At 39.0% G+C, this 144,179-nt stretch overlaps 5 protein-coding genes across 5 annotated transcripts in view; 1 reads left to right on the plus strand and 4 right to left on the minus strand.

Moving 5' to 3' along the window:
• Positions 1–549: 549 nt before the first annotated feature.
• Positions 550–11,904, minus strand: LOC117297597. Its single transcript, XM_033781085.1, has 2 exons — positions 10,646–11,904; positions 550–2,020 (listed from the first exon to the last, which is right to left on the minus strand). Exons 1-2 carry the CDS (start codon positions 11,045–11,047, stop codon positions 1,946–1,948), a joined length of 477 nt encoding a protein of 158 aa, XP_033636976.1. The 5' UTR covers positions 11,048–11,904; the 3' UTR covers positions 550–1,945.
• Positions 11,905–20,427: 8,523 nt separating this feature from the next.
• On the minus strand, positions 20,428–63,359 carry LOC117294654 (polypeptide N-acetylgalactosaminyltransferase 16-like). The gene is made up of 14 exons (XM_033777162.1): positions 63,197–63,359; positions 59,121–59,222; positions 53,589–53,656; positions 47,117–47,182; positions 43,839–43,960; positions 39,231–39,318; positions 33,370–33,454; positions 29,382–29,485; positions 26,310–26,436; positions 24,405–24,497; positions 23,910–23,993; positions 22,976–23,108; positions 22,130–22,249; positions 20,428–20,800 (listed from the first exon to the last, which is right to left on the minus strand). Exons 1-14 carry the CDS (start codon positions 63,307–63,309, stop codon positions 20,648–20,650), a joined length of 1,458 nt encoding a protein of 485 aa, XP_033633053.1. The 5' UTR covers positions 63,310–63,359; the 3' UTR covers positions 20,428–20,647.
• Positions 63,360–99,376: 36,017 nt separating this feature from the next.
• On the minus strand, positions 99,377–106,243 carry LOC117294006. Its single transcript, XM_033776525.1, has 7 exons — positions 105,849–106,243; positions 104,860–105,078; positions 103,583–103,747; positions 102,920–103,039; positions 101,908–102,112; positions 100,839–100,921; positions 99,377–100,040 (listed from the first exon to the last, which is right to left on the minus strand). The coding sequence occupies exons 2-7, from the start codon at positions 105,016–105,018 to the stop codon at positions 99,858–99,860; spliced, it is 915 nt and encodes a 304-aa protein (XP_033632416.1). The 5' UTR covers positions 105,019–105,078; positions 105,849–106,243; the 3' UTR covers positions 99,377–99,857.
• Positions 106,244–106,250: 7 nt separating this feature from the next.
• On the plus strand, positions 106,251–120,012 carry LOC117293995 (WD repeat-containing protein 20-like). The gene is made up of 4 exons (XM_033776516.1): positions 106,251–106,514; positions 114,811–114,996; positions 116,674–117,843; positions 118,435–120,012. Exons 1-4 carry the CDS (start codon positions 106,269–106,271, stop codon positions 118,471–118,473), a joined length of 1,641 nt encoding a protein of 546 aa, XP_033632407.1. The 5' UTR covers positions 106,251–106,268; the 3' UTR covers positions 118,474–120,012.
• A 13,754-nt stretch (positions 120,013–133,766) lies between these two features.
• LOC117292918 (MAGUK p55 subfamily member 5-like) overlaps positions 133,767–144,179 on the minus strand; it is a 56,036-nt gene continuing 45,623 nt past the window's right edge. The window contains exons 12-17 of the mRNA XM_033775130.1: positions 144,006–144,124; positions 143,178–143,342; positions 142,128–142,330; positions 140,446–140,493; positions 137,441–137,551; positions 133,767–135,842 (exon numbers count right to left, since the gene is read on the minus strand). Coding sequence (XP_033631021.1) covers positions 135,663–135,842; positions 137,441–137,551; positions 140,446–140,493; positions 142,128–142,330; positions 143,178–143,342; positions 144,006–144,124 — 826 coding nt within the window. The 3' untranslated portion in view covers positions 133,767–135,662. The remainder of the gene's footprint in view (positions 135,843–137,440; positions 137,552–140,445; positions 140,494–142,127; positions 142,331–143,177; positions 143,343–144,005; positions 144,125–144,179) is intronic.

Raw genomic sequence — 144,179 nt, forward strand, 5'->3', positions numbered from 1 at the left:
ATAGTTTGTATAGTAACTGTACATAATATAAAGCGTCACCGTAATCACTTAGAGTAACCCAGCATCATACATAAAGAATAGCTTTAGTTTTTATCTTAAACTGTACAATATAATAATACAAGAGTTTCAAAATAATAATGATTTAAAGTTTAATAAAAGATGACCACAATCATTAAAGTTATTAACGGGAGATGGCTCCGAAAAAGGGTTAGTTGCAAACTTGCATCAGTGGGTTTTCAATCGGACGAGTTGGTCTTTGAAAACGCGTTTGGAACCATTTGTTATGAAATGAATACGGCTAGAAAGATATGGTGAATATGGTCTAAAAAGTAGAATAATGATCAACACAAGTATGACTCAAAATTGCATGCACGATTTTCCTTTCACAGTCGGCCATTTTATAGAGTCAACATTTTGACCCCCAAAATGGCCGACCGTGTTTCTTCGCGACGTAAAAGAAAACCGTGCAATATCGTGGCATGTTAGTGTGGATCATTATATTCTACTTTTAAATTATCTATCTAACCACTTGCATTTCATAACAAATGGTTCCAAATGCTTTTCAAAGACCAACTCGACCGATCCAAGGCAACGTGTTCCTTTAACACAGTGTCTTCTAAGATGAGAACAAAAAACCGTAAAGGGGCTTTTGTAGATAATTAATAAGCTACACAGAGAAATACTGCTATTGAATTCAGCTTATACCAACATAGCCCCATGTTATATTATGTTTACACTTTCTTGGATTACTTCCATGCTAATTTAGCAGCAGCCGATTTCACGAAACGCTAGGATTAATCCTAACTCGAGTTAGAACGAGTAACTCATCCTAACTTAGGATGGGTTAAATGGGTCATACGTCTATATATATGGAACTGAACTCGTCCTAAGTCCAAAAATTTATCCTAAGTTATGATGAGTTTCGTGAAGTCGACCCCTGGTTAATGTTTGGCAAATAAATATTAGTGGTTAAAACCATGCAGATGCCAAACCAACACTCGACACATGGCATGCTTATGGATGATACTCAACCCCCTCTCTCTCTCTCTCTGTTGCACAAAAGAAGCTCTATATCTAAGATATTAAATACATTAATTGATGTGCATGTTGGCTCTTAGTCTTGGTTTCAAGACGCTCACGTCTCAAGTGATAGCGGGAATAAAAGCGCCCTTTCGTGGCGAACGATTCGTTGGGTGCAGCGGTTTGTTATAGCGATTATAATTTCGTTTTAATATAGTTTCACAACTGGAGCGTCTTGGAACCATATTATGAAATTGCTCCTGGCTGTAATATGGTTTAAGTTTGGAATGCTACGACCCTGCGAGCATTGACGTTGTTTCTCAAGGACGTCGTCAACATTGAGCATACCACCAAGGACTTTGAACAACTGTCTCTAAATGTGCCAGAGCCTGGCACTAGTCCAGACTGAAAGATGACAACAGCTGATCATCGCTACAACCTGAATGATGTTGTTGACATGAAACAGTTATTAATAGAACTGTCTCTGGACGTACGTGTAGCCATCTTCATTTTTGTTCCCTATGTCGCTACGTGCTCAAAGCGTGTGTTAAACCAATACTTAAAGGCACCAGACTAGCACCTCAAAAGTGTCGTTACACTGAAAAGTCCTCATGAGGGATGCTGGAACAAGATGTTGTTCTCCCGATTAAGACCTACGGCTCTTTGCTCGCATGGTGAAATTTACTAAGAACCCAAAAGCAAAATGGAAGTAAAACTGATTTCAACACCTTTTCGGTGACCAAATTCGCGGTCCATTTCTTGACTTGATCGTTGTTGTACTTTACTGATGAAGCACTTCTCCTGCAGCCTAATGACATTGATACTCCATCGTTCATTCCATTGACGTGCCTGTAAACCCACCAGGGAGCAGTTGTATAAAATGTAGACAGCATTCATGCATTGTTCGAGTAGTCCCAATTGCTCCTCATCGGGAGAGAAACTTCTGGATTTGCTTGCGAATCGAACCACTTCTCTCTAATGAACTGTGCGCAATCATGACCTGTACATGGGTGAGATGGGAATACACAAAAGAACGGCATCAATAGTTTTCATATACACACAAAATCAGAGGTTGTCTTTTCTTACTACAATGTTATCTCAAGATGATCAACAATTCTCTGAAAGTTTGATTGTTCCCTAGTTTCAATCGAATAGAATGAATTTCAATGTGCAACTTCAGAAAACTTCTACACATACGAGGAGGTGTGAGAAAAAGGAAGATGGAGGGGGGGGGGTTGCACACTGTCCGATAGGAGCAAAGATTGGAAATGGGTGAAGCTAGGGGAAGATGGTCATGAAGTAATGCTTTACAGCACTGTAAAACATTATACACAAACAAAAACCGAATTAAAACGTGAGCAGAAACAACCCATTTGGCAGCTTTGTCAACAACAGCTTTGTCAAAGCGCCGGCGCGGCCTTCAAAGGCCTCCATTTTGTATGGTTTAGTTTCTTATCCTTTCTTTCTGTTCTATATAGTATAAAGATTATAACCAAGTATCTATATTTCTCCTTTACTTTCATAAAGATTCCCCCTTATACCCCCTTTAATTTGCAGAATGATTGTGGTTGAAAACGTGATACCCAAAAGTAGCATCCCGCCAAGGGGGGAATCGTTAGAGTGCTGCGTCCCGCAGGGACAAGAAGAGCCTTCGGTGTGATGTGATCGCTTATTAATACAGTAGCAAGTTCAACCCTAAGTGTTTTTTTCCAGAGTGGCCTGGGCCCAATTTCATAGCGCTGCTAAGCACAACAATTTGCTTAGCATGACATTTCTTCCTTGATAAAAACAGGAATGCCAACCAAATTTCCAGTCGTTGCATGTTGCGTCTTACTGGTATTCAGCTGTTGTTTGCTTGCCCTGAAAATCACGTGGAAATTTGGGTTGGCATTCCTGTTTTTATCAAGGGAGAAATTTCATGCTAAGCAAATTTGTGTGCTTAGCAGCGCTATGAAATTGGACCCAGGTCGCTCCAGCATAAGGAAGATGGCAAAGGCTAGTCATCACCCCTGCCCTTTCCCATCTCACATAGAGAGTATGGGCCAGCGGATCGACTGTTGAACTTAATGGTTTGAAAGCAATAAAAAAAACATTGAGAGCGACGTGCCTAAGGAAAGGTATACAGTTCGGGTACACTCTTCAAGTTGATGGCAAGATAAACTACTGGTTGGGAGCCTACAGCAGCTTTCGATAGTATAAAGCTTTCTAAGACACATTCTACTTCGAAGTAATGTACATATGTCAAAAGATTTCAGTTTTAATACCCCAAAATTTGAATATGAGAAGCATTACTGCAGTAACACTTCTCATATTGCGTATTCCTTAGGGATGATGCTTCCAGCGTTACCATATTCGCTCTGGATTTTCAGCGATATCTAAAAAAAACGCGACCACCTTCTTGAAATTGAATCTTCACATGTTAGTTTCATATAGTGTACATTTTTATTTATATAATTGAATGGTTTCAAAAACTAAAGGTACTTTGCCTTTAAGGCCCTTTAAATGTGTGTTTTCTACTGGAGGTTTTCTCAAAGAGTAGTCTCGATCCATTCAAAGAAGTTAAAACCCGTAAATGCCCAATAGGATCCTGAACGTAGTTTTTGTTACACTTCAGTTTGAGCCTCTACCAAGACTTGCAGTGCTCAGGTTACCTTCCTCACACAACATGCCTTGGTTCCACTTCATGGGCCTACTGCTTTTAATGGGAATAATACACACGGTGACACTTTCCGGAGAGTAAGAAATCAGAAACGCAATACCGAAGAGAGCCTGGCATCTAATGCAAACAGTTACGCTTTGGTGTTGACTTGAGCTGATGGAGGTCCATCAGGTTAAAGGGGGGGGGGGGGTCAGAGTGCCACACCATGTCGGCAGACCCTTCAATGAATCTTGTCACGAATGCACGGTTGTTTGTCCCCTCTCTGTCCCCAATCTTGATCTAATAAGAGCTGACGGTAAACCATGCTGGACCTTACCGCCAAAATGGAGAAGCGGGCATAATAATTATCGTACACAATTGCATTTGCCGTTCGCCATTTTAAAAAAAAGAGGCCCTCCATTAAAATGCACCACCACGGAGTTTGTCAGCTGCTTCGCTGATAATCAGAGGTCGCTTTAAGCGTCCCGAGACCCTTGGGAAATGTATAGATGCATGGCTGCTCACGTTCGAAACGAGGAAAGTAAAAACAACCATTTACATTTCCCGGCCCCAAATAACGATTAATTGATCTAAAGCTATTGAACTTGGAGATTAACTTAGAATCCCCGTTCTGTTTGTGTACGGAAATTGTTTTCCTATATACGTCGTAATGCAAGTCTAAATTTAAAGGCACTGGACGTATGTGGTACACAAGTTTGTGTGCTTTCAGATGTCAAATTACAAGGCTTCATGCAGGCCTTTTAATATTTGTTTTATACCATTAACAGCTCTCCAATGCTCATTACAAATTTGAAGCTAAGGATAATTTTGAGTAATTACCAATATAGTGTCCAGTGCTTCCGACGCACTTTTGGTTTTACCTTGTCCAAAACGAGAACAATATATAGCTTGACAATTACTGATTCTGCGTTAAAGAACAAACAGCAATTTCACAAGGTAAATAGTGTATGAAGCCACGTTCATGTGATGAATGTTTGAACAGAGTTCTCAATTCATTAGCGACATCATCCCTATAGGAATTGGAGCCTAGGTGTGTTTGCATGATTACTGCAACTCATCGCTACTGCACTTTTGGCTGTCATTAGTTTGTGATCAAAAAATGTGTGATATAAAACATTGTGAAAAACGGCTCCCTTTGAAGTGGAGTAGTTTTCGAGAAAGAAGTAATTTTCCACGAATTTGATTTCGTGACCTCAGATTTAGAACTTGAGGTCTCGAAATCAAGCATCTGAAAGCACACAACTCCGTGTGACAGGGGTGTTTTTTTCTTCTTCATAATTATCTTGCAACTTCGACGACCGATTGAGCTCAAATTTTGAGTGAGAAGACTGGTCTTTGACAATTATCAATATTGTCCAGTTCCTTTAAGCTTAAGCAGTCAATCGAGTTGAAATCAAAGAGTCAGTTGTTTGGACAGTATACAACGAACCAATGAATAATTGTGCACCTTTTCTTTTTTTGTCAATAATAATTATAGTAGGTCTATACTCGTATCAAGAATACAAACTATACGAACTATTTGTTTCCAAAATGAACTTCCTTGTCAATATTACATTCCCCCTGGCCTGACCACAATGAAGCCATGTTATTAACAGCATAGACTTTATAATTCAAATCTAGGGTGGAATGTGGAGGATTCAGAGGGGCTGAGCCTTGCATTAAAAGAGATGAATATTTTGATGATTCATCGAGTTACGTCGTCATGTTTTTCAGAGAACGCTGAAATCTGGTTTAGCTTACATAAGCCAAAGATTTTGTGCACTTTCATAAACATGCTTTTAGGCCCTAAGAAATCGCAAATAACATTATTTATTTCAAACAGAACTATTTATCACGATAAAATTACCAGGTACCGGGTTCGTGGAATACTGATTTAGCTTACAGCCAATGACAATGTGCAGGTTCGTTGACATGTTTTCTTCGATGGCTAGAGAGAAATAAGAAATCGCAAATAATATTATTTCGAGCAGAAATATTATTTCTCGTCGGGGTAAAACTGATAGGTATCAAGTTTGTGAAATATAATCCTTGATATTGAAACTCGTTGTAGAGATTTTCGACCGTTTGCAATCGCGAAGAGTTTAAGTTAACTCGTAGCATCTCATACTTTCTGAAACTGCATGATGGAAAGATCACTCTTTTGTTTTGCAAAAAGTGTTGGCGACCAATGACGTAAAGAAACCGTCTGTTGCCATTAATCCTTCGCACAACACTGAAGATGCCTGCAAAGTACAAACACGTAAGGAACGCGTTAAGTCCGGATATATCTTTTTTTTTTAATCAATCACGAGCGTGGTGATTGAGTTCCCGCGAAAAAAATATTTAAACCCAGTTTGTTTCTAAGAAAATATTTACCGCGCCTTAAAGACACTGGACACTCTTGGTAATTGCCAAAGACCAGTCTTCTCACTTGGTGTATCTCAACATATGCATAAAATAACAAACCTGTGAAAATTTGATCTCCATTGGTCGTCGAAGTTTCGAGATAATAATGAAAGAAAAAAACACCCTTGTCACACGAAGTTGTGTGGTTTCAGATGCTTGGTTTCGGGACCACCAAATATAATTCTGAGTTCCCTAAATCAAATTCGTGGAAAATAGGAGACTTTCCAACGCTAGGTGGCAGCAGACATACCGGGTAAATTTCCATTGTTTACGTAGTTCTGAACATGCGCATAATTCTGAGAACAATGGATTTACCCGGTAAGTCTGCTGCCCTCTATCGTCCCAGAAAGTCTCCCATTACTTCTTTCTCGAAAACTATGTTACTTCAGACGTGGGAGCCGTTTCTCACAATGTTTTATACTATCAACAGCTCACCGTTACTCATAACCAAAAATTAGGTTTTATGCTAATAATTATTTTGAGTGTAATTACCAATAGTGTCCACTGCCTTTAAAGGCACTGGACACATTTTGGTTATTACTCAAAACATAATTATCATGACGTGACATAGAGCCAATTTAGTAACGAGCAACGGAGAGCTGCTGATGGTTAGTATTGTGAGACGTGACTCCCCTAAAAGAAACGTATTTTTTTTCGAGAAAGGGCAAATTTCTCACTAAAACATTTGAATCTGTGCATCTAGAAATACACAATTTTGTGCAACGAGGGTACTTTTTCACATATTGTTATTTTATGGATATGTTGGGATACACCAAGTGAGAACTGGCCTTTGATAATCGCAAAGGTGTCCAGTGCCCTTAAGAGGGGCCATTATGTAATTTGCTTATGGCGTGCGAACGGCAGGCCGAATTTGGAAAGAGTGTGAGATGGGGGAGTTAAGTTACAAAGGCAAAGTTACACAAGTTCGTGAATATTTATGTTCACACTATAAGGACCCAATGTAACATCATATCTCTTCTTAAGGCCTTGTCACGCAGGGCATATTACCAGGCAACTTGGAGGCAAGCAACTGCACTGTATGAACAAGGAGCACTTCTCACCAGCACAAGGTAGTCTACATTCTTCTATCTGGAATTGTTATTCCACAGAAAATAATGAGAAAACTGAAATGTGAATGAAGTTTCTATAGTTGGAGAGTGTCTGGAACTGATTGCCCGTAAATTGCCTCGTTTGACATGGCCTTTCGGCCGAAAAATCCATGCGTCCGTTCGAGCGTTGTGCGTCATACGTAAAAGTAAAGAAGAAAATAATACCGCCAAAATGTATCTGAAAAAACCCCAAACATGTTTCATTCAGTGACACAGGTTTCAGTTAAGAGCGTTTAAAATTAATGAGAAACAAGCGCTATCGACCACAAGCTAAAAATAATCTCGACTCATTAAAAAGTACATTAGTCAGACTATCTTGTTTACACTGATGTGGACGGATGTCTATAACCCCGCCCCACCCCCAATCCCCATCTCACGACTCGCAATTATTACATTAGTTTTTTTAGGTGGCGTTATGTGGGGGCAGACAGAGAGCATAACATCATTACTTATATTTTTTTTATCACATCAGATGTTTCAAAAGGTCTTAGTTCCAACCGTTGGCTTGGACCCACACATCAACGAGCAAATATACAGGTGCTTTTTTATTATTTTGTGTGAGAAATTATCTCAAAAACTACGTTACTTCAGATGGAGCTGTTTCAGAAGTAGCATTTTGCAACATCTTATACTTTGATGTTTGTGCACTCATAAAAATGTAATAAACATGACCAAACTAAATAATTATACAGCCTAAAGTGGTTTATTCCATTGTGATATTAAAAAGCAGTTTAATTTAATCGTTATAGATACTGGTCACCGATACCTGAAGCCTAATACAGACAGATGGGCAGCATGAAAGGATTAATCCATCGGGGAAGAATTGGTGAGGTGGAGGGATTTCCCCTTACGGACGACTGCCTCTAGCTATTCCAGGAATCACATTAATTTATGTATTTTATGGTGAATATATTGTGTGCAGCAGCATAAATAATCTGTTTTCCCCACAAAGCTTTCCATATTTAGGGCCTACATGATTGTGTTTTATGTGCAATATTGGTAATCACTCAAAATATTATTTTAAAATAACTTGGTCACACAGAATCAAATAACTTCAGGCCTAAAACCTTTTTTCGCCATTTGAAACAAGGGTGTTTTTCTTTCATTATTCTCTCGCAATTTCTTTGACTAATAATTTGAGTCCGCAATTTCACTTGTTATTTCATGCATATTAAGTTGCAATACACAAAGTGACAAACACTATAGTCTTTGACAATATTACCAAAGGTGTCCACGGAAGAGGGAGAATGGCAATGATGAGTGAATAAGCAATAAATCCACTGTTTGGTCATATCTTAAAAACATTTATATATTCCTTGAAGACACTGCAAAGAAACCAAATCAAGCCAACTGTATTACAGAAACACACACTTATTCCATGCACATGTCAATCTCATAATAGTGGTAATTTCAAACACAAGGTTAATGCCATTAATTTGCAGTCCTTTTCTTACGGTATGTATTTTATGCAAAAGGAACGATAACTATTTTATATGGGCTGCATTTTTTGGTTGATCGGGTATCAATTTGGTTTGTGACCTCATAGGGTTACTGACCGTTACCCAAGCGATGTTATTACACCAGATGATAACTACTTTGAAAAAGAAATTACCTTCAAGATTTGTTTTTTCGTTTTCGTGCCATTGCTGAAATACTCAGAGATTATTTTGGCGGGAATTACACATCAAGGTGATGTTGGCCGCGCATTCATTTTACGGGCGCTGGAGCACACACTGTCGGTAACAAGCCTGTTCGGTCATCTATCAAAAGGAGCTTTTTACATTAAAAGTGTTCTATATTAGGAAAGAGGACTACGGCCATCTGCAATGCGTTCATACCGCCGCTTAAAGACACTGGACAAGTTTGGTAATTACTCAGATTAATTGTTGGCGTAAAAAACTTACTTGGTAAAGAATAATGGAGAACTGTTTATAGCAAAAAACATTGTGAGAAACGGCTCCCTCTGAAATGAAGTGCCGTAGATTCTGAGAAAGAGGTAATTTCTCACTCAAACAATAAAAGACTTCAGCTGAAGCCTTTTATTATGCATCTGAAAAACACACAAAGTAATGCAACAAATATTTTATATTTTATTTATCTCTTGCAGCTTCGGTTACCAGTTGAGTTCAAATTTTCACAGACTTGTAATTGTAGGCGTGTGTTGTGAGAAAAAATGGTCTATGAAAATTAAGTCTTGCACACTCATCATGGTGTATCCATTTACAGGGGGAAATTGCCGAGTGACTGAGATAAGCAATTATATTGAGCCAGATTTTCACAGGTTTGTTTGTGCATGCAAATGTTAGGATACATCATGGATACAGCAAGGGAAAGTACTTGTCATTGACAGTCGTTAATACCCAACGTGGCCAGTGCCTTTAATGAACAAGTATGAATCGGCAAAGAATCCAAACTGGCTCTCTCTTCTGCGGCCGGTGATTAGTAGCTAATGGCGCCAACTTTGATTGCACATACAATCAGCTGCTTCATTATTTACACACAAAATCGCCGATGGAGCTTGCGGGTGATGACGTCATCACCTTGAGGAAAAAAAACACCGCCATTAATTGCTGTGTTTGTTTCGCGTCGCTTGATTGATTAGGGTATTTTTTGTTGTATTGTTTATAGCTGGACAGTTCGCAGAATTAGCACGCATCGGTCTGCTTGAAGTCGCTTAAATTGCTTTTACAACAAATTATCAGAGATGTAGATTACGAAATATCTGAAGGACAGAAACTGCTTTAAGAGTTTGTCCATGACGTCAACTACTAATATTATTAGGTAATACTGAACAAACTGTTTGTTTGGTGTTATTGTTAAAATCTGATGGGGTATTAGTTGTTGTTGTTGTTGTCAGAGCACTGCTTATTGTTTTCATGGCACTCTTAGGACTGAATATGAAACGGTGAGCTCCACAGTGGGGCTGTTATTGCCACATACGAAGTGTGGACCCGAGAACAAAATACTAGTTCAAATAATGTAGGGACTTGAAAAGCTATGTGGACTACTTATACATGTCCACGCAGTGTTCTTTACAGTGTTGAAGAATAGAATTGTCCGTAAGTGTGCAAAGCAAAATAGTTTCCACACAGTGAATGCAACACATGGTTGTGTTGAGTGGGGTCGGTGTTCCTGGCGTGGGTAAAAGCATGGAGCTATAAAGTATGAGATTTAAGCTATACGAGTGGAATCTGAATCTTAATCTGACTTTATAGTCGGAAAAACATCCTGGTGGAAACATCACACCAACTTGGGTAGCTAAGGTTTGGTTTGCACATCATAAGGGTGAAGATGGTGATTCATTTTTGTTCACATAGGGTCAACAGAGCTTTCCTAAAATTAAATGAAGAGGGCGATACATTGGTGCCATTAATGATGTCAGGTGTGAGACAGTTCTGGTCTCAGTGATTGCATGACTGCCGTCTGAGTCATGGAGTTACAAATATGCTACCAGAAATATTAAATGACTTACCACTGTGTTGTCAATCATGTCCAGCCCTGCTTTACTACCCCTCCTAGGCGAGAAAACCCCGGTATCCGCACTCAGGGTTCTGTTCCTCTTCTTCATGTAGTTTCTGAATACAGTCAAACCGAACAGCACGGCTGCCGTGACGAGAAGGAACACAACTGACGCAGTGATACCCACAACTAGGTTCCAGGAGTACGGTTGGAGAGGCCCACCGGTCACAACGGGGGCGTTGCTGGTGGGTTCCGAGGCGTTGAACACCCACTGGTCACCCGAGGGTTGGGGCGATTCCCCCAGTGGATCTGTGAGGAGTTTGTACAGAGTTTCCTCTGTGACATGGGAAGAGGAATGGGCACGGTAAGGCTGGGCAGTCTGGGGGTACTCTGATGAGCTATTTTCTAAGTCCATACTTAGTCTAGGTTAGGCACGCAGGCGAGGTGAGAAGCAAGTCTAACCAACAAGCAAAGCGTTCCACACTAGCAAAGCGTTCCACACAAGAAAAGCGTTCCACTGCAAAGCGTTCCACACTAGCAAAGCGTTCCACACGAGCAAAGCGTTCCACACGAGCAAAATGTTCCACACGAGCAAAGCGTTCCACACAAGCAAAATGTTCCACCAGTGGAGGGTTCCGCCAACCAACAAGCACGACCCGTGCAAAAATCTGAGCTGGCTGAAAGTCAAATTATACGAAATCCGGCTTTAGCGTGAGGCTAGCGTCATATGCGCCACAAATCCTGCACATGTTGGTCTCAGTATAATCCAACACTTGTTTACAACTTACATTGTTTTCATTGTGAAAACTCTTAGAGACTAAAACAAAACGTGGCCAATAAAATTGCCTCCCAGGTGAAAGCACAATGCCTTTTGTTTTGTACCGTTACATGGTTACATTTTTAACCATGTAAGAAAAAAACAGTGCTGTGTATACGCGAGTGCAAAAAAATACAGCTGTCATAACAAAGTGTTTAATTACCATTCAGATTGCGTGTCTAATTTGCACCAAGCCATAACATAACAGCCGGACACGTGGATTGGTGTCGCGTCCAAGTAGGCCAAAGTGTCATAGTCATGTGATATAGGCATCAACGCAGGTTGGCGATGACTACATCGAAAACCCCAAATGAATTAATAGCTATCCAGTGCGCGATGGGCAGCGATTGGATCACTTTCACTGAATGAAGTGTGTACACGCAGCTAGCAGCATGTATTTATTGTGTAGCCATAAGCTACCCGTTAGTACACTCGCCGCTTCCGTCACCGACTTGTTAACCGACGCATGTGATGGAAATTGCGAGCATCAACGATGTGCACTTCTCAGACCGTTGAGGCATCAAGCCATCCGGACTATCTTGTGCAAGATGTGGTATCCCATAGGGCACACTGTTCACGATATAGGGAACAAGTGTAGGCTAGATCACAGGCTTTAATGGCTGCTGTAAACCCCATGTGGATGGAGAGCAAGTTGTACTGAACTGTACCGTCAGAGACAAAGTGCAGGGTTCTTGCCACGCGGGAGATAAGACAAAACAACAAACTTAACAAACTGTAACATTTACTAAAACAGATTTGTAGTAGTACCACCGTGAAGAAATATTTCTCTCATTCAACCACAATCTATTTAATTTGTTGTTTGGTTTGCATTGCCTTTTTATACCTTGTCTTTACGTTTCTAGTTTGTCTGTCTCGACTGTAGAATAAAATCCCTTGTTGCAGTGAATTGTGTGCTATCAGATTCCCGAGAAATGCTTCAGGCATGAGGCCTTTCTCAGATTCAACTTTGTGGAGAAAATCTAGAAAGTTCATTCGTACATTCTCTAGATTGCTTCAAAGGGGGTCGTTTTTAACATTTAATAATATCAACCGCCCTCTAGTGTCAATCACCTTGTACGTTTTAAAAAGGCATGAGGCCTTTCTCAGATTACAATTTTGCGGTGACAAATAACCCTTTCTCTTAAAACTACTTTCGTTTCTAACAACGTTTTATAAATCCAACCGTCTTCTAGTGTTCACTACCAAGTAAGTTTTCTGGTAATGTATTATTTTATTTTTTACCAATACATACCTAGCCTGAACACCTGACGTCACACATCGAGGCTCGTGAATAACGCCAGAGATATCTGCCGTATGAGTCCATCACACGTACATTTGACCTCGCATCATTTCACATGACCTTAATGAGATTCGCAGTTAAATCTGACGCACATGTGTATACATAAACCCTTGCTCTATGCGTAAACCAATACCTGCCCTTTCCCTTACGGGGGAGGACAGGGGACCAGTCTATGGTCTGCCTAACCATTTTGGTCCCGAAGCCTGTGCTAAGCAAACGTCTGAGTCATACTATACCCATCTCTTTTTGAATCGGCCCATTTGGCGCCTGTCCGCAAGTATTTTGAACTTAATCAGTGGTGTTGCCGATATGGGAATTAAGTTTTTTCCTGTGGGCAATTTCGAGGGCAGGGCGACTCACTTCTCGTCCAACTACTTCTGAAACAAATCAACTCAAGTCCACCCCCGCGGGCAGAAAACGTTATTGTACCGGTCGGGGAAAAAAATGTATACCCGTATTTTTAAGGCAAATATGGATGTCCTGTAATGTTATATTTTTGTTCGAGAGCACAAGTAATTTATTTGCAGTGCGTGCATCTTCCGCACCGCAAAGGGATATGCTATCTTTGTTGGATCTATGGTATTCATACAGTTGGGTTTGCAACGCAAATCCTCTATGAATAATAGTTTTTGATCATGATTGCTGGCGAGGTTGTAGTCTGTGAATTCCCCCGAGTCATAACACAATACCGAGGCGTATTTTAGCAATCCTGACCAAAAACAGGTTTCTGTATGACGTACAATTCACTGACCAAAACAATTTATCCAGACACAGTTTGTGACGTACATATTTATAGGCCTATCTCTTGAAAATCAATGTTGTAAACAACCTTATTTATGTTTTCAAGAGAATTAAGGCTTTGCAATTTTATCAACATTATTGGATTGGGTATGCTTCAAGGTTTGTAATTTTCAAAGGTTCCATATTTTACTTTGTAACATCCGCCATCTTGAAACCAAGCCTAATGAGCCAACAACTCGATTACGATTTGGTCGGAACAGCTGCGTCAATGTTGTTTTCCCCTCTACGGCCCAACCTCACCTCACCCTTCATGAACAAAGGAGAAACGAGCAGTTTCCCTTTTCTCCCCGCAAACGGAAAAACCACACCATCCTCTCAGCTTTCAACGAGTTATAAAGGAAAATCAAGCCAAAGAATTGTGTCATAAGGTGCAGAACAAATAATGACCCTTTATATTAAATAGTTAACTTATGAAACGACAGAGGAAGACAAAACACGATTTGTAAACCATAAGAGTGTTTGTAGGCTTTTGTGAACATTTGTTTGTATTTATTGACAATATCAATAAGTGTTCAGTTCATCAGCAATTAGTTTAATTAAATAGGTCGAATTGAGGCTTTGAGTTTCGAGTAAATATCTTAACAATATCTTCACCATAGATATAATCAACTTAATTATTTAATTTCAAAGAAAATTAAAGCATATGGCACATTCAGCATATTTTTTTTTTCAATTTACATAATATAAATGTACATTTAGGAGCTTTTATATACAAACTAGTTATTTGTACAAATGCACTTGTTTTAAAATATACCATACAATCAAAACTTTCTAGCTAATTTAGCACGAGCTTTGATTGTAAAAAAGCAAATCATAAAACAATATAAACAAAATTGAAATAGAATTTATGATCAAAATTACATTGCACGTCTAGAAGCAATAGTAATACATTCTACTACACTGCAAAAACTTGGGTGTTAAAATAGACACATTAGTGAAAACACCCGTGGTGTCATTTTTAACACCCCAGTTTTAGCAGTGTATCCACAAATCTTTGCCAAAACACAATAGGGCTAAATATTGACCTCTTTTATAGGACATGGCATTGAGAAGATTGATACCTTAAGATGTTCACATTATCATAAAATTATTTTAACCCATGGCCCAAATTCATAGAGTTGCTTTAAGCAGCCTAATTTTGCTCAACAACTGTATGCTAAGCAGAAATGAGCAGGATACCAGTCCCAAACTGTACATGTGACATGGTGTTAAGACTAGTGACCGTGTTTTGGTATTTGATAATCATTATTGTGTTGTGCTTAGCTTCCTTTTTGTGCTTAAGCAGCTCTAAGAAATTGTTGCTCCCAGGATAAAAATCTCACAGAGTGGTAGTCGGGTAAACCAGATTCTGATTAAACCATAAGTCTGATATAAAACCAAACAAAATGAAAGGCGACTTTTAATTTCCCATTAATTACCTATTGATCTTTTGTTGGTTAACGGATGTGGAAAACAGCTGTTGGTACATTCTAGAAAGTCTACAGAAAATATGCTATTAATAGAGCTAGACGAGTCACCAGTCTTTCCCCAGGAAAGTTTGGGTACTGAGTCTTTTAATTCAAATAGAATGACAGTTATTTCATGTACAGAAACTACAGTGTTGTGGTGGTTCATTATGATCAAATCACTTTTGGATATATACTTGTCTCCATCATTTTACATTTGAACCATTATACTGTCTACTGGTTTAGTGAATAATTGGTGCACACAAAATTCACCTCAGGACTTGCATGCCAGTCTATGGTACAGGCATTGCACACCAGCCAAGCTACCATGCTACGTGATATCCTGCTTCTTTCTGCTAAGCAGAAAAAATGTTAGCAATATTCTCTGCTTAAGCAGCTCTATGAACTTCGGCACTACTTTGCAATTTGAAAAAAAATGAGACATTTTGACAAAATTCATCGCAGGACTTGCATGCCACTCTATGGTCATTGCAACATTAAGGTTACCAGCCAAACTACCATGTTACTTGTACACTTTTTAACTGATGCCCTGCTCCTTTCTGCTAAGCAAAAACATTTTAAGCAATATATTTGTTTGCTTAAGCAGCTCTATGAAGTTCGGCCCTAAGACATTTTGACAAAATTCACCTCAGGACTTGCATGCCAGTCTATGGAGCAAGAGTTATGAACCCTCTAAGTATTGGGTAAAATGTACCAAGGCATTATCTGCCCTAGAAATGTAGATGGAAAAAAACACCGCTCAGGGAAAAAATCTAACAAGATACTCCTAATCCAATTATGGCTGTTTGATTTGCATGGCAAATCCATGGAAATTGAGTGAAATGAACAAAATTGAATAAATTTGCGCAGGTGAAACAGAGCAAACGAGAGACGGTTACCAAGGGGCAGACATTGATCCAAGTGGAAGCAATCCTCAAAACACCTGCGAGATGGGACGGGATACGCGACTTATTAATACACACTTGACAGGATGTGATAACAAACATCTCCAGATATGGCTTTAAAGGCGTATTTGTAACAAAATATCTGTGTAAAGTTATGCGATAATGCTTCAAAGTCTAAGTCAAGCTTTTTTGGTTTAATAAGGTGCCCTCAAGGTATTAGCCAGGATTTGGTAAAAGGTTGTTAACCTAGTGTCCAAATTGTTGTTCGCTTACAACGGGCCTGAATATGCAACTTATTTAACACACTTTACAGTGATGTGAAAACAAACATCTCCATATTAGAGTTTGTGTTTAAAGGCGTCGTCCAATACTGCATATTTGTTTACAACAGTTTCTGCACTGTGATCAAGCGATTATGCTTCCAAGTCTGAGTCGAGCTTGTTCATTTGATAATGTGCTTTTTAGCCAGGATTCGGTTAAAGTGTGTCCAAATTTACTGGAAATTTTAAAACCTAAGAGTCCAAATTGTAAAACAGGGTGTTCTTATAGATCCGCAGACACCCACTTTGTGTACGCTAATGTTAATCATCATCTACTCATTTACACTGTCTCCTAATAGTTTGCCAATGAGGAATTGACAATTTCTAAGTATTTTTTTTCTTTGCAATAAATTCATCCTGAGGATATTTCGGCCTAATAAGCAGCAATTGCAGCATGTACTCGACAAGCTGAGTGATCAGATTTTAAAGAAAATTATTACGTATACTATTTGTTTATAAATATGATGATATAATTTTAGTATTCAGTCAGAGATGCTATGTACTTTGATGAATGTGCGTGCAGTTTTTTGGTTTGAACTGCCAAATCAAAGTTAAGAGATTAAAGGCATGTGGACACTATTGGTTATTACTCAAAAGAATTATTAGCATAAAACCTTACTTGGTAACGAGTAATGGGGAGAGATTGGTAGTATAAAACATTGTGAGAAACGGCTCCCTCTGAAGTGGAGTTGTTTTCGAGAAAGAAGAAATTGTCCACGAATTTGATTTCGAGACCTCAGGTTTAGAATTTGAGGTCTCAAAATCAGGCATCTGAAAGCACACAACTTCGTGTGACAAGGGTGTTTCTTTCTTTATTAGTTATCTCGCAACCAATAGTGTCCAGTGTCTGTAAAGGGCGAGAGTCACTGCAGATAAGATCCGAGGATAAGAACCAAAATTAAAAAGGTTGAAATTATGTCAATTCAACCATTTTGGCAACACCTGCCGTCAATTTCACTAAACTCTTCCTAGCTTAGGAATAGTCTTAGATTCAGTTCTGTATCCGAGAAATTAGGACGAATTGAACCTATCCTAGTTAGGCGAGTTACTCGTCCTAACTCAAGACAGGATTAATTCTAGGATTTCGTGTAATCGGCTGCTGGAGTAATACAAATTATTAGTATTCACACGTGTCCAACTATTACGAATCAAGTATTATACCTTCATTGCCAGGGAAATTCATTTCAGTTCAAACATGAAGCCCTTAAAGTTTCCTGGCATCCAGCTAGTGAAAATATAAGGCATTTAAAATGGCTTTATTTGTTCATGAAAAAGCAAACACATAAAAAATAGCTATGACGAAACTCTTTCAGTTCAAATAGCAAGCAGCCCTCACTTAAAAGATACTGCAAGAACAATGTCCACTGCAATATAATATCTATACAAAAATACAACTAATTGTAATGAATACATTTACAACAAATACCCGAACAACATAGTTACAGCATGAAATTTTTTCCTTCGTAAAAATAGAATTACCAACCAAATTTCAAACAACAGCTCAAGCAATATGCAACAAATGAAAATTTCAGTGGTTGTTAATCCTGTTTTTACCAAGGAAGAAATTTCATGCTAAGCAAATGTTTGTGCTTACAGGCTTTATGGGCCCATTTCAGTGGTTGTTAATCCTGTTTTTACCAAGGAAGAAATTTCATGCTAAGCAAATGTTTGTGCTTACAGGCTTTATGGTCCCAGGCTATTAACTATTTTGTGCATTTATACCAGTAGGTCCTTTTGGTTGGTAAGCAAATTCTTTTTTCTCTACACTACAATTTATGATCAGCCCATTTATACTTTGTGAGACAGCAATGGGCCCACATAAAATAACAAACGACTAAAGGTTACATACAAAATAATTATACTCTAATACCCGCTGCTAACGAATTTAAATAGTACTGATTTCTTAAACAAAATAATTTCAGCTAATTTCATTTGTTTCTCCGATACGTTAATCTGAGGCAGCAGAAATTTTGTGCTCTGTATTTTTACTTGATCTATGTGTGAACAATTGGTATTAAACAATATAAAAAATTGGGGTGGAACAAAGAGCAAATTGTCTGGAATTTCACATTTGAAAGAGAAAGGCCATTTTCGTTTGCAAAGGGCACTTCCATTGGACAATCTTAAAGTCAATAGGAAACTTTTAAAGGGGCACCGTGGTCGACTTAATTTGTGGGTGCGTAGCAAAACGTTTTTTTTTCTTCCTGCAGCTAAAAAAAAAAAATGGCACAGGTCTGAAATAATCGACAGACACTGACTAAAGACAACAAATTTTAGTTTCAGAATAAAAAAAATTGATCCATACATTTCTGAGAATTCAGTCATTAAGAGCACCTGTTGTGAACAACTGATAACCAGAAAGTCAATTAAATTCTGTTCAGGTTCATTTTCATCGAAAAACCAATTTCTAAAAATGTCCAATATGAGATGAAAAATGATTGGAAGAAATAATTCAATCCCTTCACAAGATAATTAAAATTCTTAGCACCCTGCTGAAATATTACTTAAAAAAAAAAAGGGGGAAACAAATAAATAGAGGGCGCTATTCTATAAAGCAGAGAAGGTCTCTCAAAGGGATTTTGTCCCTCTTCATGCAATTGAATACAACGTTTCAAAAATGTTATTTTAGGCAAAATATGAACTTGCAAAAGTGTATCCTCCTTCAGTAGACCCGATTAAATAAAAATAATAATGAACCGTTCTTGTATGGCGCATATCACGATCACAGAGAAGTTTCTGTACTCAAGTACCTGCAGTGCAGGACTGGAGTATACACACCATTTAAAAATGATGGTGGTTTATAATTTGGTAAAAATAACTGTGTATGCTTTAGTGCGCATAATGAGTGTGCATGATAACATATGCATAAAAATAAATACTGTTACCCTAACACAATATTACTACTGTCACACACACTTATACATTGTATATGTAAATTATGCAAAAGGTGAAGTTTCGGACAGGGTGTACACAAATTTACTGTAAGCAAACTCTTCAATTATGGAGGTAGAAATATTTCTCACCTTCATGCTTGGGCATGTATGCTTCGTTTTCAAAAAGGCAAGGGCACCAAGGCATTTTCTTATTGATAATTGAAGAGTTTGCTTACTGTAAGCAAACTCTTCAATTATGTAGGTAGGAATATTTCTCACCTTCATGCTTGGGCATGTATGCTTCGTTTTCAAAAAGGCAAGGGCACCAAGGCATTTTCTTATTGATAAAAGGGCACCCTATGGGGAATTTGTAAATTTCTTCTAGAGCATTTCAAGGGCACCAAGGCAATGACCAGGGGGCAAGGAGTCAATCGCCTTTGTTGCCTTCTTGAAGTATCGGGCCTGGCCAGTACATACAGCCATTATAATTTGATACTGTGAAATGGTTATGTCCAAACGAGCTAGATGGGAAAATAGACAGGTCTCTTTTGTTTAAGAAAAACAATGTATGAATCCATACTTGGTACACAGGAAACCTGACCCATGTTCACTGCTTGATCGAGTGCAATTTCTTTACAGGCCTAATATTTAAGTTATGTGACGCAGCGTTTTACCCTTTTTAAATCATCAGCTATTATAAGTTTATCGTTATGGCATTTGAGCCTTGGTCTTGGGCGAGGCTGGTTTGATGAAATTTACAAGAAAAGAAAAAAAGAAAAAAACATGAACATACCACATACAAAATGTCTGACTTTGAAATATTTCATGATTCTTTCATATTTACATATAGAACGAATCACCTTTCATGTTTTAGTTACTAGTACAATTCATTTCAGAGCAAACGCGTTAATGAGTTTTGTGAGGGGAACTGCCACATCACTGAGGTTGGTTTAAACCTCAAGGTTTAGCCATCTTTACCAAGGTTTCCGTCCCTGAGGTTGTAACCTCATCAAGGGTTAGTTCATTGAGGCTTAAAGGCACCGGACACTATTTGTACTAACTCAAAATAACTGTTAGCATTTGGTAAGAAGCAATGGAGAGCTGTTGATAGTTATAACACAATGTGAGAAATGACTCTCTCTGAAATAACATAGTTTTTGAGAAAGAGGTAATTTCTCAAAAATATATTAAAAGACTCCAGGCCTAAAGCCTTGAGTTAGGCATCTTGAAAGCACACAAATTTGTGCCACAAGGATGTTTTTCTTTCATTGTTCTCATAATGCAAGTTCGCTGATAAATTGAGTCCAAATTTTCACAGATTTGTTATTTTATGCATATGTTGGGGGATACAAAGTAAGAATACTGGTCATTGACAATTACGGAAGGTGTCCAGTGCCTTTAATAACAAAGGGTTATCAGTTAAGAAAGGTCTAACTCATTAAGGTTTACCTCATTTATCCTCACTGTATTCGTGTATAACCTTCCTCCAGATTCACCTTAACACACTGCAGCTCAACTACCACATGAGGCGTATGACCTCACTGGGGCTTGACATCAGTACTTTGCTGTCTTTGAAGGCTTGAAGGTCCACACTTGTGTATCAGAGTCATTGCTGCAGTGTCTTACTACTAGCCCCCTCTGTGGTAAATGGTCCAAGCACAGACCACTCAACTGATGTCTCAGTCTGCTGCCCTCTCTTGTCCACTTCTGTCAAGTTGAAAAAGGGGTCAAGAAACTTATTTAAATATAAGGGCTAGAAATGTGTAGCGTTGAAATAAAAAAAGTCAAACATATGAAACCAAGTGAAAATTCTACTTGAAGAATTAATTTAAAATGTTCAACTGTGTTTTTCTCAAAATTGTTCAACGACGCCCCTGTTGAACATCACATCAAATGAAAGCTCATAATCGCTCTAAACAACCGAAAGAAGGGGGGGGGGTATATATGGGAGTTGTAGTTTTTAAGTTATGACCGTTTATCAAAGTCAACTTGATGTTATGTTGGTGGTCGCTAATGACCCCCTTGAGCACTAAAGAGTTAATGACTTTTCAACAATTTTGAAAAACATTTTGTTAAGTTTTGTTACTAAAAAAAGAATAACCATCAAATAAAATAAACACAAGCTTGGCAAAAATTCATGAAATCAGTTGTTAACAAAATAAACTCCTAAACTTGTAATCAGAATCTTTGTAGTAATGTTAAAGCCTGCCAGTTATCCTGTCAAAATAAATCCTTGAGAAGTCCATGTGCAAAACTCATCAATTAATTGTGATTGCATCTGCCTTTCTCATCAGGTTCATGAGCACTTGACAAATCATCCACAATCTCACGACTGCATGCAATGACAGTGAGTCACATACACTTGTTCATATATATTTATATGAATACTATTTAGTTTGCATTATCTTGTTGTACATAGCTACTTCTTGTGCTCTATTAAATTGAGCCCAGATATAATGCCCATCCAAAGTTATGTTTATCTTGGGGGCGTGGCCCAAGATTTTAAGGTGTGGCCCTAAGATCTTAGGGGTGTGGCCCCAATGTAAATCTAGCCAAATTGTCTTCATTACTTAGAAACAGGACACCAAACAAATCTCATTGAACAACTGTACTGCACAAGTTATTCATGTGATGGGATAGGCTTGTTCTGAGTGGAAATTAACTAAGCAGTTTCATTTCCACTGATGCCCTGATGAGTTTTTACCCATTGAAATGAACTGTGACAAACCTCTCAGTACTACTCTCCAAATGTAAAAGAGTGAAAAATACCACTCTTTACTTTTCGAGTTTTCCCTCATATGGCTCTTTAAAAAGAGTGGTGGTTATTTCACTCTTTTAAAGGGGTTTCACTCCAGGACAGAGTGAAAAATCACTTTAAAAGATGCAAACTTCAATCTAAAAGAGTGGAAGACCACTCGAAAAAGAGATGTCCCTCATATGGCTCTTCAAAGAGGGCTTTTTCACTCTTTTGCATTTAGATATTGCAAGTTCAACTGAAACTTTATGGGTTAAATTAGGATAACAGAATAGAAATACCTGTTTAATTTCGTTGCTTTGGCAAGATGTAAGATAAACTCTCGTATCAGGCACAGACGAGCTGACTGTAAGACACTTGAACTGCTGCTGAACGGTGTCTTCCTTCGTTAAAGACCACGCCTACAAATCGGGTAAAAGAAATAATCATTATAAATCAAAAGTCAGATTGTGGTGGGATTGTTAAAAAGTACACACATGAACAGTCTGTAATGGTGTCTTCCTTCGTTAAAGTCCACGCCTACATATTTAATAATTATGAAAAATAAATAAAATTATAAAATGAAAAACCCATGGTTTCATATAACTAATTTATATTCTCAAATATCAAATAGTAAATCGCAAGTAATATTGAAAAAATAGGGAAAACATAGGGCTAGATAGCTCAGTTGGAAGAGCCGTTTGGTAAATTTTTCTTCTTTCAACCCCAAAGTTAACATATTATCCTGACAGAATTGGATGAACAAAATCATTTGAACAACTAACTCTTTTGCTATTATGAATATTTCAAATGTGAAAAACTATTTTGGCTCTCTTGTTGAACTTTGTGGACTTTCTCAGATGATTTTTGAACGTGTACAAGTTCAAACTCACAGTTTGTCCCTTATCAGTGAAACCTGCCATGGGGCATACATATTTATCAGAATGAATATTGGAAAAAAAACCCCTAGATTTTCAAGTCCCTTGTTTCTTAATCCAAGATAACATGTCCGAACAATTAACAGTATTATAATGACATGTGTCCCAGACAAAAAGTAAACACTGGTCAGTGAGTGTCATCTCCAGCCCCCCCCCCCTCAAAAAAGAAGAATCTTCTATCACAAATAACTATGATCAGCTAAAACCAACCTGGTTTTCGTCCTGGAATTCACATGGTATAATAGATGGAGCCCACGTGGTTCCGGTTGTTTTAGGGGCCGAGTCCAGACATAACTCCCCCTGCTGTAGCTTCCCATATTGCACATTTCCTGGAGCAGGAATTCTGCAAACCAGGAGTTGAGAAGAACTTGTTAATCTTTAATTGCATCAAATTATTACAGACAAAGGCTACACATTGACATACATATGTTTTACATAAGCAGAGTGTGGGTTTGAATCCCCAGCCGTGACACTTGTGTCCTTAAGCGAGACACTTATGCTTCGTCCTTCGGATGGGACGTTAAGCGTTGTGTTATGTAACGCATGTAAAAGAACCCAGTGCACGTATCGAAAAGAGAAGGGGTCGCCCCGGTGTCCCTGGTAAGATCGGCAGCACCTTGTAAAGCAAATTACATGGTGCTATCAGAATTAGGTCTCATAATTCAAACGTAGTCCCACATCTGGCAGGAAATACTGTATGTTACAGCGCCAGGAGCGTCACTGTCACTGGGTGATGGACATGTGCGCTATAAATAAGAAGCCACAATTATTATTATTATTAACATAGGTCTATAAGTAGTGTTTGAAACTTTGCATGAGTGGAGTATATATACTTGAGTGTTGAATGGGGGAAAAAAGAATATGCGGATATTAAGGGTTAACATTTATCAATTATACAAAACAAAAATGCAGAAAAACAACAAATACAGCAACATAAAAAGACACTCGTAAAATGGATGACGACATTTGGTACACTTTAAATAAATTAACTCAATATTACACAAAATTTTTTAAAATGTCAAAATTTTATTTATATATCACACTGTTGTTGCTTGCATCAACTTTCAGAAATAAGGATTCAAGTTTGAATCTAATGTAGAATATAGCCGTAACAAAATCACCCACAGCTCATATTTCAACTCACCTTAACTCTGGATAGATGTTTTTAAGATACCAGTGGAACGATTTGCAGTGTAACTGATTTCTCAATTCTTTTCTGCTTTCCACGCTGAAATGATGAAAGGAAAATGTGTTACTAGTTATTATCTATAATATGACTTGAAAGTTTGGAGTTTGAAAGTGTAAAAATCAAGTAAATTTTGAATAATTTTGGGTTGTACAGATACAAATTTACTAGAGTGGGATGTGAACCAACAACCTCTGGATTAACGTGCTGGCTCTCTACCAACTCAACTGAGCTATCTATATCTAGCCCTATGTTGGTGGTCATCCCTATTTTGAGGTTGATATAGTTTAGTTGGTGGAGCACCGGCTTGTTAATCCGGAGGTTGATGGTTCAAATCCCGCTCCAGTCACATTTTCTTTGTTCAACCCAAATTCTTCAAATACCACAAATAAAAACACCATTCTTTTTTCATCAAATATGTGACAAAAATCAAACAATTTGATTACTGCTTACTTTCCAAAAGGTTTTCCTCTGGCCGAGGGCCTGGCATTGTAAAAGTACTGTTTGTATTCATCCATCCATACCTCAGCGGTCCTTCTCGTATTTCTGGAAAAAAAAACAACAAAAAAACACAAATAATTTAGAGAAGTAGATCAAAAAGCAAGACTTAAAGGCACTGGACACCTTTTGTAATTGTTAAAGACCAGTCTTCTCACTTGGTGTATCCCAACATATGCACAAGATAACAAATCTGTGATTTTTTTTTACTCAATTAGTCATCGAACTTGTAAGAGAATAATAAAAGGAAAAGCACCCTTGTTGCCCTAATTTGTGTGCTTTCAGATGCCTAGTAAAAGGCTACAGGCCTGAAGACTTATAGTATTTGAGCAAAAATTACTTCTTTCTAAAAAACTATGTTACTTCAGAGGGAGCCGCTTCTCACAATGTTTTATAATATCAACAGCTCTCTGTTGCTAGTTACCAAGTAAGTTTTTATGATAACAATTATTTTGTGTAATTAACAATAGTGTCCAGTGCCTTACAAAACAAGTCTGATTTCAGAGTAAAGTCAGGAAAAAAAATCTTATCCCTGGCCGCAAGAAATATTTGCATCCAGGTCATCTCTTGGGATGATGACCCGCTGCCTCTCGTTGAGGTCCTTCCTCTATTGAAAAAAACTAAGCTTTAGAGTTTCCCCTCAAGTCTGTCTTCACTATCACACCATCAGGTGATGTTATCCACCATGTATTATCCGTCTGTATCCTCCACAGGGATGAGGGACTCTTTTTGCCAAAAGGTTGAATCTTGAGTGTAGTTTGCATTCGGAACCATGACATTTTATTTATTATGCGATTGTCACTCGATAAAAAGGTACATACCACACACACACATATCTTTGTCTTTGATTGGTGGAACACGCATCTTTTTGGTCATAATTTATTTTGCCATTAATACTGCAATGACACTCCAAAAGCGGAAACTTTTTTTTGGAAAATCAGGAGCGAATATGTCCATGCAGGAAGACTTCCCTAATAGGAATATACAATTCTCAGATTTTGGAGTAGAAAAACTGATATTTTGTTTACGTAACCACATATCTTTGAAGTGAAATGCTTCTTAAAATGCTGCTGTAGCTCCTAATAAAAGGTTTTCATTTCCATTAATTTTAAGGGCGACTATACCCAGACGTATACCTTCCCTTTAAAAAAAAGCGATTTTGTCAGTCCTGTTCTACAGATTATTTTTCGTGCAGCATTGCGCATTTTCCCCACTGGAAATTTGGCTTCGGGAAATAATCCTGGTCATAAAGTGCAAAGACACAACCCTTGGGTGCAGAGACAAAGAGATCCTTGTATGGATTGTGTGCAATCAGGAGATGGCGTGTGCTCATCTCATCCGTAGGGCAATCAGGTGGCTTGGATAATCTATAATCAGATAGGAATATTATTCACTTTCTGTCTTGAAGGGACTTTGTTTTTGTTTCGGGGGATCAGATTGTTGGAAAAAACGTCAGTCCTCGGGACAGGCTTTGGGTTAGGCCCCTGATTGCATGTTGTTTTCATGCTCACCTTAAAGGGAAGGTTCACGTTTGGTAATTACTCAAAACAATTATAAACTTCAAAACTGACTTGGTAAGGAGCATTGGAGAGCTGTTGTATAAAACATTGTGGGAAACGACTACCTCTGAAGTAACGCAGTTTTTGAGAAAGAGGTAAATTCTCACTCAAATATTAAAAAGACTTCAGGCATGAAGCCTTTTAACAGGCATCTGAAAATAAGGGTGTTTTTCTTTCATTATTCTCTTGCAACTTGGATGACCAATTGAGGTTAAGTGAAAATATACCAAAGGTGTCCAGTGCCTTTAACTTGCACGGATACAATTATTGCAGCATTCACTCGCAGAGGCAGACTCTGTACCTGATATATGTATTAGCATTTCCATCTGGAAAGGTGTACGGGTGCTTCTTGCGGAAAACATGGCCGACTCGGCTACAAGGTATAATCTCCAAGGAACCACCACATTGCCAAACTCGGAAAGATATTTCTGAAAGAAAGGAAACAACAGATAAATATAAATAACCAAGTTTGCTTTGTCTCCTCCACAAATGTCAGAGCTTGTTACATTTGCAGAAAGATAGCTAGATAGCTTTAGTTGGTAGAACAGCAGCACGTTAAACCAGAGTTGTTGGTTCATATCCCGCTCTATAAAACGTTTCCTTGTTCAACCCCAAATCATTGATACAAAAACATGTTGTGAAATTTAAGGAACCATAAGTAGACCTTTGTTATGAACTTTCTTTTATTAAACTTGTTTTTTCAAAATGGACCCATGAGTAACTGACATGAAAGGAAGGCGGCACATGGTAAAAGGGCGATAAACAAATGATGACTAAGTAACGGGAATACACCCCTTTTCGCAAAAGTGAATAACAGCCAGATGTTTGAGAACCTGCTTTTAATATATTAAATAATAAGCCACAAGGTGAACTGAGAGGGTAAATTTGTCAGTAATTTTGGGTTAAACAAAGACAAATTGACTAAAGTGGGACTCGAACTTAAACAACCTTCGGATTACAAGCCACTGTTCTACCAAATTTACTCTAGCCTTATGTTGACAGTCTCCTTTGTTTTGGTCAGTATCTGTTCCCTGAACTCCCAAAACAGGATAGAAACACCATGCTGGCAACATCCAATCTCTCACACACATACATTGGTTTAACGTCGATGATTATGAATTGCACAAATCAAGAACTTGTGATCTAGTCATTGTGAAATCAGCGGTTGGACTGTGTGATTCGAACCCACAACCTTGCGATTGCAAGCCTTGCAGCCTAACCACTGGCCTATCGTGTGTTAACGGTGGTCTTAACAAGGAATCAACTCTTAAACAGCAAATGCACCCCCCCCCATAAAGGGCAAGGAACTTAGAGTTAAAAAAACATAGAGTCATCAGACCATCAGAATGGGTGGAACCACTCACAACAATCTAATAGTCCCCAAGGGAATTGCCAAAAGCGGGAAGGTAGTGACGTTTCATGTTTTTAATAGGAAATCACAAGCAAGCGTATGTTTTGATTTCATGGCCTGCAGCGTACTTTTTGTTTATGAATGGAAATGAAGTCCCCTCTGTGTTTCGCCAGGAAGTCAGAACATAATTATAGGCGGTCACCTTTTGTCAAAATAAAGGCCCATTGATCATAGTGCAATTGACTTTAAGGTGGATGTCAAGCAAGGAAGCAGTTTGGTTTCTCCTGAAGACGAGCAGAGTATACTGTTTGAAACGTTTGACTAACAAAAGTTACAAGTCCAATTGTTGCATGATGTAAGTCAACCTTAGCCAGGTCAAGCAAGTCCCCAAAGGACACCAGTGATTTATTGGACTATAGACCAACCTATCTATACTTTGAAAACACAATTGTTGCATTCTGATTGAAAGACATTGCTGAAATGTCTATTTTTGAATAACAAAAGTCAGTCCAATTGTTTCATGATCGTACCTGAACTGTAGCTTGGGCCCCATTTCATAGAACTGCTTAAATATTTTCTGCTCAGCCAAACTAAGCAGAGTAACAGCCACAGATTGTACATGTGGTAGTTTGGCTGCTAACCTTGTTCTGGTAAATCATAATTTGGTTGTACTTTTGTGCTTAAGCAGCTTTATGAAACTGGGCCCAGGTCAAGTCCCTACAGGACACCAGTGATTTATTAGATTACCAACCTCTTTAGACTTTGAATAAAATGGTTGAATTCTGATTGAAAGACTTGGCAGAAATGTCTGCTTTACTCAATGTGCATGAGGAGGAATTTACAGTGTGGGGGTGCACTGAGGTCAAGCCTCAATAACTCAATTCCCAAAGTGATTTGCAGTCCAAATTCTTTATAATGCTTATTTTAGTTCAGCCGATCTTGAATCTCTTTTACATGGTCCAGGTTTTAGCTCCATATAGAAGATGCTCTATACATCATCATCATCATCATCATCATCCTTCAGCTGCGGAGCAGGCGACTACAAGCTTCTTCCAACTATGGCGATCTTGGGCAAGTGTTGAGATTTGGTTTGGTTGTAGCATGCCTTCATCATCTCCAAGCAGACGTTGTACTGTGTCAGGACTGATGTGAGTTGCCTTCCTGGTCTTCTTTTTCAGAAGGTCGGTGTGTGTAGAGCGTAAACCTTGACAAGTTCATCATCTGGCATCCGAAGTCTGTGCCCAAGAAACTTGAACTGACGACTTCTTACACGCAAGAGGGTTTGAGCTAGTCATAGAGTAGATGGTACTGTCAGTGTGTCAGAATTAGTTTGGGTTTGAACAAAGAAAAACTTACTGGAGCGAGACTTGAACCAAAGACCTCTGGATTAACATACAGGCGCTCCACCAACTGAGCTATCTAGTCCTTTTTTGGCGGCCTCCCTATTTTGTCAATATCTTTATTCGGGGTGTCGCATGCAATTATGTCCTCTATGCAATACTATCCGGAGGACATTATTGCATATGCAATAATGCAGGACAGTTTTGCATATGCAATCGTATCCGCCCGGACGCTGCTGCATAATGCAATTGTGTCCGCCCGGACACATTTGCATATGCAGTTGTGTCCGCCCTGTGCAAAACCGTCCTTGCAGTTAATTAAACGCCCTTGGTCGACGGAACACGTTCACCATTTTTGTTCAAGCTAAGTGCATGTCATGAATGACATGGGAAATGTTCGGCCGTTGGGTATTTGCTGCAATCATAAAACATGTGAATATTCATGCTGCATACTTAGGTTCAGTGCATGCACGCGCGCTTACACGCGAAAATACATGTACAGTCTCATGTACATGTCCACCAGACGGTTTTTGCATAGCCCCGGACACGATTGCATATGCAAAAGTGTCCGGAGTGGACAGTGTTGCATGGCGGACACAATTGCATCTGACAGATCTAGATTGACTTATGGGAACATTGACCCCAGAGGATGGCGCATACTGACGTAATGACATTTACTTACCAAAGTTTTCTCCTCCCCATATATTCATCTCTGTGTCATATTTTCCAAGTTTGTTGAACCAGCCTTTGTTGATAACAAACAGTCCACCAGCTATCATGGGTGTTCTAAATTCAGAAAAAAAAAGTTGAAATAGTTGATAGAGCAGGATTTGAACCATAGAACTCTGAATTATTGTGCCGGCGCTCTTCCAACTGAGCTATCTAGCCCTATGTTAGCGGTCTCTTTAATTTGTCAATGGCTTTGAAGTAATGTGGTTATGAAAAAATATATCAGTTTTTATGCCCCCAAATTTGAATCTGAGAAGCATTACTGCAGTAACACTTCTCAGAATGTTTATTCCTCTTGGGGATTATTCTTTTTGCGTGGACATAACGACTCCAGATGTTTGGAAATATCTCAAAAACGCTACCAACTTTTGAAATGCAATTTTCACAGGTTACACTAAGGTATATCTACAACTATATAGGATTGAAACAAATTGGCAGCCAATTACCAAATGTATACAATCCCTTTAAACACTATTGAAGTTAAGTACCCTTAACTTCAATAAGCAATGCTTCCTGAAAGCACTCAAATAGCAAATTTAGTGCTCTAGCCTATGCCTTCTAATTAGTCTGATGACAGAAGAGTTTGACTGAAGTGTCTAAATCGATCACACAATGCTGATGTTATCCCTTTTAATCAACCAAGTCATAGAATAATGTGTCTTTTCCTACACATGAAGCCACGAATAATCAAGAGGATTTCCTAATTGGGTGCATGAGGGGGTAGTGACCTACAGTACAGCAGAGCAGTGTACTAAGGGGTGCACCACACAAAGTAGGCAACATTTAATGCCCCAAGCTTATTAGAATTTAGTTACGGTTACTTTTGAATAATAACGTTTTTGGGGTTGATAAGTTTAGGCATTAAAGTTGGTCCTGTTTGGCTTGAGTGCCTTATGAAAACTGGCAGCAAGTAAGTTTGGGAGCAAGCCCATTGTCCATGGTTTTTTCTACCTGGGATAATTAGCAAAAATTACAAGCTGACCTGCCAAATTTTAAAAAGGAATCTGAAGTTTAGGAGTAGAAAAAATATATTTGTTTAGTTTTCAAGAGGCAGCAGAGAGTCGACTTTAATTTTTGTTTGAGTGTTTATGAAGAATTGCTTTATTTTTCAGAAATGCAGCTCTCTCAATGTACGACTTTTGCAGTACATACTTGTCCAAAAAACTTAAGTGATGGGTACTTTCGAGCAACTGTTTTCATTTTTTTATGAAAACCTTTGAGGCACATAATTTATTCACAGACAGTTATAATAACAGCTGCATGCTTTAACCTTTTAGAGGCTTTGCGTTTATGAATAAATGAATAAATGTATATTTCATTGGGACTGTGTGTGTAATGCGCTTTATAAGAACAGTTTGCTTTTTCTACTTATAATAACGAATTTCACTGTACTAATATTTGTTTTTTTTACAAGTGACAATAAAACATTATTCTATTTTATATAACACCCAAGCAGATCCTTGCCATTTGATTGGAGGATTGTCCGTCACGTGATAGCAAATAAAAGTACCATTGCACGCTGAGTCACTCACCGTGCTTTTTCGTTCCATCCGAAAAGTACCATTGCACGCTGCCAGCGTGCAATGGTACTTTTCGGATGGAATGAAAAAGCTGAGTAAAAACATCACTGCATGCGCGTTGTCTTCGGTAAAACGCAGCAAGGCATATTAGTAAAATTACTAGCATTCGTCTTCTACAATTAAAAATTGGAGGCCTACGCTTTGTTTGTTTTGAAAGTTGTATCTTTCAATCAAAATGACAAAGATCTACTTGGATGTTATATAAAACAAATAATGAATGTTTTTCATTCGTGCAATGGTGCGAATATGTTCATTCGTTGAAAGCTGGAATGTTCCATTCAACTCGGCTCCGCCTCGTTGAATAGAACATTCCATCTTTCAACTCATGAACATATTTGCACCATTGCACTCATAAACATTCATTATGTGTATACTATTCTATTCTATTCTATTCTATTCTATCATAATCCACCATTACTGGGTGTCACGGCTGAGTGGATAAGAGAACCGAACTCAAGCTCCTGTGTTTCTGTTCCGAGTCCCTGTCAGGACACCTTTGTGACCCTGAGCACGACATTATACTATAAATGCTTCTCTCCACCCAGGAGTAAATTGGTACCTATGAGGGCAGAGATGGTTCTTCTGATTGATTCAGCTTAGAAGCGTTTGTTTGTTGCACAGGCTGTACTCCCCAGGGAGCCGAGATGATTTAAGGAATGAATAAATGACCCAGTGACCAGGGCCCAATTTCATAGAGCGGCTTAAGCACAAAAGTTTGCTTAAGCAAAAATATCCTCGCTTAGTAAAATCAGATTACCGGCCAAGACTCCACTCAATTGTTATGCTAAGTAAACAACAGCTAAATACCAGTCACAAGCAATGTATATGGCATGAAATTTTTGCCAGTTACATGTGAAAAATAAGCGAGCTATTTTCGTGCTTAAGCAAATTTTTTGCTTATGCAGCTCTATGAAATTGGCCCCAAGGGTTATAATGGCGCTTTGAGACACGCTTCGGGTGTGTAAAGTGCAATATAAAAAACGATTATTTGTTACCATTCCTCATACTACAAAAAGGGTTTTAAAAAAAGAGAGGATGTTCTACTAAGATTATCATTGTCCCCATTCATTGAAACAGCCCATTGCTTTTGAGTAACAGCCAGGATTTTCCCCCTCCCCACTTTATCAACCTGTCCAACTTGTAGTACAATTCCTACTTTTCAATCACATCTTATAACGCTGGCCCATTCCCAAATAGCTGCCTGTTCCACCACAATTCTTTAATTCTCATTTCCGAGTTCGTTTTGTATTGGATTACTGCAGTCACACGGGTTGCCGGCAATCTCTAGTGGATACAGTTTCGTGAAATGAAAACATCCCCAGTAGCTCGCCAGAAAATTGACGCCAGTGGCAAAACACAGAATCAATAATCAATTTCCTCACTCAGCATTTTCCGCATTTACAGGTCAGATGTGTCAGTGTGCCTTTTCCCATTTATGCTTGGACATTTTGTTTGAATGGGTCAAAAGATAAAATCGCTGGCCACAACAATTCCCTTAGAAGGAAAAACCGATTGTTTCCCTCAACAGCAAGTATTTGCAGCTAAGAAAACACACTTTGCTGAAGCGTAATGTGAAAGTAATTTGGCTGTCCAAAGTCAACACATTGATAAATTTTATGACAGCAATTAAGCAGGAAATAGTGTCCAACAAATTTAATTGCCCAGCAAAAGAAATAATAGCAGTGCACCAGTCACAACACCGTAAATTTCATGGCATTTTGGCCGGTCACAGGTTTCTGCTGAGAGAGAAAGATAATTCTTTGTAAAAGAGGGGCTTGGGGCATAGAGTTTTATATCAAAACTAGAGGGCACACTGGCCTATAAACGCGACCTGGCGTGCGCCCAGGCAGCCATTTTCTAAGTTGACAAAACAGGCATTGCACAGCGTGTGTTTGTGCCGCCATTTTGTAAGATGACAAAACAGCGTCGCGTAGGCGTTCAATAAACAAAAACTCCAAAGTGAAGTTCGTATTCAACGCGCGTACAGAATGGCGCGCGTGTCTCCTTGCGGTCCTGTCGGGGTTGTGCAAGCAGCATCACCAGTGCGCCCTCTAGTTCTTATATATAACTCTATGACTTGGGGTCAATGTTTTGTGATTGCCAGCTATATGAAATCGACCCTGCTTTTTCTCTTCTCTATCTATTTCGAAATTTTTAAATGCTTTTGTGACAATATCTTTTGTTGTTAACTGCTCATATCAGTCTTGCATGTAATGAGATTTTCATGTGAACAAACAACAACACTGTCTTTGACAAGAGGTCCCAAGGCACAGGACACAATTAACAAACAAGCATTCCTATTGGTTACAAGTTTGGTAAGGAAGCATTTCATTGGTTAGGCCAGAGAATGAAAGCACATACCTGATTGGCTCAAGAGAGCTTTTTCTTTTTGATCGCTGGTCCACGGGCATGTGCTCCCACTTAAAGTGTAAACTCCAGTCAAAACCTGCATGACAAAAATACACACAATCAAATGTCAAAAATTGACCAAAAAAAAAACGCTCTCAGTTTACCCAGAAATTATCTTTTATACAAAACTGAAATGTTTGTCCTAGGCTTTTTTGCTATATGGAAGGGCCAAGTAGTTCTTTATGATTTGACTTTCATACACGTAATGGGGATAACAGTTAGGTGAGAAATTGAACCATTCTTTTTTGTGAACATAGAAATCTCAGACTCTTCTTTGTACTTGGCTCACTCACGGTCTAACCTCAAAGCTTACAGGCTTTTTAAACTCTAGGGGCTTGAGAACAGAAGATTTCTATAACAGATGTTAAATTTGCCTCGGGATAAAGATGATTAATTTTGGTTTTTACCCATACACCGATGTGTGTTAGCACTGTATACTTTCCCGAATCCTGTGAAAAAATATCACAGGCATGTTACTCGGGTGGGATTCGAACCCACGACCCTTGCAATTCTAGAGCAGTGTCTTACCAACTAGACTACCGAGGTTTCCGGGTAGCTAGAGGCAGTTCGAATCCTATGTTTTGGCAGTGGGTACCGCAACGATATAATAGATGTTAAATTTGCATCGGGGATAAAGAATCATGATTTCTATGTGTGTTTCCATAGCCTGCGACTTGTTTGTCGCTAGTTATTTCATTGCTTGGATAATTTGTGACATTTTGTTTCAAATCCCCTTCTCCCTCATATTAAGTTAGTAGGACATTTTTATGAAACACTACGACTAAGAGAAAAGGTTGTGACACCCCAGATGCCCTCAAGAGCGATATGTCTGGTTACAGAGCGGTAAATAATGGCGTTATGCAGTGGTTCAGTGCATGATGTCTGCGTGATATGGGACTATACACTGTAGGCTGTTTAGCCAGCTTGTCAAATACACAAATCCCTTTGCAAGGGGGGGAATTCAGCGAGTTATTTTTAGTTGGTTTATGTCTCAGCGCAGACGAGCCCGCAATAAAATGAGGCATGTTAGTAATAGTGAAATGATGTGTACATTAGTATCCGATTGAAAGAGTTATGTGTAAACTATCCTAATTGGGGTATACTTGTACCCTGATGAGAACCCAGACTACTACTGAGGTCATTGAAGGTCCTTAAAGGCACTGGACACCTTTAGTTAGTGTCGAAGACCAGTCTTCTCACTTTGTGTATCCCAACATATATGCATAAAATAACAAATCTGTGAAAATTTAAACTCAGTTGGTCATTGAAGTTGCAAGAGGACACAGAAAGAAAAACACCCTTGTTGTGCTTTCAGATGCCTAAAAAAGACTTTAGGCCTGAAGTCTTTTAATATTTGAATGAGAAACTACCTCCTTCTCAAAAACTACGTTACTGCAAAGGGAGCTGTTTCTCACAATGTTTTATACTATCACCAGCTCTCCCTTGCTCGTTACCAAGTAAAATTTTATGCTTACAATTATATTTGAGTAATAAGCAATAGTATCCAGCCTTTAATGCTTTGTAAAATCGAGCCCCATACTACCCAGGAAATCATCAGAAAATCTATGGGAATTATGAAACCTGCTTCCAGTTGGTTTAATCCCAGACCTTCCAGTTGGTTTAATCCCAGACAAGTCAATGATAATTAGGATGAAGCACGCTATACTGAAATAGTATGGAATTTTTATACAAAATACCCCAACTGGGGTATAATTTTACCCTTAGTAAGAACCCTCTTCTCCTAATGAAGATATTATTGATCCCCAAACGGGGGAGCCCTTGGGTGACAACTAAACCTTCTTCATAATTAGTTTCATCGGCTGTGGTCCGGTCATTGCCCTAATAGTACTACTTTAGTGCGACTGCTTGAAGCATGGAGAGTTCCTTCCTCCATGCTTCCAGCATCTTGAAGTAACATAACAACGAGAGCACATGCTCCCTGAAAGGGATAAGACATTCATTCTCATCCACTAGTTTCCAATAAAACACCAACAATAAAGCGAGGATGTGAACATTAAAGTATTTCGTTTTGTACGGCATTTTCTACACTTTTCTACTACCCTTGGTTTGATTGAATTGTTAGAAACAAGTTAAGCTTATTTGGTTTGGGGTTCTTAACTGGCTTTGTTTGATGTAATTTTTACCAATTGTTACTTGCTGTAACTTTTTAATGGATTTTTGATGTAATTACGCATTTGCTTGTTTTCGGATGGATTAATTTTTTATAATTTAATTTTTTTTACTGGAATTGTGTTAAATTGTTATGCGCTCTCGAGCAGGCTGGTCCTAGAGAGAGGGCAATAATAAGTTCAATAAATTATTATTAAAATTATTTTTATTTGTGTTTCAGATGATAATAATAAAAGTGGCAATTTATAATGCGCCATGTCTGTCAAAAAACCACTCCTGGGGTCGATTTCACAAAGAATTAGGACTAGTCCTAGTCCTAGGAGATATACACATTGCATGGATAGTCCTAAAGTTAGGACGAGTAACTGGTCCTAACTCGAGATAAGACTAGTCCTAACTCTTTGTGAAATCCACCCCGGCACAGGAGAGATGTAGAAGCAAGTGGGCCTATATTGAACTTTATGCACAAAAATAGTTGTTGAAATAAATTTTGAAGCTTGTACATTATGTAGTGACTAGTCAGAAATTTGGAGTGAGTTTATTCCATAGTGCTTGGCCAGAGTGTAAGAACGTTCGAGATCCACTTGAGTGGTGTGTATGTGTGGAAAATTCTTCTAGAGGAGTGGCAAGAGTGTAAATGTTATCGTCAGTGAGCTTACAGATTGAGAGGTACTGTAGTAATTTGCTCGTACAAGTGATTCATTCAGAGTTATCTTAATGTACACAGCTTTATGAAAATGGACGATTTCTAGAAACAAACAGACTCATAAAACGATTGAAAGTATTGCTTTTAGCAAAGGAAATAGCCATCGCTCAAGCCTGTCAACAACAGAAAGTCTCCCCACATCAAAGTCAGCCGTTTTAATTTTGTTTGTTCATTTCCGTTGAGCTATTCATCACACAGCCCCAAGACCCTGCTAAAGTCCCTGACCAAGTAACTTAAGCTGTCGGACGGGCGTAAGAAAAGACAGCGAGGGGAAATTGGAACCTGACTAACGGTCGAACATGAAAATTGCACTGAACCAAAACTTTGATATGTAAAGGATTTCCTCTAGTGGCATGGCTAGACGAGTTTGGTGAATCATGGCTGAGTCTATCAGCAGAGAAGCCCCCCCCCCCATATCAAAGCATCTCTTTTCCAAGGCAAGTGGGATTTCCCATTATGGGGAGCTGAGGTTTGCATTTTTTTTAAGTCTGAGGCTAAAATTATACACAGTGCAGTTGCACTCTGGTTGATAGGCTAAGTCAGTGGGGGTCTTAAGTCAGAAGACATGTTGGACAAATTCCAAGTCACTGTGACTGGCGAAGGTGTATCTTTCCCTTCCAGATTTGTCATAAGAAGTGTGGATAACAAGAAAACAAGAACTTGATAATAGCGAACTGCCTCTAGCTGCCGGGCAACCTGGGCAGTCTAGTTGGTAAGACACTGCTCTAGAATTGCAAGGGTCGTGGGTTCGAATCCCACCCGAGTAACATGCCTGTGATATTTTTTCACAGGACTCGGGAACATACTGAGTACCCAGGTCAAAATTCCAGTTGAACCTAGTTAACTGGGGTCAACTGGTTCAACTGGATAGTGACCAAAGTCGTCCATTTTCCATATTAACCAACTGGGTTGGGCTAGGTTCAACTGTGTTCAACTAGGTTTAAATTATAAACCAGTTGGTGTCTGTCCATTTTCCATATTAAACCAACTGGTTTTAACTGTGTTTAACTAGTTTATCAACTGGTTTTCAACTAGTTCCAGTTAAACCCAGTTTAACTAGGTTCAACTAGAATTTCGACCTGGGTATACAGTGCTAACACACATCGGTGTATGAGTAAAAACCAAAATTAATATTGATAATAGCACTTAAAAACTAACAAATAGTACAAAAACTGCATGAGCTTTCATAGCAACAACTAAGTGCTACCATTAAGCTATTTTTCATCTATTATACTACATTGTAACACAGCTATCTTTATATGGATAAAAAGAATAAACTACAACCATGTAAAATAACCAATCTTTTGTGAGGGAGTGTTGGCTCTGAAAAGAGCTTGTTTGGTCTTGACGCTTCAAACAGAATACTCACTTAATTGAGTCTGTGTCACTAAAACCTTACCTGTAGAGCGAATAACAACATTTGCATATTTCCCTATAGGCCGACAGGCATGATGGCATGATGCAGTAATTCGCTCTGCGTGTAAGTATTCCCTCGTAGATCCACACCACACTACTGTGGTGGGGGAATACTTTGGAATTACTTTTGTCACATACTAGACACTGGAAAGTAACAAATTAGAACCCCAAGTTTTTGCAGTGTATTCACAAGATAGTGAAAGGATGCCATAGCGAGAGTGCAAAATGTGTCGTCACTAAGGTCAAAAGATTACACATCATTAGCCAGACACTGACAGACAAGCTTGTTCACACCATGGAGCTTGTCACACTTCACACTTGTATTTCTACCATTTGACATGTGCTATATGACAACCCATAAGTAATTTATACACAGGGAATTTACATTTTTCAAACTTTCCGCTTTCCTTAACCTGTGTTCGTATAAGGCCTGATATCTGTGCGCGTTGGTGCATTGTGCAGAATGCATATTGCGCAATGCGTTAAAATGAAAGTGTACGACAAGTAAAGCACATTCCATGTATGCGTATTGCGAACTGCATTATCCATAAAAATTATGTGCATTTCATTTTAAAGGATTATACACTACGCATTACGCACAATGCATTATGGACACATGAATTTCCAGCCTAACTCTGACTCGATTTTCTACTTTTGCAATGTTCACATAAACTGCATAATCTTTGTCTGCATCACTCCAGCAAATTGTCCCCTGTAATTGATAAACCATGATGCGTTTGCAAGACTTAAAGGCACTGGAAACTTTTGGTAATTGTCGAAGACCAGTATTCAAACTTGATGTATCCCAACATATGCATAAAACAACAAAGTCTGAAGTCTTTTAATATTAAAGTGAGAAATTACCTCTTTCTCAAAACTACGAGGGAGCCTTTTTCTCCAGTGTTTTATACTAACAACAGCTCTCCATTGCTCGTTACCAAGTAAGTTTTTATGCTAAAAATTATTTTGAGTAATTCATATGGCTTTAAAGGATTGTACACTATACAACACAGACACATGGAATCCCGGCCAATGACTCTAGCAAGGCTTATTTTGCCAGGCGCAACTTGGATGTGAATGTCTAGAGATCCCATGCTGATTGTGACTCACAAAAACAAATTAATAATGCTGCGAAATCCCAAATTAAATACATCAGACAGGAAAACAACATTCCAATTTGTTCTTGTTTTGATCAATGCTATGACTATTGATGTATAAACATCTCCCTAATAAAGCGGAGGATCTCAATTATTAGTCGGTGTGGCTGCAGGTATTGCTGAATGCCAGAGTGCAAAGCTAGAGGTACTCATGTCACTGGTCAAATAGCTGTAAACAACCCGCGTTGAATTAAAAACCAAACCACAATTTGCAGAGTTTATTTCTTGTTCTTTTTGGCCATTCTCTTTTGGTGAATAAATGGAGTAACTAAAAACTCACAATCACAACCTAAAAGAGGGTTTTTCTTTTTAAAAGGACAAACTTTTCATCAAGCTTTTGAATATTTTCCCACAAATTTAACTTTGCTGACTCATGCGGTAAAAACAAGTATGGTAAATGTTACCTCCTCGTAAGTCTGGAGAAGCCCCAATGTACTGAAAAGTATCCATATTGATGACATCTATGATTGGACTCACAACACGGGTAGAATCCTGGTGAGTGTTCATGATGAGTTACACCCACAACATGAGTGTCAGCAGCGAGGTGAGTTTTATGAGTTCCGATGTGGCAATGTTGAAATGTCGGGATGATATTGAGTGCGAATTGAGTGTGAGCCACACCGAGTTGTACACAAAAGTTTCAGGAGTAACAGATGAGTTTCATGAGATGTTAGTGATGGAGGAATGGATGATGAGTCGCAGTGTCCGCGAATCAGATGAGAGTTTTAACGATTGCCCCAAGATTTGAAGCACACACGGTGAGTGTTAGGAGTATCACATGAGTAACAAGTTGAGATGATCAGGTTGAGTTTCAAGAAGTGTTTGGAGCACAGATGAAGAGTCACACAGTTGTAGCATGAGTGTTGAGTTTTCAAAGTCGGTTGGTTGGTTTGTTAGTTGGTCAGATGTTAAGCAGATGTCCAAAGTGGTGACATGTGGATGGAAGAAAAGAGAAAGAGGGAAGATAGAAACCCGGTTAGTGATTAAAAAGCCCATATACACCAATCTCTGCGAAGGAAATATAGCATTAAATATCCACATGAGAAAATTTTATGCTTGGTACGATGTCAGTTAACTCTTTCATGCGCCAACCGGTTGCTAGCAACTGCTCTAAAACCTTCAGAAAAATAGTTGTAAAACAAACAAAACATATCTTATGACAACACAGATTTCAGAATGGTAAATACAACTGTTGAGGGTGCTATTGTGATCTTTTTTTTTGGGGGGGGGGGGGTTGGTCGCCATTTGCAAATAAGGAATAAACATTAATGGAACCATATTATCGAAGCACAGAGAAAAATACAACAATTCAACCAAAAGAACAACCCTTCCTTTAACAGAAACATGATCCTCAGAGCTACACCCCGCCACACAAAATATAAACTGGACAAATGCAGCTCGCTTATCTCTAATTTGAAAGCTTTTTATGTCTTCTTTGGATTCCCTTTGTCGGCTTTTCATTATGCACGCCTCTCCAGTTTCAACACCCTGAAATGTCTGAGACCCTGGGATATGAAAGTTATCAGCAGCCACCATCGAGTGTCTAGCTTACACTCGTTTGATTCCCCCATTGATTCTGATGACAGTTATTGATAAAAGAGAGTTTCAATGTCACTGAAGCATTTCCAGCTTCAGAAATCCGAGGCAGTGTATGGCAAGATATATCAGGCTCTACTACCTTCAAGTAAAATAGTGCATTATCTGTATTACTATGTGCTAGGCCTGAACTGTTCAATTTAACTAAAAAAGAGAAATCAATATTAGGTCTGCCTTGACTGTTAGAAACCCACGTTTTATTGAACAGAAGAAAAGGCAGATACAATTTTTCTAAGTTTTTACTTCTCCTGCTCTATTCAAGCATGATAGTATTTCATATAAAGCTTGTATTAAAAATGTCAAACAAATACGCGTCCTTAATTATCTTTTATCATCTTACTACAGAGCTTCTTTTCTTCTTCAAGAATATTGACCATCATTTTGTGTGGGTTGCCTTGAGTAGCACAAAATCTATACCTGGATTGCACATTTTTTATCCGCCTAATTAAAAAAGCATTTCAACTCTTTGGTATGAAAAATATTAAGTACTGTATATTTATCATTTGTTTTTTTTTACCCTTACACCAATTATTATTGTCACTGTATATTCAGTACTTTCCCGAGTTCTGTGAAAAAAAGTTCACTGGCAAACGACTCGGGTGAGATTCAAACCCACAACCGTTGCATTGCTAGAGCAGATGCCTTACCACTAGACCAACGAGCTAATGAACTTTGGAGGAATGATAAAAGATGAGAAACTATGGTGTGATGATAAGATATGCACTGACAAGAAAAGAGTAGGGTCAACAAGTATGCCTGAATTTAGATAGTATTATTAGTGAGGTTAGGACAGCCACCCATGATAAGCATTGTGATTATGTTAATGAAGTCATCGAGGGAGATGTTTTGAATTGTTTCAAAGGTGTACCTCCTCGTAAGTCGACCATAGCAGCTGTGTAATCAAACGTATGCATTGATATGATATCAATGGCTGGACTCACAATAGTTGTAGGCTCCTGGGAAAAAACAGTGAAGCATTGGGTGGAAACAAAATTCTTAAAGTTTAATAATCGTTTTTTTTGTTATTATCTCAAACTGTTACTCATCTTTTCTGAGGTCAAACTCTACATCTGAAATAAATATTGAGTAAAAGACATGTCATTTATTCAGAGTAGTACTTAAATTCCACCCTTTCTGCATATTATAAGTAGTTCCAAGATCTAGAGAAAAAACAGTTAATTTGCAGTAGTATTTGTTTTGGGGAATTTGAGTAAGATTGCAAAATAACCTCAGCTTTCATTAAAAGTGCTTGATTCTATTACTGGCTACTTCAAACTAGCAGGAATTTCACTTGTATCTTATGCAAGTCCTTGATCTTACACCTCAGCACACCTTGCTTTATCACAATTTGTTTTTAATTAATCTCTTCATGAAAGATACCTAAGCTTCACTCAGAAAACAAACATCCAAATTCTTCACATAGGTGCCAGGCGCTGTATTTACTTGTTCATTTCACTCTTCCAAATCTAGAACACAATTTTCACAGCACACACACTTTTTCAAGATGGTGCGTTATTATCCAATCCATTATTGATCACGATTTCACAAGGCATCTTAAAACATGACAAACAGCTTCGAAAGCCTTGCTTATTTGCCAAGTTTGTCAGATCAGCTGTTACAACATTGTCTCCATGGCACATCTTTAGCAAAGCGACTATACTTATATCACTGATGAAGTACTAACAGGTTTACTGTTAAAAGCACTGAACAGCTTTGAATGTCAAACACCAGTATTCTTACTTGGTGTATCCCAACATAGGCATAAAATAACAAACTGTGAACATTTTAGACTAAATTGGTCATCAAATTTGCAAGAGAATAATGAAAGAAAAAACATCCTTGTTGCACAGAATTTTGTGTGCTTCCAGATGCCTAACAAAAGGCTAATTGAGGTCTGCAGTCTATTAATATTTGAGTGAGAAATTGCCTCTCAGAGGGAGCCGTATCTCACATTGTTTTATACTATCAACAGCTCTTCACTGCTCAATACCAAGTAAGCTTTTGTGCTAACAATTACTTTGAGTAATTATCAGTTGTGTCCAATGCCTGTATCCACAACAGATGGGTGCTTTTGGTGCTGATATATACATTGTTTTTATGAAATATATTTGGAGTATGTTTCGACAAGAGGAGGCCGTACTCCCACTCCTGTTTGGCTATTTTTAAAAATTTTTTTTAAATTGACATAATGCTTTTTTACGTGAGGCTTATGCTGTAGCACCATCTTTTAATTTCTATTGAGAATCTTTGGTTCTAAGAAGAACCAGTGGTTGACAAATCAACATTTCGAAAAAAGTATGCCCTGTTAGTCTTCAGCAACATAGTCCAGCATCCTCCTGAAGACGATCAGAGCATAAAAAAAAAAAAACAGGGAATTGTCAACCACCACCGGTTCTTTTCAGAATCAACACTACTCAACAAGAGATTTACACACGGTGCTACTGCACACCTCAGCGGATTATACGCCCACTATATACAAAGATTCAAATCCTACTTAGAATTCTTTTTTTCTTGAGCAGGTAGATGACTGATTGACGTCAAGCATCGCATGAAACTCAACCTGCATTTCTCATGACGTCATCATGGGATAGGATGTGTGGGGGTTCAGTCTGGAATTTTCCAATGCCTATCTATCAAATGTCAGCTCACGTGGGCCCAATTTCAGCATAGAGCTGCTTCAGCAGAAAATTTGTTTCACAATTTTCTACTAAGCAGAAATGAGCAGGATACCAGTCACAGATTGTACATAAGGAATGATAGTTTGGCTGGTAACCTCATTCTAGTTAGATTAATTTTGTTGTGCTTAGCTACTTTTAATGCAGCTCTATGAAATTGGGTCCTGCTCTTTAAAGGTATAATAGGCTGTTTGTTATAATTACAGGTTGGTTGTATTGTCTGTTTATTGATGAATTAACTAAAGGATGAAATTGAAATCACTCTTCAAAGACAAAAGTCCCTTTAACCTGGCTAAACTGAACATTTTCACAGCTTCAAGTTCGCAACATGGAGATCTAATGCCTCAAGCTTGCTCTTCTATACAAGTCTAATCCATACAGTGGCATGGAAAATTAAAGCCATGGAAGATACATATCAAAACCACACAACGAATATAAAAGATAAAAAATCCATCCAAACAATAAATTTTCATAGGAATTTATGCATGAATTCCCAGACAAGCTTCTCCGCAATCATATTTGCAATTCAGAAATCGGCAGCACACTGTAAGATGCATTAATTAAGGACATTTAATCATGGTTTCTATCGCAGCGTGGCCGCGTAGCCAGTGAATGAATTCTATGGTTTTTTAGTTCCAGTCGGGTCTTGAACAACATCAAATATAGAACGCTATCAATGGAGTGTGAACACCATCCATTATCAAATTACACCGCTACTAATGGGTCCGTGCCCAGACTAACCTGATGGACTCTGTGCAATAAGGGAGGTAGCCAGTCTACATTTGCTTCGCAATGACTATCAAGAAATGTTAGAATACTGCTGGTCGCTGCATCGGCCCCTCGAACTCTCGAGCGTATTAGACCTGAAAAGAATTGAAAAATATATAAATGGAAATACTGCATACAAAAAACTATAATATGATTAAGAGTTATTATTGCTTGTCACTCAAATATGTGCTTTTAAGAACACTTAAGATACAAGATTTGTCAAATTGATTTAAAAGCTGGAAAACATACAGTATGATTGAGAAAAACATATATGGACAGATTATAATATGATAAATAATTAAATTGCTTGTGACTCAATATCTGCTTTTTAGAACCTTTAATTTAGATGCATTGAATGTCAAATTGTTTTAAAAGCTGAGTAAATACACAGTGACCCAGACTGTTCAAGATCAATAACATTAAACATGGGAACTTGGTTACACTGATTTTTTCAAAGCAAAAAAAACACCTAGAAAAACAAACACTTCATGGTATTTAATGTTTGAGAGAAATTTGAGAAGAATTTAGGTGTTGTGTATGTTTCTGAAACCCAGAGGATTGGAATGAGTCTAAAAATCAATAATGCACCAAAAATGGAGCCGCATATTAAAATAAAGGCAAATACAAAAGTGCAAAATGTATCTTGCTGATTTTGTGTTGCCGTAGTACATCCCAAAGTCAATAGTATTTCTGGTTACTCTCTCAATGTAAAAGAGTGAAACACACCGCTCTTTACATTTTGAGTTGTCCCTCATATAGCTCTTTAAAAAGAGTGATGGTTATTTCACTCTTTCAGAGGGGTTTCACTCCAGGACAGAGTGGAAAAATCACTCAAAAAAATGCAAACTTCAAACTTAAAGAGTGGAAGACCACTCGAAAAAGAGTTGTCCCTCATATGGCTCTTCAAAGAGTGCCTTTTCACTCTTTTACATTTAGAGAATAGAGTGATAATTATTATTATTATTACTGGTTTATTGTAAAAACATCTGCTTGTCGCAGTCCAGAGACTGATTAAAATACAGATAATGTTCTCTTGCTATAATATGGATATTATGGGCAGCACATAAAATAGATTGCACATGACGATAGTGGTGCTTTCATAATACATAAAACAGAACATACAAAGAGAACTTTGGTACAAAATGATATTTGTTTTGCAAATTTCCATCAGTCTACAGGTTGTCAACAACCGAAGCAATAACATTTACAGCCATATGACCAATCTTTCATGACTCCACCATCATGAAGAATGACATGAGCAAAAGTGCATTGGAACTTCCGCCTGACAAGTTGATGTTTCGACATGTGAATTTGATTTCACAGACCCAGGGGTCTTTTGCCACAGGCAATTATTTTGAGAGGAAGGGAAACAAACTTTCATTGAGTGAGAGTAAAATTGTTTTGAATCAGTATCTATTATTTTTCTTGTTATGATCTGCTGTGGCACATGCTAACGGCTTTACTCAATTTAGTTATATCTGGCGATCGTTTGCGGGTAAAATTAGTTGATCCCCCTCTGGGGTAAAAATTCAGAGGAAACTGAAGTTGTGACATAAGGAAACAGCTGAGAGTCTTCCCTGACAGATCAAATGCCCATCTGAGTTTACATTCAGAAAGCATAGCATTGGCGGGGTCTATGAATTGAACCGTAATTCTTGCGCGAAATTGTACCACAAGACAAACATGTTGACAGTGAGAGAGAGAGGTGATCCCAGGTTCCAACAAGTTGTTTAACTTAATAATTTGTGCAGTTTTTGCTATATATACTTTTAAAGTATAGAAGGGGTAAATTAATTCATAGAAAATCACTGCTATCCATATTTTAATTTGGCAAAACATTTTTTCCCAACAACATTTTCAGTCATGACTGCTCAAAATACTTTTTAATTCCAAGAAGAAAAGGCTCGTTCAAACATGAACAAAACTATTTAATTTGTGTGACAAGGAAAGGGATTGACTTTAACAACCTATTTCTTAGCTGCATTTGTAACAACCAACAAGTTCTTCACCTTTTTGAAAACCTTTTTACAAACCTTTTTACAAAGACCACAAGTAATAACACACTCCTTCAAAAAGTACCTTTAACCAATCCTACCTCCATGCTTTAACTTGTACTTTAAGCTTGATAAACTATACCCTAGGCCTACTTGTAATCATCTACCCAACTAATAACTACACAGCTTAGGGGAATGATTTATGAAGGCGCTATGCAACTAACGTTTATTTTTCCCAGAAGCTTCATTACAGTCGAAAAAAATCACTATGCTATGCAACTAACGTTTATTTTTCCCAGAAGCTTCATTACAGTAGAAAAAAATCTGTCAGGTAAACTCATCAACTTTTAATCATCTACCCAACTAATAACTACACAGGTTATGGGAATGATTTATGCAGGCTCTGATGTAATTAAAGCTTATTTTTCAGAAGCTTCTATCAGGCATAATATTTCGTCTTCTGAAAAAAAGTAGGAACACTTAATGGAGTGCAAGGGCTGACCTACATGTACACATAGTGTGGGCTTTAATAGACCTTTCTGGCCTTTAAAAAGGTAGTGGACACTGTTGGTAATTACTCAAAATAATTATTAGCATAAAACCTTATAAAACCTTACTTGGTAACGAGTAATGGGGAGCTGTTGATAGTATAAAACAGAGAAACTGCTCCCTCTGAATTAACATGGTTTTCGAGAAAGAAGTACTTTTCCACAAATTTGATTTCGAGACCTCAGAATTAGATATTGAGGTCTCAAAGTCAATCATCTGAAAGCACACAACTTCATGTGACAAGGGTGTTTTTTCTTTCATTATTATCTCGGAAACTTCGACGGTCAATTGAGCTCAAATTTTTCACAGGTTTGTTATTTTTATGCATATGTTGAGATACACCAAGTGAGAAGACTGGTCTTTGATAATTACCAAAAGTGTCCAGTGTCTTTAATAACAATAACTTTTCCCAAGGGCTACAAAATCAATAAAACAGAATTAAGTAGGAAGAATATCATGCTCCGTTCATTACACTAGAAACAAATGTATCAGGTAAACCTATCAAGTTTATTTCCTGCAGTCCTTTTCGATTAGTTTCATTAAGAAGGGGAAAAAAATCGCTGAAAGTTTCCTGACATAAATGACATTTGCACGCAATCCGGCCAAGCACGAAGCCAGTGTCGCCAATCGTGCTAATCAACTAAATTGACATGATGAGTAATGGGGGCCGGTCTGGGTTATATTGGACGGTGTTACTCATGCTGTTACCTTCTCTCTTCTTGTTGCGTAGTACTTTCACCTTTGGGACTTGGCTAAGAAGCTCAGCATCTTCAGCTGTCGGATCAAACACAAGACGATTAAGTAGGTTAGTAGGTTTCCGGCTAATAATGTCAGCTTACGCCATTGATCACTTCCCCCATTTGGTGCGATTGATTGTTCAACTTGTGTAGTGTAATTACACCCCTCAGAAGCAACACAGTGTCACAAATTTGTACAACACATGCACCCCCCCCCCCCAAAAAAAAAAAAAACCCAACAGGGAAGAGAAAGATGTGCTAACTGTGTAATTCAAGTCCTGTCTGACCCAATGTCATAAAGCTATATAGAAAGGTTTGCGGTAACACCATGTAATGACTATCTCTAATGAGTTGGGGTGGTTCTGAAAAGAGCCCAATGGTTTCAACTCGATCTTTCGATCAGTATGCTCTGATCGTCTTCTGAGAACGTTGGTTTCAACTCGACGTTTCGATCAGTATGCTCTGATCGTCTTCTGGAGAAAGCTCTCCAGAAGACGATCTGGAGAAAGCTCTCCAGCAGACGATCAGAGCATACTGATCGAAACGTGGAGTTGGAACCAACGGTTCTTTTCAGAACCACCCCAACTCTTGAGAGATAGTCATTACATGGTGTTACCGCAAACCTTTCTATATTGTATTTCCACCATGCAAAGTTTCAAATCCTACTCATGTACATGGTGTTACCGCAAACCTTACTAGATTGTATTTCCACCATGCAAAGTTTCAAATCCTACTCCACATAGAGCTACTCACAAACAAAAGTTAGTTTTCTTTCAGCTAAGCAAAAACACTCAGGACACTGGTCATAATATATGGAGTGGTATTTGGTTGGTATATTCTGGTAGACATTCTTAAAGGCAAAATTGTTATAAGCTTAGCCAACTTGCTATGCTTAAGCAGCAACATGAAATGTGGACCCGTAAGATGTGTTAACTCTCAATAGCAGACTTTCAGAGATGGCAGCATATGCAAATATATTAGCTTTTGAAATGTTCGCTCGCTCAGATACAAAAACAAGGGAAATTTATCATACAGTTTTTCTGCCGCAACCTGGACCTAATTTCATAATGCCTGTAAGCACAAAAACCTGCTAAGCACAGGAAATTCTTGCTCAGCAAAAACATGTTACCAGCTAACATAGTCAGATTGTTGCGACTCGTGCCCCACTAATGTTTTACTTTAACAAAGGTATTGGTAAAGCATTTTTTTCTCTGCTTAACAGTTTGATGAAGTGTAGATGGCCGACTGGCATCTTAAAGTCTCCCACAGGTCAGCCCTCCTATTGTAATAAATTTTAAGTGTGTGGTCAATTCCTGCCATCTCACTGGTCAATGTTTTAACGTCATGTACATTTTGTATTCAGAGGGGTTGACTTTGTGCTAGATTAAATGCTTGATCACCCATCCATGTCATTGCTTCATTCTGGACAATATTGCAATTGAATAACTTTTGGTCCTGTTTGTTGTGTAATGCAGTAAAAGAACCCAAAGCACTTTGAAAGTGTTCACCCCAGTGTTTCTGGTTTGATTGGCTGTATATTGTGCCACAGCACCTTGTAAACCACTACATGGTGGTATGTAAAGGGATAGGTCTTATACTTAAAAAGCAAAGCTCTTTAATACCTTCCGGGAAAAAACTGAATGTAGAAGCGTCTTGAGCGTCACTAAGTGATCGATATGAGCGCTACATAAGTTGCCACTACTATTCTTATCCCCAACCCGTACACCCACCCACTCTGGTTGAGGAGACATCCAATACTGAAATGACTTTAAAACATGGTTGAACCATATCTAAGTGGAACTTGACAATATCTCCCGCCTATAGTATGGTTTATTTTGTAAGAGTAAAAACAAACAGGTATTATTTTCCAGTTATCAAGTGTCTATACTGCCTATATAAGCTTGCATGTATATCACTTTCCATTCCAGTAGCTTCACTTCAATCCAGTTTAAATATTCATAAGTTTCATATGACACTTCGAGAGAGTTTTCTTTTTCTTCATGAAAGGAATAAAAAGCGACCTTTGAAAGAGGATCTTCCAGCTAAAGAAAGAGGTGGGTGGAGGATTGCTTTTCAGAAACTTGATTACCCCCTAAAACAGCGTTTTGTAACACCCCCTTACTCATTTCAAGGGATCCTTTAGAGATTCCGTAGCGTCTTAAACTACATGATGTGTTCATCATCATAAGACCCATAGGTAGAGTTCCTGGCTTCCTGGTCAACTTACTCTTCTACGTAATTCATATTTATTCTGTGGTTAGGAAGAAGAACCGGACCTCATTCCACCCACCTCCTTAATCTGTCCGTAATTTCCCAAGAGAATTGTCTCACAAATAATATTATCATGACAAATTCTTCATGGACCATTGTCTAGATTGTTGGTGACATATTTCATGATAAAATCTTTACAGACGATTGAACCGATTGTTAGTGACACATTTCAGGACAGAACCTTTCTGACCGACTTTAATGATTGTATTATATGGATAAAATTCGCGACACAATGTCTGTGGTTGAATACAGATACAGCAAATAATGGGAGAGTGTTTCAGAATCTAATAAATCAACGCCAGGTTTTTCCTGTTCAACTTCCAAACCTATCATCCACTCGGCCATTCTACAAACATTTGCCCTATATTATTAATGTAGGATTCTGCCTCATACTCTGGACAGGATAAGCCTCTGGTTTAAAGCGCATCAAAAACTTCTGAGTTATCGGTTATTCATGGCATCAATTTTTTAACAATTTCACAGAGCACTCAGCATTTCCCCTTTTATGTTGAAAACCCCATTTCGAGCAGGTGAAAAGTCGATGGACTGTGAACGCAGAGGGCCTACAATAATCAGTCATTCTTTTGAGATATTCTGTCACCTTAAATGAATTGTAAACAATGAAAATTCCTTTCTTGAAATTGAAAAGAGGCCCCTGACAGTGGAACCAGTGAATTGGAAATTCCAATAATATTTTGGTGGAAGCTTTCTTGAAAGTGAACTGGATATAACGGTAGCTAAATTTTTGTTTTAAAAACAAATTGGTATCATAGCCTTTTTTTATTACCCATTTAAATGTTGAAAAGGTTTCCTGAATGTCAGAGCTGCATTTAAAGGCACTGGACATGTTTGGTAGTTGTCAAAGACCAGTATCCCATCATATGCATAACATAACTAATCTGTGAACATTTTGGCTCGATTGATCATCAAAGTCACAAGAGAATATTGAAAGAAAAAACACCCTTGTTGTGTGCTTTCAGATGCCTGAAAAAAGGCTTCACTGTAGTCTTTCTCAGATTCAAGTATTTGGGTGAAAAATTACCTCTATCACCAAGTTTGTTTTTATGCTAACTTATATTTTGAGTAATTACCAAAGTGTCCAGTGCCTTTACAGGGAAGGTAAATGTTGGGTAATCACTCTTTATTAATGGCAATAAAAACTTATGCTTAGAAGCCTACAGCACTTTTCGATAGTGATAAAGCATTTCGAGAAACCTTTCACTTGGAAGTAGTGTGGTTATGTAAAAAGATATCAATTTTTATCTGAAAAGCGTTACTGTCAGTAAAGTTTCTCAGATTGTGCATTCCTATTGGGAATTATTCTTCCTGCGAGGACCAACTCGCTCCGGATTTTCAGCGATATCTAAAAAATGTGATGACCATTTGAAACAAATTTTTCACATTTTAGTTTTATTGTAAATGTCTACACACATATATGTAGGATTAGAATAATCTAACGGTTAAAACAACTATACTCTGCCTTTAAATTCATTTTACAAATGATCATGGCATGATGCATAACACAGTAACTCAATTGTGCATCATTCATTAGGGTTTCCAATCTCAGTGTAATGTGCGTCACGACCGAGAGTAAAAAATCAATGTTGGCAAAGATCATGTACCACTGCCGCCTAGCCTAAGTACGGCGCCTTCTTTCCCGAGACTCTATAATGATTGCCTCTCCCAACCTCCAACAGGTTAAAAAAAGGTTTCATCAGGAAATGAACGGAAACTCAACAGCGCTGAATTTTGGAGCAGTGCATGTAATATATACTTTGGGGATGCTAACTGGAAATTGTTCATTTCATAGAAATTCTATTAGTCAAAGTACTTTCCTAGGCAAGTGTTTTTGATGAAACACTAGAGCGTTATCAAACCTAGTTTCTTTCTTGAGAGCTGAATTAGGATTCAATTTTTGAAGTTCAATGACAATACATACTTGTGCATAAATATGTCTTTTCAGATGAAGGCTTTCTCGCCCCCCTTCCCTCGTTCCCAAATCTCATTAACAGCAATGTTTAAACATTCAAAGCCTTACAAAATCCGTAACACTGATAATCCATAGCCCTTTTTGGTCTAAACCTTTCACATGACAGCAGTTAACAAGGGTCCCTTGCTTAATTTTAGTAGGTTTGCAAAATATTACCAAATGTACCTCGTGTGAAAGGACAACAATCTTTATACTGTCCATAAAGAATGGCAAATTTGAGAAGAGCTAACTATTAACAAGTCTGTCTGCAGATTTGTAATTGCAGATTTGTTTTACAGGGGAGCAAAGTGTTTTTTTAAAGTGAAGTGGAAATGAACTGCTGGAAAGTGGGCTAATATGCAAGCAACAAACATAGGCACATCATGTCATCATTAAAGATAAGAAGCCCTCACGCACCATACAGAAAAAGCAATCCTAGAAAGTGACATCCGATACACACTCCTCATTTTGTGCAATTTCCCCATCCTGTAACTCAGATACCAAGCTTGAGAAAAATGAAAGTCCTCACGATTTGTCCCGCAATTTCTGCAACAACTCGTACACAAAATCTTAAGTTCTACCTCCGGCAGGTGAAACCTAAGTCTCTTTGCGGCTAAGAGGTTATTACTGATTCATAACGAGTTAAAGTAGGCCCCTGCTTTTACACATGCACTTTACTCTCGGGGTCGCACATCAAGGAACAAGTGAAATCAGGAATTGTAGGCCTACAATTTATCTAGCCTTTTTAAAAACTGTTATTGAAAATGAAGTTTATATCATACAAAATCGAAGAGTAAAGATATTGACAAAATAGGGAGACTGCCAATATAGGGCTAGATAGCTCAGTTGGTAGAGGGCCGGCATGTTAATCTGGAGGTCGCTGGTTCGAATCCCACTCTAGTAAATTTTTGATCAACCAAAAAAATCATTTAAGAAATTTACCCAGTCAGTTTCCCTTGTGGTCAAATTAAAAATCAAAGAGTGTTAAAAAATGTCAGGGGCTGACTTTTTCAGTGACCATAGGGTGACCAGTCAGCTTGTCATTTCACTTGTCCGCCATGCTTTTTCACTATTCTATGTTTTGGGGTTCCCTTTCAACACTGTGGGAATTATAAACAATCTGTGATTTACATGTAGCAGTAGAGGGTGCTCAATAAACTAAAGCCAGCCGGACTAGCTGAACAGCATTCTATGAATGGTCCTCCAATGCTTGAACTGGCATTTGGTTTAGAGAGACCGCCACCTTCAGGTGTCCCTGGTTAATCGTTTATATATCACTTCACAACATCTAAAGTGAAACCCCTATTGTAAACAGTGAAGTTTCTGATCTCTACCTTTTATAGAAAACAATAAGTCTGGGTGGGGGGAAAGTGAAAGGGTTGAGGACAACATGTGGTTGCTTTTGTAGACATGCTGAGAGTTACAAAGCAGCGATAAAGTGACCCAATTAAAAACCCAGCAAAACAGAGTACAGTACAGTGATTTGTCAGTTGCGATTATCATTAGGGTTGGTGCAATGTACCACAACAGACATTGCGATGATAGGTTGGTGTAATAAATGAGTGTAAGCTGGAATTGAGTTTGCTAATTAGACTTTTGCACAGCAGGAGTGTCCCTTCTGGGAATACATATACAGGTACCCTGCCTTGGGATGTCGGTCTTAATTATGGATCGACTTGTAAGCATGTGAAGTTGTTATTGTAATTCCAGGGCTTAATTTCATAGTGCTGATTAATGGCTGATTAATTTTGTGCTCACTGTGCTAGTTTTCGCTTCATCGCACTGCTATCTGAAAGAACACTAATGGTAACTACTCAAAATAATTATTATCTAAAAACCTTTCTTGATTACGAGTAATGGGGAGAGGTTGATAGTACAAAACATTGTGAGAAATGGGTCCCCTTGAAGTAAAGTAGTTTTCGAGAAAGAAGTAATTTTCCACGAACTTGATTTCGATACCTCAGAATTAGATTTTGAGGTCTCGAAATCAAGCATCTGAAAGCACACAACTTCGTGTAACAAGGGTGTTTAATCTTTCATTATTATCATGCAACTTCGACGACCAATTTAGCTCAAATTTTCACAGGTTTGTTATTTCACGCATATGTTGAGATACACCAAGTGTGAAGACTGGTCTTTGCCAATTACCAATAGTGTCCAGTGTCTTTAAGAAGCAAATTTAAAGGTGAATGAATATACTCACGATCATCACTAAAGTCATCAACTAAAATGATCTCCTTGATAAGATGTGGAGGACTTCTGTTTAATACACTGCAACAAGACAACAAAGAAATTCGACTTAATTGAAAGGTTTATAAAATGACAATATTCGTACTCTCTTAATGTAAAATAGTGGAAAAACACCACTCTTTACATTTTGAGTTGTCCCTCATATGGCTCTTTAAAAAGAGTGGTGGGTATTTCACTCTTTTAGAGAGGTTTCACTCCAGGACAGAGTGGAAAAAAATCAGTTAAAAAGATGCAAACTTCAATCTGAACGAGTGGAAGACCACTCGGAAAAAAGAGTTCTCCCTCATATGGCTCTTTAAAGCATGCCTTTTCACTCTTTTGCATTAAGAGAGTATATGAATCTGGAAAAATAAAATCTTGTTCTTCGCCTTCAATGTTATACACATAATGAATGTTTATGAGTGCAATGGTGCGAATATGTTCATGAGTTGAAAGATGGAATGTTCTATTCAACGAGGCGGAGCCGAGTTGAATGGAACATTCCAGCTTTCAACGAATGAACATATTCGCACCATTGCACGAATGAAAAACATTCATTATTTGTTTTATATAACATCCAAGTAGAACTTTGTCATTTTGATTGAAAGAAACAACTTCCAAAACAAACAATTTCAACTGTAGAAGCCGAATGCTAGTAATTTTACTATGCTTTCTTGCAGTAACACCTGCTGCGTTACCAAAGACACGCGCACGCAGTGATGTTTTTACTCAGCTTTTTCGTTCCATCCGAAAAGTACCATTGCACGCTGGCAGCGTGCCAGCGTGCAATGGTACTTTTCGGATGGAACGAAAAAGCACGGCAAGTGACTCAGCGTGCAATGGTACTTTTATTTGCTATCACGTGACGGACAATCCTCCAATCAAATGGCAAGGATCTGCTTGGGTGTTATATAAATGATATTAATGCATGCCTACAAACATTTTAACAGCTATCAACTGGACTTCATGCACAATTGAAGCTGAATTTCCCAACCATTCCCATAAGGCCAATTCATGCAGCATCAAAATTCCCATCACCTCTTGATAACAAAATGGTTCCGGGCAGAGCATGGCTTCCCATCCTATCGTTCCCTGAAGCACAGTGTGCATATGTCAAAAGGTTTATCTGTCAATCAACGACCTGTTGTTATCAGAAGCAGCAAAGGATGCAGAGACAGACAAAGCAGAGAGAGAGAGAGAGAGAGAGAGAGAGTTGAGGTAGATGCAAACTACAGGCCTGGGTTTTCATCTTTGGGAGGGCAGGCCATTTTCAATTTAAGGGGCCAATTCCTTAAAGGAACACGTTGCCTTGGATCAGTCGAGTTGGTCTTTGAAAAGCGTTTGTTGTAAAGTGCATATGGTTAAAAATATGTTTTAAAAGTGGAATACAATGATCAACACAAATATGCCTCGAAATTGCGTGGTTTTCCTTTTACTTTGCAAACGAACACGGTTGGCCATTTATGGGAGTCAAAAATTTGACTCCCATAAATGGCCTGCCTGTGTTAGTCGACGAGGTAAAAGGAAAACCACGCAACTTTGAGTGATACTTGTGTGGATCATTATATTCTACTTTTAAAATATCTTTCTAATCATATGCATTTTATAACAAACGGTTGCAATTGCTTTTCAAAGACCAACTCGACCGATCCCAGGCAGCGTGTTCCTTCAAGCAATTATGAGGTATGGTGGACACAAAGGACGCTAGTAGGTTTGGGTACATTTGTCTGTATACATGTACAACCAAACCAAACAGTGCACTCCTATATAGTGTTCGCCATATCTCAAATAGGCTAATTGGAAAATCTGAAAGTCTATGGGGCACTTTTGAAAGGGCACCAAGGCCAAGACCAGGGGGAACAGAATTTGAGGTATCCAAAGCTGAGCCTACAAAGAATACACAGACATCCAACAAAAAGATTTGGGAGAACAGTAAACTCTTCAGTAAAGCCATTTCTCACAATTTGTTACACTATCAACAGCTCTCCGTTGCTCATTACCAAATAAGTTTTTATGCTAACAATTACTTTGATTAATTACCAATGGTCTGAACACAATAAACTCCACATAACATTCCAAGACAAGTGACATGCTGATAAAACGCAGCAGTACCTCTACATCAAACAAGAGGCTTAGAGGCAAGTCAACCAACCGCTCTATTCACCACAAGTATTAGTAAAATGTAACCCCATTCAGAGCATCTCCAAATAACCCTTCAGCTTGGTGATGTACAATTGGGTATTTTTTTCTCATCAGTTGTCTCAACGCAAAGGAAGGTTGTGATGCCCCCAGTGTTACTGCAAAGAATAAGACCTTTGGTGACTACGCTTTTATTTCAGTAGTCACAAAAGCCTGGCGTATCTCGGTTGAACTAAAACGCAACAATGTATGGAGGAGACCACTCAAGTGCACCCCAGAAGTGGGCAATTTGTACCTCAACACAGACAATCCCATTGGTCCATCAATGTTTTCATCAGACAGTTGAAGTGAAGATTCACTTGGCTCTTTGAACATGAGGGTCCCTTTTTTAAAAGTCCTCTTTATTTTGGATAGATGAGACCACCTCTGAGCTAGGTTTGCTAGGTGAGCAACGGCATGCCTTCCTGACAAAATCTCCTGTCTTTTTAAACTTTATTTGCACCCAAGCCAAAATTGAACCCTCCCAGTGATGTTATTAAAATAGAAATAAGTAAAGGGGCCGCATAAAAATAAGACATGCATTCCTCCTTCCTTGCATGTGCCCCCCCCCCCCACTTATGGTGAAAATATTAAACGCAAACTATTAAAATCAGTAGCTTTTTATACAAGAAAATTCCTTGAAATTATACAATCAAAATAGTTTTCTTTAAAACCTCAAAGTATGCATTCCTTTTTTATAGAAACCAAGACATGCATTCCTCCTTCCCAATAGTAGCCCAGGGGCTGGAAGAGTCCGCCACTTCCTTGAAGGACGCATCACCACTTCAGTCTTACTCACCACGCAAATTGTCCTCATTAACACTCCTACAAAATCCTATCATTTGGACTTTTTTAAAGAAAAAAACCTAAAAGAGATGGGCTGTTTTATCAAGAATAGTATCCAGCTGATAAACAGAACCCAGATGAGGCACAATAGTATCAAACTACTGGTATCGCTCACTAAATTCCTAAAGCGCTGACAACCACACAAAAACATACCAATTGAAAGAAGAACGACTGATACAAAGTGGGTTTTTTTAATCTCGATTTCTTATTGAGACCTCCCCATCCGCTTGAAAAATCTTCACTTAAGAAGAGATTACGCCCAACAAAGGTTACAAATAGATGCTTGGATTGCCGATAATAGAGAGGCGAAGACTTCGAGGACTCTTACATGAGAGAATGGCAGTATCCAGTTACAATGATCAGACAGAAAGTCAACAAAATGACAAATACAATCAGGTTATTTGGGGAAGTCTTGGTGGGGACTGTGGAAGAAAACCACATGGCGCTATCCAATTATGAATGGGTCCCCAGTGGATGATTTGAATGAGTGGCCTTATCGGTCTCTGTAGCCTTCATGTTAAGTCAACAACTACTGTCCTAACAAAAAAATGCTTTACCATAACACCGAAATAATGAAAAGCTGGGATCCTTCCTTCAATTACTCTTCTGAAGGCATGCACTCAGTTAATTCCAGAAACTAACTTCTTCTTCTTTTTAGTTTTGGTTAAGAAAAAGAAACAGCAGTGTTGCCAATTTGCCAAACAGTTGCAGCTTTAGTCCCCTGGACGTTTTCTTGCAATCATTGGTTTCTGCTTTGACAAACAAATGCTTTACCACAACACTGAAATAATGAAAAGCTGGAATGCTTCCTGCAATTTTACACTTCTGAACACATGTACTCAGTTAATTCCTATCTTCACGGAAACCTGTCAAAGTTCCATCACAACTGATCAGCACTTATCAGCAACTAACTTCTTCTACGATTTTGTTTTTGTTTAAAGAAACAACACATTAGTGTTGCCAATTTGCCAAACAGTTGCAGCTATAGTCCTCTGGAGATTTGTTTGCAACCGGCGGTTACTGTTTTGACAAAAATTCGTAACCACAACTCTTCTGAAGGCATGTATTCACTTAATTCCTATGTTCGCGAAAACCTGTCAAAGTTCCATCGCAACTGATCAGCAACTAACTTGTTCTTCATTGTTTTTGTTTCAAAGAAAACAGGGCATTTTTTTGCAAATTTGCCAAACAATTGCTACATTGTAAAGTGCTCTAAAGCTTTTTAGAGACTGTTGGTGATTGTCCAACATGAGGGTTCTTTTTTTTTCTTGTCTCTAAAGCTAAAACATTTCAGAGAAAGCTAAGGCACTTCCAACAGACTAATTTTCTTGATACATTGCCAAGACAGTTCTCAGTTGAACATGCAAAATCAGATGAACATGCAAAATCCAAAAAGCCCCACATTAGCTCCAAAGTTATATACAATAGACCGTATTGAATTTGACGTCACCGCTCAAATATCTGCCCTACAAGATGGCGTCTGTGCGCGTGTGTGCATGCTTGTGCCGTAGAAATCAAACCGGGAACGCTGCGTGCTGCCTGCTTTGTTGATGTACGCGTTTGGACGCGCATACAGTTTGACCTACAAGATGGCGACTTTCATATCAAAAAGGTGTTATTCAATACGGTCTATAATAGGTATGATTGGTTCTCCCATGATTAGAGTACAGTCCAACTGTTTTGACACATACTGAACTTATTGCATTTTCATATGCCGCCGTAGGAAATGAACATTCCGATTGTATCCAACGTTTGTGATGTTTTAACCATCAGGAATGCAGCTGCAGTTTGTACAAAACAAGGCAAAATGCCCTCCATCGTTTTTGCGAAAGCAGGACTTTGAAATGTGTTTTTCAATTTTCAATGGCACAACCGGGAAACAAATAAACAAGGTAAGCGGCTGATTGGGTGAAAAGGTACATGCTTGAACCATTCAACATGATAATGTTGTAAAAGTAAAAGTGTGTCGCACGTTCAACTTTGACTTTTTTCAATACCTCCAAATATTTCTGGCCATTTAAAAAAGACCTGACTGTTGTGGCTTGTGGCCCAGCAGTTAAGAGCTCTGGTGTTTCTGATCAGCAGAGTGTGGGTTTGAGTCCCAGTCAAGACACTTGTGTCTTGAAGCAAGACACTTAACCATGATGCTTCGTCCTTCAGATGGGATGTAAAGTCGTTGGTCCCATGTGTTGTGTAACGAAGGTAAAAGAACCCAGTGCACTTATCGAAAAGAGAAGGCGTTCGTCTCAGTAGTTCTGGTTTGATCGGCAGCAAATTGCACCAAAGCACCTTGTAATTTAAAGGAATGGTCTCGTACTTCAAATTGTATTTCCATACACCGTGCAGGTAAAACACTGAACGCTTTGATATGTCCCTTAGGGGTGGGTGTGATGAAGCACTATATAAGAACCTAGTGTTACTATTATCAATATGTTATGATTTACAAAAGAAACCAAAGGCAAAGGTAAACAACAGTTCCTACCTTGCTATTGTTCTAAGTAACGTGGACCTTGCCTCGTTGTGGAATGTAATAATTATTGAAGTAGGTGGAAGGGTGTCTTTACTGTAGTCTATACTTTGGCACCTGTAACAAAAAGAACCAACAGAAAGGGAAGTGTTAATTGGATGTGCATATTAACAACTTTACAACGGTGTTCCAAAGAAAAACATTTGTTATATTTTTTGGTAACTTTTGGTGCATCTGGAGTAATCGATTTCCTTTGAATTTTTGTTGTTGCTACAAAAAAAAACTCTGTCACGACAAAGGAAAGACGACAATGATTCCACCAGGATGAAAGACAAAGACAATTTTAATTGTAAAAGGTATACCTAGAAACTTTTGGACCAACTTCAAAATAAAATTTTATGTAAGTTGGGGGAATTTTTGTTTGGTGTTTGTATTTTTGTTTTGCCTGATGGTTATGCAAAATGCAAAACTGAGCTGAATGTTGTTTACCATCTGGGCTAAACATCATCAGGGCCCAATTTCATGGCTCTGCTTACCGCAGGATTCTGCGCTTACCACAGATTCCCCGCTTACGTGCAAGCGCCAAATTTTTGCGCTAGCCTTGTTAGCGTAGAATCCCTAGTAACACAGAGTACGCATGCGCAGAAGCCAAAATTGGCCGCTAATCCGTACAATACGCTTGCCGTAAGCACGGAATTCCCTGCTTCAGTAAGCGCCGATTATGTGCTTACGGTAAGCAGAGCCATGAAATTGGGCCAAGGCTGCTTGGAACAGCCAATTTTGCGTTCGTGATCCAGGGCCTTCTACTGCATTCTCCAGTGCCATGAAATCTGGAAGAATTCCTTCAGAGCCACAACTCACATGGAGGTTATTTGCAGGGTGTTACCGCTTAACACCAAACATACAAATCAAGCAAACATAATACTCCTAATTCCTGTTTACTTATTTCCGATAAAGGAATCCCACTTCAATTACGACTGAAGCAGTCAGATGAATCAAGTGGCAATTTTACTTATACATCAACAACTTGAGATAAAGAAAACACAAAACAAAAAGACCCCCTTCTCAGTTGATGCATGTCTGAATAAGGTATTTTGCGCGCAGTGGAGGCATTTATTCACGAAGGAGCATAGATAGAAAATAGCCTGAATCTCATTTGTATAAAGGCACTAGACAGGTTTGGTAATTGTCAAAGACCAGTCTTCTGACTTAGTGTATCCCAAGCATAAAGTAACAAGTCTGGGAACACATAACCTCAATTGGTCATCGAAGTTGCAAGAAAAAACACCCAATATTACAAAAGTTTGTATTATTTCAGATGCCTGAGAACAGGCTCCAGACTCTCATTAAAGTCTTTCTCAGAATCAAATTTTTTAGTGAGAAATAACCTCTTTCTCAAAAACTTTGTTACTTCAGAGGGAGTCGTTTTTCACAATGTTTTATCAACAGCTCTCCATTGCTTGTTACCAAGCAAGTTTTTATGCTAATATATATTTCTAGAAATTACCCAAAATGTGTCCAATGCCTTTAAGGCAAGGGGAAATTCCCCCTGTTTGATACAGTTCCCCCTGTTACTTGCAAAACCTGTCAAGGATGACAGGTGAACTGCCAATGAGTGACAGGCAATTTCAGAAAAGTTCTGGAAAAATAAGTATAGCTCCATCTCCCTTGATGGTCGTGGGGGGGGGAGGAGTATTGGAAGCAACTCTGCTTTTTGAATGGCTCTTCCCATTCGTGACACATGCTTGGCAAAGCAGAAAATATCTACAGAGCTCTTTCGAGGTTGTTATTTCAGCAATTGCCTTATTCATGAGTCGACCATCTTGTGTCCTATTCCATGAATGAATCAAATCCACCTGAAAGCCAACAACACACGTCAGGTTGGCATAGTGACATCTTGCCTTGTCTTGCCTTCACCTCTGGGACCCCAGTTCAAATCCTGCCGGGGCACTATGTAGATTGGGTTTGTTAGTCCCTGCCTGACCGCGTGGGTTTTCCCTGGAATAATTCTTAGGGGTTTTCCTACTCCCACATCAATAGCTGAAACTTCTTCATTATGAAACTGAAACTTATTCACATAACGAATTACGCTTTTCTGAGAGTCCTTGGCTTCACAACAAGAATTAATAAATGAAATGAAATGAAATGGAACACAATAAATCTTGGTTGCACCCATTTAGAAGTCAGTTTACCAGCATGTATACCATGCAATGTGCATTTTAAATTTAACTCCCAAATTGGCAGACGAAGGGCAGGCAGGGGCAGGCAGTAGCCAGCGGTCAATACAAAGATTTGTTTTAAAGCTTACAGTGCTTATGAAGATATCAAACTATATTGATCTGTTGCTAGGGAAACTACACTTTAACAATAAAGGAGTAATTGTTGAATTATTAATGAAAGCATGTCTGCATTCATTTCTATTGTTATGTTTTCCACACCAGAAATGAAAGATGGGCCCTATTATCAGATCATTGGTTAAATTATTCCATGTATTCAGCAAGTAGGCTGTAGATGATTATTGTGAAAATTGCAGCCCTACTAGTAGTATCAGGCTCAATAAAGTGAATTAGAAACCAATCCTGTGAGATATTGCCTGCAGGGATGTCTTCTGGCCACTGTGTTTTCAATTTTGTAAGCCGCACTTGATCTGTCATTAAAGATGTGAACAATTTGGATCCCTTGTTTTTGATTTTTTTTTTTTTACCAATTTAAAGATCCTAGCTGACAGTAACTTGTCATCATGCATCAAACTAGCATTCATGGACATGATGCTGTTGTTACTGGCACTCGGGTTGTTCTCAATGAACATTGACAATTACAGATTTATGCGAAAAATCATTATATGCATGGCAGATAACGAACATGGGCAGCAAAAGGTCGTAAACAAGTTCTAAGGGAGAGCTAGCATGAACAATTCAACAGTAATACCCAAAATTGTCTTTAACAGCCTGGTTATTGCTTACAACCAACTGCTTGACAAATGATGTAATTTACATGCAAATCAGAAGATCGTATAAATCCTCACATCCTTACAAAATCTTTGGGGATGTGCAGGCAAACCGGCCAACAAGCCCCTGCAAATGCTTTGAACTACACAAAAGACTTATTATACAAACTCATTCCACAAGGGCATCAGCCTAATGCTGAAATATTTCCTACATCGCTCCCACCCAGAGAGTGTGATGAACTATTGTCACCTTGCAGGCAAATACCTAGTCTTGGTACAAGACGTTGTTATTCACTATCACTAAACTATCGTGATCCCCGCTCCACTTCTCCTTGCACAACAAGAACGTCTTGCACCAAGACTTGCAAATACCCAACTTCCATCTCAAATCAGAGAACGATAGTGCTTGGTAACCCTGCAGCACTTTGCAGGCCACATGTTTGCTTTGGGTTCACATCCATTTACAGTGACTCTTGAGGCTTATCTTAGGTTCAACACCTTTGCTTTAAGAGAGCAGCTATAGATTGACCTTTAAACCAAAGTGTCTTTCAATGATCTACTGTTGGGTTGGCTATCTATAGCAAAAAGTGTAGCTCGAGGAAAACATTATTTTATCATGAAATTTGAATAGTTTTATCCGGCAAGGTAATTTAAGTTAAAGTGGGTATATTTCTAGACTTGCAAAGGAACATATGAAAGGACTTAAAGTGGTAACAATGTTAGAAACTGTGGTACAGAGAAAAAAGAAAAGGTCTTTAATCATCAAGTTTTTTTACAGCAAGATTTTTAAGTTTAACTCAGGGAAAAACATTATTTTATCAATAACTACGAATAGTTTCATCTGGCAAGGTGATTTTTGTAGACTGAGAACAAAGGAAAGGTCTTTAATCATACAGGACTTTTTTAATGCCACTACATTCCATTTGAAGGGAAGAATATTAATTTGGTTTTACCCCAACAGAACCGATGTGAGTTCAGCAACGGAAACTCAGTACTTTCCCGCCCGAGTAATATGCCTGTGATTTGTTTTCTTCACAGAACTTGCGGAAAGTACTGAGTATACTAATGCTAACACATAGGTGTAGGGGTCAAACCAAATTAATATGACTGGTGTTGCTATGAAGAAGAAAATGATTAAACTCACTTAAAATTTCTTGTGTCGGGAATGTCTCTATCGATGGGTATACTGTTACTCCTCGCTTCGTTGAAGGCATGTCTCTTGTAGTTATCATCATCGGAGTTGCCACGATTACCCATGAGGTAGTTATCAACATCCAGCACCCCAGATCGGACAACTTGGAACACTTCATACTGCACGAAAACAAAGAATGAACAACTGATTAAGATTCATATTCATTTTGGTTTTTGCCCACATAAAACGATGTGTGTTATAGCACTGGATACTCAGTACTTACCCGAGTTCTGTGAAAAAAATCACAGGCATATTACTCAGGTGGGATTCGAACCCACGACCCTTGTAATTCTAGAGCAGTTCCATACCAACTAGACCACTGAGATAGCCCGGTGGCTAGAGGCAGTTCGAATCTATGTTTTAACAGCGGGTACTGCATGCGATTTTAATAGATGTTAAAATGGCATCGGGGATAAAGAATATTCACAACAAACTTGTGTTCGAACGTTTATAACCTGGACACCTCTATTACAAGGACTCATATATCGCTGATGCTAAGTTCTGCCACTGTGGAGTTATGCCCATATATTCAGGTGTCCGGAAGAGGAGGCTCTATGCCCTTCTTCCAGACACAAAGTTCTTTGTAAGAAAGAGTTGTTCTTTGAATAAAATTTGGGGTTGAATTTTTTTTTTCACTGGAGCAGGGTTTGAACCAATGACTTCTAGATGATTGTGTTGGCGCCCCACCAACTAAGCTATAGTCTCTGAAACGCTCCAACATGTAAATGACAAGTAAAACAGGGTGTCCAAATTTAGGGCATCCAATGAGGGCATCCAAATTTTTAAGAAGAGCATCCAAATTTAAAATACTTAACCAAAAACACCCTTCTAGCTTAACAAACCTACTCAGTGAACCACACAAAATTTAACGGCCTTTGAAATTGAGGTGACAAGAGGTATAATATATAGCTCAATGGCCCTGATCTACACACCTTCTGTTATGAAACCCACAAAAGAAGCTTCCCCACCCACTGAGCCAAATCCTGGATCATCAGATCATCCTGTGGCCCAAATACAAAATAAAGACCACCTAAAGATAGTCCTCTATGCCAAGGTTTAACCCTCCGCTAATCCCAGACACAAGTCATCATTGAAGTGTTGTGGGACAGACCTTCTTTAGAGGTTTCTAACAATGAAATGGTCAAGGAGCTTCGTTCCTATCATCACTGCTTTCATAATAAGAGGTGGGGAAGTGTTCTTAGTAAAGTAATTGCAGAAAGGGAGACAAATTGTAGTACTTAATCGCTAACTACAGGTACATGTAGTGAGAAATATCTGCATAAGCTTTCGAAGCAACAACCATCAGATGCAATGCAGAAAAACAACTTTAACCAAGGACCAACGTTTGTACATACAGGCCTGCTTAGTCTCAATAATGGATAGTAATGCTTAAAAGGCATACAAATGAATACTGATGACAAATTGGTTTTTAGGGCCAATCTAAACTTGTATAATCATATTTTGTCCCACCATTAAGAAGGAAAGTACAACTTTGATAGAAAATAAGAAATAAAATAGTTTACCAGAGACAAATGCCTCTTCACAACAATGAGCTACCACCGACTTATAGGAAATACTGGTTTCATCCAATTCTGTTTTGAAAAGGCTAGACAGGTAACAATTCTCATTATTTACAAACATTGAACAATTCAGGAAACCCACAAGAAGGCCTTGAACTTCAATTGGTACCTGGCCCAGTCCCAGGGTGCTAATAAAGAAGGCTTTCCTGCTGGTAAAAGTAAACCACAAACCACAAACCACAGACACTTCATGTTGTCATACATCAAGCGCCATCCAGGCTAAATAAGTACAATTGGGAATTAAAGGCAGTGGACACTATTGGTAATTACTCAAAATAATTACTAGCATAAAACCTTACTTGGTAACGAGTAATGGAGAGAGGTTGATAGTATAAAACATTGTGAGAAACAGCTCCCTCTGAAGTAATGCAGTTTTTGAGAAAGAAGTAATTTTCCACGAATTTGATTTTGAGACCTCAGTTTTAGAATTTTAGGTCTCGAAAGCAAGCATCTGAAAGCACACAACTTTGTGTGACCATAGTGCTTTTTTTTCTTTCATTAATATCTCGCAACTTCGACGACTGATTGAGTTCAAATTTTCACAGGTTATAATGTTGAGATACACCAACTGTGAAGACTAGTCTTTGACAATAACCAATAGTGTCCAGTGTCTTTAAAGGTAGGAAACAATTGTAGTGTTACTTCTAGGTCACTAATTATAAAGTTTACACAAGTACAACCACCGCCACAAAAACCATATTTCCATTTACAAACTGTCAAGAAAACCCTTTCAAAGGCAAAGCATACCTTTGGTTTTTGGAACTGTTTGATTGTTTGAATCCTACTCTGTCAATGTAAAAGAGTGAAAAACACCACTCTTTACATTTCGAGCTGTCCTCCATACAGCTCTTCAAAAAGAGTGGTGGTTATTTCACTCTTTTAGAGGAGTTTCACTCCAGGACAGAGTGAAAAATCACTCAACAAGATGCAAAATTCAATTTAAAAGAGTGGAAGACCACTCGAAAAAGAGTTGTCCCTCATATGGCTCTTCAAAGAGTGCTTTTTAACTCTTTTACATTATGAGAGTATATCAAATTAAGTCCTGTATTAATCGAAAAAATCTTAAAGTTTATGGGGAACTTTTGAAGTGTCACCAAAGCCAAGATCAGGGGCAACGGAGGCCATGGCCTCCGTGGCCGCCTTGTGGCCTCCTTGTGGCCTCCTTGTGGCCTCCTTGTGGCCTCCTTGTGGCCTCCTTGTGGCCTCCTTGTGGCCTCCTTGTGGCCTCCTTGTGGCCTCCTTGTGGCCTCCTTGTGGCCTCCTTGTGGCCTGCGTGTAATTTCAGGCCTGGGGTCATTTTGTATCAAATTACCCAAAGGGTTAAACCCTACCCACTTCAAATTTTGTTTATGGTGTGATTTTGGCTCAACAAACTGATATTTCAAATTTGAGCTTCATCTGATGAACACTTTTCTCGCTCAAACAGGACACCCGTTCTCAATGATTTCAGTCAAATGAGCGCAACGGCAAAAACAATTCAGTAATTTCACTTTAATGTGTACAGGAACTCTTTCATCATGTTGTGTGGAAATGGTTTGGAGAAAGTATATTGATGGATTAGTTATGGGTCTGCCACTGTTGCATGTCCAATGTCTGTAGTGTGTGGTTTGACTACAGTGTTATGGTTTATTCATGGTTCAAGCTCCATAAGAACCTTAACACATTTTTCATATTTCATACACGACACTTTTTTTTAAAGGAAAACTCAGATAGCGATCAAGAAAGTTGAGTTACTAGCCAGGCACATTCCCGGGAAGTACAGCATCTTCGTCTGTTTTTCATGAACATTCTTCACTTGATGACATTTATTAAACAGCAAATTGTACCAAATCAAGCTGTTTTAACGTCAGCAAGCATGGAATTGTCAATTTGTATTTATTGTGGGTCGCATGGCATGAATACCAATCAAATGAAACTCAAATATACAATTGCTATAACATCCTATTGAATATAGTAGTAGAAACATTTCAAATCACAAAAGTTTGCCAGGAAACATGTCAGATAAATTGGATCACCAATAAAAACCCTATTTACCAAGATGCCCAAACCAATTTTATAACTCATACATATTGTAAAACGGACTTCATACTGGTGAGTACTAAGCCAAAGACCTTTCACCGAACAATGCCCAGAGCTAAACTCATTACTATTTGGCATGTTTTGTACTTGTATATTTCGGTTCAAAATGTCATTGACTTCGGTTTTGGCCTGCCTATGCGTGTACAGTTTAATAATCAGTTGAAGTCTTAAAGTCACTGGACAGTCGACACACTTGGTAATTGTCAAAGACCACTATTCTCACTTGGTGTATCCCAAACCTATGCATGAAATAAAAAATCTGTGAAAATTGAAGTTGCAAGGAAATAGTGAAAGAAAAAACATCCTCGTTGCACAAAATGTGTGTTCTTTCAGATGCATGAGAAAGACTTCAAATAATTTGAGTGAGAAATTACCTCTCTCTCTCTCTCGCTCAAAACTACGTTTTCCTTGCTCTATGTTTCGAGGGAGTCATTTCTCACAATGTTTTATTTATCAACAGATCTCCGTTACCAAATGAGTTTTAATGAAATCCTTTTTCTATTGTGAGATGAGCAAGGGTAATTGTAATCATCGATTGTACATGGTTAACTAGGCTCGTCCAAAAACACTCAGAGGCATCGTCAGCCTGTAGCAAATCTTGAATAAATTTACTTTGTTTAGGAAGGGGGGCACTGAAAACAAATTCTAAAATTGACATCATCATTTATTTGTGCTTGGGTGAGTTTGAAGGTTAATGCACCAATGCATATATGAAAATTGAAGCACCAATGCATATAGGCTCTAGAAAATATGAAAAACAAGTTTTGACAATAGTTATGAGGAAAAGCAATTATCCAGAACATTGTCTTTATGATTTACAATGAGCATCTACGTACACATTTTGTCACCGTTTTCATGAAAGGTCCCCATAATGTCAAAAGGTGTGATGGAAATTATTTATACCCAATGTAACGCACTGCATTCTTGATAGTGGTGCTATATAAATAACCTATATGTATGTATTTGTCTTTCTTACAATGACTCAACAAAACTTTAAGCAAACATTTTCGGATGTTGTTCAAAATGAACGTCACCCATGTCAACCCTACACTCACTATTTATTATGGCTTTCTATTTTTAATTAATAGAGCAATGACGTCAATTCAATGGCATGCGATTGTATACAACCAGTGCCAGGAAACAGAACGCTATCACAAAGTGCTGTGAAAATAAACATCAAGCTAGCACACAGCTTCCACAAAAAAGCTGACGCAGCAACCGATTGTCAACTCACACCTCCATATTCTCAGAGAAATTGCGTCTCTATTTTCAGGTTCGTGTCTAAAACCGAAGGGACCTGGCTGCTGTATAAACTATTCATGCTGTTTTCTCAATGGGGGGAGGTGAGATCAGGTTCTCTACACCTCGGTGACCGAATGAAACTGTTGCTCTCACGGGTGGGAGGGAATCTTAAAGGCAGTGGACACGCTTGGTAATTGTCAAAGACCAGAATAAGTGTATCCAAACAAATGCATCAAATAACAAACCTGGTGTGTGAAAATTTTGACTCAATTGGTCATCAAGAGATTAATGAAAGAAAAACACCCTTGTTGTCCAATTTAGTGTGCTTTCAGATGCCTAATAAAAGGCTTCAGGCCTGAAGTTTTTTATTATTTGAGTGAGAAATTACCTCTTTCTCAAAAACTATGTCACTTCGGAGGGAGCCGTTTCTCACAATGTTGTCTACTACCAACACCTTTCCAATGCTCATTATTTAAGTAAGTTTTTATGCTAACAATTATTTTGAGTATATTTCCAATAGTGTCCGGTGTCTTTAAGTGTTTTTGTGTCTGACGGAGGAGACAGGTGAGAGTGAGATTGAAAGGTATGAATGACCAATTAGATTTACTCTCAAACTGTCTCACACTGTTAGTAGCTCTTCATGCACCTCCCAAGTACCTTACTATAGGGCCTACTGCATTACTGTCAATGCATTTTTGGTTTTGAAAAATTTCTACAAAGATTAAAACTGATTGTTGTGAAAAAAACTTGATAAAATACTGAATGAATAAACGACGGGTTCTTTAAGGCAACAAAGAATAATCCGTAATTGGATTATGCCTAGACAGTCTGAGAAGCATTACTGACAGTAATACTTTTCAGATTCACATTATGTTAGAACCAACTCTCACACAAAAGAGATTTACACATAGTTGTACCCTCAAGTTTAGTAAGGTAATAAAGGGGTAGCGACGAGTTCTTTCACGGCAGTTTAGAACCAGCAGGGATGTTGCCGTGTGATAAAGGCCCAAGGTGAATGCAAGGGCCTTTATCACACGGCAGCGACCCTGCAAGGTTTAAACGGCCATGAAAGAACGAGTCACTACTCTTTTATTCCCATTCATAAATGCCTTCTTGGTTAAAAGGCGTCATAAAGTAAGAAACTCTGTAAAACTTATCCGTTTCCGTATCCGTTTGAGCTCTGTATATACGACATCCGTGTGTTGCATTGTTATGACTGAGACGCTTATTTCCGACAGTTTCTTGATTCTTTCGTGCGCGTGCACGTATAGTCTTGGTGCAACACGTTCTGGTTTTCATTTCACACACAGCGCAGCCAACTCACCTACAGCGTCCGCATCGCCGTAACAAGGAACGTCTTGCACCAAGACTAGCGTGGAGTATCCGCTCAAAACCGGTTATAAACACTGGTCAGTATCAAAGGTTTAAACACCCCCACTTGACGTAACAAGAAACGTCTTGCACCAAGACTAGCGTGGAGTATCCGCTCAAAACCGGTTATAAACACTGGTCAGTATCAAAGGTTTAAACACCCCCACTTGACGTGCTCTCCACCAATATGAATAGCGAAACTGTCTGAGGTATTTATGAATATTTGTTTATAGTTTCTTCCTATAACCATATTATTTCAAAGTGAAATGTTTCTCAAAATGCTTTTTACTATTGAAAGTTGCTGTAGGCTTCTAACCGATTGTTTTTATTGCCATTAATTTTAAGAGTGAACCTCCTCATTATGGAAATATTGCGACAGCTCATATTAAGGTAAATCTATAGTGCTTTGATCACCTACGAATCCTCAAGAGTTGCCTTTGATCTAAAAAGGTCAACTCTGCCAGATTAAAACCTGACTCGAACAGATGGAGCCAGGTGATGAAAAGGATGACCAAATTAATATCCAATTACTGGATAACTGGGAACTAAATGTAAACAAGGTCGTGTTATGAACCAGGATTTTTGCTCTGATTGCTCAAAGATACACGTTGCAGCCGTGCAAACTATGTATTTTGTATTGTAACTTCCATAGTAAAAACAAAAAGAGGGAAGTGTTAAATCCCTTGGTTTATCAATCACACTTCATAAAAATTGTTTGCTTATTATAGAAGCATGCAATTAGTGATTGCAATGCAGACTAATGGCATAAATAGAACATGTAACCTCTGACCCCACCAGCTTAACAAACGAGCCATAGAGTTTGAACTTTCTGCAGAGGTGGAAGTTGTCCACAGCAATATAGAAGAATACCTGTTTTTTTTTAATCGTTCGATAGCTTTCTTCATAGACGCAGATATATACAAAAAACAACCTGTGAAAATTTCAACGCAAAAGGCAGAACAATTGGAACACACATTTTGAGAAATGTACCCGACAGTATCGTTTCTCAGATTTAACTTTTGGTGGGTAAACATTTGTCCATAACCACAGTGGGTCTTACAAATGTTTGCTGAAACACAGTGCCAGCTAGCATATCTTTATTTCGACAATCGCTTTCTCTCCACCTTTATGTTAATCCGTTTCCACTACCCAAATAGTGCTGATATCGCATTACACGTTGTATCCATCACTGTCAATAAAGTTATTTATAAAGTCATTCACAAAAAAAAAAAAAACGTTTTGTAAATGTCAGGCCCCTCTTGATGACAGCAACTAAACGACCCAATCCAATTTTACGCTAACTCATTTAGCCTCGCATGTCCGATAACTAAAGAACATAATCAGATTTCAACCTGGGTGGTGCCACCAATCTAATTGCTCCTGTTTCTTTTCTAGCACTTTCTCTGCAAAACTAGCCTGCCTCAAAAGCTAACGATTGTTTATTTATCGGTTTGGTCAACCCAACCACTGAAATTAGGTTCTTTGAAGTTGGTCCATCAGCAGCTTAGTTGCGGATTAGCTGCCAGTCAAGATGTAATCAGATTTTAGGGGTATAAAAGATGAGTCCATGACAAATAGGATTAAGCCTTCTGTAGCCCGCACAGTAAAGGAATCTTTTGGTGAAGAGGTGGTCTCCGTTAAAAAAACTTTTCTCTTGTGATTTTTAGAAGTGACAGATTGAAACCGGAACAGATTTTTTTTACTGTGTTGAGAGCAGATTCACAAAGAGCTAAGATTGATCTAAAGTTGTGTATCAATCTTAAGTGCTAATTAGTGTGATAACATATTGACAACTCATCTTAAGATGTATCTCAAGTAGGATTTGAAACTTGGTGTGAGTAAAAACTAGTAACAAACAAATATCTGCACAAACAGTTAGGAAGGTACATTCTGCTCTGCCAGCCAGGCTCCTAGTGGATGCCTACATCCGTACAGACTGTGAATGGGGGTAACCCTGTTTCAGCCCCATAAGTAGGCCTACAATCTAGGCCATATCTCGTCGGGCCCTCTACCCCCTTTCAATGTTGGTTCTAATTGCAAATTTTCTGCAAATTTTACAGTCAACAATGAGCAGGGGGACGGAGAACGGGGGGACGGGTGACAATTTTTGTTATTGTCAGAGGGAAGTGGACAGGGATTAATTGTTTTATATAACTAAGTAGTTATTTTAAAAAAAAAGTTTAATACAAAGATTTAAGATATGTGGACTTGTACACTATTCTGCCGTTAGTAGACAACAAAAGTTATATAACCAAAGAAAAAAGAAGGCACTTATAGTTACAACATGGAGATGGCTTTTATTTGAGTTCAGCAAAATCCCAGTGACAAAAAAAAACTTTAAATATAAAAGCATCAATTTTATCTCGCCTTCACATTTTTTGGTCTTACAAATCTTTTTACGAATCTTTTTATCTTAATCTTGTGCTAATTTCAAACAATTAACCTCCATTATCGGAGCACAGGCTGTGACCTATAAACTGATACAAGATAAACCGACACTCTTTATTCTTCATATCAGCATTGTGCAAATTTGACCAGGATTGCAAGTCTGATTGTGTATCACACCATCCAATAACTGGCAGTCTAAGTGCTCAAGTACAAACTGCCCTTGTACAAATTTAAAGGATGTGTCTAAATGGGACTCTGAGAGGGCTTGATGTTTCAATACAACCAACAGAAGAAAGACAAAATCATAGAAGAGAACAAACCCCTGCATTTACGCAATCAAAGGTACACATTGTTGATAAAAAAACCCATCATGGATGTTTTGTGCCCACGCAAGCATGAAGTTTAGCTTGCAATTCACTGGGTATTGCCCCCGCTCCCCCCTTGACCCTTAGGAGAGGATGGGGGTGGGAGTGCAATCACCTCCCCACAGCCTAGGGGCTCGACTGGTTGAAAAGAATATCACCTTTTATAACAAAACCTGTCACTCATTGGATTATAACTTGGATCTATAGGTATAGATATTGCCATGGGTCTCTGGTTCAACCTGAATGGCTCACTGGAAAAGTACAATGCACTTTTTCTGTAGCGAACTTTTTCAGCGGAGAAGTTTCAGCTGAGATTTCGCTTGCATGTAGGATGCATGCAAGAAGAGCCTAACATGTAAGTGCCTCTAAAATGCCATTGCTTGGTAAAGGGCAGCAGTCAGTCGATGTCACCTAACTCTTCCTAAATCTTAGGACGAGTTAAGTTCCGTGTTCAAAGACGTTAGGACGCATTGAACCAGTCATAAGTTAGGACAAGTTACTCGTCCTTACTCGAGAAAGGATTAATCCTAGCGTTTTGTGAAATCGGCGTCAGGAGCAAAAAAACCTTTCTCAACTTTATATTCAGCAGACATTCAAAGAGTAGCATACCAGTACATTGCAACTTTTCAATCTCAAAAACGGTGGCTTCTTTTTTGCTAAAATTTACAAAAAACATGGACCAGTAAATGATTAAATATTGCCTTACTAAGCCCTTTTTCACTGAATCTCTTATCCCCATGGAATACAGACCTGGGGAGGCCCAGGGATTGTTTTTAACTCATGGTTGCCCCAGCTCACTTTCACTGTGTCCCTATTCCATGGGGTTCCGGTTGCACATTTTAAGAATACTTAGGAGCTTAACCGCTTACCCCTACTCCAGAGCAGGGTTTGCTTTTCCCTGGGGTACGCCCATTTGTGAAGACAAGTGGTGCTAAGCATTCATAGTGTGAAAAGGCCAGCCATTATCAACCCTGGGGTGGATTTCACAAAGGTAGTCCTAATTTAGGACTAGTCCTAGGCAATGCTAAGAGATAGGACTGGTCCTAAGTTAGGACCGTTCTCATCCTAACTTAGGACTGGTCCTATCTCTTAGCATTGCCTAGGACTAGTCCTAAGTTAGGACTAGTCCTAAGTTAGGACTACCTTTGTGAAATCCACCCCAGAGGGAATAGAGTAGTGTGAAAAGGTCTTTAGTGTGCCTTCCCATCCTATATCAATTGATACTGCCAGTGTCATTTCATCTTTATCGATCCGGACATAACATAACTTATTTAAGGCAGAATTTCCAAGTAGGATATGATTTCAAGGTTGATAGATTACCAATGAGACAGTTTGGCAGTTAAGTGCCTGTTGCTATGGTAACATAAACCACTCTATAAAAAATGCACTCTTCAGTGGAGAATTGTAAAAGCTGATTCACATACACTGAGGAACTCGGTTAAAGCAAATTCTAAACCAAGGGCCCAATCTCATAAACTTGCCAATTACAAAAGTTTGGCTTCAGGAGATATTCCGCTAGGGTCCAGTTTACTTATTGTAAACTTAGCCTTATCCAGTAGCAGTGTAGAGGGAGTATTTAAACCTTTTCCCCCCAAAAAACAACTTAATGAAGTACCGGTTTGCATACAATGCTCTACAGCATCAAAACGTTTTATTGACAAATCAACAAAAAGACATCACCAATCTGTTTAAACAGTCTGATGGATTAGGGTCTCTATACCAATATGTGTCAATAACTTTAACCACCATCAAATAGATTAAGGGTCTAATCTTCCAATCCGTTATATGACAAGGCACACATAATAGCGGATTTAAACCCACCCTGCTGTTTACCATCTAGTCTGTGGGGGGGCTCAATGTCCCAGTAGTGGACCCTCTATCACTGTAATGAGCTACATGGAAGCCCTACTGCTGAGCCACTCTTGAAAGATTTCATCTCATGCGACTTCTTGCGAGAAAAGAAACAGCGGGAATTCATGCTGGGGATCAGGGGGATTTGTGGGCACTACCCACCCCTATCACAACCTGAGGGGAAAATGGGGTCTCGTCTAGGGTGGCATTTCATCAAGAGTATAGGCCTAATTTCCATACTGTCATTCTTAAAAAAGTAAAAGAGAGTAAAGCCCTGTAATGCAGAAAAAATAGGAAATGGGAAATAATGAAATAAATACCTCATAAAACATCAAGAGCCAAGTGATATGTGAATATAAAAATAATTGTAATATCAATTCAGTAATTTGCAGAAAACCCCTAAAAATGTTTAATCTGAAAACTTTGGTAGGAAAATTGCCATGCTTGTACCGTTTGTTTGTTTGTTTGTTTGTTTGTTTGTTTGTTTGTTTGTTGGTACAAATAGTTAACCTATACATTACACAATACTTTTGCCTTCCTCCAAAAATGATTGCTCCATTATTATTTCCAACTTGAAAAAACTGACTATTGATTTATTTGAAGACTTGCTTTCAAACCCCTTGTCATACTGTATCTCTTAGGCCCCTATGAATTTGGGGAAGCCCCAGGACTTTTTTTCACCCCACGGTTACCCAGGTGCACTTTCACACTGCGTCCCTATTCCAATGGTTCCAGTTGCATGTTTCAAGAATACCCCAGGGTTTGATCGCTTACACCTACTCCAGAGCAGGGGTGGCTATTCCCTTGGTATGCGGGATGCCCATTTACTTAGCATGAAATTTCTTCCTTGATAAAAACAGGATTACCAACAAATTTCCATTTGTTGCATATTGCCTGTTTACTTGTATTCGGCTGTTGTTTGCTTATCCTCAAAATCACATGGAAATTTGGTTGGTAATCCTGTTTTTATCAAGGAAGAAATTTCATGCTAAGCAAATTTTATGCTTAGCAGCTCTATGAAATTGGGCCCAGAGCTGACAGGGGTAAAGTGATTATAGTGTGAAAGGGCCCAGGTCACTACCCTGGGCCAACCCAGGGAAATAGAGTAGTGTGAAAAGGGCTTTAGCTACCCCACGAGTTACAGATTTCAAGGAGTTTTGGGGAACAGTATCCTTAGCACTTAAGAAATAGATAATGATTTTAATTTATTTGTACCTGAAGAAAATTGACCCTGTATACCCAGGTCAAAATTCCAGTTGAACCTAGTTAAACTGGGTTTAACTGGAACTAGTTGAAAACCAGTTGATAAACTAGTTAAACACAGTTAATACCAGTTGGTTTAATACGGAAAATGGACAGAAACCTAATGGTTTATAATTTCAACCTAGTTGAACTCAGTTAAACCTAGTCCAAACCAGTTGGTTAATATGGAAAATGGGCGAGTTTGGTCACTATCCAGTTGAACCAGTTGACACCAGTTAACTAGATTCAACTGGAATTTTGACCTGGGTAAGCAGAGACGAGTGATTGTTCGCACCAAACACCTCGGTGGTAAGTTTGAAAAACATCATCAAAGCATAGATGAAAGAGAACCCATACAAAATAACTCTACGCCTACTGTTATAGTATATAGACAAAAGGCGAGTATATATGATTCCCTTTGCCCACCCACAGGCTGGTGTGACAATTCGGGGCAGAATATTTACACCGCCTACAATTAGTGGTGTGTCCTCAAAAAGACAGACAGGGATGGATAAAAAAAACAGGGTTGCCCCTTTCATGACATTCCCAAACACCTCTTTCTGTGTTTGTTTATGTAGGTGCAAGGATTGACTATTGTCCATGGGATGTACAACACCGCCAAATCTAGAAATGAGCGCTTAGATGGGCATGTATAAAGAGAGAGCGGCACACCAAAAGGAAGTGACCCCAAAAGACTGTCATTGTGTGGCATTGTGTCAACAAGTCAGACGCCAAAACAAACACTGAAATATTTTTGGGGGGTTACACAAAAACTGTACCACACAATAACCCTTTCAACTATTTTATTTAGCAAAAGTAAAACTATTTTCTCTTTTGCAAAAGTACTATGAAAAAAATTAATGCTATTCCTCAGAAGCCTCTGCTGTATTTTGTTTTTAAAATTTCCACCCAATTGTTTCAACGGGAAAAGTGTTTATTACAAAAACAACAACGAGAAAAAGCCTAGGGTCTCACCCAGGGGTGGTAAACACATTGTTTTTGCAATTTAAAGTAGCTCAATCACATCATGAAAGCAAACAGTTTCGGGTTGTGGGAACTCCCACCCCCCCCCAACTTGCATTTAAACTTATGGTGTTGCCAAGGCTTGAAATTCATTGATGAAAAATTACCACGACTGACGAAACTTCTTACAAGGTGGTTGATCATTAAAGACAGTGGAATTGTAAAAGACCAGCGTTCTCACTTGGTCATCAAAGTTGCAAGAGAATAATGGCAGAAAAAAGCTGATGCACAAATGTGTGTGCTTTCAGAAAACAGGCTTGAATTTAGTGAGAAATTACCTCTTATTCTAACAATTTATGTGAGTAACTAGCAATAGTGTCCAGTGCCTAGGATGATCTTACTCTTTAAAATTCACCACTATCACGATGAACCGTTAGGTAGACTTACAATGCAGCCAGTTTTAAACCATGCAAATCACAGAGAGTTTACGTTGACTGACGAAAATAGAAGATGAGTCCATCGCATAAAATCAGAGACTTGTACTCTGATTTATCTGGAAGCAAGCAGGAAAGCATCCCAAATGGCTGCCTTCCTGAATATACATCCGGATGTTCGCCCTATTTCACAATGACGTGGGTCTCGCATCAGCCGAGACCCATCAGAGTTTTTTTTTTTTCTAAATGCAAAAAGGTGGGCTACAATAGCAGATGTAACACTTAAAATAGTGAGAAACTCTGATTTGGTTACAAGATGTGCCGCAAGATGTGGTTGACTTACAAACTTCAAAACACGCTGGACCCGAGAGTGACAGGGAGCAAGAGAGAGGTTGGGCAGCAGGGTAAAATAGGAGATGGTGTGGGTGGTTGACAGGTTTGCGGGACGCGGGACTATCCTCAAAAGCAAAATGCCAATTGTGAGACGCTTTCCTTTCCTTTCCTTTAATGTCATTGTTGCAAAATGATAAAACTATTCTTACTATGAAGAGGTTTGTGGATATATATTTGAGTAGTGTCGGTTCTGAAAAGAACCGATGGCTAACGACACAACGTTTCGATCAGTAAATTTTGATTGTCTTTAAGAGATTGCTGGACTCTGTTGCTTGATGCTGCTTAAGTACTTGCCTCAGTGGTGCGCGAAGGCAGGAGTGGGACTGAAATAGTTATTCATGCAAATAGCAATTCCCACCCTTTTAATTTTGTTTTATAAATGTAATGTCCTTGAATAACTGAACCTTGTTCTTCCTAGTCAATTCTCTTTCCGAAAGAAAAACCTCAACAAAGACTGAGTATTGGAAATCACTGTTACGCAGAATTTTTGAGTAAAACTAGGTTCAGCATGAAGGTGCCTTTGATTAAAGGGCACTGGACACTATTGGTAATTACTCAAAATAATTGTCAGCATTAGAACTTACTTGGTAACGAGCAATAGAGAGCTGTTGATAGTATTAGTATAAAACATTGTGAGAATTGGCTCCCTCTTAAGTAACATAGTTTTTGAGAAAGAGGTAATTTCTCACTCTAATATTAAAGACTTCAGACCTGAAGCCTTTTTTGGGATACACCAAGTGAGAATACTTGTCTTTGACAATTACCAAAGGTGACCAGTGCCTTTAATAAACCATCCTAGGGTAGTCAAGTCCATGGGAGAGAGCCATGTGTTTCATATTATTGTACTTGGGGTCAAGGTTATACTTCAGTGGTTGTCAGTCATTAGATAATTGAACACTGGTGTACAAAGGCATCCATGACAATCATGCTGTATACAAACGCTCACTATTATTAAATATGAAATCATTCAAGTAAAGGTTGGCCCTTTTGTGATCTATTGAAGCATTTGATGCATGGTACAGTAACTCGCTCTTAGTCATAATTCCTCAGAATGTCAACACAGAGACAGTTGCTATGATGGTTTTAGGGCAAGTTGTTGCATAGTTACAATTGAAATGGCAAACTCCCATACACAATTCTGAATGAATAAATATATGCAACAATAGCACAAGGGTTTGCTCATCTGGAGTTTGCCATACAAAATGTTGCCCGAACCATGTGACATAAATGTAGCAACTGTCTTTATATATATATAGTCTGAAGAATTCATATTTAAATTGTTACTAATGTGAGTAGTACTACTTTTGAGTAAGCAAGTCCTTGACCCAAACGACATATTTCAAGGGAAAAGATTCCCCAACCCTCAGCCCAAACCACCATTGCTGCTTATGGTGCAAGCACAACATTTCTGCGCCAGCTGTGTAAGCGAAATATGCCTAGTTACGCCGAGTACGAACGCGCACAAGCAAAACCTCGCTGCTAACTCACGAAAGAGGCTTGACGTAAATTTGGAATTCCCTGCTCCTGTAAGCGCCGATTCTTTGCTTACGATAAGCAGAGCCATAAAAATGGGCCTGACATGAATCTCACAGTGAGCACAACATGAATCAGTTATACCACTTTCCATCCAAGATGGATGGCCAACTAATCAACCATTACAGGAACGTCTCATTTAGAAGGCTCCAGTCTCAAGTGCAAACTGTAACAACGGACAGAATTCCCTGCTTATATAAGCGCCGATTCTTGACGGTAAGCAGAGCCATGAAAATAGGCCTCGACATGAATCTTACAGTGATTGGTTATAACCACTTTCCATCCAAGATGGACGCCCACTAATCAACCAGTACAGGAATGATTCATTTAGAAGGCTCCAGTCTTAAGTGCAAACTGTAACAACGGCCGAGACAAGTATAGCGCCGCAGCGCCAACCCAAGACAGCCCTGAGCTGCAATCTATATACCCAGGATGTGAAGTAATTAATGCTAATAGGATGATGGTCAACTTCACTTTGGACACTTGATACACTTGTATGCGTATATTGCCGTTTTTTTTACGTTGCTGTGTACGCATGTCATCGAAATTCTATAATGGCGCGTTGACCTTTATCTCTACAGTGCAGCCATTGTGTATAAACCCACACTTACGTCATCGTCCAAACTTTTGTATATCTGAATCTTTTTTAAAGCTTCAATATGAAAGGTCATTTTTAGTTAACTTCATACCAGCACAGACCGTCAGTAAACACTTGTATCTAGGCTTCAAACCAAAAGTTTTTGTTTACATTAATTTTTAGGGGGATTAACAAATGTATACCTTCCCTTTAAAGGCACTGGACACCATTGGTAATTGTCAAAGACCAGTATCTCACTTTGGACTTAATTGATCATCACAGTTGCAAGAGAATAATGAAAGTAAAAAACACCCTTGTTGCACACTTTTGTGTTCTTTCAGATGCCTAATAAAAGGCTTCAGGTCTGAATTTTTTTAAATATTTGAGAGAGAAATTACCTCTTTCTCAAAACCTACGTTACTTTCAGAGGGAGCCGTTTCTCACAATGTTTTTAAAGCTATCAACAGCTCTCCATTGCTTGTTACCAAGTTATTATTTTGTGTTAACATTTATTTTGAGTAATTACCAATAGTGTCCAGCCGTCGATTTCACAAACTCTTCCTAACTTAGGATTAATCTTATGACTTAGGACGAGTCCCAACCCTGCACTGTAGCATGCAGACCTTAAGATTAATCCTAAATTCGGAAGAGTAACTCGTCCTAACTCGAGAATGGCTGTGCTTTTAAAGAGGGATTATAAACCATATACCTTCCCTTTAGACTATTCACCAAATACTGATTAGGATTCTATCCAAGGTGGTTGAATATTGAAGGGTAATATCGGCGGAACTAGGCAAGATACTCAATGCAAGGAACTATTAAAGGAGTGCTCTAGGTCATTTGCGAGCGGTCTTGAGCAACAAGCTGAAGCTTCAGTGTCTTTCAGGTAGTCTTTGCATTAGGTCCTTTTTTAGCGAGACACTTAACCGTATAATGGCTTTGTCCTTTGGATTGGACGTAAAGCTGTAGTGTGAAGGTACGCTAAAGACACTTTACAGTTATTGCCGCTACGTTCCTGGCATGGTTGGCGGCAGATTGCACTTCAGAACTTCGTATATCTCAGTTTCATTTAATTTCATTTCCTTGCATTTATTATTTATGGTTGGGCAGCCAAGGATTCTCAGAAAAAGTGAACTTAATCAATGCATTAGACAAGAACCCAATTGAGAGAAGACAGAAATGAAGTTTCAGTTTTAGATGAGGGAGGAAAACCCCAGGAAATTATTCCAGGAAAACCCAATGCAATCAGGAAAACCCAATCAACATATTGCCCCTGCCAGGATTCAAACAGGGGTCCCAGAGGTGGGAAGGCAAGGAAAGAAACCACTATGCCAAGGTGCAATACAATTTACTCTTATACTTAAAAAACAAAAAAAAGCTCTAAATATGTTACAAATTAACAAACTCGCTGATGTGTCCATAATTAAAACAATAACAATAGTGTAATAACTTTATTTTAACTCCATGCATACAATGAGGAAAATTGCCAATACAATATTTTCAAGAGGCACCAAGTCAAAGACCAGGGGTGGATTTCACAAAGAGTTAGGACTAGTCATAACTTAGGACTAGTCCTAGGAGATATATACAAAACGTGTGGCTATAGTCCTAAGTTGGGACGAGTAACTCGTCCCAACTCGAGATAAGACTAGTCTTAACTCTTTGTGAAATCCACCCCAGGCGGCATGTATTTTTTCTTCATGTGAAAATGCTAATATATTTTTGTTTTACTGGCTCAGCATTGCCAAATGTCCAGGTGGATAAGTAATATTCAGAAGTCAGACAATACCTATCCAGAAAGAGACATGCTTCCTTCCTCCATTTGACCAAGTGGGTGGCTATTGAACTGAACTAAGGTCATTGATCGGGGCCAAATTTCATAGAGCTGCTTAAAACAGAAAAGAGTGCAAACAATTTTCTGCAAAGTAAAATTTTACAAGATAGTAGTCACAGATCATACATGTGACATGGAATTTTTACATGGTAACTTTGCTCTGGAAAGCATAAAACAGAAAACAGTGCTGAATTTTGTTTCTGCAAAGCAAAAACATACGGGATACCAGTCACAGATTGTACATGTGATATGGTATTTTGACTGTGGAAAGCATAATTTGGTTGTGCTACTTTATTGAGCTAAATGTAGTTTCATAGAGCTGCTTAAAACGGAAAAACAGTCCAGGAAAATATATGCTCTGCAAAGCAAAAACATGCGGGACCATTTACAGAATGTACCTGAGACATGACATTAGACTGATAGCGTTACTCTGGAAAGTATAATTTGGCTGTACTTAGCTTCATTCTAAGCTGATACAGCTCTTTGAAATTGCTCAGTACTGCACTTTAAGCTCTTCCCGTAATATTGTGCCCAGTACTTCCCACATCCAAGAGCCACTTCCACAAAAAATTAAATCCCCTTAAGTCGGCCCCAAAATGTGCATTCAGTTCCAAAGCCATGTACTTGTACTTCAAGGGTTCAATTCAAAGCTCCAGAAGGGCCTTGAAATAACTTCCCCTGCGTTTTTACATACATATACAAGCAAAAGTAAGCGGATAATCCCAAACAGAAGGGATTCATTGCCGGCACCAGGAAATGCCTCTGGTAATTAATTGCAGCGGAAAATTCCTCGCTGTTTGGAATAATGAATTAAATCCCTGGTTTACACAATGAACTTGTGCGTATTATAAATATATCAGTTGTAAATGTTTTTTTTTGAAAGTGCACCGACTGTAGTTGTGCTGTATACTTTATCCACAGGCCTATTTAGAGTACGGATAAAAATGCTGTTGAACTTATTGGCTATGGTTTACGGCACTAATATTTATAAACAATGTTTAAAAGCACCTAAAAGCACCTAAGAAATGCTTGTTATGATCTTTTAAAAGAATACCAAAGGAAAAAATGTTTTGCTTTGAAATTCGGATAATATGGAAACCAAATACAGGCGTGGTAAGAACTTTATGATTTAAGCCTCTTTAGGGTATCAAATGGGCTGACAAGTTACCAAAAATAAATGATATGATATTCGGTAGCAACAAAAAGCAATGTTCCCAAACAGGTTTTAGTCTCTATTGGCAAGGAATTATTTAATGTTGCACATACATCTGACATTACAATGTTTAAAACATTAAGACTTATTTTTTTTAAACACATTACATCAAAGCACACCTTGTTCCCCCTGTTCCACAAGAGTTGCCCTCAAAATGTTATTCAAAAGACTTTTGCCAGTGATTTTAAAATCAAGACCCACTTTAAGGGGAAAAGACCAACTAGGCCGATTCCAAAAGGGCATGAGGATATTATGATATCCAGATAAACAACACATTACTATCACCCCATAAAACGCTGGCAATATGCCTCAGATATTTACCCATGGCGTAAACTGTTGTTTTTAATGACTGGCTGGGTCAGGGCAATTGGTCTGGCAGCCATATGTCTGGCTGCAGTAACCTTACAATATCTACACATCGTGGGTTGATTTACCCTTGTCCTTGCTCTATGGCTGGTGTGAGATGACTTTGGCAGAGCGTCATCAATCTAGAAAAGGGAAGGCCTACAGATGAGATTCACAGAGATGGAGAGCATTTGTATCACAATCTCAAGTCCCTTTTCACACTACTCTATTCCCCGAGGTTACATAGGGGAATATCCGGCTAGCCTTTTCACACTACGGTCGAGATTGCCCTACCCCTGGTCTCCCCTCTGTCTGCCCCAGCAAATGGGCGTACCCAGGGAAATAGCCACCCCTGCTCCGGAGTATTCTTGAAACGTGTAACCAGAACCCCATGGAAAAGGGATACAGTGTGAAAGTGGGTGTGTACGTTTGTGCCGTTGGGCAAGGTTTAATATGATAATTATAATAATTTGGGGGGCTTATCATCCTTACTCGCAGCTAAGAGCTAAATTGCGAAGGACGCGGCTACAACGTGTTCGAGAAGCAGGCATGCAAGGGCGGCTTTGGCAGCCAGCCTTATCAACCCATTATGACCACGGAGCACAGCCAGAAAAATGGATGGTATTGAAAACCCTCTAACACAGCAAAGAGCAAACGCACAACTCAACTCACATATGGCCCTGCATGGCCGGGTATCGAGCTAGGGTCACCTTGGTGAGAGGCGAGCGCTTTACGCACAAGCTAAGCATGCCCGTATATGTAAATGACAAATGAAACAGGGCGTCCAAAACACCCAGTAGATACCCCAGCTCTGGATAACACCAAGGACCTATCGAAGCTAACCTTACGCCGATGTGGTTGCGATTCGCCATGAGTTTTCCTAGAACTTCATACCCTGGGAAGTGGCTCTACAGTACAAAAAGGACTTTTTATGCAGTTTAAAGTGCAGACGTTGTGTTTTTGGAGAGAAAATCCACTCCTCCGACTGCCGAAGACCCTCCTGAAAAGACCCAGTGTAATTATGCGACAATAGGGCAGGCATACCTCCCCAGCTACTAGGCATCGGTACAAAGGACTTAGAGTGCTGTAATGACTTGATGACTTCAACGCAATAAAAATAAACTAGAAGTTAATTACTTTGCGGATTACTGGATTATGCCACCAAGAATGACTGTAAATGCTGCGTAATTCAAACCATAAACTGTAATCCTCCAGAAGCGATTAGATATCGGTACGAAAAAAACCTGACAACCAATGAAAAGAAGATAGCGTGTTTTTTTCTGGCAGGATCGGAGAGAGCTTCTGGATGTCTTATGCATAACAAAATTAGGCTTACCAGAATACAGTTACCAGCCAAACTGTAATATCACACATACATTTGTGGGTTGGTATCCTGTTCATTTGTGCTAAGCAGAAAATCACTAAGCATTATTCTCTGCTTGAGCAGCTCTATGAAATTGGGCCCGGACCACATGGCCAAACAGTTTTTAATAGAAGAAAACCCAATTAAACAAGCTGTCACAAAGTTCTAATAGATGATCTTATAATTAATGTAACAAGTTGTGTTTGTGTGTCTACTAATCAAATATTCAGCCTCTCCCCACAGTTTGAATCACAGTCTCTTTTCAAAGGCACTGGACACTGTTGGTAATCACTCAAAAAAATTGTTAGCATAAAAACTTACATGTTAAGGATCAATGGAGAGCTATTGATAGTATAAAACATTGTGAGAAACGGCTCCCTCTGAAGTAACGTATTTTTTGAGAAAAAAAGTAATTTCTCACTAAATTTGAATTTGATTTCGAGACCTCAGAATTTAACTTTGATCAAGCATCTGAAAGCTCACAACTTGTGCGACAAGGGCGTTTTTCTTCCATTAAGCTCTCGCAACTTCGATGACCAATTGAGCTCAAATTTTCACAGGTTTGTTATTTTATGCATATGTTGAGATACAATGTAGTGAGAAGACTGGTCTTTGACAATTACCAATAGTGTCCAGTGCCTTTAAACCAATGTTTGAACCAAGCAAATAATGTCTGTAGTTGCTAGCATGGCCCACCAACGCTGCACAATAGAATTTAGAGATACCTATGTTCTGTGTTTATCACCACCTAGGTGCTTAATAGTGAAAAGATCATGGCTGGTGGTCCGCCCAGCTTTAATAAAGTTATTCACATTATAACCATGGACAGTTCCAATCTGGTAAATCTAACTTACAAATCCTAAAGGTATTAAATTCCACACTCCCATCTCCCGTAATGGGAGTTTTATGCACAAAGCGTATTTCCACTGAACTAAGGTGAGGTATGTTGATAGTGCATGTACAAAGTTACGTAAGTAGGTGCTATCTGAACAGGTAGAAATGCATAGACACAAACATTTGAAAGCTGCAAGCAATTGGAGAGAGACTTCATTGGATTTCTTTTTAAATGGAAGCTGTTCCATCACATCAGGGAATTCCATATGTTATTGGCCTGCATTATTAGCTTTCTAAACTTTATACTAACCAAGAACCCAAGCGAGAGCAGACAAGAAAGGAAGTTTCAGTTTTAGATGTGGGAGGGGAAACCCCTGGAAAATGATTCCAGGGAAAACCCATGCAGTCAGGTATTGAAAACCCAATCCACGTAGTGCCACTGGCAGGATTCGAACCAAGGTCCTAGAGGTGCAAGGCAAGGCAAGATAACACTACGCCAACCTGACCACCCCAGCAGACAAGGCCCTACCCTATAATCGTGAACTAGTGACAATAAGCAGTCGTGAAACTAGGCCCAAAGCCTGTAAACAGACTCTGCTTAAATAATGGCTATTAACACTTACAGAATTTCTATTTCATAAACACTGCTTACAATAAGCAAAGCAGCAGCTGGGCTATCTTGCTGGGGGATATAATCTGAAAATTTCCTAGACTAACATTTTCATCACTATTGGCTTGCACACTAAATCTCTCACACCAAAATAAAAACTATATTATTTTTCTAAAGAACTTGTCGAGCAAACAGTTGCGCTAACTGTGGAATCCAGCAGCCAGCCTGTTGTGAAAATAAATATTTCATGAGAATGAGAAACCCCCCCCCCCCCTCCCATGGCAGGATATCAGCCCACATCCTTGGATCAAAATGCCAGGCTCGTTTTAATCCTGTTAAGTTGGTTGAAGTTTAAATGTTTTTAGAAAGTGTTCGCATGACTGGTACATTAACCAGTGAATGGCCCAGATCTAATCGCGTCTTTTTATCAAGCCAAGCATCTCTCATTGCTTCGTCAATTGAAATGTCCTCTAACCTCACTCCACGCTCGTACCCTCTCTCTCCAGTTTAAACGCTAGACTTTCCAAACCCAAAAGGCAGCTGCATTCTCCTTGCTTTGCTTACGATTTCCATGCCAAATTAAAGAAGAACATAAAAATACTGATTTGAAGTGACAAGCAAAAGAGAAAAAACCCTGAAATTATAATGGGTCCTTCGGGTACATCAAAGTTAATTTATGGATGGTCGTTTCTCTGAGTTGAAACCTTCATTTTTTTGTATAATTCCTGTGAGCAGAAACAGGAATAAACACTATTCCATTGGCCTACCACACTCACAGATCTTTATAATTTGATTAGTGGAGCATGTATCGCATGCTATCCTTTATTTTGCCATGTATACAGCCTCGATGCCCCAAAGATTAATATAGGACTCCTACATGATGGATATGATAATTATAGGACGCTAGAGCTGATTGGCAGCGGGTTTCAAAGATAATATTCTCCCTGCGTGTTTGTCCAAATGAGGCAACTTTATGTCACGGCGGACAAGGTTGATGTCTACAATGAGTTATCTATATTGTTAAGAATATTTATAGAGGTTTTCAGAGTGTAGGTCGCACAAGTTTCCATGAGTATCTTGTTTTAATTGTGAAACTTTTCAAATGTCAAGGATCTATTTGTGAGTTCTATAAAACAAATATTTAATATATTTTGTTTGTGCATTGTCACAGAATGTAATCACTCGGACAAATCTACCCTTTTCCATTTCCCCTGACTTCGCCTCGTGAAATGAATTAGTCCAGATTCCAACTCATGATTGAATTCTACGACAATGCACTCACTAAACTCAATATTTGTTTAACATTAGCAGCGCAAAATGGTACCAGACTATTTGCCAACAGCCTTGGTCTAGGGTACACTAATTTGATTTGGAAATAAATGTAAATATAAAATGGCTGCACTCTTTCTAACAGACGTCAGACGGGCTAGAGGTTGTAGCTCTTGGGCCCAATTTCATGGCTCTGCTTACCGTAAGCAAAGAATCGGTGCCTACTGAACAGAAAAGTCTGCGCTTAGGCCATACATATTTCCCTAGGTTAGCAGGAAATTTTTGCTTGTGTGCCTGTGTACCCTACATTACTAGGCATTTTTCAACTACACAGCTAGCGCAAAAATTTTGCCCCGGCAAAGTGAGCGGAGAATGGTGATCGTAACCGCAGAATTCGGCGGTAAACAGAGCCATACAATTGGGCCCGGTTAAGCTCGCAAGAGCTTGCTGCCACCCAAGCATACCAACCCCATACAAAAAGGCTGTCAAAATCGTGAAACTAAACAGGTGATAATGTTTAGCATTTCTTTTCACAGCCAATGGCCTTGGCAATTTGCAGGAAAAATATTTCAGATACTTTTTTGGACCCCCAAAAACCCCAATAACAACAACTACATTTTGAGTTTACGTATGAAGGTTTTATGATGCATATCACTACCTGCTTTTATTGAAATGAATATTTTACTTTTCTGTCATAAAGCTTATACTTTACGGTCATAAAATTTGTTTTTAAAATGCTCAACGTGACAAACAGAGTACTTTGAAAAGAAAAAGCATAACAAATCTCTACACACCTACAATTTCATTAGCACGTTTATGGTTGTTGATTTTTATGATGCCTTAAAGGGAAGGTATACTTTTGGTAACCACTCTTACAAATAAATGGGGAAAAACCCTTTAGTTAGAGGCCTATAAAGGCATTTGATAGAATTCAATTCAATTCAATTGTTTATTGTCACACATATAAAGACATACACAGTGAAATTCACTTCGGCTTGCGAGTCTAAAAATATTAAAAATTACAAAAATAAAAAAATAAAACAGAAAACCCTAAAACCACATAGGCATACAATAACGAACAAAATAAACAGTATGCGTACATTATGCAGAGAGACAATAACAGTTACAAAATTGCAAACCCCCAAAAACAAATCAAAAAGAATAAAGACTTTTGAGAAACATTTCACTTCAAAAAAATGTTGTTGTGTTTTTTAAAAGATAAAGTTTTGATGCCCCGAAAATTTGAATCTAAAAAGCATTACAGCATTACACTTTTCAGATAATGTTTTCCTACTCTAGGGATTATTCTTCCTGCGTGGCGTAGACTCTTCAGAAACCTCGGCAATATCTATAAAAAAAAACATGAGCACTACACCTATTAAAGTAAAAAAAAATTGATGTTGGTTTTATTGTTTACATCTACATGTATACAGGATTACAACAATTGAAAAGTAAAAAAAAAAAAAAAAGGTATAATTTCCCCTTGAATATAAATTTCTGTCATTTAAATTTTTGTTTCTATTAATTTTTGTTCTATTTTTTTTGTTGTTCCTCAAGCAGCACATTCTTTACTTTATTGAAGGTTCTCTAGATGCACCTGTTAGACCCTATAAGAAGACCTTGTCTGGGTACCTTGCTGAGTTAGAAAAAGCCTTGATCCTTGTGACACAAACATTTCAAAACATAACTCTGCATAAAACGATCAAACAAAACGAGACAAACAAGCTCTGGTTTTTAAAGGTCATATACCAAATTGTTATGTACAAGAAAGCAAGACTTAAATCTTAAATTCCCTCATAGGCCTATAGTTCATACCAGTGCCAGAGACTGGGTGACTAGTGAAATTAATAACTCGACCATTTGTGCCTCAAATAGTTGTGTCTTAGACACTAGTCACCACTAATTCAAATTCCCAAGATGCACTGCGGCATATTGTTGTAGCAGACACAATCTACAGTAAAATTCACGCTGTAGGGATTGAAGGATTGTGTCACTGATTGTGGTTCAGAAGTAACTTATGTTACACAATTGGTTCACCAAGCAGGAAGTCGCTACAGCTATAGTCATGGCGGCACGCTTAACAGAGCAGTTGAAAAACCACATACAAATCTTGCTAAACAGAAACTGGTAAGCACACAAAACTCCATGAAGTTTTCATTGTTGCAACCAACCGGTGCCCCACCAATATTTTGCTTAGCACCCCACTTATGTTTTGCTTAGCAAAGAAATTTACTAAGCAGTATTTTCTGCTTAACAGCCTCATAAAATTGGGCCCAGAATTCATCGGTAAGCAGAGCCATGAAAATTGGGGGTCGATATCACAAAGAGTTAGGACTAGTCCTAGGAGATATTAAAAACTTAAGGCTAGTCCTACGTTAGGACGAGTTTAGGACGAGTAACTCATTCTAACTCGAGATAAAGACTAGTCTTATCCACCCCGGCCCAGATAAGGGTGCCTCCAATCCCATCCTACCTACAACATCATAATATCATAATCATAATTTCAAGGTCTAATAGCCTGGGGTGTAAATCCTTTGTGCACCTGGGTAGACAGTTCGGCAACTGACTGTTCATTTTTCCTTTGCCTCTGAGAATTGACCTTGCCCAATTGTAGTTTATCAAAAGCTATATTTACACAAGGGAAACTCCAAAAGATTCTTCTGTTCCCATTACCAATGCATGTGGGCGAGAAAAACACGCATCATTTTGGTGCCCATGCACCCTTTTATCACTGCATATATTGGACAATGTATGAGTAATAATACCAAAATCTATCTCTCAATTCTTTTGCTAAAAACAAGGCACAGATAAAAAAAATTTAAAGAAAAAGTGCAGCGATTCCAATGTGGTTTGTATGGTCTCACATGGTCTAGTAAACCCAAAAGCTAGACATGCAATGAAGCCCAATATAATGCAGTCTAAACTTCAATGCATGTAAAGCAATCTTGTGGTTTACCACTGCCGATTTCTAGGGACTAGCTATGTACCTGAACCACGCTGAATAATGGTGGTTCTTCTATCAAAACATCGTAGCCACAATTTGTCCACAGGCCACTACAGACCTACATAATCTGTTGATTTTTTTTCTTAAACCGATTTAACCATGTTTTGTTGGCTATGGCTGTGGTGGAAGTGTCGTGGCCGAGCGGTTTAGAGCACCAAACTCAATGCTCTGCTGTATCTGAATCTGTGGGTTTGAGTCCCGGTTGTGACACTTGTGTCCTTAAGTAAGACACTTTTAAGTGGTTAAAACCATTACTTCTTCCTTTGGGTGGGACATAAAGCTGTTGGTCCCGTGTGTTGTTCTAAAAACTAATCACCACACGTAAAAGACCCCAGTACATATCACAAAGAGAAGGGGTTCGCCTGGTTTGTCTGACAGTGCAACTATCTTCAATCATGAAGATTGCACTAGAAAGGAAGAATGAAAGGATGGCTGTACGTCAACAGTGAAAGACAATCCATTGAAAGGAAGGCAACGCGAAGCGTCCTCAAAGCATAGGGAGGAGGAAGTCCTTATGAGGTCTCCATGTATGACTAATGCATTTACTGGGACAAACTGTCTACTAGACGTACATGTTTAAGAGTCCTTGACCAAAACAGACTTGTGTTAGTTACTGTTCTCTGCAGAAATGGTAATCAATTCGCTTGTACCTGCCACTCTTGTTTTTCGCTAGTGCTCTAAAACAAAGCATGTCATTTAAAAAGCGGGACAGAGATATAGACCTGTCTGATCCTTGAAAACACAGCACAAACAACGGGGTCAAATTTCAGAGCTACTTAAGCATAAATGATTGCCTTCTCAAATTAATATGCACTGAGAAAGCAGGGTCTTATCTCATGGCTCTGCTCACCACAAAATTTTGCACACAGTGCACTGGGCCCAATTTCATAAAGCCTGAAAGCGTAGAAACTTATTAAGCCGGAAAAATCTTGCTTAGCAGAAATTGGTCACCAGCCAAAATCCACAAAGTTAAATTGTTGTAAGGAGTCCCACTCACTTTTTTCTTAGCAGAGATATTGCTAAGCAGTATTTTCTGCAACAAGCTTTATGAAACTGGTCCCTTTAAGAACACAATTCAATGGGCTGTAAGCATATTCTTCGGTAAAAAGCAGGAGCAATAAAATTTGACCTAGCTAGGTAATGTGTCACAAACATATGTTGGCATGGTAGTAGTTTGGTTGGTTACCATGTTCTAGTGCAAGACAAATTGTTTAGTATTAGTCTGTTTCTGACCTTCTATGAGCTCAGCCTGAAGACCATCTGCAAAAGGCAATAGACCTTTCAGGGAGAAGAAAGTTTGAGGTGAAAAATGCTGTAACACTTGTCTAGATTCCATGCATGAGTTTCTTTTCTGAGACAAGCCTTTGCCCATAGAAATCCAGGTCTCAGAAATTAACACTGGACCACAGGCTCCCGAGGCCAGTGATTCTAGCCTCGGGCCAGTAAACTCAGAACTGGACAATGGGCCAGTAAACTCAGAACTGGACAATGGGCCAGTAAACTCAGAACTGGACAATGGGCCAGTAAACTCAGAACTGGACAATGGGCCAGTAAACTCAGAACTGGACAATGGGCCAGTAAACTCAGAACTGGACAATGGGCCAGTAAACTCAGAACTGGACAATGGGCCAGTAAACTCAGAACTGGACAATGGGCCAGTAAACTCAGAACTGGACAATGGGCCAGTAAACTCAGGACCAGACAAGTCTAAAAGTACCTCCCTGTGTAATCATATCTTTAAATGTCTTTCAATTATATTGAGTATTGAATTAATAGGAATACCATATACTACAGAGCGACCCAACTCAAAACAGTGTCCAAAACATCAACGCAATCCGAACCTTGTACAAAGTTACCCAGGCACCCAGCCAACACCATGTTCAGGGTCCATAATACCCAGTCTAGACCTTTATAGGCAACCAGGTAACTCATTGGGTATCCCCTGTACTCAGCTTTAGAAACTTATCTCAGTAATCCATCTTCAACACCCGGCACTTACAGAGGAAAAAAATTACATAAAAAAAAGAAACCAAACTGAATTTTATTTCCAAGGCTAGATCTCACTGGGTAAAGTAATCAGCAGTTAACCAAATTACCCTGCACTAGTTACTGAGCAAGCTTGTTTAGTATCAGTTAAAGGCACTTCAGAGGGAGCCGTTTCTCACAATGCGTTATACTATCTACAGCTCTATCTAAGTTTTTATGTCAACAATTATTTTGAGTAATTACCTATAGTGTCCTATTGGTCTAGTGCAGACTATAATAGATGTTAAATTTGCAACGGGGATAAAGAATATTAATTTTGGTTTTTACCCAAACACCAGTGTCTGTTAGCACTGTATACTCAGTACTTTCCCGAGTCCTGTGAAAAAATATCACAGGCATGTTACTCGGGTGGGATTCGAACCCACGACCCTTGCAATTCTAGAGCAGTGTCTTACCAACTAGACTACCGAGGTTGCCCGGTAGCTAGAGGCAGTTCGAATCCTATGTTTTGGCAGCGGGTACCGCAACGATATAATAGATGTTAAGTTTGCATCAGGGATAAAGAATATTAATTTTTAGTGCAGACTATTTCTTTAATTTGTAGAGTGTTCTTGTGGCTTTTTTGATGCACTCCATAATGAGAAACGGCTCCCTGAAGTAATGTAGTTTTTGAGAGAGGTAATTTCTTACTCAAAAATTAAAAGGCTTTAGGCCTGAAGTCTATTTATGTTTTTTAGGCATATGAAAAGAAACAAAATTGTGCAACAAGTTTTTTCTTCTGTCATTATTCTCTCACAACTTTGACGACCAATTGGGTCCACATTTTCTCAGATTTGTTATTTTTATGCATATATTGGGATACACCAAGTGAGAATACTGGTCTTTGACAGTTACCAAACGTGGCCCAGTGAGTTTAAATATGGGTTCCTAGTCAAAATAATAAGTCGATGGCCTTAATATTTCCGAGGCTAGATCTCAATTATAATGAGTTTATGCTTACATAGCCAGCTCATTACATCACTCAGCAATCAGCCTAATCTAAAAGGCCACACATAATAACTATGTGTGGCCTTTAAAGTTGCCTCCACAATTATTTTGGGGACAATCATCTTTTCCTTTATATTATAAGTGTTTCAAGACCTTGGTGTATGGAAAAAGCATGACAACCTCTGTATGGCTGTGATTTATTTGTAGGTCAGTCACTGTTGAATACACAAGGGTATTTTGTGGTTTCATTTGAGATATGGTATACCTCATCATTTGGGACAGGCCTGAGAACAAGAAAAATCACTGTAAGCGATAGCTACAATATAAATGAAAGAATAAACCTGTGACTGTGATCCGGGAAAACCTGGAGTGAATATGGCCAAGGAGGAAGGACAATCTGACAAACATTACTGACGTTTTAGGTAATGTTTCAAATATCCAAAATTGGGGGGGGGGGGGGACATAACAAATATACTTTTTACAAAACCACATTATTCCAAATGAAAAATGTTTCTAAAAAAAGGGCTTTAAAGACAGTGGACACTATTGGTAATTGTCAAAGAGTAGTCTTCACAGTTAGGGTATCTCAACATAATGCATAAAATAACAAACCTGTAAAAATTTGAGCTCATTCGGTCGTCGAAGTTGCGAGATAATAATGAAAGCAAAAACACTCTCCGTCACACGAATTTGTGTGCTTTCTGATGCTTGATTTCGAAACATCAAGTTCTAAACTTGAGGTCTCGAAATCAAATTCGTGGAAAATTACTTCTTTCTCGAAAACTATGGCACTTCAGAGGGAGCCGTTTATCACATTGTTTATTATACCATCAACCTCTCCTCTCCCCTATTACTCGTCACCAAGAAAGGTTTTATGCTAATAATTATTTTGAGTAATTACCAATAGTGTCCACTGCCTTTAAGGATGATTACGAAAAAGACAGCTTCCCTTGAATGATTTCTGAGAGTTTGCAAACTTGAAGGCTACATAATATAGTAAGCATCCATAAATAAGATATTTAACACATAGTTGGGCCTAAAGTTGGGCTTGCCCAAGTCATAAGTTAGGCTTGTCCAAGTGATAAATGGAATTTCTGACTGTAGGCATCATTTTAAATGGGGTACACCTTTAAACTTGTTTTTTTTTTTTAAATTGCTCCTGGGTCTCCAAGGAGCTCTCACACGAGAAACTGGCAAATGCAGTAATGGTTAAATCAGCATGGTTGCAATTATTGGGACTCTCCGATGAGTTGTACAATTTATGCTGATTATAGACAGACCGTTAGTGTTATCATAAATCTTTAAAAATAAACATTGGCAATGGCTGGAAATTCTCCAGGCAAACTTGAAATAATTGATGTGTGGAGAATACTGCTATCCATTCATTTGCATGGGGTGTGTATTTGATTGTAGGCTATTCACTTCATTTCAATTCTGGTTGTGAAACCAAGGATTCTCAGAAAAGCAAACTTATTCATATAGCCAATAACCCAATCGAGAGAAGACAGGGAAGGAAGTTTCAGCCTTAGATGTGTGAGGAAAACCCCACAAAATTATTCCAGCGAAACCCATAAGCCTTTTTGAGGTATGGCGGACACAATGCTACAACACTGTAAAGTTGTGGTAAATTTGTGCGTATTGATCATAGAAATAGAACGTATGTTATTCAGTGAAGTGCGCATTTTAGGCGACGCGGCGTTTACACGTAAACCTAATGACCACCAACATGATGAGCGTGGCATCAGTCGCGGCGTGAGACGCGCGCGCGTATCATGTCCGCCATACCTCAAAAAGGCTTATGCAGTCCATGTAGTGTCCCCGGTGTGATTTGAACCAGGAACCAGGGTCCTAGAGGTGGAAGGCGAGCAAAGATACCACTCTGCCAACCCTGACCACCAAGTGAGTGGAGAATAAATACACATGGGGAAAACATAAATAGATGAATAATTGCAGTTACAGTTCCTCTTTTAGCAGAATTCTAAATAATTGCTGAGCAACAGCTGCACTGAGACCAGTCAAATCCAATAGACTTTTGCTCCACATTATGACTGGTAACCTGGTTTGCTAAGCAAAAACTGTTTTGACAGCAACTAAGCGATTCATTATAAAAAATTTAACTGCTGAAGTTGTATTTGGTTTTCTAGAACTTGCCTGGGGGAGGTTTCCTGCAAATTATGTACACTGTGTGTATGTTAGGTTAATTCATTGACTGTATGAGTTAATAAACGCCCAATGAGTCCAAGGTTCAGTGAAGATGTTTACAGATGGCTTGCCGGCGGTCTTCATTCAAGTGTGGTTTAAGACTGATATTTATTTCAATGGTTTCCTAGCACCACAGTATTTATCAAAGCCAAAGTGCCTACGATAAGAATCTTTCCAATGCTCCAGCACAATTTTACAGTTCCCTATCAAGTGCTCTTTACGAAGGGAAATCTGCATTGCCCTTAACATCAGGCATGTTAACTTATCACACAGTTCAAAAGCAAATCAGACATGTTTATAACTTGGTTTTGAGCAATTAGAAACATCACACAGTTCTTTTCAGAACCACCATAACTCAACTCTGCCACATAAAGTCACAACAATCTGAACAGTGCGAGTATTTACACTACATACCCGAAGTCAGAAGATTCTTAAAGACACTGAACACTATTGTTAATTGTCCTCAAATTCTAAATCTGAGGTCTCGAAATCAAATTCGATGAACATTACTTCTTTCTCGAAAACTACGTCACTTCAGAGGGTGCCGTTTCTCACACTGTTTTATACTATCGACCTCTCCCCATTACTCGTTACCAAGTAAGATTTTGTGCTCGAAATTATTTTTATTATAATTAATTACCAATTGTAATTATAAGTAATTACCAATAGTGTACACTGCCTTTAAAAGAATCCTTCAATATAATTCCTGTTTCTTGCAGATTTTTCGCCCAAATTAAAGCACTGAGTTATATGGGATACCTAAGGGCGTAAAACAAAGTTGGTCTTACCTTTTTCCGATCCGTCGGCCTATTTGGTGCGAGACGCAAGTACAGTAGAACACAAGCTAGCATGAAGGTGACCAGGATCACAAAGAACACGCGTCGTATTTTCATTCTGACTATCAAGGGAAGGGTCATCTGTAAAAGATATTGTACAAATTGCTTTAAAAGGATTGTATACATGTGGTTAATTGGAGCCCACTGTTTGATTGAGTCCTGTAGAAAAGGTGGTAGCGTTTTTTGATATATCGCTGAAAATCCAGAGCGGTTATCTCAACGCAGGAGTAATTGGAATACAAAATCCGAGAAACATCTTGACTGTAACTTTTCTCAGATTCAAATTTTGGGGGATAAAAAAAGTTTTTTTACAATTAGGAAGAGCAATCTGAAAATGATTTGTTCTCTTATCTAGAGCCAATGAAGTGCCCTACTAAGTGATGGGGTAATGTGTTCTCTAAAGGATGTGGAACATATTAATTGAGCTGCACTATTTTGTAATCTTTGAACTCTGTCCAATTCATGACAGATAAACCTGGGTGTCCAAATTTAAAACAGGTTGTCCAAATTTCAAACAGGGGATGGACACCCCTCTGGCAAACACTATGCATGGCAGGAAAGAAGAAAATAATGATGTTGGAAAAGATTATGACTGCAAGGATACTCTGTAAGAGGATTGCAGCGAGGCAGATTAGGTTCGAAGAGGATTTTTGGTAAAGTTGCAGGAAAGGAGGAAAGCATCATGTTGGGTCAGGAACATTTACTTTTAACAATGACATGACAGAGACAGCAGAAAACAGACAGCTCCACGGTACAGTTTTGTGCAAAAAACATCAAATCTAGCACCACTTCACTGATTTTTGTACACTTAATAGTATTGGATTGGAATTGGCTTTTTTAATCCCATGCACTGAGCTTGGCTGGAGACAAGAGGCCTACTTGACAGATTCCTTGGAGAGTTAGCCTAGGGAACTATCCTTCCCCTCCTCATCTGCAATCCGCATTAATTTATAACTAGGCTAACCCCATCATCAGCTCATCATCATCCACCAATTCATTATAGCAACAATAGAGCAAGGATCACAGGATAGCAACTATCTGCAGCTTTAATAGTCATCGTCACCACCCATACCCCATCGTTAAAATCATCACACTCATTCATAATGCCGTTCAAAAAAAACATGATTTTATGATAGTGTATGCCTTACTTACACAATCAAAATAATTTTGTAAAAATTATTACCTCAATAAAAATCCGCAAGGAATGTTCATCTTGCCATAGTCTCATGGTCATCGGCAGGAGCAGAATCAGGCATCAGTTGATCGTGGGTGTAGAACGCATCCAAATCCAACCGGCCACTAACTCCCACAGCCTACCCCACAGTGGCTCGCAATCTCTCCCAGGTCCGCAGGTAAAGCTGTCAATCACGAACTGACTAATCCCCAAGAGCCACACTGAGCTCAAGAGCACCATCCACTTCGAAGCAACAGTGCGAGACCACGCCGGTCAGGCATTGTGATACCATTTATAAACAAATGCTGATGAGCCGTTTGATGTGCCCCCGTACCCCGCAGTTTACCGCTGTCCGTTATATCAAAATCCGTGGGCAACCTCGTTAGGCCTCAGGACGCACTGAAGGAGCGCTGAACGGTTAACAGTTATATCCAAGCTCCCGTTTTTTGGCCGTGCAACACAATAGCTGAGACCCGATCTGAGCTGGTTTATTGAAGCGTAGCACAGCCAAGTTTGTTCTCTAAACAATCGCTGATTGATCGAATGATTTGACAAGTCTGTCTGGCTGGCTGCAGCGATTTCAGGACAATTACAATGCGCGTGTTTGGGCCAATGTTTTGGTTTGTGGCGCGCCATATCCATGCTGTCAACACAGCGCCCTCTATTGTTTAAAAGCAGCACATGTTATCAACTATTTATTTCCCAATAAACTTGTGTGTTGGGTATGAAGTGATACTGATAATATCGAACTTTGATAGGAATTCATGCCAAATTAAACAATTTCTTTCAAGTGTAACCGTTTAAGTGTAACCGTTTAAATGAATTTGTCCTTTCTTAGCAATATAAAAAGAGTCTTAAGAATGTGGTCTGAGCATTAACTTTATAAATGCATTCGAACCGGAGCTTCAACTTATTTTTTTTAATGGGATATCGCCCAACTCACAAGGTCGGATGGCCACTTCAAGGTGGTGGGGGCTACACTGAATTGGGTGGTCGACCCTGTCGACATCTGCTCCAAGGGCTGAAACAGGATTACCCCCTTAGACTGTAAGGGCGTAGGCATGGGCATCATAGAGCGGACTGCACTACCTTCCCAACTTTTTATGGAGCAATTATGCATAAGTGCCATGCTCAAAGCACAAGTGTCATGACCGGCATTCGAACCCACACTCTGCTGCTGACAACACCAGAGCTCGAGTCCGGTGAACTAAAAACAAAAAAAAACTAACAAACAAACACCCCAACAAACAAACAATCTAATTATCAACCACTGTGTCTAAATCTGGACTTTTCACAAAATTAAACCAATTATAACCAACATTTTCTTTTCAGAACAGAAGAAAACATAACTTTAATTCTAGATTTGAATTACAACATGACAAACTACAGGCTAACTAAGACCATACTTTTTCTATCTGGACAAAATTATACAAAAACAATCTCCTATATTTCTTTAAGGTAACAGTTCTGCCATTTATACCGTGGTGTCAGTATCCACACTTGGACATCCAATTCCAGTACCATATTAAATTTCATTTGAGAACTGGAAATAAGTTATCAGTTTCTGGTGTTAAGTTAACAATTGATTAAATAAGGAATGAAATGAGATATGCTAGGAAAAGGTGCGAATCTTTGAAAGTGTAATGTAAAACGTAAGTATGAAAATAATACTTAGTAAATTAGAATTCAGGCCTGATACTTCACAGAGGCAACAAAGGCGAATGCCACCATTTTATAACCTTGCCCTTTCAAAAATGAAGCATTCAGGCCTAAGATTTACACACTTGACCCCACCCGTGCATAATCATGGGTCCGCCCCTGGATTGGTGAACTACATCTCCAGACCGTCAGGAAGACTGTGGGATTGCTATCAGTTATTTTATCCCTCAGTATATGACTAGTATGGGTGCGTTCGACCCCGTGGTGCTCACTCGGGTGAGCCACTGACAAAAGCTAATCGAACTACCACTCGCCGCTCTCGTGACGTCATGCACCTGGGGCCAGCCCCCAAGTGACCCACTCCACAAGCAGGGCACTGGGGGGTTCACCCGGGTGAGCCCCCTGGAAGGACGTCAAAGCTATTCGAACGCACCGAGGCAGTCCAGGGTCAACCCAGGGAAGCTAAACGAACGCACCCTATATTGAGAAAAGCTTTGGCAGTTGTCAATAGGCAGAGTTTTATTATAACGCCCCAAATGGACTCTTGCACACTTGAGGTAAGCATAATATAAGGCAAGAGGAATATAAGGCTCAACATCCAAACCGTGGTTTATTGGTTAGACTGCAGGACTTGCAATCACAAGGTTGTGGGTTCGAATCAACAAGCTAACTGCCGATTTCACAATGACTAGAATAAGCATTGCCGTCTAGATACTGAATCACAATTTCTTGACTTGTGCAATTCATAATCATAGACGTTAAACCAATGTTTGTATGAGAGAGATTGGTTGTTGCCAGCTTAGTGTTTATATCCCCTTGTGGGAGTTTGCCCGAGTTCCCTTGATGGGAAGATCATCTAAACAAACACCAAACAAACTGTAGGACCAATAAAGATGATGTGTTTTACTTAATAACACACGCTGTGTGACCAGCTAGGCCAGGATTTGAACCCCAACTAGTAAATGATAGAACTTAGATACTACAAACTAAACTGCTTGGCCACAATGCAATATATAATACAGCTGAATAAATTTCTCATAAAAATATATACAAATACAATGATTCCTCAGTTAGAACTAGACACGCAACTTTCTAATTTCAAACAAATTTCAAGTAAATGGCCCATCACACTTTACATTTGTACAGTGTTTTTCAGTTTTCTATGGCACCGTTTCGAAAAGAAAAAGAGGAAATCTGCTGATCAGCTGAAAAGTTGCTTGATCTCCCATCTGAGAATAAAGTTGAGTTTTACTTTCTTTTACTGAAAAAAAAAGCGATATCACCTAATGTCGTTCCCAGATGATGAACTTTGACCTTGCCTGATCTCCCTGTCTATATCTCTAAGCCGGCACTCGTAGTCATAATCCTCAAGGATGGGATTATTGGACGGCTCTAATCCCATCAAGAAATCAAAATCTAGCCATGTCGACGACAGTGACTTGTATTGACCTTTGCTATTCCTCTGAGGTGGGTAGAAGTGAAATTAATAATTAGGAAATCTAAGTACACATACACTGATCTTCAAGCACTCCCCTTTCATGCAATGACCAATCACATGGAATATTTGTGAGTCCTAGTGCCCGGTAAGAGCTTGACACAAAAAAGAAAACAGTTTCCGCCTTTGGATTGATGAGTCTTGCATTTTAGGCCAAGTTGGAACAAGGTCTATAGTTGACCATAGCGCGACTAAGTTAGCCCGAAATCTGTCTAGTCAACGATAGTTGGCTACGTCAGTCGACCATTTAGAACAAGCCGACATCAGTCGACTATTTAGAACCGGCCTACAGGGCATGGTTGTTTGTTGGTTATCAATACCCTTTTTCATAACACAATGTACCGTGGACCAGTTATAAGAAAACGATAACGTGTGTAAGTCGCCGGTCGCGCTGCCATGACATGACAACACTTCTGTCTGTGCGCATGCCCTTAGTATGAGCATGGTGCACTGCTTTTAAAGCACACATTTTTTTTTCTTCTTCTGCCAGTCACCAGACACACAAGGCCTGAGGGCCACTTCAAGGTGTGGGCTACAATTATTATTGTTCCAGAGGTCGTTGCCACCTACTCCTAGGGCTGAAACAGTGTTTTACCCCTTTTACAGTCCATATGGATGTAGGCTTGGGTATCATGTCCAACATGCCGCTGTTGCTAGTCATGCCGCTGTTGCTAGGCCTTAATGTCTCGACCTATTTTAGATATGAAACTCACATATATTTTAATAACATTCAAACAAAAATCCTTTTAAAAAATGAAGTGTTACCTGAATGAGATTCTTGACAGTGATGCTCCCCTCTCCCGGGAAAGGTTGCCTAGCCATTGGTTCAACCTTCAATCTCTGAACACCTTAAAAAAAAGTCCATAAAGAAATATAACTGATAATTATTTTGTTCACGGATTATCATTGCTGGCTGGTCTAGCCCAACGAACTCAACTTCTGTTGGCTGAGTAATGTGAGTTTTCTAATCTCGGTTGTGACTATTTGCATCCCGAGGCAATACAGTCTAACTTGAATTACTTCCACTTTAAAGATAATGGACACTATTGGTAATTGTCACAGACTAGTCTTCACAGTTGGTGTATCTCAATATATGAATAAAATAACAAACCTGTGAAAATTTGAGCTCAATCGGGCATCGAAGTTGTGAGAAATTAATGAAAGAAAAAAACACCCTTGTCACACGAAGTTGTGTGCTTTCAGATGCTTGATTTCGAGACCTCAAATTCTAAATCTGAGGTCTTGAAATCAAATTCGTGGAAAATTACTTCTTTCTCAAAAACTTTGTCACTTCAGAGGGAGCTGTTTCTCACAATGTTTTATACCATCAACCTCTCCCCATTACTCGCAATCAAGAAAGGTTTTATGATAATAATTATTTGGAGTAATTACCAATAGTGTCCACTGCCTTTAAGATGAGGGCTACACAAATCAGCTACCACCAGGGGCACATTGCCTTGGACTGAAGCAGGGTTACCTCTTTCACAGTCCATTTAGGATGTAGGCGTGGGTATCATCTACTATGAGCATTGCTGGTAGAGCAGAATACACTACCTTCCAAACCTTTTACAAAGCAATGTATAGTGTCTTGAGATGCACCGAGTGAGAAGACTTGTCTTTGACAATTACCAATAGTGTCCACTGTCTTTAAGATGAACAGAGGCCTAAGACATCTTGGAGGTATACTGGGGCCAAGTTCACGGAAGGCAATTCACGATAAAGTTGTCCATGTGATGCCTATGAGATTTCACCATCGAAAGGACCAACCAAGTCTTGTGTCTACTTGGAATTTAATACGCCTCTCAGCCTTCCCCCTGAAAGCTGTCTCACTCACCTGGGAGATAGAGAAACTGCTGCTTCTTCTTCTGGCGCTGCTTCGCATCTCTGAAGATCAGACAGAACTGCTGGAGCTTCTTGGCTATGAACTGCCAGTAGACCGGCTTAGCAAAGACCCTCTGTAGACTGAGCTGTTTAGTCTTGACGCACACCGCCATGAAGTCACACCAAGGGGCCCCGCTGATTGCCATCTGTCCTTGCACCTAGAATTAGATTTAAAAAAATTTACTTTCTGAAATTTTGTGTGCAAGTCGCCTGACACACATAGGCCACTTCAAGGTAAGGGCTACAATCAACTGTTTTTTCAGGGGTCGTTGACACCTACTCCTGGGGCTGAAACAGGGCTACCTACTTTACAGTCCTTATACGGATGAAGGCTTGGGTATCATCCATCCGAAGCCTGGCCGGTAGAGCAGAAAGCACTACCTCCCCAAATTTATGTAGCAGTCATGTGAAGTGTCTTGCAAAGGACACAGGTGTCACGACCGGGACTCCAACCCACACTCTGCTGACCAAATGCTGACCAAGCACCAGAGCTGGAATCCGGTGCTCTTAACCACTCGGCCATGACACGGCACATTTCATTTAATTTACTTTATTAGTTCTGGTTGTGAAGCGAATGACTCTCGCTTTGATACTAGCAAAGAACCTACAATTGAGAGGTGACAATGAAGGAAATTTCAGTTCTATAGAGGAAAACCCGAGCAGTCAGACAGGGATTGAAAACACAATCCACGTAGTGCCCCCTGGTGGGATTTGAACCGGGGTTCCAGAGGTTGAAGGAGAGGAAAGATACCAATATGCCAACCTGACCAATGTCTAGGAGTGTCCATGGTTATCGTGGCATGTAGTTGCCTATCAGTTAAGAGCACCACACTCAAGTTCTAGTGTTTCTGATCAGCAGAGTGTGGGTTTGAGTCCCAGTCATGACACGTGTGTCCTTAAGCAAGACACTTAACCATGAAGCTTCGGCGTTCCGATAAGATCCTATTATTATTATTCCTGCTTACCTGTGCCATGTAGTTCCTTGGTATGCCATGAGGTACCTTAGAGCAATCGTACATCTGATAGACAGGAGCTTTGTATTCTACGAGTCCTATCAGTTTGTTAGGATCACTGCTAGATACAATCTGGAATGGTCGAAAGATGGGAGAAACAAAGAGTATAAACTGTCATTGAGTTGGGTGTCCAGGGCTCAAATTCATGGCTCTGCTTATCGCCGAATTCTGCGTTAACGATCACCATTCTCCGCCTACGTGCAAGCAAATAAATTTATGCTTTAGCTGTGTAAGCGAAGAATGGCTAGATTCGTAGAATATGCATGCCCACAAGTTGTGAAAAGCCAAAATTCCCTGAAATATGCATAACGTAAGCACGGAATTCCCTGCTTCAGTAAGCGCCGATTCTTTGCTTACGGAAAGCAGATCCATGAAATCGGGCCCTGGGGTGGATTTTACAAAGAGTTAGGACCAGTCTTACCTCGAGTAAGGACGAGATACTCATCCTAGCTTAGGACTAGCCTTACGCTTTAAGTATCACCTAGGACTAGTCCTAAGTAAGGACTAGTCCTAGGTCCTATGTGAAATGATCCCCATGCCATGCAATACTAATAGTACCTAGTAGGAAAGACAAAATAGGTCAAAGTCAAACAAAAAAACAGAACACTTGACTACCTTTCCATCAGGTGTTGCTCCACACAAGCCATGTAGTATACTGCCCTCTTTTGGCAACCAGAGGCCAGACGATTGTGTGGTGTTTCCAGTAAGAAGTTGATAAGCCTCATCAATGACTGGTTCTACTCTGATGCCATGCGCTGTGCACTCATCCTCTTTCTTGTCCTACAGAAAGAGAAGAGGAAATGGCAATAAACAAGAGCCCACATCAAAATTAAACCAGTGAAACGAAAATAAAAATAAAAACAACAGAGACAGACCTGAGGTGGATTTCACAAAGAGTCCTAACTTAGGACTAGACTAGCCTTAAGTTTTTAATATCTCCTAATAGGAGATATTAAAAACTTAAGGCTAGTCCTAAGTTAGGACGAGTAAACTTGTCCTAACTCGAGATAAGACTAGTCTAACCTCTTTGTGAAATCCACCCCAGATCAAGATCCTCTGGGACTTTGACATTTAGACTGATAAGGACTGATCAGGTGTCGTGGCCGAGCGGATAAGAGCACCGAATTCAAGCTCTGATGATTCTGTTCAGCAGAGTGTGGGTTCGAATCCCGGTCGTGACACTTGTGTCCCTGAGCAAGACGCTTCACTATAATTGCTTCTCTCCACCCAGGGGTAAATGGGTACCTGTGAGGGCAGAGTTGGTTCTTGTGATTGATTAGCTTAGTGTGCTACATATTTGGCGGCACAGGCTGTATACTCCCCAGGGAGCTGAGATGGTTTGTGGAATGATTTAAGGCCCAGTGACCAGGGGTAATGTTGAAGCACCTTCAACGTCACTGCGTGATGGACCTGGGCACTATATAAGAAGCCACTATTATTATTATTATGTATTAGAACATTGGCGTTTGGTTGTTGTAGACTTACATAAGAAAATGTGTCGTCTCATTGACGGTGTGCCTCGGGAGACAAAAAAAGTAGCTTTGTAAGGAGGAGTTGGAAAAGATCTAAAAGAACCAAAACCTGGCATGGGAACTTCGTAAGATTTGGCAGGTGAAAGTAAATGAAACCAGTGGTGGTTGGAGCGCTTGGAACCACTCCGAATACACTGGGAAATTAAAACATCTAGACGAAATAGGGACAATTTGTGTGAGGGTAGATTTGTTAGTGTTACAGAAGGTGGCGCTTTTTGGAAAAGTGAGGATCCTGAGAAAAACCCTCAAGATCAAAGGCTCGAGGAGCTACCGGCACAAAGGAAAATGATTGTCAACTTCCTTTTGCATGCTGTGATGAGAAGAGATTTGTATATATATGGCAGAGAATGACCAGTTCACCTGGTAGCAAGCGTCTTCAGAGATGAGTGACTGGAAGAAATCGAACGGTCGTCCTCGTCCAACTCCTAAAGCGTCTCCAAACCTCGAAGCGGTCAGCTGCAAACCTCGTCTGAGCTCAAACCATTCTTGACTCCGCTGTGATACCATCACCTCTGTCATGCTGGACAATGAAAGATGCTGCTGCTTCCGGGTTAGAAAAGTCACAGGTTTTACCGATGTCTGTGAAGAAAATGGAATAAAATAAACAATACCATTTTGTTAGAGACAATACCATTGTCCAGCATGACAGAGCTTTTTGTGTTGTGCTAAAAATAATTTGATTGGCAGCATATTGCGCCAAAGCACCTTGTAAACCATTACATGGTGCTATGAAAGGAGTAGCTATCACAATTCAATCGTAGCCCCCACATACCTTGAGCGTTACTGGATGACGGATATGCGCGCTATAATTTATAGTATAAAAAGAAGCCTTGACATATTATAATTAAGCTAGCGGTAACAACTATACATCTCTTTTTCTGCGCAAGCCCCCCTTAGCTGTGGAGTATAGTTGTGTACAAAACAAAAATCCCTGCTAATTCGTGAAATACGCTTGACATAGGCGCGGAATTCCCTGCTTCCGTATTATTACACTAGATTCTTTGCTTACACACAGGACAGTAACAGTAAGTAGGGAGCCACTAAATTGGGCGCAGGTATTTCAGTTCAATTTAATTCACTTCTAGGCCTTTTTCCTATCCATCATCATTATTCAATCATACTTGTGTAGCCTACTGCGTACAACTGCACACACAAAATGCAGTAAACACAACAACTAGCCCAGGTTGGGTTGGACTCCTCCATCCAGCCAGGGCTATTTATACAACAACCAAATCAAACCAAAGCAATAAAGAAAATAGTACAACAACAAACAAAGCGAAGCCCTTGCTATCTCGGTTTTTTTGTAGATTCATTTTGTCGCTCATCAATTAATTGTTCAATTAACGTACCTGTAAATTCAAGAGGAGGTTCTTTAACTTGTCAGCATTCAACCATTTTCATTTTTGCCGCGCCATACTTTTTAAAAGTCGGCAGTGCATGCTGTGTGTGTGTGTGCAGTACTTCCTGGTTGCATAAGGTCAAAGGTCACTGAATAGATGAGGTCACGCCCCGTGTGTGAGTCTCTCATGTAAATCGAACATCAGCAGAGATTGCAAAATTAAACGAGGTTTCTTCGTTATTTTAAGGCAAATGTGAACACCAGTGACATCTGATATGACATCGCAACATTTCACTACACCCAGTACGTGTTGAGAACGTTAAATGGCAGTGAAATAGCGAGTTCCAGACAAGAATTTATCGCCTGCCCTCCGCGGAATCGGGCTGAGCGTTTACTACACACACATCCGGGAAATTTGTGACTTCCCAAAATGGCGGCTTCCGAAGGGGGTGGAAAAGACGAAGTGAAAACCCAATTTGGGACGCGTGAGGGAACGTATAAACTGATGACTCTGTCTGAATATTCCTGGCCCTCGAGAGCTCCGTATAATGTTCAATGTTGCCATCCAGTTAGGGTGTCATTTACGAGTGTGGACGATGGATCTGGGTGTAATGACAAAATTTGTTTCAATGTGGGCCGAGAACTTTATTTTTACCCGTACAAAGGTGTACGGAAGGTGAGTTATGCATTAATTGTTGATCGTGAATGGTGAACGTTCTTTTAATATTTATTGTGACACTGATTATGCTGATTGTCTGTCTCTTCATTAGAAAAGTTCTGGGGAGTTCATTTCATAAACATGTTTAAAGCAAATTAACCCTTGATCTTTTGAAGTTGAACATGTTGAATGATACTTTTGCTTGTCATGCTTGTGATCATCATTCACTCAGTGTTTTTCTTGATCGAATTCATAATTTCATTTTCACTTTTGAAGAGGGAGGTCCATATTTTCAGAAATCTGATCTGTATGGAATGTGATTGTGAAACATTTATTGATGGAAAGTTATGATTACTCATCTCAAGTCTAACTAAGAATAGATCCTGCATACAAACTTGTTGTTTTGCCAAACAAACAGCTGGATAATTCATATTTATAACCTATTTTTTGCGATAATATAATCGTAACCCTCCATCCTCCCGACAGGTTACGATTACTGCAAGGACTAGGATATACCTAGCAATAGTTTTATGGCGATCATATTCTCCTTATTATTTTCTGTCATGACCATGTTTCAGATCAACTAAGCAGTTCGTACTAAACCAAATTTACTAAACTTTTATTGTCATTCTTCGAACAGCATGAACAGCTATTGCAATATCTTGTTTATGACTCTTTAAATACTAAGAATGATAACAATAATAAGTTTTAAATCATATTGCTTTATCTTTGGGTGTCTTAAAGTGCTATCATTTACTTCCAGAGAGGGTTTTGAGAGACACATTTTATGTAACTTGTAATGGTTTAGTATACAAAACAAGGTGCTTTGGCGCGATTAGCAGCAACTGCAAGAAACACCAGGGCAAAAACCCCTACTCCTTGTGATAAAGTGTAACTGGGTTCTTTCACATGCAATACTCAACACACGCTTTACGCCTCATCCGAGGGACGTAGCAATAATGTTAAAATGTCTTTAAAAGGTCAAGATCAGGACTCAAACCCATACTCCTGTTGATCAGACACAACAGATTTTGAGTCCGATGCGCTTGGTTTAATTTCTGTCTCCATGGTTTGATTGACTGCTCTGCCATGGGCCATGACGCGCCAGGCGTACAGGTGATAATACAGGCCTGAATTTTCAACTTTCATTTTGCAAAGGGCACTTCCATTGGAAAATGTTAAAGTCAATGGGAAACTTTTGAAGGGGCACCAAGGCCAAAACCAGCCTCACGTGTAATTCCAGGCCTGCACAAACCTACTTGTATAGGTGACTGAACTAAAGTTCAATTCATATCTCTATTCAGATTTAGAAACACAATTTACACATGCTCAGATGAGAGTGTTACTTGATGAAACGTCTGCTGTTGTTTAATGTACTTCACACATACTTAAATGTGGCCATGCAATGTCAATGTCTAATGTGTTTCCTGCAATGTGCACATGTCCTGATGTACGTGTGTAGCTGCAAGTAAACCAGTGTCCAATTTCAAAGCAGAAAATACTACCTTAAAAATTCCTGCAAGAAGCATAAATGCTTTGTCATACTGTACCTCATCAAAGTATGAATTATGCAAATTACTACGTCATAACAATGTTTACTACGTTATGTATTGGAACATGTAAAAAAGCAAATTAATAGATATAAGATCATTTCTAGGGTTAATTGATGGGCGTTTACATTACATTTAAAAGTTTCAAAGGCATACTATTATTTATATGGATGTGTATCCTATAAATGTACGTATCTCAGCCTCTTTTTACACTTTCATCACGTTTGTACTTTTCTCAACATGTAATTTTTCTAATGGCTCTCTGAGTGGCCTTATGAAACAGTTGTGAGGTTGGACTTCGAGAGATGTGCAAATTGTACATCAGGGGGGCCGAAGGCATAATTGGCTGTTGACCTTTATGGCGGACTGACCATCTTTGTTATTCTCAAGTGAGCAGCCAAGTGGGCATCATCGTTATGGTGTTAACTACCCGACCCCCCCCCCTCCCTCCCGCACAAGGATCCGTACCAATCTCAACGATCATCTTCCTGACTAGAATTCACTGGTGACTTTCCAATCTTTTCCCTCGCCATGACAAAAAATAAGACTTTCCTCAACCCCCATAAGATGTAGGCCCTTTGCATTAAGTGCTTGCCTTGATTTTCACCGGGGCTGCTTCTAGTAACGAGCAGCCCACACTCTTGCTGTGGTCTGCTCCTTTTCCCCAAGCACCTTAAACATAATTCCACCCGGGGAGGGTAGTGCAGACCAATTATGATAATGGTATTTTGTTATTTTGTTTGAGATTATAACATTGCCACATGGAGGGATGATGATAAAAGAGGAAAAGTCTACAGGCAAAAGAAGCTCCTCTCTCTGGTTATGCAGAAGTCGAGTCCGACCGACGACAGTCCCAACCATCTGGCTTGTTTATTTCCAATGCATGGCTGGCCGGGAATGATTTTATTCAGCAATTTTGCATAGCAAGACATTTAGACTCAAACTTATTTTGTGCACACTGAATGCTGATATTGAGTAACAAATCTTGACAGGGCTGTATGCTTCGTTTTTGAAAGGGCAAGGGCACCAAGGCATTTTCTCGTTGGCAAAGGGCACCCTATGAGGAAATTGTAAATTTCTACTGGAGCATTTCAAGAGAACCAAGGCAATGGCAAGAGGCAACAACCGCAATCGCCTCCGTTGCCTCCGTGAAGATTTGTAGGATTTGTAGGATCTTGATTTGCTGACATTACATTTTGTGTAGAATTTTGCTCTGCTATACAAGCGAAATCGCTCACTGGTCAGTGCAGGGCTCGAATTCGGGGGGGACAATCCTCAAGACCACATGACTTGCAGCTCAGAATCTTTACTGGATTGGGATTTTACCAGACCAGAATCAAAATGAGAAGAGACTAGAATCAAAATGAGAAGAGACTAGAATCAAAATGAGAAGAGACTAGAATCAAAATGAGAAGAGACTAGAATCAAAATGAGAAGAGACTAGAATCAAAATGAGAAGAGACCAGAATCAAAATGAGAAGAGACCAGAATCAAAATGAGAAGAGACCAGAATCAAAATGAGAAGAGACTAGAATCAAAATGAGAAGAGACCAGAATCAAAATGAAAAGAGATTAGAATCAAAATGAAAAGAGATTAGAATCAAAATGAAAAGAGATTAGAATCAAAATGAAAAGAGATTAGAATCAAAATGAGAAGAGAACAGTCATGTACTGTATGCTTTGTTTTTAAAGGGCAAGGGCACCAAGGCATTTTCTCCTTGGCAAGGGCACCTTATGACTATGAGGAAATTGAAAATGTCTACTGGAGCATTTTAAGGGCACCAAGGCAATGACTAGTGGTCATGTAGGCAATAATACATACATCACTCCAAGTCATGCAAAACATTGTGTCGTTGAGAAGGATGGTTTTTATTGTCCTCGGTTTGGCCATGGTTTCTGCTACTTGAGTCCGTCCTTCATAATGCATGCATACTGCACTTCACTTTGTGTCTGGCAGGCCGCATGGAGGTTGTCGGCAAATGCCGTAGTAGCACTCATGGTTTGTGGCCACACACACTAAAATCTTTCAGCGTTCTAGACTTACAGTGGATATTAAATTCTTGATGGGGAATCTATTGATTGAACTTTATGTAAATCAGAAACTGGTTTGATCGTTTCGGGACGTTGAGCCATAGGTCCTGTGTGTAATGTAACAGAACCCAATTATACCAATGAGTTTAAAACTTTTTTTCTGAGATGCAAAATTGCGATACAACAATTTTGTTGTATTGCATTGGAAACCCTTACAAGGTGCATACCTGCCATAAAATGGCGAAAAAATGAATATAATAAAAACAATTTTGTTCACACCTGAGCAGTCAGTGTGTGAAAGAGGTGCTCCTTGAGAACTGCGTATTATTCTTAGAATATTAGTATTGAGAAAACTAGTCATCCAATTAACTAACAGGCATGCAACTCTTCTGCGGAATTCCGTGTTTTATTTTATTTTTTTTTTTACTTTTTTTTTTTAGCCTAATATATGCCTGGCATTAACAGTGTACAACTACAATCATGTAAAATAAGCCTAGTACATGCTAAAAATGTACCTAAGAGCATACTGAACCTCAACATTTCCTAGGGTACCATTGTGGGTATCATGTCCCGTGGCGTTTCGGCTGCCTCGCTCCGCACTTGCGTTGTGCCTTTGAAAAAAAAGAAAAACAAAATTCAACGGGCAGTTGCATGCCTGAACTAAAGAGGAAGGGAGAACAAGTGCAGAACAAAAAATAAGTTTGAAAAATTAACGCTGTTTACTTTGTCTTTCAAGTCTTTTGGCATTTCTAGACATGTCCTTATATAATAATAATTATAGGGCCTAACACTACAAAGACATTTTTAAAGGGCCTAATGCAAAAGCCTCTAAGCGCATAAAGAGTTCAATTTAATATACAATAAATGAAATATACCATACAAGTAAGCAGTTTACAAATAAGTTGCTTCAAACAAATGAGTTTTTAACAGAGACTAAAAACAGAGTTAAAGAACTCGCCTGCGAAATATGCAAACAGGAGCTTGAATACTATTCCAAGGAAATGGAGCAGCGTAAGAAAATGACCTTTGACCATAAAAATATCCCATAAGTTGTTTCCTTGTGAGTTGCAGGCAAATGTAATCTAGGTCGGATGTCTTCTTAGATAAATTGAAATTGTCATAATCATAACTTGCATGAGATGTGATCAATTAAAGAGGGATTGTTGTCGTTATCATAGCATGCCAGTGGCCGTACATGGAAATTACGAACTCTAACCCAGTTAAGTCCTTTACTGCATGGCGTGCTGGCCATCGCATCACAATCCATCATTTATTTGTGATGTGGCGGACAGTTCTAAATATTGTTACCCCCTGGTTTAAAAAAACAATTCCCTGCCTACAATACATAAAATTAGCGTACTAGTAGATATTTGAAAGATACATATAGTGGTGTCTACTTTCCCAAAATTGTTAATTACCATCCCCTTATTTACCAAAAATGATGTATATTGTGAAAATATTTACGTCAAATATTGCTTACACGTACAGAACATTTAACAGAAACTTGCCTTAATCGAACCACTGTGCCTTATTCATTTAAAGCCATTATACATTTTTGGTACGGAAAAAAAAAAAGTTCACAGGTTTACATATAATTTACAGGCTTTACAGAAGGTAATGGTCTTGAAATATTGTTCCATGAAATGCTTTACCTTTTTGAGAAAACATCAAAACAATATCAATTCTCGATAGCGAGAATTACAAATTTATTATAAACACATGTCATGACACGGCGAAACGCGCGAAAACAGGAGTGGGTTTTCCCGTTATTTTCTCCCGACTCCGATGACCGATTAAGCCTAAATTTTCACAGGTTTTTTATTTTATATACACTAAGATGTGATACACGAAGTGTGGGACTTGGACAATACTCGTTACCGAAAGTATAATGGCTTTAAACTCCAAATATATTTGATCTAAAGTGCAGTTTCGTAAAAATTTAAGCATCTCTTAAATACCGTTCTACTCATTTATTAAATGAGAACATACATGTATAATTAGGCCCCTTCAGCTGTTGCAAACGGCTTACCAACCAAAAGGACCATGTTCATATTAATTGTGTTGTCATTTAAAAAAGACACTGCTAGGGTCAAAACGTCAGGCTTTGAACAATTTTTGTCTTATTAAATGATAGATCTATCTGCTTTTATCATGTACTCCTAGCTGTTTATTGTGATCCTTCCTTCTATTGGAGTAAAAAGTGCACATCCTGCAGACCTGGAACTGGAATTACACACAAACCATGGAGACAATTGATGGGCTCCGTTGCCCCTGGTCTTGGCCTTGGTGCCCCTTCAAACTTTTTTGTAATGACTTTAAAAATGTTCCAGTGGAAGTGCCCTTTGCAAGACTAAAATTGCCTTGTCCTTTTTTAGATGAAATTATAGGCCTGATCTTATAGAAGTTCATGCCTTGCATACAGCATGGAGTGCACCCACTACAAAATATCACAAGGTTCACACTACGGCAGACACTGACAACCGAAGTGTTTTCATGCACTTCCTGCGGCAAGTCCTTCTAAAGTTGATGCTTTAATCAAGATTAGTCCCGTTGATGGACAGCATCCGACACGGATTGCACGTCCTCCTCATTTTACGACGTCAGTTTTACACCACTGTCTCACAAAAAAGGTTGGAAAGCAAAGACGAGGGAGGACAAAATTGCCCAAGACGTGTGAGGATCCCTCAAGAGGCCTGCTGGCTAAATGAAATTTCTAGCGTAACTACCCGTATCAAATAACAATAGCCATTTGCACATGGGCTGTTAGTGCTCAATTCATTACACTGTTCTTCATGTTGTTGTTAGTGTTTTAAGAATACACATCGGTGTATGAGTAAAAACCAAAATTAATATTCTTTATCCCCGATGCAAATTTAACATCTATTATATCGTTGGGGTACCCGCTGCCAAAACATAGGATTCGAACTGCCTCTAGCTATCGGGCAACCTCGGTAGTCTAGTTGGTAAGACACTGCTCTAGAATTGCAAGGGTCGTGAGTTCGAATCCCACCCGAGTAACATGCCTGTGACATATGTTCACAGGACTCGGGGGGAAAGTACTGAGTATACAGTGCTAACACACGTATGTGTATGGGTAAAAACCATAATGAAAATACTGTTCCTGTTATCGGGAAAGCCAAGGGCAGAGTTTTCACTTGATATTGTCAGAAAACGGGGCATTAGTTTGATTAGTATATGTAGCTTGTGCTTTGTATTAAAAGGAACGTTCATTATGTTGGCAAAGCCTAGGAAGAAGTGCATATAAATACATTTACAATGGCCGTTTCCTCAGAAAAAAAGAACAGTGCTCCTTTAAAATGGATGAAAAATGGATTAGTTTCAAGATGCATTTCTTGAAACATGAACGAATGTTCCAATCCATCCCCTAAAAAATGAGACTGTGGATAAGATTTGGTCAAAGAATTTGTTCTTTGTTTTAAATTGTAAATTTTTACTGGCATTTCAAGGGCACCAAGGCAATTACCGGGGGGGCATGGAGGCAAGTATCAGGCCTGGTACAAATGTACCTTCTCTTTAAAGGGCAAACCCTGGTATGGGTCTTATCTCTTATCCAAGAGTTTTGGTAATAATTCTGTCACCAATGTAAAAGTGTTTGCTTTTGGGTGGTACAGTATCCACTGAGTGGGATGTTTCACACTGTATACATACACATGTCTTCACCTTCAAATAAAGCAAAAATGGCATTAAAATAAAAAAATCCAATTTGACCTGACCTACATCTTGTTCATGCTTCATGTAGGTTAGTTCCATTCAGACTCAGCAAATTTTGTGCAAATATTACCTGGTGATGTATTTGCAGCAACTCAGTATTTGTGTATCAATGCAAATACAGTTTTTGATAGTCAAACATGGCAGTGCATTTACAGTTTTTAAGTGGCCACTCTTTTTGATTTGTATGTTCTCCTCATGGAGTGTTCCATTATTATGTCTGCTGTATTTTCAGCTCAAATTTCATGAACAAGATCTACATTAGGGACTTCAATTCCATCACAGTAAAGGTTTAACGAGATTGTTATAAAAAAAAAGTTGGCTGTGCGATTTACAAAAGCGATTTGTTCAGAACACAAGTCTGTTTGTCTTTTTGTGTTCATCATATCTTTTGACTTTTATGAATAATTCACATTGAGTTGCCTCTGATGGTTTGGCATTGGAGGTTTTTTATTGCCACAAATTGCCCCGGAAATGATCATTAATCATGTAGTATTCAAGCTCCTAAACAATATGACTACTGCTGTGTACATGTACACTCCCCTTACGTTACATGTTGTACACAGTGTATCAAAATTCATTTGTAAAAACATCATGTCCTATAAATTTATATTAACCCACAGCACCCACAGCAATTGCTGTGGTGCCCAGTGCTTTTGCTGCACGGTGCCCTTTGCAAAGTGCCAACACAAATTTAAGTTGTCCTCATAGAAGTGTCCCTTACCAGATGAAAAATGCGGTGCCCCTTCAAAAACAAAATTCAAGGCGCTGTGTGTTCAATCTTAACTTCTAAGCAAATGTTGATGTCACAATTACAAATTACTTTGGTAATATTTGACTCGTCTTATCAGGTGCTTCCCCCTTTTCCTTACAGCAAAATAACTTTGAATTCCCTCGATCCTGTGTTTCTGTAAACAAAGCTACCAAATCGACCAAACCCCTTCATAAAAGGACAAATAACACAAGTTTTTATTTCCTTCTATCCCCTGTTTCTTTATAACAAGGCTGCCGACTTGACCAAACCCCTGGATAAGAGGACCTACAAAGGTGGCACCCTTCCGACCTGTCATTCGATCAATCAGTTCACAGCGAGTGCCCAAGGGATCTCCCTGTTGGTCGGTTTCTCTGCTGGTCAGGTGCAGCTGATCGACCCAATCAGAAAGGACATTAGTAAGATCTACAATGAAGAGGTAAGAAAATGAAGTCGGGGTCTAACGTTTTCCAGTAACTTGACCAGGTAACAGGACCAGCAGCCGATTTCACGAAACGTAGAGGCCCAATTTCCTAAAGAAGCTAAAGTAGCAAAGCACAATGAAATTATGCTTACCAGAATTAGTTAACCAGCCAAAGTGCCATGTACAATCTGTGACTGGTATCCTGCTTATTTTTGCTTAGCAGAAAATTATGGAGCACTATTTGCTATCTCCCTCCACCCTACGACCTCTCCAGTGATTTCATTGCATGGTGACCCAAACTTGCACAACTTCAGATACAGATAGTGGGAGAAATTCATGTCCTACCTTGAGTAAAAATCTATAGGATAGTTGCAATACAACATCGCAAATGGGAATGGGAAATGAGTTAACACGAACACGAAACTTGCACGTCACCCACCTGTAGTGTAATTAGCATACTATCATTCTTTTTCATTCACCATTTTACCTGTAGGCAAGGTCCAATAATTACCGTTTCAGTCCTTCCGCTGCTTTTCCCCCCAAGGATAATTTTGTTTGACAGAAAAATAGGCCAGGAGCATGCATTGTAATGAATCAGACATATCATTGCATTGTGAGGACATAATTTATGACAGTAAACTTGTAATATTTCATGGGTAATAGCGGCCTCGCACTCTCATTGTGTACAGCACAGAGGAAGAGTCCTTGTAGGGCTAGGGTAATAGTTACAGTACATAATGTGTTTAACATTTAGTGGTAAGAAATAATGTATGGTTTTAAGTACCATCTTTTCTCATTGCCCATGAACGCTTAGAAGTGACCCAATACTAAAAAGTTAGATCTGGGCTTCAACTGGAATCGGGGCTACTGACATTACTGCATTTTCTCTTCTTAAGAATAACTTCATGTTTATATTTCATGATACATAAATACATACTGATACATATTTCCCAAGACAGTCTTTCAATTAAAGAAGAGCCCAAGGCATAAATAAAGCCAAGTAAATCACTGTTAACTGAGTTTAGTCAAGACGATTGGACATTGCGTGTGTCATGGATTGTACATGTACATCATTCCAGTTGGTTGCTTGTCGTGGTTGGTGGCTGACTAAGGTCATGGTTTAGCAGGCCTTGCATAGGTCGGATTGTAATTAAGGTGTTGGTGCTGCGCCTTGTGTAATGCACACAAAAGTTAAGAAAAGGGGCTCGCCCCCAGTGCTTCTGGATTGACTGTTTAGTGCAGCATCTCTGAGCATATTGCAAAATACAGATTAAGGCCTGATACTTCTCGGAGGCAACAAAGGCGATTGCCTCCAATGCCCCCTGCCGTCCTGCCCTGGTCAATGCTTTGGTGCCCTTGAAATGCTGTAATTACTGTACAATTTCTTCATAGGGTGCCCTTTACTGAGGAGAAAATACCTTGGTGCCCTTGCCCTTTCAAAAACGAAGCATGCAGGCCTGCAGATTCCATGTTAAATGTGTGCAGGCCTCCAATCCTCTCTGTCCAGAGCTGTTGTCGTTAGCTCTCAGGTTTGCTACTTCTTTAAAGTGCACGAATGTCAGTCCACCTAGCTTTCGGCCTTACTCTTTCAGCGCCCCTTACCAAATGAAAATTACAAAGTTCAAAGCCTGGTGTGCATTACAGATGAATCATGGTATCAATATTAATACAAATTTGTATTTTTGTGCACAGAGGCTCATTGACAAGACAAAGGTCACCTGTTTGGCTTGGGTACCAGGAACAGAGCACATGTTTCTTGCGGCACACTCCAGCGGCCAGATGTACCTATACAATGAAGGACTTCCGCCTGTTAATACTCCACCACACTACCAGCTCCTCAAGCAAGGGGACGGGTACCAGATCTTCACCTGCAAGAGCAAGTCCACCCGAAACCCAGTCTTCAGATGGGTGCTCGGAGAGGGCTCCCTCAACGAGTTTGCCTTCTCCACGGACGCTAAGTTTATCGCGTGCGTATCGCAGGACGGATTCTTAAGAGTGTTTGATTATGATACCATGGATTTGCACGGATCGATGAAGAGTTACTTTGGAGGATTATCGTGTGTATGTTGGAGCCCTGACGGTAAGTATGTGGTTGTAGGTGGAGAGGACGATCTAGTGACAGTGTGGTCGTTCATGGATAAGAAAGTAGTGGCCAGAGGTCATGGTCACGGGTCATGGGTCAGCGTGGTGAGTTTTGACCCCTTCACAACGGCGGTGCTGCAAAATGAATCGACGTTATACGGAAGCGACGATGATTTCAGTTTAATGAACAGCAGAGAACGATCGTACAGTAGCCACTCGAGAACTTCTATCATTAGCAGTGGCGAGAACAGCATCACCCAAGTGTCGTATCGCTTCGGATCTGTTGGACAAGACACCCATCTATGTCTGTGGGAATTCACCGAGGACTCCTTGCGCATGTTCCAACCGCCGATACGTACACGGACAAACACGACGCTCTCCCTGGGGCAGACCTCGCTGTCGCAATCGAACAATATCGCCTCGCATAACAAGTCCACGGGCAACGCGACGGGGCACTTGGACAGCAGTAGTATAAGTAGTAAGTTCTCCAATCTCTCGTTAACGACGGACAAACACAAGGACAAACACAAGAAGGACAGTGTGTCGAGCAAGAGCAGCATGCACTCCCATAGTAACAAGATGCACCTGCGTATCTTGGAGGAGGGCTCTAGGGTCGGCACCCAGGTGTGCCCTCGTCTGGATGAGGTCCTGATGTTGGAGCCCCTGGTAGCCAAGAAGATCGCTCAGGAGAGGCTGACTGCCTTGGTCTGCAGAGAGGACTGTATAGTCACAGCGTGTCAGGAGGGCTTCGTCAGTACGTGGGCAAGGCCAGGCAAAGTAGTGAGTATTTAAGAGTAATAATAATATCAAAGTCTTATATAGCACACATATCTACCTAGCAAGGCACTCAAGACGCTTAGTGTAAAAACTAAATATACATTATATCGAAGGATGGATTATTGAAGTTATGAATTATGAGATCCAATTATCACCTTATAATGGTTTACAAGGTGCTACGGCGCATACAGCAGCCACAGCCAGGAACACCGGGGCGAACCCCTACTCTTTTCGATAAGTGCACTGGGTCCTTTTACATGCGTTGCACAACACATGGGACCAACGGCTTTACGTCCCATCTGAAGAACGAAGCAATGGTTAAGTGTCTTGCTTAAGGACACAAGTGTCACGGCTGGGGATTCCAACCCACACTCTGCTGATCAGAAACACCAGAGTTTGAGTCCAGTGCTCTTTAAAACTGCTAGACCATGACACTCCATGTATGCTAGCCTTTGCTAATGCTATCTATTGAATTTAAGCACATGGAGCGATAACAAAAAAAGGAACAAGTAAATATTTGTAATTTTTCACCAAACATTCTTCTTCTTTTTTATATATTAATTTTCTACATATTTCTGGTTTTGGTTTCTTCAGGGAGTAGTCCATTCAGCCACTAGCGGGACGGTCGTATGAAAAATAGTCCGACCAAACGATAAGCATCAAAAGGAAGACTCGGTCGACAGACTTGACTACCAAAGGGACCTGACAACACGAGACCAGGATCGACAGCCTCTCCATTCTTTTCTCTCATTCTCGGACTTTGGTGTTTGTAAATTGAGCTTTTACTTTTGAAATAAACTCTTTATTTCTGTTTCAGTACATTGTAGGAGGAGGGGGGGGGATTCATTTCTGTTTTTGAGAATAGTCAGTTTCCTCATAGGGTGCCCTTTACCGAGGAGAAAATGCCTTGGTGCCCTTGCCCTTTCAAAAATGAAGCATACAGGCCTGAATCTGCCACCGCCAATATACAGTAATAAAATTAGCGAGAACTATACTAACAGAGAGAGAGAGATCATGAGGGAAGCTTTAAAAAATAAAAAATAAATGAATATTATTCAGTTTTGGAGTTAACACAACACAAATTGTCTGCAGGCTTGTCGCTAACATCTACCTATTCTGTACATTTGGCCATATCGCAACCCGATCGTGAAATCTAATATATTCAAGGCGGCCCACAAAAACTATTGAAATGTGTAACTCGAGGAACAATTCTAGATAAATTTTAGGTATTTATTTCACAGGCATGCAACATGTCCCTATTCTTGAAATAATTAAAACCGATACATGTAGCTGACTGTTAGTTTGTTAAATCACATAAGACTAAAAGCTAGGCCCAATTTCATGGCTCTGCTTACCGAAGTAAAGAATTTACGCTTATGGAACCAGGGAATTCTACGCTTACGTCAAGCGTATGTCACAGGTTAGCGGGAAATTTTGGCTTGGGTACTCCATGTTACTAGGTATTCTTCGCTTACACAGCTAGCGCAGAAACTCGGCATCGTAAGTGCAGAAATCGGCAGCTAGCAGAGCCTTGAAATTGGGGCCAGATCTCATGACCAATTCATTGTGCCTTACCCAGTTATTTGCTGAGAAAAACAGACGTCCTCACTGCTTTTAGAATGGGTCCATTCATGGGTACAATGTATATATATACTCTTATCAGATCTTTAACAGCATCTGAAATAAAAATTGAGAATGGAAGAAGGGAATAAATAAGTTGTTTATCATATTTTCTGTCCAGTTTTTGATGGTAAAGGAGCTAATATTACAAAGTCAAATATGCTGAAAGGGAAGGTATGCCTTTGGTAATCACTCAAAACATTTATAACCAACAAAACTTCCTTCCTAAGAAGCACTGCAGCTGTTCCTTTAAATGTATAACACTGAGAGAAACAATTCCTTTGAAAGAGAGAGGGATTAAAAACATTTAAATCGGAGAAACAGTTCTGCTGGAAATGTTTCTCAGATTGCATATTCCAATTACGGATTATTCTTCCTGCATGGACATAACTGCCCAGGTATCTAAAAAGCGCCACCACCTTTTGAAATGAAATTTACACAGGTTAGTTTTATTGTATTTATCTCCATTTATATAGGATTCTAACAATCAACCAGTTCCAAAAACCAAAGGTATGCTATGCCTTTAAAGGCACTGTACACGTTTGGTAATTGTCAAAGACCAGTGTTCTCTGATATAAAACAAGCCTGTGAAAATTTGGGCTCAATTGGTCATCGAAGTTGCGAGAAAATGATGACAGAAAAAACACCCTTGTTGACAAATTTGTGTGCTTTCAGGTAGGAATAAAAGACTTCTTGCTAGACGTCTTTTATTATTTTAGTGAGAAGTTACCTCTTTCTCAAAAACTACGTTACTTCAGAGGGAGTCGTTTCCCACAATGTTTTATACTATCAACAGCTCTCAAATGCTTGTTACCAAGTCAGTTTTTAAGTTAATACTTGTTTTGAGTAATTACCAAACGTGTACCTTCCCTTTAAGTGATAACATCTACAATTTACACATTTCTTGGGAATATTGTCAACAAATCTGATCTACCCTCATGCATCTCAATTGGTTCGTCCCTAGTTAGATGGTTATTAAGTGCTGTTTATATATATTTATTTGCCTTGATTTGGCTGTGGGCCATGTGTGGTCGTTGTGTGTGTGTCGCTCGACGGTCATTCACACTACAGTTTGTTATCACAAGGTGTAACCATAGGCCTGGGCGACTAGTGAAATTTACTACTCGACTAGTCGCACCTCAAATAGTCGCCACTACGACGCTAGTCATGACTTGTTATTAAATCCCAACATGTATTGCGGCATATTGTTTGCAGTTTTGCGTGATACTTCTAGCAGGTGTTAAAGTCGCATAATTGTTTGGAAGCGCACAATTTGCAAAGGTACCTGTCACGAGTTATCCACATGATATAGTTTGTCAAACTATATGGATGGGACTCGAACCCCCAAACCTTGAAAGTGACCACAAGCAGCCCCGGGGTCATATCTTTTGTTTACAGTCATTGTTATTCATGATTTCCTTTTAAGTTGGAGACTTCATGGACTTGAAGTGAAATGTGGAAACAAAAGGAAAAAGAGTGTAAATGGCAATAACTTGGCATTCATTACTAAAATTAATGTGCAAATTTCTATCATGTATATATCTGTGAATCAATTAATTTTATATATAATAACTATGACTTATCAAAGATGTAGAAATTCGTTATGTTTTGGTAGGAGATACTGTATGGTTCAACTAGATTATTATTATTATTGTTTCCTTCATTTTATAATAATCATCTTCTTGTGCCTGTGATTGTTCCTATATTGGAAAGCGGAAAACGTTATATAAATATACTGGGCCAAATTTCATAAAGCTAGTTAGCAGAAAATACTGCTTGACAAATTTCTCTTCTAAGCAAAAATTGACTAGGGCACCAGTCACAACAATGTAAACTTAATGTGATTTTGGCTGGTAACCTGTTTCTGTTAAGCAATACTTTTCTTTGCTTAGCAGGTTTTTGTGCTTTCAGGCTTTATGAAATTGGGCCCTGCTTGGTTGGTATGATTAAGTTGGTTAACTGAGCAATCCGTACTCTTTGTTAACTGAACAATCCGTAATCTTTGTTTTCTTCTTTTGTGTGACTCAAGGTAAACTATGTTAATTAAAAGCACTTTGGTTCATTCTTTCAGCACTGCGTTCGTGGAAACTGAACTTGTTCTGTTGAAAAATAACATGTGAAGATGATTTTTTAGTTTCATGAAACGCAATACACTATATAATGGGAATTGTATTTTAAGGTGAAATATTTAAAGCGTGTTTTGGGTTTTTTTTTTAAGGGGGGGGGGGGAGGGGGTGAGGGGATGATTGACCCAAAATGTTACCCTGATAGACAAGTTTGTAATACTGGATAACAGTCTTCTTTGCTTTGCTTTTTTCTCTTGCTGTGTCCAATTTCCCCCCACTATTTTGCCCAAAGTTGCCCCTGCCCCATGGATCCTATGCCTAAATTTTTGTGTATGAATTGATCTTGGTTCCAAAACTCTTTTATCTGCCCCTTGTACAATTTTCAAAATATAACAACCTTGTCTAGCAAAATGTGTATACATTGTGGATCAGGCAAAACCTTAAGCTAATGTACATGTAGTCCCGATCGTTAACCATGCAATGTTCAAACCAAATGAATTAAAACATTTGATTGCGAATGAAGTAATCATGCTTGTGTTTATAATGGCCAAGTCTATGTGAATGATTGTGAATTTATAACAAATACTGTGTTACGAATTATCTTGGGAACTTGTGTAGCTTATGGGACTACAGATATTTATATTTGAGGAAAAAAGTGTCCCAAAAACTGCATGGTATACACTCTTGCTTCGTGGGATATCCCTGATTATTTTCAAAATTTAACTTGTGGATGTGGATGTAAATGTACAACCAATTAAAATTGCGTCTTTCCTGTATGGTGGGTTTAAGGTTCCATTGATACCTAGCATTTGACATGATTACTAATTTAAGTTGCAAGAGTTCCTCTTTTTTTCTTTCTTTTTTTTTTTTTTCTTTTTTTTGGGGGGGGGGCCTTTTTCTGATTGATGATATTGAAATGAACATTAAAAGAACAGTTTAGTTGCAGTGATAAGAACCCTAGTCTTGGCACAAGACGTTCTTATGTTGTTTGTTATACTATGCATCCATTGAATAGTTTGTGTACCACAAACTGTGATGATAAATAGTGTCTTGAACTAAGACTAATAATACTCAAATCCATTAGGCTCCGCCCACTTCATTGCATTAACCATTCACAACTGTGACAGCATGCATAAAAGTCTGGACAAGTTTAATCCTGTAAGAACGTGGACCACTGGGGTGCGTTTCCGCAGTCGTAACCAATAACTGTTTTGGTTGAACTTGCCGTTGGTTGATAACTGGCCATTTTACACACCCCTGCTGCCATTAGGTTTGCTGTGATGTGTTGCTATGCGTTGCTATGGTGGGCGGGGCTTAATGGATGACATGAATAATCATGAATAAACATTTTGTTAACCTTGAATAATTTAACCACCTTTGCTGACAACATAGACAGGTTACTTAATGTTATTGATCTACGTTAAACTCAGTCGGTGCTGCTGGTTTTACATATTATATTAATGAAATGTAAATTCTTTTTAATTGTTATTCTTCATATTTTCTTTTGCAATTGAATGTTTCTTTCTAATTCTTGAAATAGTGTAAATTTATCTTTTTGTAGTACAAGCTTTGATTTATAAATCAACATAAATTGTGTCCCCTGATAAAGTCATTTATGTTTTTCACACAATATATTAAATAATTTATGTGGTTTTGTTGGTCGAATTGGGAGAAAAACAAAATAAAAAGCTGATAAATTCTGTATCTGATCAAATCTATACCAAGTCACCGTCTTAAAATAAATTGAATAAAACCTGCATTAACAAACTATACATGTAGTTTCTAATTGTAAACTGCTAATGAAAATCGCAAAAATTCGAATGTATTTATGCATTGCCAAGTATCACTGATGACATTTTTCATTCAATGTCGCGCATCACATCAAGCGCAATGCCTTTTGCGACCACTACAAGCATTTTGGCACAAGCTGTTTGCGGTCGCTATGGTCTCTAAAGGGATAAGCAGCCTTATGAAATTTGGGCCCAGGGCCCAAAATCTGCCTTTGTATGAACATAATATTTTTGCATGAGTAAAGCAAAAGCCCTGATGTTTAAATGCCTACATACCTTTATGCATCATTTGGAAGTGAAGTCGCTCGCAAAGTTTTCCAAGATGAGTTAAATTTTTGCTGTCTAGCGTTGTTTTGCATTCGCTCAATGAAGAATGTGGCAGTCTGAAGTCCTGCGGCTGTATAAGAACATGTATTATGCAAGTTACTCATAATGACCTTTCAGATTGTTAACATGGCTGGATAAGCCCATTGAAAATGCACCCCGTTTTGAATTGTAAACGGGGCTTAATTTCATATAGCTGTCATGATCAAAACAAGCGAAGATAATTCCTGCTTAGCAGAAACAGGTCACCAGCCAAACTATCATGTAATGTTTATCATTGGAGACTGGTACCCTGCTAAGGTTTGCTTGGCAGAAAACAAATAGCGAAAGCTTTTATGAAATTGAGCTCATGTTGTATTGGTGGTTAATTCAGCAGTTTTCTTTTTTAGAAGTGATTAATATATAAAATGTAGTCTTCAGTAGGGTGCAGCCATCTTGGATTCCTGCATGTCAAATGAGTAGACCTTTCTATTTTTGAAAAACAAACCGCGCTGGTAGCAAAACATTTCACTGGTTCACCGATGTTGTATCTAAATTCAACATTTCTGAAAACGTTCAATCAAAATACATCCCATGATTGGTTGCTTTGTTTCCAGCAAATTCAACCGAATTTTTGAATATTTGTGTCAAATTACTACAAACTGTGGCTGTCTGTTTTCGCTTTTCATTAATGGCTTCCCAGTTTTCCAACCCAGGTTGGCAAAAAGGAATGAAAAAGTAGTGGCAGGATACAGAAAGTTTTGTGACGTCGCAAAATAGAAAGGTCTATAGAACCAAATCGTGTGTTGATGGACAGTAGTCTAGCTACCTTTATGGTATGGCTGGAATTGGTAGTCATTATCACTATGGCATACAGGGAACTTGACCAAGATGGCGGCATAATTTTGATGGTGTATTTCTAAGGGTTGGGGGCGCACTCATTGCACAGGCCTGGAATTTCATCTTTGAGAGGGCAAGGCCGCTTTCATTTTGAAAAGAGAACTTCAATTCGAAAACCTTAAAGTTAATGGCAAACTTTTGAAGGGGCACCACCAGGGGCAATGGGGGCCATGGTTGCCTGCGTGTAATTCCAGGCTTGATTGTTTAGTATGCTAGTCTACTTATAGACTTGACTCAAGTCCCAATCCCGTGCCATCCCCAGAAAGCTACTGTTTTGTGATGCTCTGCATTCCAAAACCTGTTCCGCATTCTCGGGACCACATTTTGACGGCGAGTGCACACTGTACTGTATGCTACGGGTTGTTTCATGTGAGTTGAGGTAATAGCTTAGGGACCCTCTCACACGAGAATGGGACTTGAATCAAGTCTAGTCTACTTAGGAAACTTAATGCCATAAGGCAAAGCAGCCTGTATTCTCATTGTCAGCTGAAGAGTATTATTCAGTATCTCTAGCAGTGTAATCTAATCCAACTATTTTTCATAAAAATTGAAAATGACTTGAAGATATAATTATTTTTTAAAAAGAGAGTTAATCAAAAATGGATAAAAAAATCAAATAAATAAATACCAAAACAGAAGTATATATGACTTTGTGTAAAAATATGCTATGTATTATGTACCTGCACATTGGATGTGCAGCCATTTTTGTTTTCTTCTGAAGGTTATATAATGTAGATACATTAAGTTTAAGGGTGTTTAATAATTATTTTGGGGAAGGTTAACAAATAAATTCCTATACAAGAAGAATATTTGTGTACTGTCTGACTGCTTACCTTTTTGACTTGAAGGTGTCCAAACTGTTAAGAGCTTCAACTCCTCTATAGCCTTTGAGAAAGACTCTGCTAGGGTCGAAAACGTCAGACCATCAACTATTTACTGAGTTTCAAAAACAGTAACACATATAATGTGCTTGCTGATCAGAAATGAGCAGGGAACCAGGGGCAGTCACCATCAGTAAAACATCACTTGGCACTTGGGTCACCTGTTTTGGCTAGCCAACAATTTTCTGAGTTCAGCAAATGTATGTGTACTAGTCATTCACTGACTCCAGGGGTGGATTTCACAAAGAGTTAAGACTAGTCTTATCTCGAGTTAGGACGAGTAACTCGTCCTTTTACTTGTCCTAACTTATGTAGGATGGGTTCAATGCGTCCTAGAATCTTTGGATACAGAACTTAACTCATCCTAAGTCCTAAGATTAATCCTAAGTTGGGAAGGGTTTGGTTAAATCGTCGGCTGATATTCGGCATAATCTCAAAAATGCTACCACCTTTATTAATGAAATTTCCCCCGGTTAGTTTTGCTGTATATATCTACAGTTATATACGATTAAAACAATCGGAAGGCCCCACAAACCAAAGGTAAACTTCGCCTTTAAAATATTCTTGGTGTGTCATGGCATAAAGGAAATTTTGGTGTGAGAAGGAACATACGACTCTCAATTAAAATTTTCCAAAAGGCACCATGGAAAGTGTGGCCATCTCGATTTTACTCCACTCCATATCATTTGTAACCAAACTGAGGCTGGACGAAATAATAGTCTGGTGCCATGTTTGCACAATGAATGTTAGCATTCAGTACTGTTTTGGACACAGAGAACATGCATGACCAAGATTGTGACAGTGCGATAAAGGTATGCAGTTGTCGTTAGTTAATATGAAACCAGATGTAATATTATTGCTCAATGGTTCAGCAATGTTTTCAGGAGAGTCGTTGAAATCCGATGTACGTGCTAAACTAATCTTAGTCTTATTGAGAGACAAAATTATTTTTGTGACATTGTTTTGACTACTCAATCTCAAAACTACAGCACCTTAGCAAGTAATTTTTTAAGGGAAGCTTTCTACCATTATTATCTTTAAACCGTTCAAGTTTAACGTTAAACTGTGGACGTTAGTGTCTTGCCTCATACAAAAAGTACCCAAACCCTTTAAAAAGAAATCTACATGACCTGAAATTCAAAGAGAGGGCGAGGACTACGGAGTGAACTACGGTGAGCATAGCGACACCCTCTTCTCAGTTCTGAACTATATTTTGCACATCATTAACAAATGAAAAGAGATTTATTTTTAACCAGTCGTTCAGATCAAAATTTCTGATACGGAATGTGGAATTTGAGACGTTGCCCACGCCTCAATGTTTGACTGCTTAATTTTAGTTTATGGAGACCTCCTGCTAGGGAGCGTCTGCAGTAGTGTTGTTATACATATCATATGAATGGCAGTCACTTGTGCAGGGGCAAGTCCAACAATACATAATTAAAACACCAGTATTCCCCGTTCTAGGATTCTTGTACATTAAAGGCAGTGGACACTATTGGTTATTGCTCAAAATAATTATTAGCATAAATCCTCACTTGGTGACGAGTAATAGGGAGAGGTTGATAGTATAAAAACATTGTGAGAAACGGCTCCCTCTGAAGTGACACAGTTTTCGTGAAAGAAGTAATTTTCCACAAATTTGATTTCGAGACCTCAGATTTAGAATTTGAGGTCTCGAAATCAAGCATCTGAAAGCACACAACTTCGTGTGACAAGGATGTTTTTTCTTTCATAGTTATCTCGCAACTCCGACGACCAATTGAGCTCAAATTTTCACAGGTTTGTTATTTTATGCATATGTTGAGATACACCAAGTGAGAAGACTGGTCTTTGACCATTACCAATAGTGTCCAGTGTCTTTAAAGGCATGAACACCGTTGGTAATTGTCAAAGACCAGTCTTCTCACTTGGTGTATCTAAAAATATTCATAAAATAAAAAACCTGTGAAAATTTGAACTCAATTGGTAGTCAAAGTTGTGAGAGAGTAATAAAAGAAAAAACACCCTTGTTGCACAAGTTGTGTGCTTTCAGATGCCTTGAATTTGAGACCTCACCCGAGGTCTCGAATTCAATTCAAATATTTTAGTGAGAAATGACTTCTTTCTCAAAAACTACGTCACTTCAGAGGGAGCCGTTTCTCACAATATTTTAAACTATCAACAGCTTTCCATTGCTTGTAATTAAGTAAGTTTGTATGCTAACAATTATTTTGAGTAGTTACAAATAGTGTTCAGTGCCTTTAATATTCAATGCTTTACATCAAGGTGTGTACAGGTCAAATTTGATACGATCATCCTTCGAGATCAATGACCATTGATAGTGTCATTACATTCAAAGGCAAAGTATACCTTTGGTTTTAGGAACAATTTGATTGAATCCTTCACAAAATATACATACACGACACGGTGAAACGTGTGGAAACAAGGGTGGGTTTTCCCGTTATTTTCTCCCGACTCCGATGACCGATTGAGCCTTAATTTTCACAGGTTTGTTATTTTATATATAAGTTGTGATACACGAAGTCTTGGCCTTTGGACAATACTGTTTACCGATGTTGTGCGATTGCTTTAAAAAGGTGGTAGAGTTTTTGAGATATAGCTGAAAATCCGGAGCAATTATGTCCACACGGGAGGAATTATCTGCAATTGGAATACACAATCTGAGAAACATTTCATGCAGAAACGTTTCTCAGATTGAAATGTTTTTGAATCCCTTTCTCTAAAAACCACATTCCTTTGAAGGGAATTGTTTCTCCAAATTGTATACATTATCAACAGCTTCAGGCCTAGTCAGTTTTTATGGTCATTAATGTTGGAGTAATAGCCAAAGATGGGTGCGTTCGTTTAGCTTCCCTGGGTCGACGCTGCAGTGCTCATTCGTGTGAGCCCCTGACAAGAGCTAATCGAACGATCACACTCACCGCTCTCGTATTGACGTCATGCACCTCGGGCCAGCCCCAAGTGACCCACTCCACAAGCAGGGCACTTGGGGCTGACCCGGATGAGCCCCTGGAATGACGTCAAAGCTATTCAAACGCACCGGGGGCAGACAGGGGTCGACCCCGGGAAGCTAATCGAATGCACCCATTATCAACAGCTTCAGTGCTACCTACCAAGTAAATTGTTATGGTCATTAATTTTGGAGTAATTACCAAAGATGTACACTCCATTTAATGAACCATTTGCAATCATGTCAAAAGTCAATTTGGATGATAGTTATACATGTAAATACACCAGGGGTGAATGAGAGTTATTGCTGACAAAAAAGGTCTGAAAATAAAATCTGTATTATAAAAGGTCTGTTGAAATAAATAACCCTTTGGAAACTACTTGAGTTACAGAATTCAAGGAGCTTGTGGGAACAGTATCGTCAGTGCTAGAAAAGGAGATCAATCATGCTCTAAATTTCAGAAGAAAACAACAGCTACTTTTTTTTCACCAGACGTACATAAAGGCGTTTGAACTCGGATAACATTCTGAAATTTCTCATCCCCAACACACACAGAATTAGAACGTACATTGCAAATGAGTACAAACGACAATAGCCACACTTTATGTTAATTGGAGACTTTTGAGACACTGGTGGCAGCAGACATATTGCTCCTTTTTTGCGGCTCTAAGTGTGTGTGTGTACATGCTCAGTATAGCATGCGTAGGTCTGAGCATGAGCACTACTGGTGAGAATTGTGAAAAAGGACTATCCAAAAGCATGGGCACTACTGGCAAAAATTGTGAAAAAAGGGCTGTCCAAAAGTCTCCCATTGACACCATTCTGCAAGGTCAACACCAAAAGGTAAACCGAGAAAATCCTGGGCAACATACCGTCTCAACATGCCCTGAGATGGGCAACTAATTATGCAATGGTTTAGCCATTAAAATATATTGGATTAACCCAACTTGACTTGAACAAATTTCTGTCATAAATTTGACAGAAATATTATAAGGTAGTTATCTGTACAAACAACAGTCTTAAGATTTTTTTTTCTAGCAAGACATAATTGCACAATTTTAAACGCAAGACATTCTGCAGAACTTTACAAATGACACATGCTTCAGAATATGTATAAAACCCAATTTTGTAGAGCACACTGTGCAAACACCAACAATTAAAAACAACACATTCTGCAGAGTATAACAAACAAAACATTTTGAGGAACATTACAATCGACACATTCGGCAGCGTATTACAAAGAACACATTGTGCAGAATATTACAAACAGCATGTTCTACGTAATATGACAATTAACACATTTTGCAGGGTATTACAAAAAACACATTCACCAGAATATTACAAACAACACATTCTGCAGAGTATAACAAACAAACATTTTGTGGAACATCACAATTGACACATTCTGCAGAATATTACAAACAGCATGTTCTGCAGAATAACACAATTAACACACTTTGCAGGAGTATTACAAACAACACGCCCTGCAGAATATTACAACTAACACATTCTGCAGAACTTAACAGGGATACAGTGTTCTACATGTAGCACATCGTCCAGAAAACGGCAACAACAGTAACAGAATGGGAACCTTTTACAACAAGGTAATCAAAAAATGCCTGCACTGGTTTATTGGTATAAAATGAGAACATCCAAAATGATGTAACCTATAACATCATGAACATTTCTATAACTGCTAAAGTGAACCAACAAAACCGTAAATAAACATGACAAAATTAGTAACACTTGAATCTCTGCCTCTCTCAATACCGATATATATCATTGGTACAAAACTTCAACCCTTAAAAATAGTCGTTTTTTCTTCTTCTTCTTCATAGCGAATACATTTCTTCAAAATTTCTTAATAACAATCTACAGTCTCAGACCAACTCTGAAAAGTACAGAATATGAAATATTATATGAATAATTTTGGTAAAATACAAATACGAATCTTCCCAGAAAACATTATTTACAAATATACGCCAATTTTGCTTAGCCCGATATTAGTGAAATGGTTTTAATATTTCAAATAGCATAAAAATTACTTTAAGCAGAATACTGTTCATTTTAAAAGTCTTCCTATGTAATTGGGGAATTCAAGAAACATTGGAATGAAGATAACGACTAATACAAATACTTCTATACATTTTAGAAATTTGAGATGGAATACATTGAAGTGCAAAGAATCTAATGGGTTGTCTTAACTTTAAACGGAAAAATACTTAATGGCCTGTCATTTTGACTCTAGCTGAGTCTTTCTCAAGAAAAACTCCGCTAGTTAGACTCTGCCAGGGTCGTAAAGTCAAGCCATTAACTATTTTTTTGTTGCTCCCACAGAACTCATCCGAGCATTATATAAACAGATGGTGTCTGAAGCCTTAAAGGTGCCATAATTTCCCCCGAAGCGTCATATTCATCCAAGGTGACAATAAGCTGTTTCGTTGCCCGCTTTTTTGTTTGTGTTTTGAACCTAAAAAGCCAAGCTTTTTGAGGGTTTTCAAAATTGTGTATGTACATCCCAAAGTCTTAAGTTTGTCTGAAGCGTTAATGCGTCTCTTGATAACAAAATATGATGAGTCTTACATGTGCGATTGATGACACGTTTGGGTACATAAAATAGATCATACATGAATGACCTTGGCACTGAAAGAGTTAAAATAGCCAATTAAATACTGTACTTTGGGTTCAATTTCGTAGAGCTACATAACAGTCCACTTTGTGCTTACTGCACAAGTTTCCATTTGCAAATTCATAATGCTGCTAACCCTCAGCAGCTCTATTAGGTTGGGCCCTGTTGAAATGAGCGCATGCTCCCACCACCAAAAAACACCCAATTTGCTCAAAACTTAAAAGACACTGGACACTATTGGTAATTGTTATAGACTAGCCTTCACAGTTGATGTATCTCAACATATGCATATAATAACATACCTGTGAAAACTTGAGCTCAATCGGTCGTCGAAGTTGTAAGTTAATCCTGAAAGGAAAAAAACACCCTTGCCACACAAAGTTGAGTGCTTTCAGATGCTTGATTTCGAGACCTCAAATTCTAAATCGGAGGTCTCGAAATCAAATTCGTGGAAAATTACTTCTTTCTCGAAAACTACATTACTTCAGAGGGAGCCGTTTCACACAATGTTTTACACTATCAACCTCTCGCCATTACTCGTTACCAAAAAAGGTTTTATGCTAATATTTATCTTGAGTAAATACCAATAGTGTCCACTGTCTTAGGAGAAAACTCCTGCTTTCACAAATATATTGCCAACAGTGAAAACAGCAAACTGGTAGAGAAGAAATCATCAAAACCATTGACTGTAACGAACAAGAGGGACTGATGCAAATCTAGCTCCAAGAACAAAATAATAGAACAAGCACAGATGTTATAAATGGGTAATTATTGTATGAAAATAATCACCGAACTGTAGCACCTTGTAATTATGTACAAGAACATACATTCTATGAAAAGTTGTGTGTGTGTATAACACACTTCTAACTACATGTATAATATATTTGTAATGACAAGCTTTGCTGAACAACTCTAGCTTGTCCTTGAGGAATGTCAGTTATTTCTTTACCATGGCTACGTGCAAAGGATATTAAGGGCATATTTGTGTTGTTGTTGCAGTAAGACGCTAAGCTGAGTCTTTCTCATTGATGCTAAGCAGAGTCTTTCTCAGAAGCTATGCTCTCTTTTTTTTTCATGAATGAGTTTGAATAAGGCACTGGAAGACAATACAAAATACTTTGTGTTTAAATCAGTAGTAAATCATTTAGGACAACAACAAAAGGAAAAAAAGCAGAAAGAATTTTTATTTTTTTTTACCGACAAGATTTTGTAATGCCAAAAATAGTTAATTGCACGACGAATCAACCCTAGCAGAGTTTTTCTCAAAGGCTAAGCTAAAGTCGCAAACGTCGGGCCATTTACTTTTTGTTTTGCATTTATACCATAGGTCCTTCAGGTTGGTAAGCAGTTTGCATCGTTAATTCTCGTTTTGTAATCTTAGATAATTGTCTTGGGGGAAACAATCTTTAACCAAGTCCAAATAGCAAGCCAAAAACTCAAACGGCTATGGATTTAAATTTACTTTAAAAAAACAATTTGGATTCTATACATCATGAGGTAGTAAAAAAAAAAATAACAACAATAATAGTTTCGAACTTCATTTAATCATTTACACCAAAGTTCATCATGTATATTTTTTCTTCTATCGGGGATGTGAAGTTTAGCACCTAGTTGAACACTTTCCGAGTGGCAACTCTTAGCAAACTGAAACCTTATTTAAAAAAATTAAAAAAACACTTCATTGAATGGGCATCATTATGAACTGTAAAGTGTAAACTTCTTGTGAATTAATCAGGATTGGTATTTCAAAAAAATAATAACAAACCGACAAATATATCAGAAGAAAAAAAGTAATCGACCGATGAGTTGCAATAATCTATGTACACTAAAATAAAAAAAAACAAGGTTAGGTATGACCATACATATATAAATATATACATGTGTATACACAATTGGGTACGATTCATTATTAAATAAAATAACAACAGAAGAATTTTGTTTAAGAAAAGAATTTGAGAAGCTTGTAGATGAAACTTCTGGAGAACAGTTGAAGAAATCACTCTAAGGCGTCGCTACAAATTTATAACATCCATTGTACAAAAAAAAAATCGGGTACTAAGTTAATTTCAACATAATATATAATAATAACTTAAATGTTGGTGATGACAATAACTACAAATGTGTGATGATGCTACATTTACAGGTGACTAAAATCAGGACATTTTGGAATCAGATATACAGTGTACACATGTTTTATAACATTTGGTCGTACAGATTCATTAGTACCTTATAATATACATTTTATTTTAAATACAGATGTGTCAGAATTTTTGTTATTAGAGAGGTTTTGCAAGCCTGCGGATACACATACAGATTCATCGACACTTTGTGTGTTCACGTGACGCATATCCGCGACTATTATATTTTGCACACACGTTAGCAGCCTTTTAGCTGTCTTTTTGTCCCAGATCAAAAACACTTCCCACGGAATTGCTTTCACTGGTATCGTGCTTGATATAGGAAAAGTTTTTTATAGTCTTTTGCAAGCAAAACGATGAGAAACTGCAGTGTATAAAACACTGGGTCTCTATAGGTCATGCTTGTCGGGGAACACACGCATGATGAATGCGAGCGCACTCAAGTGACACATACCTATATTTTGCGAAACAAAATCCAACACGCGGCTGACGTGAACGGATACGATATCATATCCGTAACTGTATCTGTATCCGCACGCTTGCACAACCTCTCAAATATCAGGCCTGTATGCTTCGTTTTTATGAAAGGGCATGGGCACATACCTCCTTGGTAAAGGGCACCCTATGAGTAAATTGTAAATTTCTACTGTAGCATTTTAAGGGCACCAAGGCAATGACAAGGGGGCATGGAGGCAGTTGCCTTCGTTGCCTCCTTGAAGTATCTGGCCTGTATTATTGGTGATGGTGAAATCAAAATTATACTTGGAATTACTGAATTTTCTGAGTAAAAACAAAGTTTTAGGTTGTTCGCCCTTAGAAATAACCAATTTGGATGCTAATAAGAAAAGGTTGTACGCACACAATGCAAAGGTCAAAAAGAATGTCTTTTGTTACAATGACATCCTGCAGTCAGCCGATCACGGCTAAAAAGCAACAACGAAGAAAAATAGTTCTTAACAAAATGATCTCTTATTGTGAGATTAAAAAATCACTTTTCCATTTCATCTCCGGTAATGTCTGCTTTTTTTGCCGTCCAAAAGGTTTCAACTTTTTTAAGGTCATACTTCAGGCCTGCAGCTTCTTGTTAGGCATCTGATTGGTGCAACAAGGGTCTTTTTTCTTTCATTATTCTCTTGCATCTTCGATGACCAGATGAGTCAAACTTTTCCAAGATTTGTTATTTTAAGCATTTGTTGGTGTACACCAGCCCGAACACTGGTCTTTTACAATTACCAAAGCTGCCAAGAGACAATTATGATCAAACAAATTTTTGTTAACACTTTGCAAATGAAGCTACCAGCTGTGCATACAATATCTATACATCACATTGAATTATAACCACTGGGTAACTAAATGAAGCAGCACTGAAAATGGAAGACACTTTTGGTTCATTTATTTTCTCATCTTTTCCGTTTCTGGATGCAACATTCCAACTTTCTACCATTTTTGTTCTTCTTCATCTCAAACAATTTGCCCTACCCGAACAATATAAAGAAATACTTCAAAGCTGGCGTGAATTCAGAACGCTGTTTAACCCTCCTACTCTTTGTATCTTTCTCCAGTGAGTTGACCAACCCTTCAGAACCACTCGACTAAAAGGGTTTTGTGTGGTGGCACAACTGTGCAAAGAAATACCTGCAAGGGTTTTGTATGGTAGCTCAACTGTGCACAGAACTACCTGCAAAGGTTTTGTATGGTGACAGTGAACAGAACTACTGTGTTCTGTGTCCATTCATTCACCACATGATGTCATACTGCAAGCTGGCATAGTTCATCCATCGATCAAAACTACAATGGATGATATTAAGTGGTCAGAGAGTAGGAGGGTTAGTGTAACTGCTGCTTGCAAAATTCAAAACAGTTTGTGTCGATTCCTTAAAGGTCACTCAGGTCAATAACGACGCGAGTACGAACATTTTAAAGTTTCGACTTGTAAACTGGAATTTGTTTTCGCCCTTTTAAAAGAGTTAAGTTGTGCAGTGACCAACTGACTTGGAATGTTACTTGTTTCACATTCCGTTTTATTTTTACAATTCAAGAAAACCAAATCATTTAAGTTTGTGTATTAGATTCTTTGTTGTTTTTTCTTCAGTTGACTAATATTTGCTTATGAGGCTATGACAGAATTGGCGGCTTCAGCTAGATTTCCACGTCATCATGCGTTGAAATATTGGTAGTCCTTAGCAAAAGCCAAAGCTGTAGACAGCAATTCGGATCTTGTCTGATACTGTCTATGAGTCGGCCATCTTAAATCCAGCGATCCATCCAATGGAAGCACCCTCTATTGGCCTGCTTCGGTAATGCTCCTCATCACACACGCTCCAAAAACATTTCTAGTTTCCTTGTTGGACGATAGTTGATGATCTTGAAGCTCCAGAACAACTTCTCCACCGTTCTAAGGCGTCTTCTTTGGCAAGGTTCAGTGTCGAGTATTCTCACCTTTCCATGTGATAAAAAAATTGATGGGCGATGTCATATAAATGCAGGCCACAGCTGAGAACTTTCTCCATTATTAAAAAAAAATATAAAAACGTCCTTTGACCTCCTAGCTGTTGAGCCAGGTGAGGGGAACCCACTGAGCCTCGTTTTGTATTCTATAAATCTCTTGTAAAAGTTCTGAGTACGCCCTCTCGTGGTCGTAATGGATGATGACGTAGTCAAAGTAGTGTCCGTACGAGTCCTCCATCGCACGCCCCATCTCAATAATCTCCCGTAACTCGTCTTCCTGTAATGGTATCAAAGCAAAGATGCAGGTAATAATGCGGACATTTATACTGTGCAGTGACCTATATAAATATACTCTACTGCGCATTACAAGGAATACAAAAAATGCAGAGAAAAAAATGGAAAAAAACAAATACACAAACAGAGCAAGAATGAATTAAATGGGTAAGTAAACAAATGGGTTTTTAACTTTGATTTAAATACAATATGTGTAGAAGACTGTCTAATGACAGGAGGAAGATTGTTCCAAAGATTTGGAGCAGCGTATACAAATGCCCGATCACCTAAATTAGCCCTTGATTTCCCGGGTAAGATTTGGGTTGGTTTTGAACACTTTAACTGTGTTCATCTTAAGGAGAAACTGTTTCAAACAGTTCAGACCAAAAAGTATCTTGATCCTCATTCCTTTCAGAACCAATATTTCTCTCTTATAGACCGTATTGAATATGACGTCACCGTTCAAATATTTGCCCTACAACTTACAAGATGGCGTTTGCGAGCGTGTGCGTGTGTGTGTGCGTGCATGCTTGTGCCAAAGAAATCAAACCGGGAATGCTGCGTGCTGCGTGTTTCTTTGATGTACGCGTTTAGACGCGCATACGGTTTGACCTACAAGATGGCGACTTACGTAGCAGCAAAGGGGTTATTCAATACGATCCATAGAAGAAATTATTTGACTTCTTTATGTGAATGGAACTAGGTCAAATCTTTCAGACACTTGAGGTCGCTTTGGGCATTTTGGTACAAACCAATAGACCGATCCAGTAGGCTCCGCCCCTGACGCACGTGTGAGCAGAACACGTAGGGCTCTCCAATGCCTTTCTGCACAACTCTGCCGCGCGAGCCAAGATACGCCCACGCATGTCGGACCTTATTTGTCGGACCTTCATTGCGTTGTGATTAGTCAATACGCAATGGGGAGGAGTTTAGTGGATCGGACTATTGTGGCAGTTATGGTTTCTAAAGGGTTGAGCGAGCAGTTCTATGAAATTGGGCCCTGAAAATACCAGAAAGCCTAGATGCTCCCCACCGTGACACCCACATGTACTGCATGTACGAAAACTTGCCAGCCACTGATTTCATCTTATGATTTTATTAAATTTTTCATTTTTTGGGGGTAACCCATCCACCAGCACAATTAGAAGAAAAGTTCAGTTTTAGATGTGGAGGAAAACCCCAAAGGGGGTAGCCCATGTAATCAGGGCCCAATTTCATAACGAGCTGCTAAGCACAAAAATTTGCTAAGCATGAAATTTCTTCCCAGATAAAAACAGGATTACCAGCCAAATTTCCATTTGTTGCATAGTGCTTGTTACTGGTATTCAGCTTTTGTTTGCTTATCCTGAAAATCACATGGAAATTTGGTTGGTAAACCTGTTTTTATCAAGGAAGAAATTTCTTGCTAAGCAAATTTTTAGTGCTTAGCAGCTCTATGAAATTGGGCCCAGGTAGGAACTGAAGACCCAATCCACATTCAAGGCTCCTATCTGAGATTGGATACGAACCGGGGTTCACAGAGGCAGGGAAAGAAAACCACTGAGCAAACCTGATCCCCGACATGATTGAAAGAAGCAGTCACTGTCCTAATTCAAACCTTACCTTGAGCAGTTCACCAGCCTCTGTTCGTTGCTGTCTGAGTCGGTCAAGAGACGGTGGACAGATAAATATGAAGTAAGGCCTCAGGTCGGAGTTCTTCAGCACTTTCAGAGACTGCAATGAAAATAAAAGAAGGCAAATACCAAAATGAAACTGCACTCAATATTATCAGGGGTATGGATAGAGTGACCACAGCAAACCTCAATGGAAACCTCAATGGAAACCTCAATGGAAACCTCAATGGAAACCTCAATGGAAACCTCAATGGAAACCTCAATGGAAACCTCAAAGGAAACGTCAAAGGAACCCTCAATGGAAAGCTCACAGGAAACCTCACATGAAACCTAAAGAAACCTCAAAGGAAACCTCAAAGGAAACCTCAAAGGAAACCTCAAAGGAAACCTCATATGAAACCTCATATGAAACCTCAAGAAACCTTCCAAGAAACCTCAAAGGAAACCACAAAGGAAACCACAAAGGAAACCTTAAAGGAAACTTCACACCAAACCTCAAAGCAAACCTCACAGCAATGTAAAATGGTGAAAGGGAAGGGATTAGGGCGGGTCAGGGTGGTTGTACCTAATTTCAGGACCATGTTACAATTTTAACCGACAGTGATTTTGAATGATTTTGCTTGTGATACTTGGTATCTTTTGATTTTCGCTGCTGTTTTGGCAGGGAACTTAGATTCTGTATTATTCCAAATGGGATCTAACTGATATTATAAGGTTTTCAGTGATTTTGATTGTGATCTTTATACTGATTCTAAGTGATTTTGATAGCGATTGCAGATGATTTTGATGTGATCATAACAGATGTTGTGTGATTCTAAGTGAATTTGATGCTCAGTTGTTTTGATTGTGATTTTCACAGATGAGGTATGAGACTCAGTGATTTTGAGTGTGATTCTCAGTGGGTGCATTAGATTAGCTTCCCTGTGTCGACCCCGATGTGGCGTATTTTTGTGGATAGGGTCACTTGGGGCTGACCTGAGGTGCACTGACGTCACGAGGAGAAGGCTCACGTGATGATGCGTCTGTTTTTTTTCCAGGTGGAGCGTGGGTAAACATCTGCACACGTTCGTACTGGAAAACAAAATAGGCGACTTTTCCAGGACGAACGTGGGGTAATTATGTGCCTACGTACATCCTGGAAAAAAATAAAATACGCCACATCGGGGTCGACCCAGGGAAGCCAATCGAATGCACCCAGTGATTCCGGTTGTGAAGGGAAAGTTCAAAACACTCGATAAATAGACCATAACGGGCAGGGTTGCAAGTTCCAACCCCTTTTAGTGGGGAGTGGGGGGGGGGGATGAAAAATCATGCGATGACTGAACATAAAATAGGAATGCACCTCGAGAATGTAGGATCTAGACAAAGTTCCAACAACTTAGGGTTACATAGATAAATTTATAAAGGAAGAGTACCACACTACCTGGGATTAATTATAATAAGTGGAGGATTTAGCCAGTGATTGGGTGGAATAAAACAAAACCCACATCAAATGGTGACAGTTTACAAAAACACAGAGAAATGCAACTATACTGTGGACCATTCTAGTTGCAATCAAATACAAAACAAATGTCCAAACTGTTTTTGAGCAGTAAGGAACATAATATCGTTTGCTCATTGCTATTGGTTAGTAATTACAATTTCATATTCAAACGTGGGATGAGAGAAAAATCAAATGGTCCTCATTAGGCATTGTGATTTGAACCCAGATGCTCTACCAACTGAGCTGTGGGGCCCAGCGGTACACTCCCTCAGGTTTTCCCTAAGAACTACATTTTGCTATCTGTATTGCATGGACGCGCGCGCAACTGGGCAAAGTAACAAATGCATTTGATATTCCTAATGATCAAAAGGTCATTAAATGAAAAATGCGTAAGATTCAAGTTGACCAGCATATATAAATACACAGTTTCATGAAAAAATTGAAGGTGTGGAACACTATACTGTAAGAGATACTGCCTGTAATGTTTCAGGTACTTTCAACTTTGACCTTCATGACTGTGTGAAAGATTTGTTTCACTGCATCCATGTTTATGTGTTAATGACAGACAATCACAAAATAACAGCAACCAATACCACAAACTCACAAACCAATCATACATGTACTTCATCAAAATGATTCATGCATATTATGCGCACATGAATCTGTGAATATTCATAGAGCTGTTATACACCACCATGAAAGATGTTGATATGTAAAGCAAGGCAAGCAAAGTGTTGAATGTTCAAAGAGTAGTGAAACACACTTTAATGCAAGAGAGTTTGTTTATGATGCAAGGTGGGTTGAGCAAGGTATTGAATATTCATGAGTTGTTACACATACTCTTATGCAAGAGATTGTTTGTGGAAAGCAAGGTGGGCAAGGTATGGCATGTTCAACAGTTGTTGAACACACTCTTATCAAGGAGATTGTTTATGCAAAGCGGGGTTGGTAAGGTTTTTAATATTCAACTCTAGGTGAACACACTCTTATGCAAGAGATTGTTTATGCGAGGTGGAGTGGGCAAGGTATTGAATATGCAAGAGATTGTTCATTCAAAGTTGGGATGGGCAAAGTACTGAATATTCAACAGTTGTTAAACACACTCTTATGCAAAAGATTGTTTATGCAAAGTGGAGTGAGCAAGGTATTGAATATGCAAGAGATAGTTCATTCAAAGTTGGGATGGGCAAAGTACTGAATATTCAACAGTTGTTAAACACACTCTTATGCAAGAGATTGTTTATGCAAAGTGGGGTGGGAAGGTAGTGCATATTCAACAGTTGTTAAATACACTCTTATACATGAAGTTGTTCATGCAAAGTGGGGTGGGCAAAGTGTTCAATATTCAATAGTTATTAAACACACTCTTACAATGTATGCAAGAGATTGTTTATGCAAAGCGGGGTGGGCAAAGCGTTGAATAAAACAATATTCTCATGCAAATGATTACTATGTTTATACAAGGCAGGGTGAGCAAAGCGTTGAATATTCAAAGAGCTGTTCAAACACACCCTCAGGAATGTTCTTGCTTTACGCATGCCATGCCTGAACTCCTCCGCCTACGGTACGATTGGGGGGTAGAATGGAAAGTGCCAGTTAGTTTAAATAATTCTACTCATTCACTAGTAATCTAAAGCTGAGTTTGAAACGGCGAATTCCGCTACAGCTACGGCTAGATCAGCGCGTCTGCCAGTGTCGAAGAATAGGCAGACAGGTAGCCGTAGCTGAAGCCAAAGTTGCCGTTTTGGACACAGCCTAAGGTTCAAGGTGTTGTACGGGATTGGTAGAGCTGACAAAAAAGTTGCAGACATTGTTTTGTGTTATCAATCATACACATTAAATAACAAACCTGTACAAATGTTGTCTTTATAATCCGTTGTGTCAGTCAGGAGAAAACAGTGAAAAACCAGGAACCATGTAATTAACTTGTCCATAATTTTGATTGTAACAACAGAAATCAGTCGATTTGAGGTTATCAGATACAGTTTTCTGGAACAGGATTCCATTTCAGACAAACATATTTCACACACACAGTAAAATGTTTCTAGTAAGATTTTAGACTAAATTGAAACTGTGACGTTTTTAACCATACCAATCCTGTATAACACCTTTATAGACACTGGACACTATTGGTAATTGTCAAAGACCAGTCTTCTCACTTGGTGTATCTCAACATATGCATAAAATAGCAAACTTTAGCTCAATTGGTCGTCAAAGTTGCGAGATAATAATGAACAAAAAAAACACCCTTGTTACACCAAGTTGTGTGCTTATTAGATGGTTGATTTCGAGACCTCAAATTCTAAATCTGAGGTCTCAAAATCAAATTCGTATAAAATTACTTCTTTCTCAAAAACTATGTCACTTCAGAGGGAGCCGTTTCTCACAATGTTTAATACTATCAACCTCTCCCCACTTGTCACCAAGTAAGGTTTTATGCTAATAATTATTTTGAGTAATTACCAATAGTGTCCACTGCCTTTAGTACAGTGATACTACAGTAGTCTGAAACTGGTACGCTACATACAGGGTTAGTTTTCATAGTCCAAATTCGAAATGAGAATTGTACACTTGGTAGTAAAGAACTGCGTTTTAAATGGGTACTTGAGAGTTTTTGGGGTCATTCTACTGGGCTTAAAATGGGTATTCCCTATGCAAGTTTATGAAAATACAGGGTTCCACATGGGTAACTTCAGGCCAAATTTGTATACTATTGGGTTTGAAGTAGGTACACAATTATAAAGAGATTGTTAAATTCCCTTCCTCACACTACACAGAACAACGAGCCTAACAAGTTCACTATAGAACCATGCAACCGACCCACATGTAAATGGTTAATTGACGGGTAACAACCGAAAGTAACAGCCGAAGAAAAAGACAACTTTGAAAATTGAAAAGAAGAGCCAAACAACACAGAGGTTTTTCAAAATATGTTAGATATGGAAATATTGAATTGTGCATTTAATTTGCTAGATAAATTTATGCATTAATGTTTTTGTTAATGTTTAATTTGTCTCAATGCTTGCTTGCTGCATGTATTTTCAGCTAGGGTTAAATCATCTGTACTTATGCATTAAGGCCTTGTCACACAGGGCAATTTGTACAAGCAATTTGGAGGCGTCAACTGGTTAGTAGCTGGCTTTACTGGTAGTTGCAAGCATAGCCTGGTCGGCCAGCCAGTCACTCAACCTACCTGAGGATGGAGATTCAAGACACAGATCTTGGAAGAATTGACAACAGCTTGTATGGCCTCCAGGCTAGTGCCATAGACATTCTTCTCGTACTCGCCGTGCTCGACAAACTTCTCGGCCAGGATGTCCTGCTCGAAGCGTTGCCTCGTAGTGAAGTAATAATCCACACCGTGTACTTCATGGTCCTTCTTTGGTCTACTCGTGTCTGGAAAGAAGAAGTCACTTAAGCCTTAGAGATCGCTCATTTTTGATCACCAATAATCACCATATGATAAATATATCAAAACAAAAAGTCTTGTATAGAGCACCTATCTACCAATAAAAAACATTTTAATAATTATATGGGGAGGCTGATCATCCTTTCTCGCAGCTAAGAGCTGAATTGCGAAGGACGCTGCTACAACGTGTTCGAGAAGCAGGCATGCAAGGGCGCCTTTGGCAGCCAGCCACATCAACCCAGTATAACCACGGAGCACAGCCAGAGATTGAAAGTGTTTGATTTTTCCTGAGGGAGAACAACCAGATGGTCTGGAAAACCCTTGTGGCACAGCAAAAAAACACCCAATAAGTTGCTCAAGGCGCTTGACCAAAAATACACACTTCTTTAAGATGCATCCAGACATTAAGTTGAAGAAAGACACATTTGTCAGAAAGAAATTTGAACCAACGACCTCCGGATTAACATGCCGGCACTCTACCAACTGAGCTATCTAGCCCTTGGCAATATCTTCATTCAGGGGTGCCAGTCAGAAGCAAGAAATATAAATTAAGTACATTTGTCAGGCATGTGAGTAACCATCCATGAAAGAAGAGGAAAAGAGAAAACCGGGCAAGAAAAAAAGGGGAACAGATAATATTACTACACTTTTGTACACAGAAAATGAAGAAGAAAAAAAAAGAGGAAAATCAAAACCCCAAAGGAGGAAATCAACTGAAAAGAGAAGTCTCACCTGCCTCATTTGTGACATAGAGAGTAAAGGCTTGGATGTGGGGAATGGAAGGTGTTGGAGGGGGGGGGGGGGGGGGGGGGGTTGGAGGAGGGATATACTTACGAGGAACAGCAGCTGCATAACACTCATTAGACTCCAGCAATGTTTGCCTGAGCTCGTGCCGTCCAACCTTTGGTGGTCCGATCAGCACGATGGGTCTCTTCTTCTCTGGGTTGGGATTGTACTGGCCAACTTCTTCATACGTCAGAATCTCTTCACAGTTGATGTCTGTATGATTGATAGGAGAAGAATTATAATTTTGGTTTTTAACCATATACACTGATGTGTGTTAGCAGTACTTTCCCCGGAGTTCTGTGGAATAAAATCACAGGCATATTACTCGGGTGGGATTCGAACCCACGACCCTTGCAATTCTAGAGCAGTGTCTTACCAACTAGACTACCGAGATTGCCTGACAGCTAGAGGCAGTTTGAATCCTATGTTTTAACAGCGGGGTACATCTATTAACTTGGAGATTGCTCTTAAAAAAAAAAAAAAAATTACTACCTTCCCGACTTTTTGTGAAGCAGTTACAAAGTGCTTTGCTCAAGAGCACAAATGTCATGACCGGGATTCGGACCCACATTCTGCTGCTGACAATACGCAGAAGTTTGGCTTTGTGAACTAGACCACTCGCCACAAACACGGCCCTTAGTAAACTGAGGCTGGCAGGGCAAATAAGCCTGGCCCTTTCTTAATAACGACGAGATCTGTAATCATTAATGTTGATGCATACAGGGTATTATTTATTATTATTCTTCCTCCAAACCTCCGCAAATGGAGAAGATAAAAAGATACAAGTACACATCAAATTTACAATAAAAGGTACATAAGCACGTACTAAAACAGAACAAAGATGCAGTCAGCGTAATGATATTTATAATAACTTACCATTTCCATTGGCATTGTACAGCTTTTTCTTTTTCTTCTTCTTCTTGGATTTTCCACCGCAGAGTAATTTCTTTTTCGGTTCGTCGTCGTCGGGCATCGTCTGCTTCATCGCTTCTCGTCTACAGAAATAAAAAAGTAATGGTTGACAAGGTGCTGTCCAATACGCAGGCAACC

The sequence above is a fragment of the Asterias rubens genome, chromosome 1 (genome assembly GCF_902459465.1).
Source record: "Asterias rubens chromosome 1, eAstRub1.3, whole genome shotgun sequence".
Classification (NCBI taxonomy): domain Eukaryota; kingdom Metazoa; phylum Echinodermata; class Asteroidea; order Forcipulatida; family Asteriidae; genus Asterias; species Asterias rubens.

Bases quoted from the DNA above. Each gene is read 5' to 3' on its own strand.
- LOC117297597 (XM_033781085.1), bottom strand. From the start codon at position 11,047: ATGGACTTAGAAAATAGCTCATCAGAGTACCCCCAGACTGCCCAGCCT. The intron at 2,021-10,645 runs GTAAGTCATTTA...ACCCATGTACAG, and splicing joins ACATGATTGACAACACAGTG to GTCATGATTGCGCACAGTTC.
- LOC117294654 (XM_033777162.1), bottom strand. From the start codon at position 63,309: ATGGGTAATCGTGGCAACTCCGATGATGATAACTACAAGAGACATGCC. The intron at 43,961-47,116 runs GTAACAGCATGA...AATTCTTTTCAG, and splicing joins ACGCAACAAGAAGAGAGAAG to GTCTAATACGCTCGAGAGTT. The intron at 29,486-33,369 runs GTATGTGCTTTC...TTCTGAATTTAG, and splicing joins AGCTCTCTTGAGCCAATCAG to AACACCCATGATAGCTGGTG.
- LOC117294006 (XM_033776525.1), bottom strand. From the start codon at position 105,018: ATGACAGAGGTGATGGTATCACAGCGGAGTCAAGAATGGTTTGAGCTC. The intron at 103,040-103,582 runs GTAGTCAAGTGT...CGACCATTCCAG, and splicing joins GAGCAACACCTGATGGAAAG to ATTGTATCTAGCAGTGATCC. The intron at 102,113-102,919 runs GTAAGCAGGAAT...ATCTAATTCTAG, and splicing joins CAAGGAACTACATGGCACAG to GTGCAAGGACAGATGGCAAT.
- LOC117293995 (XM_033776516.1), top strand. From the start codon at position 106,269: ATGGCGGCTTCCGAAGGGGGTGGAAAAGACGAAGTGAAAACCCAATTT. The intron at 114,997-116,673 runs GTAAGAAAATGA...TTTTGTGCACAG, and splicing joins GTAAGATCTACAATGAAGAG to AGGCTCATTGACAAGACAAA. The intron at 117,844-118,434 runs GTGAGTATTTAA...TGGTTTCTTCAG, and splicing joins GGGCAAGGCCAGGCAAAGTA to GGAGTAGTCCATTCAGCCAC.